The sequence below is a fragment of the Carica papaya genome, chromosome 5, assembly GCF_054855325.1.
Source record: "Carica papaya isolate Zhongbai chromosome 5, ASM5485532v1, whole genome shotgun sequence".
Lineage (NCBI taxonomy): Eukaryota > Viridiplantae > Streptophyta > Magnoliopsida > Brassicales > Caricaceae > Carica > Carica papaya.
Window position 1 is genome coordinate 40,668,035 of NC_142313.1, and position 144,179 is coordinate 40,812,213.

The 144,179-nt window shown below is 34.6% G+C and overlaps 12 protein-coding genes and 1 long non-coding RNA gene across 18 annotated transcripts; 9 read left to right on the forward strand and 4 right to left on the reverse strand.

Moving 5' to 3' along the window:
- The first annotated feature begins 6,740 nt into the window (after positions 1 to 6,740).
- Positions 6,741 to 7,875, forward strand: LOC110821140 (Integrase-type DNA-binding superfamily protein). Its single transcript, XM_022050871.2, has one exon. The coding sequence runs from the start codon at positions 6,786 to 6,788 to the stop codon at positions 7,719 to 7,721; it is 936 nt and encodes a 311-aa protein (XP_021906563.1). The 5' UTR covers positions 6,741 to 6,785; the 3' UTR covers positions 7,722 to 7,875.
- Positions 7,876 to 11,906: 4,031 nt separating this feature from the next.
- On the reverse strand, positions 11,907 to 14,973 carry LOC110821183 (RNI-like superfamily protein). 4 transcript variants are annotated; one of them, XR_002541011.2, is made up of 3 exons: positions 14,878 to 14,973; positions 12,350 to 13,925; positions 11,907 to 12,248 (listed from the first exon to the last, which is right to left on the reverse strand). XR_002541011.2 is itself a non-coding variant. In XM_022050918.2 (2 exons), the coding sequence occupies exon 2, from the start codon at positions 13,875 to 13,877 to the stop codon at positions 12,477 to 12,479; it is 1,401 nt and encodes a 466-aa protein (XP_021906610.1). In that variant the 5' UTR covers positions 13,878 to 13,925; positions 14,878 to 14,973; the 3' UTR covers positions 12,247 to 12,476. The 4 variants fall into 4 exon arrangements, 2 of the variants coding, with proteins under 2 accessions (XP_021906610.1, XP_021906611.1); XR_002541010.2 differs by having other exon boundaries at positions 12,243 to 12,272; XM_022050918.2 differs by having other exon boundaries at positions 12,247 to 13,925.
- Positions 14,974 to 16,282: 1,309 nt separating this feature from the next.
- Positions 16,283 to 34,778, reverse strand: BRIZ2 (zinc finger (C3HC4-type RING finger) family protein). The gene is made up of 13 exons (XM_022050834.2): positions 34,586 to 34,778; positions 28,597 to 28,893; positions 28,374 to 28,489; positions 23,010 to 23,118; positions 22,646 to 22,769; positions 21,445 to 21,542; positions 20,244 to 20,350; positions 19,882 to 20,128; positions 19,735 to 19,788; positions 17,622 to 17,765; positions 17,295 to 17,359; positions 16,876 to 16,930; positions 16,283 to 16,779 (listed from the first exon to the last, which is right to left on the reverse strand). The coding sequence occupies exons 2-13, from the start codon at positions 28,786 to 28,788 to the stop codon at positions 16,621 to 16,623; spliced, it is 1,470 nt and encodes a 489-aa protein (XP_021906526.2). The 5' UTR covers positions 28,789 to 28,893; positions 34,586 to 34,778; the 3' UTR covers positions 16,283 to 16,620.
- Positions 34,779 to 35,335: 557 nt separating this feature from the next.
- LOC110821081 (Pentatricopeptide repeat (PPR) superfamily protein) lies at positions 35,336 to 38,063 on the forward strand. Its single transcript, XM_022050801.2, has one exon. It carries the CDS (start codon positions 35,547 to 35,549, stop codon positions 36,933 to 36,935), a length of 1,389 nt encoding a protein of 462 aa, XP_021906493.1. The 5' UTR covers positions 35,336 to 35,546; the 3' UTR covers positions 36,936 to 38,063.
- On the forward strand, positions 35,715 to 40,211 carry LOC110821080 (transmembrane protein, putative (DUF247)). The gene is made up of 2 exons (XM_022050799.2): positions 35,715 to 35,850; positions 38,345 to 40,211. The coding sequence occupies exon 2, from the start codon at positions 38,418 to 38,420 to the stop codon at positions 40,044 to 40,046; it is 1,629 nt and encodes a 542-aa protein (XP_021906491.1). The 5' UTR covers positions 35,715 to 35,850; positions 38,345 to 38,417; the 3' UTR covers positions 40,047 to 40,211.
- Positions 40,212 to 41,291: 1,080 nt separating this feature from the next.
- On the forward strand, positions 41,292 to 45,306 carry LOC110810884 (envelope glycoprotein B). 2 transcript variants are annotated; one of them, XM_088219994.1, is made up of 9 exons: positions 41,292 to 41,593; positions 41,843 to 42,006; positions 42,186 to 42,373; positions 42,785 to 43,072; positions 43,208 to 43,266; positions 43,367 to 43,403; positions 43,557 to 43,628; positions 44,313 to 44,637; positions 44,776 to 45,306. In XM_088219994.1, exons 1-9 carry the CDS (start codon positions 41,446 to 41,448, stop codon positions 45,142 to 45,144), a joined length of 1,650 nt encoding a protein of 549 aa, XP_088076120.1. In that variant the 5' UTR covers positions 41,292 to 41,445; the 3' UTR covers positions 45,145 to 45,306. The 2 variants fall into 2 exon arrangements, with proteins under 2 accessions (XP_088076120.1, XP_088076121.1); XM_088219995.1 differs by lacking the exon at positions 44,776 to 45,306 and having other exon boundaries at positions 44,324 to 44,434.
- Positions 45,307 to 58,183: 12,877 nt separating this feature from the next.
- Positions 58,184 to 59,253, forward strand: LOC148266098 (uncharacterized). The gene is made up of 2 exons (XR_015819127.1): positions 58,184 to 58,754; positions 58,913 to 59,253. It is a non-coding gene; the product is annotated as an uncharacterized LOC148266098 (long non-coding RNA).
- Positions 59,254 to 73,852: 14,599 nt separating this feature from the next.
- Positions 73,853 to 88,682, forward strand: LOC110821048 (mediator of RNA polymerase II transcription subunit 15a-like). Its single transcript, XM_088220986.1, has 13 exons — positions 73,853 to 74,203; positions 74,827 to 74,943; positions 76,263 to 76,381; positions 76,998 to 77,109; positions 78,820 to 78,943; positions 79,533 to 80,864; positions 81,853 to 81,923; positions 82,238 to 82,312; positions 82,609 to 83,982; positions 84,080 to 84,424; positions 85,633 to 85,833; positions 85,920 to 86,008; positions 88,151 to 88,682. The coding sequence occupies exons 3-13, from the start codon at positions 76,269 to 76,271 to the stop codon at positions 88,359 to 88,361; spliced, it is 4,047 nt and encodes a 1,348-aa protein (XP_088077112.1). The 5' UTR covers positions 73,853 to 74,203; positions 74,827 to 74,943; positions 76,263 to 76,268; the 3' UTR covers positions 88,362 to 88,682.
- Positions 88,683 to 89,686: 1,004 nt separating this feature from the next.
- LOC110821180 (protein NUCLEAR FUSION DEFECTIVE 4-like) lies at positions 89,687 to 94,488 on the forward strand. The gene is made up of 3 exons (XM_022050912.2): positions 89,687 to 90,272; positions 92,550 to 93,451; positions 93,794 to 94,488. Exons 1-3 carry the CDS (start codon positions 89,943 to 89,945, stop codon positions 94,254 to 94,256), a joined length of 1,695 nt encoding a protein of 564 aa, XP_021906604.1. The 5' UTR covers positions 89,687 to 89,942; the 3' UTR covers positions 94,257 to 94,488.
- A 1,072-nt stretch (positions 94,489 to 95,560) lies between these two features.
- On the forward strand, positions 95,561 to 101,793 carry LOC110821060 (protein NUCLEAR FUSION DEFECTIVE 4-like). The gene is made up of 3 exons (XM_022050758.2): positions 95,561 to 96,270; positions 99,521 to 100,419; positions 101,107 to 101,793. The coding sequence occupies exons 1-3, from the start codon at positions 95,941 to 95,943 to the stop codon at positions 101,570 to 101,572; spliced, it is 1,695 nt and encodes a 564-aa protein (XP_021906450.2). The 5' UTR covers positions 95,561 to 95,940; the 3' UTR covers positions 101,573 to 101,793.
- LOC110821061 (Sterile alpha motif (SAM) domain-containing protein) lies at positions 98,148 to 103,889 on the reverse strand. 2 transcript variants are annotated; one of them, XR_002541006.2, is made up of 3 exons: positions 103,063 to 103,889; positions 98,974 to 99,078; positions 98,148 to 98,496 (listed from the first exon to the last, which is right to left on the reverse strand). XR_002541006.2 is itself a non-coding variant. In XM_022050759.2 (2 exons), exon 1 carries the CDS (start codon positions 103,659 to 103,661, stop codon positions 103,065 to 103,067), a length of 597 nt encoding a protein of 198 aa, XP_021906451.1. In that variant the 5' UTR covers positions 103,662 to 103,889; the 3' UTR covers positions 98,148 to 99,078; positions 103,063 to 103,064. The 2 variants fall into 2 exon arrangements, 1 of the variants encoding a protein (XP_021906451.1); XM_022050759.2 differs by having other exon boundaries at positions 98,148 to 99,078.
- An 8,788-nt stretch (positions 103,890 to 112,677) lies between these two features.
- On the reverse strand, positions 112,678 to 114,521 carry LOC110821107 (Transmembrane amino acid transporter family protein). The gene has a single exon (XM_022050838.2). The coding sequence runs from the start codon at positions 114,224 to 114,226 to the stop codon at positions 112,751 to 112,753; it is 1,476 nt and encodes a 491-aa protein (XP_021906530.1). The 5' UTR covers positions 114,227 to 114,521; the 3' UTR covers positions 112,678 to 112,750.
- A 4,756-nt stretch (positions 114,522 to 119,277) lies between these two features.
- On the forward strand, positions 119,278 to 119,852 carry LOC110821162 (Low temperature and salt responsive protein family). The gene is made up of 2 exons (XM_022050891.2): positions 119,278 to 119,418; positions 119,547 to 119,852. The coding sequence occupies exons 1-2, from the start codon at positions 119,338 to 119,340 to the stop codon at positions 119,628 to 119,630; spliced, it is 165 nt and encodes a 54-aa protein (XP_021906583.1). The 5' UTR covers positions 119,278 to 119,337; the 3' UTR covers positions 119,631 to 119,852.
- Positions 119,853 to 144,179: the final 24,327 nt, after the last annotated feature.

The following is a 144,179-nucleotide window of genomic DNA, read 5'->3' on the forward strand; positions in this document are numbered from 1 at the left end:
GTTGAGACGGTGCTTGGATTGGAGAAATTGACCTCGCTTAAAGAGATTTGTAGCTTTCTGGGAATGGCAGGTTATTACCGCATGTTTGTAGAAGGATTTTTCAAAGTACCTGCTCCTTTAATCTGACTCACAAATAAGAACGTTATGTTTGAATATAATGTAGATTGCGAAATGAGCTTTATAAAACTCAAGAAGCGGTTGACTACTGCACTCATGTTGATTTTTTCGAGTGAGACAGGTGGATATACAATGTACAGTGATGCTTCCTACCTGGGATTGAGTTGTGTTTTGATGCAGCATGACAAAGTCATAGTCTATGGATTTAGATAGTTGAAGAGTCATGAAAAAAATTACCCCACCAACGACTTAAAACTTCCCACCGTTATCCACGCCTTGAAGACTTGACGCCACTACCTGTATGGAGAGACTTTTGAAATTTTTACTGAATATAAAAATTTGAAGCATATATTCACTCAGAAGGAACTGAACATGCATCAGAGGTGTTAGATAGAGCTCCTTAAGGATTATAATTATAACATTTTATATCACCCGGACAAAGACAATGTAGTAGTTGATGCGTTGGGCAGAAAAAGTGCATGTATGTTTGCACACATAATTGCTTCTGAATGCAGAGTAATAGGGACCACACAACATATATGACTTCAGGACTTAAAGAAAGTTGCTTGCTTGGCCCACCTGACCGTCTAATCCGAATTGATCTAGAGAATAAAAGAAGCTCAATTAACCAATTTCACCATAAATGCCATCAAGAAAGATGCATAGTAAGGAATACATCCAGAATTTTGAGTCTTTGCCGATGGATTACTCAGGTTTCAGAACAGGGTGTGTGTTCTAGATGATAGTAAACTAAAAATGGACATAATGACAAAGGTTCATAGCTCCAAGCTCGTTATACATCCTAGAAATACTAAAATATATAAAAGTATGCAATTCCAATTTTGGTGGAGCGGGATGTGAAGAGAGGTAGTTGACTTTGTTTCCAAGTGTCTAATATGCTAACAGGTTAAGGCAGAACATCAATGCCCAGACGAGTTACTTCAGCCATTACCGATTTCGGAGTGAAAATAAAAAGATGTCACAATAGATTTCTTAATATGGTTGCCTAAGTCATGCTCAGGACGTGATATCATTTGGATAATTGTCGTCTAGTTCACCAAGTCTTCTCATTTTATGGCTATCAATATGACCGACCCCTTGAATAAGGTAGCAAAAATGTATATATGAGAGATGGTAAGGTTATATGGGGTTCTAGTGTCAGTAGTATGCGATAGAGACCCAGGTTCACTTCTCAATTTCGGTCTAGTTTTCAGTAAGGCATGGGAACAAAGTTGTCCATTAGTAATGCATTTCACTCTCAAACCAAGGGACAATAAGAGATGACAATTCACACATTAGAGTATATGCTTTAAATTTGTGTTTTACACTTCGAAGGCTATTGGGATGATCACATACATTTGATAGAGTCTGCCTACAATAACAGCTACCAGGCAAGTATCGGCATGGCTCCGTACGAGTCATTGTATGACTGCTTGTGCAGATTGCCGATCTATTGAGAAGAGGTGGGTGATAAAAAATTAGTTAACACTATAGCTAAGATAATTAAGATCAAGAAGAACATTCAGACCACTCAGAGCAGACAAAAAAATTATGCGCACTCCTGGAGGAGGGATTTGGAATTTGAGAAAAGTGACTGAGTGTTTCTTAAGGTCACTCCTTTAAAAGGGATTAGTAGGTTTGACAAGATGGGAAAATTAAATCCAGGTTCATTGGACCATTTATGATCTTTGACCGGATTGGTACGACTGCTTACAAGCTGACACCACTTCCAGAGCTATCTAGAGTTCATAATGTGTTCCATGTATCTATGCTGCGCAAGTACAACCCAAACTCCTCACACATCCTGTCTCGCGAGCCCCTTTTACTCCAAGAGGATTTATCCTATGAGGTGGTACCAGTAGGCATTGTAGACCAGAAGAGTAGAGTACTCCGCAACCAAGAAATTCTATTTCTCAAGGTCCGATGACAGAACCATACGCAGGAAGAGGCCACTTGGAAACTGAAATCAAACTTCAGGGCCCAATACTCCCAGCTGTTCAACTGGGTGAGAGAGTAATTAATTTGAGGGACAAAATTTTCTTAAAAGGGATAAAGTTGTAATACCCGAGCCCGAAAAAATGACACGAGATAAAGTTTTTCTCTTTAATTTTTAATTTAAAATATTTGATTAATTTTTTTTATTTAAGTAAAGTTTTCAGAAAAAATGAATTAGGGACGAAATTGAAAATAATTTTGAGAAAAATAGATAAAAATTTGGGTTCTGTGAGTATTTTTGAAAGAAAAAATAAAAACAAGAGATCAAAATGCAAATAGAGAAAGTTCGACCACGTAGGACTGCCCAATCAGCAGTCTCGACGAACCAGAGTGGCCCGCGTGGCAAGGTGGGCTGACATCGGTGCCATGCAGGAGGCCACGCTGGTGATCCATGTGCCTTGCGATGGAACGACCCAGTATCGATCCTATGCGTGTGAACTGCCTAGATCTGTTTCTCCCTTAGCCACGATTCGGCGATGGAGATTAATTGCGATGAATGATCAAAATTTGTTTCTTCTTAGGTGCGATCGGACAAATAAGATCGATCCTAATGGACGATCCAGATCAACGTAGAATGGTTATAAATACTTCGCATCACACAAAAGCCATTTTTAGTCTCCAATCCTCAGCGAAGAAGAAGAATCAGATGTTAGAAAAGGAGGCCGACCGCCTACTGCTAGCGCGACAGAGCCATCGCGGACTGTCGCTGCACTGGAGCCACCACCGATTGCCAAAAAAAGTAAAATTTCTCCTTACCCGCTCGGAATTCAATTTTGAGTACTCTTGTGGCCAAATCAGAACAAAAGGAACGATATGTTAGTAAAAAATCGTGGGTAAAGTCCGGCGGAGCTGCAGTGGCTAAAAACCCTAAAACCCCTCAGATGAGCCCATTCTCGATTTCTGTTTCACGTGATTTTTGTATTATTATTTTTACCGTCCTTTTCTGTGCAGGGTAGCTGAAGAAAGAACCTTAACCGCGATGAAATATTGGCAGGGCTGCTGCACTCAGAGGTCCCCCTTGCTTGTAGGTTTGGTTTTTCTTGTTTTTTTTGTGATTTTTCGGTCAATCGAGGCTTCTAACGTATTTTTCTATAGGAAATACGGCCAAAACCAGTCAAACAGGTCAAAACCGGCTAGGCCGGGGTAAACTGCCACTGCGGGTGCCAAAGCACGGCGGTGACGCTGTGCCAGAACCCCCAAAAATTTATAGAATGAGTTTTAGGCATCGATTATTAATTTTTAAGGTATTTTTAGGTGTGTGACGAGTATTTTGAGTTTCACATAAAAATTCAGAAAAATTGGTCCCTTCAAGAGGCGCAGTAGACAGCTCGATATCTCAAAACACCGATCCAGGTAATGATCTCTTACTCTATTCTTCGTTACGATAAATTAAAGGTTAACGATGTATAATTTTGTTTTTTTGTGAAAATTAAAAAATCATAAAAATAGTCACATGTTACTAGTGAAGCCGAAACTAGTTAGTTTATAATTGTCTTGATTCATATCTATTTTTCTACTATCATATTTACTTGATTTTCGTATAGTACATGTTCATAAATTATAGTTCAATGGTCTTATCAACTTATCTGATTATTTTATTTATATACCATCAGCATGAATATAGTTTAATTGATCTGTGAATGTGATATGAGATATGAGTATGAGTTTATTTGTTGTTTGCTATGAGAATGTTTACGTGAAAGATTTATTGGATGCCCAGAAAAAAGGTGGATGGATCCGGTATATAGGGAATCCTACCGTGAACGTTATTTTAGTCGGATGAGGCTGGAAAGTTCCTTACAAGAAAGATTTGGGAGATATGATTCACTCTCATACCGGACGAGGTATCGAAGTGATGGAATGTTTGGCGCCCATGATTGGACGAGGTATGAGGACGATTGGTTAATTGTTAAAATTGATTATTGGGTTTACGAGTAGGGGGGACACCCCTATAGACCCCCATGGGTACTAGTAAGCAGGTAAGGAAGGAAAATTATTATTTCTTGTTCTCTTATGTGTGAAAGTAAAAAATGATATGGATATGGGTCTTCATAGGTTGTTTTGAAAACTTATTACGGTAAGTTCGAAATAAATGGTTTTCTTTATATATTAAATGAATTTACTCAAATTAAGTGCTCCATTAGTTGTTTTATGATTTTTACCAATTTTCAGTTTTTCGTATCTATTATTAGCGTGATATTCTTACTAGGTTAGTATAGTTCATCATTTCATTAACTATTTCAAATTAAGAGGAGTAAGATTCAGATCTCGATCAACGAGAGAGTTGTGAGTAGTTCACTATTTAGACTCACTTCAAATGCTAGTGAAGGTTGTCCTAGAATGTTCAGTTATTCGTTTTTCGTTTTATTTTTTTAATTTTTGTTTGTATTTTAGAACGGACATTCCCGTAATCTTATTGGACATTCTAAATTATTGTATAAAAAATATAAACCCTAACTCTATTAATCGATTCTGCATTAAATTTATGAAATTATGTCCCTCTAAATTCCGAGTCTTTACATTTGTTGCTTGTTTTCTTTTATAATTTTTGATATTCTCATTGAAAGTGACTTCATCTTTAGTTCATTTTCTTTGGCAAAAAATATAAAGTTAAAAAATTAAATTTATGTAATTGTAAAGAAATACGTTAAAAATAAATTCATAGAAGTTTTAAAAACTTAGAAGAGATTTATGCTCACACAAGGTCTATCATAAATTACTATATAAGAAGAAAAATTAGACTCTAATTTTTCTTCTAATATAGAAGTTAAATGTTGATTGATTTATGTTAATTTTTATCACGAAGTGCCTCATGAATTGTGGGAAAGAAAAAAAAAATATTTATTGAACTTTCATGTGCATACGATATGTAGATTAGAGCTTAAGTTACATGAGCGTATAAAACCTAAGAATTCTGAAGATATGACTACATCAAGATATGAACACAAGAATTTTTACAAGTAACTATTAAAACTCAAATGAATTTTAAAGTAACGCTATCAAAAGCATGAAACCTTATCGTATTATCTCAAAGTTATAGATGATAGTCAGTTTCTGTTATATATACTGATCTTTCTAATTATTAAATTAATTTTTCTGTCAATTAAAGATGACTATAAGTTGAATGTGATAAATTTTATAAAATTCGAATATAATCCGGCTTTAAATGCAGAACCCTAATCTACCACGTATTTATGACATAATTAAAAATTTTATTTTATTTTTCATCTGATTCAATTTTCAAGTCGGATTTGAACAATTTTTTTTTTTAAAACCGACTCAATGTGGATTTATTTTTAATGGGTATTAAATTTATTTATCACATGATAAAATGCTTACAATTTTTTCTTTTTCTTTTTCTTTTTTAATTTTTACTTTCATTTAAGCAAATAAATAATTAAAAAAATAACCACTAGCTATATTTTAAGTGTGTTCCTGGTGAGATTCAAATCTCGTCTATATGTAAAAATATAGATATAGATATATATATATATATATGTAAATAAAAAAAAATATTAAAACGATTATGTGATTAAATTAGTAAAATACAGTGAAGTGATGATTGACATTTGACATGATCAAGGACCTTTCATGCGTCAACGTACGGTCTCCAGCAAATCACGGCATCTTCATCTTGCACGATGGATCCTCACATGTTCCACACGGTTACTACGGTGTGCCTACGCAACACCATATTGCATCCCCATTTTAAGCCAGGCCATACCCCCCCCGAAAAAAAAATAAATAAATAAATAAGCATGCAATTACTAATTAAAAACATTTACCTATCGGCTTGGAGTCAAACAATCTTTTCCTTGACGACACCCTGACGATCTCTAATCCAACGGCTATTAACTCTCCGTCAAATCCTCGAGATTTTAATGCCTATCAAATCACATTTTTGCTACATTACCCATTACTTCTTACATAATGACATTCATATCCCTGAAATAATATGTCCTGTACAGATTTTCAAGGGTAAGGGTATTTTAGACATTTTGTAAGCTCTATAGTATCACTATTGGGTTTTGGGACATGATATCATACACTCATTATATCATATCTTTGATCAGTGATTTCTACATCATGATCATCATCACCTCCATAAATCTTATAGGTTTCATAGCCCTTTCTATTCCATGCAAGTGTTAATAATTTCCTTGCATTTTTATTTTATTCTAAATGTTACCAAGTATGGTTTTAGAATAAGTTTAGAATTACTATATGATTATATATGTTCCAAATTTTGTTGCATATAATTTTATGCAATATATGGATATACGTATATATATATATATAAGGTAAATGAACTTATTATTATTTTTTTAATCTTATGTATTGTGGCTTATAATTAACCAAGAAAAAAATAGTACCTTTCATAGGGTAAATAATTATTTTTATCATAATGTCAAAAATAATTTTCTAATTTTTTTTTATAAAATTTATTCTCAGATAATAATAATAATATAAATTTGACATGTAAATTAAACAATGACATACAAGTCTTCTCATCGGTAGATGAATATTTAATTTCTAAATAAAAACTTTTTTTTTTTAATTTTTATTTTTACAACATTATTATGATATTAAATTAAATAAATAATATTTTCTTATTGGATATAAAATAATGCTGTCCCAACATCCTGCCTCATGAATGTCTGTCTGTTTTCTCCATGGAAAATGCTAGCCAGCAACGTATTCCGCAGTCCGTTCCGTTCTTCTTCAGACCTGAAACGCACCAGAATCCTGAAACGTTTCATTTACTGACTGAAATTCCAGGCTTCTACAAGCCCCCTTTTAATCCTCACTTCCCGTTCTGTTCATTACCATCACCTGCCCCTTTCTGTAGGCCTCAATCGGTGGACATCTCCAGCCTTTTCTTTAAGGATGAACCCGCCAACACCTCACCGGAATCCGAAACGAGAAGTCACCCGAAACTCGAAACTCGATCAGACTCTCCTGTCCTCGACGGTATAGCAGCTGTAGTTGGTCAACATGTTCTCTTCGGCAGCAAACCAGCCGAGAATACCGCAGCAGAAGAGTCCAACAAAGCCGAAACTTCGGCTTTCATTTCGGGGTTTCAACGTTTGGGTTCAAAACACGAAGATGACAAGCGAAACGACGTCGGGGATTCGGTGCAGAAGAGCTACAGAGGAGTGAGAAAGAGGCCGTGGGGAAGGTGGTCGGCGGAGATACGAGACCGCATCGGGAGGTGCAGACATTGGCTGGGTACATTCGACACGGCGGAGGAGGCGGCGCGTGCTTACGACGCGGCGGCGAGGCGTCTGAGAGGTTCGAAGGCGAAAACCAACTTTGAAATCCCATCTGTGTTGCCATTATCACCTTCTTCTTCTTCATCGGCTTGTTCGTCGATTTCGACATGTTCGGCGTTTGATGTGAAGAGGAGAGGTAAAGGGGTGAATAAAAGTTTAAATAACAGTTGTAGGAGGAAATGTGCGGTGGTAACATCTGTGGCTCATTTGTTTAGCTCGAGTAGTATTGTTAATGGAGGTAATGGGTCGGTGGTGGAGCTTGATTTGAAGTTGGGTGTGGGTTTTGATGGGGGTAGTGATGGTGATAAGAATGATGGGTCTTCCATGGCTGGTTAATGAGTTTGCATGCAGTTGCAGAACCAGTTTTTGTGGTTGTTGGTCGTCAGTAATATGGAAAAATATATATGTTTATATATAGTAGTGTGTTTAGAATGAATGGGTTTTGTAATCATTTTGGAGGATGATGAATGGAATTGTTTTGCTGTTTGTACTTCTGAGTGTTATAATATTTCTGCACAATCAATGTAGATGAGGAATGGAAACTGACACTATTGAACTGCGCTCTGTTAACTCTTTCTCTTTCTCGCTCTTCTGCATGTTCTTTTTTTTTTTTTTGAGGAGCTCTTACTGCATGTTCATATTATACACGTATATATGTGTGCAGAATCATAGTTTTGTTGATCTGGGTGTTTGTAATTTAATAGTAATATTTATTTTCTTTTCTCTTTATTTTCAATTCATGGAATATTCACTGGGTTTTCTCGTGGAGCAATCTCCTACTACATATGAGACCAGAGGTAATACAGAGAAAACTCACCCTAAAGAAATGATCTTTCAAACTGAAACCGATTTAGTTCCTTTCTTCTCCATAAAAAAAATGCAATTTCATCTTCAATTTTATAAAACCCTAAGATATAATTAAGTTAAAGTTGACTGTAAACCAACAAAGACATGAAACTTAAATCATATTCTGTCTGAGCAGGAGAAGCAGGGTGCAATGCCACCTCGATAAAACTTCTATAGCAAGAAGCAGCATGGCCACACATTATGCCAACATGACTTCATACGGTCCTTAGATATAAGGGTTTATTTCAAGAAAATTTGAAAATATAACTCTCTTAACAAATGGTGTAGGGGATTCTGATATATTTTAATTTGATACATTTCAAATGGAAGCACAATGAACTTATTATATTCTCCATACGCTTTCCACATGTTCCCCAAAGTTCAAATCCAAACTCCAGTTCCTTGCTAGCTCTAAATACCCATGTCAACATTTTGCTTCCTCAAGATTAAGGCTTGGAAGATAAAAAGTTTATAACATCTCTTACACCATCCAAAATGATGCATGAAATTTTTGGTTTGTCTTGAAACTAAATAACACAGAGAGAATGTCTAAACTGATCATATCAAGTTCTAAAAATATTTATTTCGATCGTATACATATTTAACTACGAGGGGCTACATTTGTATGGAATTCTTAAGTAGGCTAAAATTTTGTTTTTTTACATCGTCTCAAAATGATTTACAAGTTCCTAAAGAAAGTAAGTGTGAATGTTTTCAAAAAACATTAAGCCGATCAAGAGAGATTAGAAGATTATAATAATTTGGTTGATTAATAAATTATTATTAAGTTTAGAAGAAGAGCAGTTGAGCGTATAGTAAAAAGGCAGAGCAATTAATTATTGCGTAGGCAGCTACGTCATCTCTCAACTCAACTCAACCCTACTCCACGGACGCCAGCAAATCATTTCCTTCACGTCCTATTTATCATAATTACACTTGATACGTGGATTTGATAGTTGATTTTGATCAGGGTTTCTTTTCAACTTAATTACGACAAATTTAATTAATTAATCAAATTTTAGAAGAAACATACATATATATACACTACTACTGTATACACTAGGGTATTGGGAGATCATTGAGAAATTTTGGCCTTAGGATTTTGAGGGTGGGGGAAAAAAAAAACCTATTTCCATGTTGTTAATTTCTATTTTTATATTGTATGTATGTATTTTATATGTTGTTGTGTGTGCGTGTGTGTGTATATATATTAAGTAGGTCTGGACAAATCCAAAAATAGAGATACATAAAACATAAATGCAGTGTACATGAATGTCAGAGTCTTGGGGACTGAGATCTTTTCCACCACATCATCATCAGAGGATCTTTCTAATTTTTTATCTCTCTCTGTGATCCCGTTTCTTCATTCATAAAAAGTTAAATCAAAAGTTAATTAAAACCCTACTGCTGGGTAATGGAAGTTCTCTCTCTCTCTCTATCTCTCATCTGTGAGTGGTTCTTTTTTCTTATAAAACCCTGTCCTTCTCTCTTCCTTCCTTACAGTCATTTAGCTTTGAAAGTGCAGTGCAAAAAAACCTAGATTGAAAAAACTTTGATTGTCACAATTGATTTAAGGGGTTTAAAAGGGGACCTTGCTTAGCATGGAGGGAGCAAAAAGAACTGGAAATCATCACTACGAATGAGATCAATCAAATGCGTCTCTTCAGCTTGAATTACTACAAATGAGGAAGAAGGGAAGAAAATTTGTAGAGACAAAAATGTTAATGTCTTGAGATTTTTCTTAGTAGACATTTATGTTAAGGTGCATCGATATTTAGATAGGCACACGAATTTTAAGATGCATATAAATACATCTATGTATAGTTTAAAATATGCATATATTTTCTCTCTTACATAAAACTTTTTTCTATTTTGAAAACAATATAATAAGAAAATAATTAAAGTTTTCATCTTCACTTTCTCATCCCTAAACATATCTCTCAAATTGCATCAGAGCTCTCGTTCTTGAGGGACTTGTGAGAGTGCAATTTTGAGCGTTTGTAAGGAAAAGAAATCGAACACCTTAATAGCAACATAAGTATGTCTCCAAACAACTTCCTAGGGACCGAATCTCTATTGTTTAATGGAGAAAACTATTGAGTGTGAGTGATCAAAATGGAGGTTTACTTGAAGGTTTTGAACCTTCGAATGGAGAATTGCAGGAAGAGTTGTATGTCGAACAGCTTGTGGGGTTCCAAGTTGAGGGGAAAGGAGAATCATGATACGGCCTTAAGCAAGTTCTAAGAGCATGGTTTATTCTACATGTTAAAACTGTAAAAAATAGAAAATTTATTGTTATTTCTATCTACGTAAATGATTTACTGATTACAGAAAGCTGTGAGAAACTTGTCGTATGTTTCAAACATGAAATGCAAAGTTATATTTAAAATGTCAGATTTAAGACTCATTACATATTTCTTGGGAATGGAAATTATTCAATACTCATATGGTATTTTTGTCTTTCAAAGGAAATATGTCAAAGAATTGCTAAAGAAGTTTAAAATTGAAAATAGCAAATTGGTAACTACTCCATTAGTTCTAAATCAAAAGCTGTCAAAAGAAGATAAAAGTAAAAGTGCTGATTCAAAGTTTGGTGGCAAGTCTACTTTTTCTCATAACTATATGATTTGATTTATTTTATTATTTGAAAAAATTGTAAAAATTTACTTACAAAATTTTATTTTTATAAACAAATTCTACAATTTTTTTTTTTTTTGAAAATTCACTCATTCCAATCCGAGCATAAGTACTATCCCATAACATTATATATATATATATATATAAGTTAACTCCAAAATTTTTAGTCAATTGTGAATATATCAACTAAAAAATATTTCATTATCAAAAATTAATTTGTTCGGATACATCATGTCTTGTTAAAACAAATTATAATTTTATTGCTATAATTTTATCAATGTACTAATAAATTAAAATTAAAATTTGTATTAAATCAAATATCATAAATTGATAACTGTGTAAAGAATTCTACATCGTAAAGTTTGAACTTGCACAATAATTTTAATTATTAAATGACTCATACGGTATCCGTTATACCAATACCCAAACACTCATGTATTCGAGTATGAGAAATTCCATCTTTTTATTTTATGATTAAAAAATAAATCAAACTTTTTAACCCATTCTAAATACATTAATTATAAAAACTTTTACAATAAAATATTTATTAATTAAATTTATTCACGGTAATTTTATCATCACACTGATGAGTTAACTTTCAAAATTTATTGAATCAAGCGTTACGGTTTAGTAAGTTCTAACCTATAATTACAAAGTAACGAACTCTACGTTTTTAGTAAGTCTAAAATTTGCTCGGTATATTAGATGACTAGACTGTCTTAGGCTATCTTAACTACAGTCTATTGTACATACACCAAACACTCATGTATTCTGAGCATAAAATAACAATAAATACAAACAACTTTCTCATCTTTGTATTAATATTTGATTCCTTACTTTCATCAACACTGGAGTACCAATCACTTACTAATTTTCTTTTGAAAATATATCATAAACAAATCTTAATAAAGTAAAAAGTTCAGTAAAAGTTTGAACTATTTGGTCTTAATTATTTATGCTGTCAGTGATGCAGCAGCTAATTGGCTAGATCTCTCTTTTTTTCTTAAAGGAAATTGAATAGCAAGCACTTCTAGGATGTATTATAAGTTTATATCTGTTGATCATAATATACCTGACTTTTAAATATCCACAGCCAAAACAATGGTGTGTTTTCAATACAAGACCTACCCATTTGTAAATTAAACAATGAGAGCAAGATACAGGCAATATTCTCTTGTTTTACTTGTTATTTAATAATTTATTTAACATTTCATGGAAAGAAAACTTAAAATATATTTTCATGACTGAAAATTTTATTTCATGATTGATATAGATATGAGAAGCCTGACCTCCAGGAAAAAACTTGCTGGTCATCGCACTTCCGAGTTGCAAACTGCTGTTTATGAACTCGCCCTTAGAGCTCAAAGGATGTAGTTGATACTGGAACGGAATTGGGTGATTTCACTACAATTGTTAGTAATATTACAACAGTGTATAATACATTATCATAGCAAACGAGAAAACGCTCGGCAAAAATTTACCGACAAAGGTATGCAGGCAACAGATGCAATAACACGTCCAAATAATCATCAGAAAATGGTGAAGACTGTACAAATAAATCAGGTAATGATATCTTGACCACTGAGGCCTGCGATGCTCCCACGTGTTTCAATACATCCATGATAAATCTTGCCGAAACGACACAGATCTAGCAGCTCCTTGAACACCCCTTTCAGAAATTTGGGGACAATCTTCCACAGCTAACGAGTCTAATTTGAATGCACCCACAAGCGGCTTTAGTCCATCATCTGTGATCCCCAAGCACCTGTGTAACTTTAACACAGATAAATGGGGAAACTGGCTCACAAGCTGCAGGCCCTCATCGCTAACTTCTTGGCATCTGATAAGCTCCAAGGTTTCAAGATATTGGGCTGAGCACAAAGCTTCCATTCCAAAATCATTGAAAGAGTACACATGATCAAGAGACAGTTCCCGAATTGGGCACATCTGAATCAAAGTAACTATTCCATTTAAGGAAAAGGAAGAAAACGATGGAAACTCCCCGTCAGAAAAGGATATCCTGACTGATTCCAGCATCAAACAATTCTGAGAGATGGCTCTCAGACTTTCATCAGTCAGTCTCAATGGATTGTTCATCAAAAGAGGCAACGAGAAATCTGAAGGGACTCGGAGAGACAAAGAACGGAGGTTTCTTGATTTTTGTGCTAAGCTTACGATATCGGAGTCCCTAACACCAACACACATGTCCAAGTGAATCTTCTCTAAGTTCTTGCATTTCCCTAATACACAAGCAAGCCCTCTCCCAGGGCTGATGATGCAATTCACCAAGCTAAGTTCCAGCATATTTTGACACTGAACCAATTGCTTTTGCCATCGATCTACAGCTAACCTGTCATAAACCTTCATATATCTGTAATTAGCATCAACTTCAAATTGTAACCGCTTAAGTTTCTGCCAACTAGGCCCTATCTTAATTAAATCACCCTCCCCAATTGCTCTACAATTTTTAATGGAGAGATCCTCCAGAGTTTCAAGCTTGCCCAGATATTCTAGCCACTCAACACTCGTAACATTCAGACATCGGATAAGATGGAGAATGACGAGGTTCTTGCAGCCCACCACAAGAGAGAGTATACCACAACCAGTGATCCTTGGCGTGAAGTTCAACTTCAAGGCTGAAAGCTTGGAGCAAGAAGCCAAATAACGAAGGCCCACATCGGTGATGAATGTGCAGTAACTTAAAGTAAGTTCAGTCAGAAAAGGACAATTGGAAAGAATTAGAAGTCCTTGGTCATCCAACTGTTTCCCCAGTTTGGACATCCAGCCCGCATAAGTTATTTCTACTTTTGTCAAGTTGGGAAACCTAGTACAAAGGGAAGTTAAAGCATAATTTGCAGGATCTAAACCACAACCAACCCGAAGAGAATACCTCTGTTCATTATCCATTTCATAAAGACGCTTACATGCCAAAGAAGCAGAGTTTCTGTCAACAGTTTTCTGAATCCGAACTAAAATCTCCCAAACTAAATGATCTGGCAATTCATCCATTGCAACTAGATATTCCTCGCTTTAATGTAGGCATAAACCTGCAGCAACCTGCAGCAAACCAAATAATCAATATGAAAATTGTGGTTCTTACCAGTCAATATAACAGTACTCTTTTGATGGAGAATTTACTAACTTCAATAAAGAGAAAAAGAACAGGGCTGTTAGACAATTAATTGTTACAAAAAATGAAGAACTACTGCAGGGTTATCCATTGCCCAATTTCTTTTTCATTTTGTGAAATATCAGAAAAGGAAATGACAATTGTTTTTGAAAGCAACAATAATTGACTGATAATAGAAGGGTGCATCCATTCTTCAAAGTTACTAAAAAAAAAAGACTAATGCAATCACACCAAAGCGTAAAACCTTCCTATGAAGCCACAAAAAAGAAACAATCAAATTCCAAATTCTCAGAGTCATCAATCAAACCCTACAAACGCATAAATAATTATAAAACAAAAACATCACTGGACAGCACCGTATATTTATTTGGTATTACCAGAGTAAAAACTCTTAACACAGAATTCTCAAAGAATGAAATTCCTTCGTATCATTCAAAAAGTAGGACTTCACATTCACAAATCCACATAAAACATCCCATAACATTCAGAGAACCATGCTTATGTTCCTTAGAGATCAAACGTAAACGATATGCTGCAAGAAAGCATATTTAAATTCAGCCTAATAAACAAGATCAAAATAAAAAATCCACAAAAAAAAAACTTTTAATTTAACATTGAACTAATTGCAATATTCCCAAAATCAACGCGAACTGGTCCCAAGACACAATTTGAGTAGGCTCTTGCGAATTGAAGTCATAAAATGGAAAAATCTAATAATCTAAAAGCGAATAGACATAAACACGCAGAATATAAGAATTCACCCACCGCACAAACAGAGAACACTTTAAAACCAGATACAAAGTTTTTTCTTTTTCAAAAAGGTTGAATATAATTTATAACTCCCCCAATAATTAACAGATAGATTATTGATAAGGTTACCTCTAATGGATTCTCAAGAACCTTGTTGATGATGACGATGATGAGGGTACTTGGCTTGCAAAGCCCCTCTGCGAATCCTGTGAAATGCGTTCATGTGCCTTCTTGTTTATAATAATAATAATACTTATTTGTTCTTTTGAGGGTACGTGAATTTACATAATTGCCCATGGTCACATAAGTTATTGGATTAATTTTTTAATTAAAATTTGGAATACTTTAATAAGGTATATAATAAAATATAAATATAAGAAAATTTTAAATAAAATCAGTATAATTTAAATTAATTTCATACTTAATTTTAAAATATGTGTTTATGAATTTTTTACTAATTAAATTTACAAAATTTATTATTATAAAATTTAAAAATATAAACAAAAATAATGTAATTCTATATATTATAATTGATATTAAAAAATAAAATAAAAATTTTAAACCAAAGAATAATATAGACCATATGAAACATATATACGTTCGTGAAAATAATTATTATTTTCATCTATTAATTTTTAATACAAAATGCTGACTAATGATAAACAAAACATCAATTCTAATGTAAAAAATGAAACTTAGATTATTAATTTATTATCAAGATTACAAGTTTAAAGAAAAATAAATATTTTATTTATTACGTCAGCATAAGGATATTTAGGTCTTTTACATGTCGGAACGGAACCCATGGACGAACAAAATATCTTGCAAGTAATTAAATTTCTAAGAACTTTCAGAAAAAGGAAGAAAATGTTTAATTATTATTAAATATTTAAATAATTTTTTGAATATTTGAAAATTACACGAACTTTTTGGGATCTGTTCATAAATGGATATGTATGTATGTATATATATATATATATATATATGTAACATTTATAAGTAATGATAAAAAATATAACATGTCATATCTTTAATTAATTACTTTTGAATATAAACATAATTGAAATAATAGTCAAAACTGTTGATCTGAAAAATAACTTAGTAAAAAATATATATTTTTTAGTTTTATGAAAATATCCGGTTCAAATATATTTCGTTTTTATTCCATTTATAAAATTTACTTATAGAAAGTCGTATCATAATACATAACTAAAAACACTTTTATTTGTAATTTCAAATGCACAACAATGAATTTGTATTGGTACATATTAAAAATGGATTGTAGAAATGCTTGGTTGAACATAAAATTAACTTAAAATTATAATACCTTATTTTCTAATTTCTATAACATTTATATTACATTCTCATTTCAATTCCTTGTAACATTTACTTTTACTTGGGTTCAAATGTACTTCATGGTGGGGTTGCTCATTTAGGGTTTCTACTGTTATGCTTCTGTTTTGGAATTCAGAAATACCAACATCAGGTTCTTGCTCTCTTTCAAATTGGCAAGTTAGAGGTAGGAAAAAAAAGGTGTACAAAGAGTATCTTTTTATTTTGGTTTCTAATTTGTTTAGTTTTTGTACAGGCACTTGGTTCCCAGGAAATCCAACTTAAAAAGCTTGGATCTCGGATTCAAATCTTACAAGACCGAGTTTCCATCCTTTACAAAAGAAGAAAAATATGAACTAGTCTACTTTGGTCATACTATGCTGATAACTGCAGCCTAGATTTTCCAAAAATAATCAGCAGCTGCCAATTTTGCTGAAAATATGTAACACAACAAATTTACAAAGACTTTGTCCAAAATGGAACCATATCATGCAGCCTTTTCTGGTTAATCCCCAACCCTAAGTATCCATCTTTAATCCTTCAACCTCCTTTCTGGTTACTGACCTTCTTTTCTTCTCTCTGCATCGTTGTGGAAGAAGACCCTATTCCTTGTAAGTGAGTATCATCTTCTATTTCGTTTACAACTGGTATCTGCTCCACTGTTTCTGTGTCTTCAAGGTGCAACATCAACTCTCTAAGCTGCAAGTAAATAATGTTTGGAGATTCACCAGATAATTGAGGCATCTTATGGCTTGCAAGCAAACAAAAGCTAACGAGGAATACAAACTGTATTACCTTTTCTTCCAGGTCCTGAATCTTTTCATCCTTCACTCTCAAGGCCTTCTTCTCCCTGATGTTTCAATCTTCAAGGTTAGATGACAGGCAAGTGCAAAAGACATTCATAGCATACTGAAGACTCATAATATACATGAAAATCAGTTATCTTCTTGCCCCTCTTCAATAAAGTAAAAGAACAAGGGGTATTTACAGCAAAAGTATAATTGTTGTTTATTGTGAATGTATACTAGCTAGGTTACTAAATTATTCTAACAAGGCAACCACTGAACTGCTATTATAAAACTGTGTAAATCAGGTATTGATCATATGTCAGAGTAGAGATTTTTGAATTTGAATGATTTGGAGAACAAAACATGCCAATTAACTTGGCAGAACATAAACAAAGGAGAAATAAGCTGAGAACAAATTAGTCATACCTCTCCTCCATTTCCAAAATCTTTGCCTTCCATATGTCCTGATTTTTCAGTAGATTTTCGTTGAGCTACATCAAGAAGAAAGATGTTACTAACACAATTATGGTTTATTTATGGTACAGAATAAGCATAGGAATAAATTTACATCGTTTTCGTTTATTCAAGATTGTCAAGAGAAAAAGAATACTACTTTCTCTGATATCCATCAAGAAGCATTTGGGAAACAGATGAGAGAGAGACAGAGATTTCACATAATCATTTACTTTACTAATTTGTCATTAAAAAAAGAGTATATTCATCATTTTTCATACATGACCTGTTAAAACTCACATCGTCAAGAAATTTCTTCTCTTTGACACATCTATCAAGCTTGGCTTTCATCCTCTGCAGTTTCTGACCGACAGCCTTGTTAACAGCTTCAGAAATTTCCCTTTCAGTTTCCTCTTTGACCTCTTGTAGCAATGTCTCAAAATACTATGGGTATAACAGAGAATTTCAATCTGCATGTTAAATGTGAATCTATGTATATCGGCTTACTTTTATTTCTATTTATTCAGTTTCGATACTTTCTTTAAATTGGCCGTTGAATTTAAAATTTAAATTAAGAACTCAACTTTTCATTTTATTTTCAATAACTTACGTAAATTGTTCATGTGGCTGCCTCATAAGAAAAAATTGGTCATGTGGCTACCACAATATCAATTCTAGGTGTGAAAGTAAAACCTAGAGAGTGGAAAGCAACAAACAAATTGACAAGAAAAAATCTTCAATCTAAAAGCTTATTTCCAGTCACAACAATGGCGTTGTAGCCTCATCAGCCTTCATTATCAATATACTAGTCAAATACCTAATCTCCTCCAGTGTTCTTCGGTTCTAGTGGTTCTCTTCTTGCTCTCCAACTTTCTCCCCCAACTCCAGAGACGTAGCATGCACAGCTTGGATCATGAGAAACAACCCTTGTTGTCTGCGAGGTTCTTGACTGATCATGGTTCAGTCTCTTCCTTGCAAATTGTTTGTTTCTTTTTAATTACTGAAAGACAATGTATTGGAATCGTAATTTGGTATGCTTCAACCACAAAGTTGGTAACTACCAATCTTTTTAGAGGAATTTAGATTTAGTGCATATATATATATATGGGTCTCTCTTCAGTTATTACATCCCAGTATCGTGGGAACACCATGGGATATATAATCCTAGTACAGAAAAAATGCAAAGGCAATCCAGAAAAATATGTTTAGATTTGTTGGTCTTTTACTAAACTCCAATCCTTAGAAGTTACAGCCGTTACTTTGGGGGGTACATTCCAAATGAACATTGTACTTTTGAGTGATGGGTCAAGCTTGTGTGTATACAATTATAGATACATATACACACACACACACATGTGCCTGTATACTGAATAGTTCTACAATATATACACATATATCTGGGCAATGCTGGCCATCCCCTGGCTACAAGATGGCCAAGAAATTATCTGTGATTAAGGATAGATTGAAGGAGTGGGGCAAGGAGATCTTGGGGAATCAGAGAGGAAACATGACAAACTATTCTCTGAGTAGAAGAGACTAGATTATTTGGAGGGGTAGAGGGATTGGGAAGCGAGGAGTTGGAGAGAACTGGCCAATGTATTGATTATGGAGGATAAACTTGAATAAAATTTTTCCCAGCATAACTGTAAACAGAACAACAAAGGTGTTAGAAAGAAAGGAGGAACAGTTAATTCTGGCAGTTACTTCCACAGTCAGTCAACTGTCTTCTGATTTCCAGCCAACTGCCCTCTATTTTTCTCCCTAATTTTCTCATACTAAACACACAATACAACTCCTAAACAATACAAACTACATAAGTTTTCTAATTGATTTTTCCTTCTACTATAAACAGTTACAATACCAAATACATAACCGCTTAAAAATAATAATATATAATAGCCACATAAAAAAGCACCTGCAGACTATACAGCCACATAAAACAACACCTGCCAATTAAATCATTTCTTTTTCCTTCTTCGAAGCACCGTATCAAAAGGTGCAATTTTGCATTAACGTTCCTAACAGAGGGGGAGGGAGGTAGTTTGTTTGATTATTTCTATTTTCCATTATCATGTTTACTTCACACCTAGTATTTCTTTTGTGGCAGCCACATCATCAAGTTTTTGATGGTCTGGCAACATTACAATTTTTTTAATCTTCAACAGAATAATTAAGGTAAGGACTTTTGAAAATAAAAAGAAGAGTTGAATTCTCAATTTCAAGTTTTAAAAAAAGCCATAACCAATTTGGAAAAGTGTACCGCCATTGGACTAAAAATGGAATTAAGCTTGTGTAGACCATAAAGGACAATTACTCACACGCAATATTTGGGTCAAATCATAGTCTAACTTAGCCTTACTCGTAAGTTTAAGAAATATTTGATTTTTCAAGGAAAATGGTAGAAGGTACTTACTAGTTTTTGGTTCTCAAGTTGGGTGGCAAGAAGTTCGTTGTATTCATTAACAATCTGAAAATATTTTTAAATGAACATATGGCATTAGGTACTAAGTCAAATACGAAAATATTTTAAGAAATAAAACAGAGATTGTAAAGAAATTACCGCATCAACTTTGCTGTTTAAAAGAGCCTCACTAATCCCAGAATCGGCACAGCCACAGCTTCCACAACTGTCATTAGCATGCATGCAATGTCCATTCAACTCAACTAACTTACCATCAGTTTTGGATTGAATTAGCCGGTGAACGTAATTGTCACCAACATAATCCCAGACACGCTGTGTTTCCAATTCCAGAGAATAACAGTGCTGTGTTTCTTTCCAATGCCTTGTGGCATGTCCTTCTTTATACCTACTCCAAAATTTTCTCTAGTAAAGAATGACTTCTTGATTGCTGACCAATAAAATATTAAGGAGAGAAAAAAAATAAAATAAACACCAATATGTAAAAGGAAACAAATTATTACCTCCCACATCCAACAAAACCACAGATAACACAAATCCAGAGATTCTCAGAAGTTTGACACACAAAACATGTAGATTTTTCAGGCTGCTGCTGACAGTATCGGCAGACCTGACAAAAATGAGAACTCATCAACTGATACTTCATCAAGCACATGGTAAACTTGCAATACAATAGTTGCTTTAATATTTACCATACTTCAGTATCAATGGTTATTTCACAAGCAACTTAATATTCATACTTCTGTTCAATTGCAGAATAATGGGGTGCTTTTCAAGCATCATATCTTGTTCAGAAAAACACTGATTAGTAAAGCCTAAGCCAAGAGAAGCCTCCTAGCATTTTTATCTAGAAGTGGTGCAAAAATATGTACCGTTGGACTTCAACCGCAAAACCCTCTAGGTGCTACCTCTAGCAATCACATAATTACATCCAATTTTTTCGAGAATTTGGGATCTTCATAATCAAGTTAATATCTTTGCAAAGAGTCCTTAATTAATCAAGTCATCAACACCTCCTTCAACTGGTGAACATTTAAACCCCAGACATCATATCTTGTTGCCCCACATTTCTGTCATGTGCTGCAGGGGGTGAGACACACTTGCACTCATTTCATAAACTGTGCAACATCTTGGAGGTTTCAGATGGAGATGATGCAGCCATTTGGCATATATTGGGTGGCCCCTCCTATGGAGAAGATCCTCTTGAGTTGTCAAATTAGAGGGGTAGGTTTAGAGGCTAAACCCTTCCAGGAAGGGGCTTTGTTTGCAGGATTATGGTGCATTTGGCTCCCAAGGAACCACATGAATTTTAAGGACTGGACTATGTCCTTCCACGAGTTGTGGAAAGGTTAACTTTTTTGGCAACACTACGGGTGAAGGCACCTAGCTAATACCCATCCACAAGCATTACTGAGCTCCATTGTAACTAGGAAGCTTTTATCTTTAATAACTAGGGAATAATTGTTTGCCTGTCTTTCTTTATTCTTTAGCTTTTCCTTAGGCTTTCGGCGGAGGATGTCTCATTCTCCTTATCTATTATTCTTCCCTTCTTTCCATCTTTGATAATACTTCTTCTTTTATCCAAAAAAAAATTACGCACATGCTCATCCTTAGATATCATAAGTTCATCAATGCTATTCAAGGTTCCATATCATGCACATACACCTACAAGAGAATAATGTAGGAATAGTCACCATATCTTACCGGACAAGACGAATCCGTCCATTTTGAAATACAAGAGCAGTGGAAAGAATGATTGCAGATAGTTGTAAGAATCCCACCTATGTCTTGGTCTAATCTCTCTGCAATAGTAGGAAAATAAGATAAATTTTGCTCTGGATAAACTAGCAATTTTGTGATATGGATAACTTCAACACAATCTACATATACTAAGGGAAAACTTAGACAAAATAATACAAATACAACAATGTACGGTCACTAAACAATGAAAAATCAAGACCGAAAAAAAAAAAGAAAAATTAATGAACAGGAAATTTACATGAAATCAACTTAGACCAACAAAACATTTGTAATTCAAAACTTACCAAAATGGGTGAGGGACAAAATACAATGACCTAGGACCATAAATTTACACTATTTACTGTACAGTTAAAAACCATATTAATCCACAGTTTCGAGATCCTAAGATCCAAAGAATAAACTATTGACCCAGAAACCTATTGCGTTGCTCTTCCAAGAATTTCAACAACTAATACTGACTACTAGTAAGGTCTCATTTTTGTCCACTTAATAGCCATAAAATCTAGATATTATCTCTTCATTAGCATTATGAACCCAAAACCTGAAAAAAGAGCATGAAATCAAAATGGCTTAAGTAATAATTTAAAGTTCATAGACAGAACTAACCACGCCTAGCAAGATGTCCAATCAGCAGAACTAACTAACAATATACTTCTAGTCAATGCAAACTTGTTTCCTTTAAATGCCACTTTCAAACCTCACCTTACAGGGAAACGTACATATGACGCAATGGAATCATCAGTGAACCTCAGAAGTCAGGTAAATGACAACAAGAGTCTTAGAGTGTAAACTAATAAGAGTCTGGGAAATTATTATCATTTTAAATCACCAGCTACGTCCATAACCATTGACAATGGATGTGCATAAATTATGGGGAAAGGCCAAAGATGGAGAAATGAAGTACTAAAGGCATAAAGAATTCCTATTGGAAATCTATCTGCTCAGGTTGCTAGTGCTCTAGTTTTGTGCAAACTGTGTCTAAGGAGGCCACTGAACTTCATAAGCAGCAGTAAGTTGTTTCCAATAATTGCCATAGTGTTGTTAAATTGCCCACGATTTTGAGCACAAGTAATTGAGAAAGGAAATATTTTTTCGAAATAAATAAAAAAATGAAATATAAATGAAATTCAATATAAAACCATACCAAGGCAAACTGGACAGGAAGGCGGTTCAGTTGCACTTGCAGGGGAAGGCTGTGCATGATCCAGAGAACCACTATAACCAGTAAACTGTACATCAACAGTAAAAAGTACATGGCAGACCTCTACCTGCACAAACATAAGAATAAAAATTTAATCACAAAAACATTGCTGACTCAGGAAATAGATAATAATAATAACAACAATAAAAACAACAACAAAAATCTCGATAGCAGTAATAGTAGATTACCAGTGTCAATATTCATATTAATTCATAAACCTTCCAAAATCTTGCAAGAACTAATACCATTTCATATTTCTTTTGCCCAATCCACCCAAAATCTCAGAGATAGAGAGAATGAAGCATACCTCCAAAGAATTAAACTGTCTCCCGCTAAAATGCTGGTAGAATTTATCTGTAGAGTCCTGACTATCAAATCTTATCAAAACACTATACCGATCCTCCACACCATCATTTCTGCTCCAGTATGCAAGCAATAAAAAAAATCAGCTGAATAACATTCAACAAGTATACTGGTGCAGTATGAATAAAATATATTAAATCTTTATTTTGTCTTTTTAGGAAGGGATTTTGAAAAATATATACATTTTTTTGAGATATGGGGGATTTTGAAAAATATAGATGCCCAAGGAAAAGGTACTAACAAAAAAGGGAAATAAAAGATTGTTTATATTTGGATTTTTCATAGATATTTTCTTTGATGAAATGACTTTTTTATCATCTATTTTGGTGATTCATGAAAAAATATCTCAAATGGAAAAAAAAAAGTTAACATCAAAAACCTATATGAGCAATGACATTAAATGAATGGTTTCACAGTCTACATTTCGTGTATAAGACTAAATTACTAAAAAGGACTGCTTCCTGACTATCGATAAACTGATGAGAAAAGGAAAGATTATGGTAAACTGGCGTTGTTTATGTAAGAGGGCGGAAGAGACTTATGACAATATTCTACTTTGGTACCCTATTGCATATAGTCTATGGTCTATGGGTTATGGGGTTCTGGGATTCAAGTGGGTTATGGTTGGTCCTATAAGTGATGAGATTTGACTTCGAAGGGTATTTCTGGTCGGAAAAAACATTTGGAATTGATTCCCAATAGGGTAGAGGAGGGTATTGAAAAACTTTACGAGAGGTGGTTCCAGACTCTAGATTTTTTGGCTATGGGTCAATCTTTGTACTCAATGGAAGATTTAGCTGATTGATATACTCATTGACATGTAAACTATTTTGTACATGGGTATGCACCCCGTTGTACATCCTTTCTCAAGAATTTCGTCAGGTTCCTGGTACATGGAACCTGGGTTGCGAGTCTACTGATAGAGAGAGGAAGAATGGAAGAGGAAAGTAGAAGAGAAGAATGAAGGAGAGGAGAAATTGAGAGGAAAGCTGTAACAGTCAGTGTCTATCCCAGATCTTTGCATTCATAAAATTAGCTTGCCTCCTCGAAAATGAGATTTTTCCCTTTATCTTCCATCGGATACAGTCTAACAGAATTGCCAACATGATATAACCCAAAAAAAAAAACCAAGCAGTCCCCGGCAACCTATAGCCACGTGGCTAATAATCATGCACCTAATCGACATATGCCGACTAAATAAGGAACAAACAATTGAAAAGCATAAATCAATTAAGCAAACATAAACTAGATACATATGCCGAATCAGCTAGGGTGCCATTTGAGGTCTTGAACCTCGACCTCAAGCTTTAGGAAGTCCTTTCGTCAAATCCATGGAGATATCTATTTGGTGTCTCTGGGACTATTTGAGGTTGTAAGAGACCTAGATTGGCAGTTAGATCCAAGGATTTTGGTTATGAGTTCTTCATGGTATCCCACCACCAAGTGGCCCTTTCGCTCTAACAATCCATTAGCCCAAGAGAACGCTGATGATTTTGTTGACCTGACAGGAGTATTATGAATGAGGTTAGTAATGGTTGGATCAGTTTAGCAGCTTTACTGCTAGTAGTCTGGATAATACATCTGCTGCTAACTTCTCTTTTCCTTGTTTGTAGCAGATTTCATAATCAAGTCCCATAAGCTTTGATAACCATCTAAGTTGACTTGCAGTTATCATTGTCTAGAAGTTATTTTACACAATGGCAGTCGGTATGAATAATGACTCCCCTTCCCATGATATATTGCTGCCATTTGGTTACTGCAAAAACAATAGCAAGCAATTCATTATCATAGACAGATAAGAGTTGATTCTTGGGAAAGAGGCTTTTACTGATGAAGGCTGCCTTTTTGCATTAAAACAGCTCCAGTGTCCTTCTTGACTAGCATCAGTTTTCACTGTAAAGACTTCATTGAAGTCTGAGAGAGCCAACATTAGAGAGTGTATAAAGCCTTCTCAAGCCCAATGGAACAAGTGTACTATTTCCTCTATCCAATAAAAATTCTGGTCCAGCAAGACTTAGTCAAAGGTCCAGCAATACTAACCACAGTTTCTGATAAAACTAGTACCATGTTAAACCAAGAAAAGTGCATAACTGTTGAACTGTAGTAGGAAGTGGCCACTGTTTGACAATTTCACCTTTTTTGATCTGTCTCTGCCCCCTTCTCCACTTATTACATACCCAAGATATTCTACTTTCCTTGTATCAAAAATCCACTTGCTTTTCTTGGCTATAATGTATTTTGTTTGAGAAATTTTCTATGGAAATGTCTGAAAATATCATTCATAAGGGCTCGAAATGTTGAGGGAGCGCTTGTCAAAGGCATGACTAGAAATTCCTAGTATCCCCCACGTGGTTTGAATTCTTTTTTGAGGGTCGCTTCTGTAGCCATTCTAATCTGAGAATAACTAGATTGTAAGCCAACCTTGAAAAGAGATTTAGCTCTTCCTAACTCATCCAAAGTTCCTCAATGATCGGAAAAGGGAACTTGTATTTAGTAGTCCATTTATTGAGTTCTCGGTAGTTAATGCTCATTTTCCAAGTGTTGTCCTTCTTCTATACCAAGGTAATTGGAGATAAAAATTGACTATTAATTTGCTGAATAACCCCTAATTCTAGCAACTCCACCATTAATTTGCTGAACACTAACTCTTATGGTGGAATTGTATTATTCAGTCCCTTATTTGATGAGGTGGCAACATTTTTGGTATTTGAAAGCATCATCACATTGGCTGAAAGAAACTTCCCATTTGACAATATCAGAATGTCAGGTCATTGCCTCATCAGCTGGGTGGACTTGGGCTGAGCATAGATGTGATGGTTGGGTCTTCTGTAGCAATTTTAGGAGGCAGTTTCCTATCGTTTGCTTAATTACTGCTTCAGATTCACCAAATATTCTAATCCACTGCCTATCTTTAAAAAATGCCATAGCAAGATGCTTGAAGTTCCAAACAATCATATGTTGCTAATTGGCAACCGAACTGTCAATAAAATTGTGGCTGCTCCTAGATGTACCTGCCTATAAGCATTTTTTTTAATGTAACAGTAGAAAATGTATTAAAAAAGAGTTATCAAGAGAGTACCACTCATGTACAAAATATTTACAAGTGAGTCATTGTGTCAACTATTTACCCAAAATCCTGCAGCGTATATAAATCATGACTCAATCAACTATTCCCAAAATAATGAAACCACCTATCCCTTAACTTATGAATATCATTTTCGACACCCTCAAAAGCCCTACTTTCTCTCTTTCCATATAACCCAAAATAAAGTCAAAGAAATTATTGTAGTAAATTCTTTATTTTTACATAATCTTCCCAAGCCCATAACTCTTCCTTAACTGATCCCGCAATAGCCCAAGAAATTCCAAGTACAAATCATAAAGCACAAGCTATATGTCCCTGGACACCAAAGAAGTAAATGATTACAAGTTTCCGCTGCCTGCTTACATAACTAGTATCTGTTAACCCCAATTCTTCCTTCATCAGCTTATCAAAGGTTAAAATACATTCTCTTCTGGCTTCCCAAGCAAAGACCGCAATTCTAGGTGCACTTATTTTCCAAACAAACTTCGCTGGGAAAACCTGCCCCCCCTATCCCCTCTAGTTAAAAGAAACTTACAAAAGATCTCACCGTGAATGACCCATTCTTATTCAAGTTCCAAATCAGCTGATCACCAGTCAGATTCAAATGAAACTGGGAAAGCCTATAGCCATATAATCCCAGCACTCTCATAATATGAATGGTATTATGTTGTTTTTGATACCCATCTAGTGCATATATTTGATGAGTATCAATTCAGGGTTTGTTGACAGATTTGAAACAAATAAGATCACTTTTTTCGTTTGTACTGATGGGTATCAATTCAGCACTTTCATAACACATTGACAAAGGAAATAACTAAATTGTGCAACCTTCCAACCTATTCTTACAACTGTGGCCAATCCTTTGTCAACGTGTCCGCATATACATCTGATGCCATTCCAATGCAATTTTGTTTTTAATTCTGGAAGGATATCTACCACATCAAAGAATCTCTCCGCCCTCTACATCCAGCCAAGCTTTTAAATTATCAGCTTCAAATTTGGAAATCTAAACCTTAGGTTCGTAACCTGCAAATTCACAATCAAATTTGCATTGACATTAGGAGCAAGGTTGGAATGTGTGTCAGAGTGCTGGACACTCTTTGATTTATTTGTGCCACCACCACATTTCTTTCTCTAGTGGCCAAATCACCTTGATTTTCACCTAATAACAACTGTTTCACTTCCTTAATCCTTCCTATTGCTTGTTTCAACTGCTCCAAAGTTTTGGCCACTTACAGAACATTTCCATTTTCCATTCCAGATCACTAACTTGTTTTAAGACTTTGTCTAACCTCATGATTTCTTGTGATCTTGTTGTATCAAAGACTACCATCTTTTCCCAAGAACACAATGTAATAATCATAGAGGGAAATATAGAAAGGAAAATCTAACATAAGTAGACAGAAAAAGAGAAGAGAGAAAGAAAAATTGAAGTGATTTTGAGCACCTTAAAGTGCTATAACAGGGACAAGGCACCGGATATAATTTTGAGCGGCCTAAATTGCTTCAGTTGTAACAATCTTGACCAACTGAAGGAACTAACTAAGTAAAACATACTCTTAACTGATTACTAGGTACTTTCCCATCTCTTATATAATTAATACATCATTTTAGCAGTAGGAAGACATGGAGGTCAAATTGCTTCTGAAGCAACCGATTCCTTTCATTTGCCTTGATTTGATATTTAAGCTCTTCCCTCTTTTTAAGCCAAATTCTCCATCCAGATATGATTGAGAACAAGCATGTCTGCCCCTACTCCCACATTTGACGGACATAATATATGGTGCACCTCAAACCAAGATATGCATTACTGTTTGTGCAAGTTGCTACTTAAATCAATATCGCAAGTTCCTTGAAATTCTGTAGTTTCACTAACGATGATATTCCTCTGTAGCTACTTAACCATCACCCAATACTTAACAAGCTACGTTCAGGAGCTACACAGAGATGACGTGATGATTTATATATCATTCACAAATTTATCAAACTGTGATTTAAAAAAAAAAAGTTCAAATCTACTTTTCCGCTTCTTTTATTTTAAAGCTTGAAATTCATATCTGACAAGCTTAGCCACTGTTTCAAAGTAAAAGAGAACAAGGTATTAAGACCATAATCAACACCATATCCCTGAATACTCTTCTGGAATAGTTCCAGCGTTCACTACAATGGTGTTCAAAGCCATGTGCACTCCCGAGAACTGTTCGGATACCCCATAAATGTTACCTGACAATGCGCATCTCCAATATATGTTGAATGAAGGATGCACAAAACTGGCAAAAATCTGCATATGTCATGTGATTCGGCACCCCAAGCACGCATACAAGAGGTTTCCTTCCAACCTAAGTCAATATTAAAAGAGAGAATAATTAATTTAATGCATCAAACTTTAAACTTTTTTTTAAGCTGAGGAAAATAATGGAAGTGGTGAGAGAAAAGAAGAGCATACCGGGAGATCGGAGGACGGAACGGCATCATATGAGAATAGATGCATGACGCCGCGAGTCTCTTCGATTCTAGGGTTTCCAGATGAGAAATGAAAGGCCTGTGTCATGATGGAGACGGATGCTTCGTCGGGGGCCATTATCGCAGGTTGCCGGAACTTGTCATCTCGAGCGAGCGTGCTCGAGCTTGGCGACATATGTGTTAAGTGACAAGAGGGACGAAAATGGCGGGTGTCGGGTTTTACGCGAAGGTGCAAATCATGAGTATGAAAGCTGGTAGTTCAGACCAAGATATGATCTCCCTTGTGGAGGCCACGTCGGCAGCAAAAGAAACCAACGGTTGTGATTCAATATTACTAATGTAATTTATTATAAAATTAATAATTAATATTGAAATGATAAAACAAAAAAATCGTTAAAATTATCAAAAAATATATTTAATTATTTTTTAATAATTAAAAAATATATATTTTATCTATTTTTCACATAAATATTAATCTTAAATTAAGTATTTAAATAATTATGATAAATGTAAAATTCATGATAAATTATAATTATTTACTTTCAAATAAAAAATATTTAAATAATTTATGATAAACAAAGAATTCATAACAAATCAAGGTTATGTGATCAATAAACATACTTATTAAAAGAATTATTCACATTTAAAGTAAAAACCATACCTCATAAATATTTAGTTTCACTTTTTAAATTTACTTTATAAAAAATAAAAATAAAATATAATTTTACTTAAAATATTTTTTAAAAGCCGAGAAATGAAGACTTTTATAACGACATCGGAAATCTAAAAAAAAATATATATTATAATTTAAGTGAGGAAGTAAAATAAAATATTAAGATTTACATATTTTATACAATAACTTAAAAGTATTAAACAAACATTACAGCGAGAAATGATAAAAGTAAAAAAAAATATAAAATATTTAGTATCTACTCGCAATCTTCTTGCGGATCGGGGTCGGGAACCAGGTTCTCTTGATTTGAAATTATTAAATAAGAGGTGAGTTACACTAACCCGGTAAGGACATCATACTATATCATCGGGGCAGAAGTAAAAGTTGGTAGAAAATAAAAAACAATCAATGAAGTATTAAATTTAAACCAATACATTTATTAAAAATAAAACTATTTATCATTTTACTTAACATTGGAGAATTTATGAAACAAATTATAGAAACAATAATATCATACAGATCATAACTGCATGCACGATCAGCAACATAAAATATATCATAAATTCACATTTATTAACAATAAACTAAATCATAACCATTTCTCGTTTTACCAGCCTACTAATATCCATGAGGATCCATAAGGGTGTCCCCGCTACACGCAAATATTTTTCCTTAATAGTCTTAATTACATAATCGACCCTATATCTCGTCTGGTATGAGCGCAAAAACATTAAACCTCAATACCCTATTCGGTATGAGAGTGAAGTGGGTCATCCACATATCTCGTCCGGTATGAGCGCCAAATTACCAAGTCTCCATACTCTGTCCGGTATGAGACAACGTTCACAGTAGGATTCCCAATTAACCCGGTCCGTCTACAATCTCTCAGGATATCTAATGAGACTGTCATCTTATTTGTTTATTAGATCACACCCCTTTCTTGTTTCCCTTTAGTCTCCGTTACCAAATCAAACATAATTACATAAACAAATAAACATGCATCCGGCAATGCAATCATATCTTAAATCCCAAAATCAAACAGTGGTCAAGTAAGGCAATAATACATCCATTTAAACCATAAAATAGATAAACCAGAAACCATCATACTTTTAGACTGCAAAATCAATTAACAGAAATCAACAGAGAACAATATCTGGTTTAGATTCCATTAGCAATCTGTAATTAATTATGCACATTTATTTAATTTGTACAAAATACAATATTATCATTTATTTAAATTTTAATTTCATGATAGAAAATAGGGTGAGCGGTCCTTACTTGATTTGACGCCGAAAAACTAAATGATTTACTGCGATTACGAGCAATTCCTAGGTTCCTTGAATTTTTTTTCGGGAACTGAAACGCGCTTACGGTACATACAATTATCATAAATAAACTCAAAAATCAGTCCTAAGGCCTACTCGACCAATTTTAAAAATTCGGTACGGTGACTCCGCCGTGCTCCGGCAATGGCGCCGCCGCAAGCGGCAGCAATCCGCCTCGAGTTGGCTATTAAAACGGTCGAATTAAACCAAATTTGCATTAGTTCCGGCGAGAAAGCACACTTAGAGCCATCGGTTGGCCGAAAAAATATAGAAAATCAAAACTCACCAGCGACGGGGCTCTCCGGTGCGGCGGCTCCTCCAACTTACGTTGTTGTTGGGTGTTTTGCTCCGGTCAACCTATAGAGAAGAAAATGGTAATCATAACAGTGATAAAATTACGCGAAATGGGAATCGGGAAGGGCTTCATCGGAGGCGATTTGTGAAATTTCCTGCGATGGCGCTGCAAGGCTTCAGCGGCGTTTTCCGACCAATTGGCTAGTTCTTTCACTCCGATTTGGCCATGGGTAGGTTTAAAATTGAATTTTGTGCAAGAAGAGAAATTTTACCTTTTTTGGCGATCGAAAAAGGTTCTGGTACGGTGGCGGGTGGTGGCGATCGGCTCCCTAGTGGCTGGGCTGTCTTCTCTGGCGAGGGGTTCTGGCGGCTAGGGTTTGAGTTTGGGTGCGGATGAAGTTATTTATACCCATCCGCTTTTAATCTGGGCCGTCAATCGCTTTTGATTTGGACCATCCGATCGCAATTAAATAGAGAGTGAATCTGTACCGTTCATCACGGTTTAATCTTGGCCATCTGTGCGCGATTTCAATCTGGGCCGTCCGTGTGCGCAGAAACGAATCTCAGCCGTTCGATCGCGTGCATGCGGATCGCCCACGTGACTCCCCCTCGCGTGGCCTCCCGCGTCAGCACCTCTGCCACTTGGCGTGTCCTGGTTGGTCGAGACTGCTGACCGGACATCTGACGTGACATAATTTTTTTAAATTGCATTTTGATTTTTAATTTTCGATTTTTTTTTCAAAAATATATATAGAACCCAAATTTTCACTCTTTTTTTTTCAAAATTATTTTCAATTTAATTCTTAACAAATTTTTACCTTTTTTTATTAAGTTAAAATAAAATAAATTTAAATAAATAAATAATTATATTTAAAAAAAATAAAAATAAAAATAAAAGCATGTTGGGTGTTACAACTTTATTAGAATTTCCAAGAGAGTACAAAGGTGAAAAAGAAGGCTTCATCTTTTTCTCTTGAGGTTTTCTTTAGTCAACAGTGTTCATCCTCACATGGCTTTCCGGAGCTCACTAGTTCTTAGTCTTTCTTGTTCCAATAAGATTTATTTTAGGAAGAAGAAAAGTTTTTCTTACTATTTTTTAAGAAAGACCACAAACCCATTTCAATTTTCTCAATGTTAACCCAAATGATTTTCGCTCTACCTCGCGAAGAAATTATGGACTAAACAATTAAGATCATTCTCATTTACATATTCACAATGTCTACAATTATTTTGTATTCGATAGTTGAAATCCATGTTCAACGAGAGAAGTCATGAATAATCTAATTTATTATAGTGACTTGTCTTTTTTCCTTAGCTATCACGGTGGAGATCCAAATTTTTTTTTTTCCCTTAAGCCTCCAAATATGGTAATTATTTAATCATATATTACGTTTTTTAATTTTATATTTTATGAAGTTTTTTCATACATGAATTTTGTTTTTGCTTTGGTAATTTAACAAGTAGGAGAGACAATATACATTTTCAAGGCTAAACAATTTAAATAATAGAGTTTCAAGTGTATTTTCAATCCGATAAAAAATGAATGATAATTCTATTTTCATTTATCGATTACATAATAAACAAATAACTTAAAGACAAGTTTTAACTATGAGTTTCTAACAACATTTAAGTATCTTCTTTTATCTTTAACCTTTAACAAGTGTCATAAATCAACTATTTAAAGCTAATATCAACTATTTTTAAAAGTTCTCAACTTGTAATAACACAAATTTGTTCTCCTAAAGATGCACTACAATTACAATGAAAATTTAAGTTTTTTTCCTTAAAAAAATTAAATAAAAAACGTTAACATAATGTATACATATCCACAAAATCATTCAATATAAATGTCTATTTAAGTTATTAGTATCTCCACTTTAATTTCTATAAGTTCCTCTCATCTCTTTTATATACATACAGAAACTCTTATCTAGCAACTGAAAGACATTAAAGCAATATATTGTCAACTGAATCACCCAACACATTTACTTATTTCACCCATTCCTAACTCCATGGTTTGTTTTCATGATTATCCCTCATCTCTCTCTTATTTTCACTAAATTTCTATCAGATTTCACACTCTGCTCCACCGGCCCATTTCTCTACCTGTACTATTCACACCAGCAAATAACGCACACACACCGACCACTAGGGCCATGCACGCACACACACACATCTTGCATTCTGCATGCCAGACACGACCCTTCTGACCTTTTCTTTCTCAGCCACAACTCTGGCCTCATATACAGAACATATCCGGGAGATTCACTCCCCTTCGGACCCTTTGTTATCTGGTCCACTCTGCTGACTGATTGTCAGTTAGCTGGTTCCCATCACTCCAGCAAGCACAGGCCACACACACACCACACTATAAGAAACAACATACAGAAAAATATGAATTAGCCTCTGTTTAGTATTGATTAATATTTACTCTTTATTTTCTGTCACCAGCGCCGTCATTATCCCACATTACCATCCCTGCCATTTACAACTCCATATTCAACTCTTTTCATGCCAATTCATTACTATTACTATTATGCCCTCACCCTCATTCTCTGGGCTTTGGTCACTGGAATGTATGGTTCACCTAAAAGTACTTCAACTCACCTCAAAACCGTCCCAACTAACCTATAATCCAGTAAGTTTCTCATCTGTATCAATTATCAAATTTTGTTCATGCTTATGCCTCCCAGAATCCCTTTTTGTCCTTCTCTGTGATACTCATCTCTCATTTGGTGCTCTCTCTGTCTATTTCCAACTTTTTCCTTCCTTGACTATTACACACTTCAAAAATTCACTCCCATATTTTAGTTAACTCCGCCCAGTTTTACACTCAGAACCTCAGTCTATTAGCCTCACCCGAGCTCTCTCCCTCAATCTATCATTCGCCCATAACTATAGTGAAATTCGGACAATATAATACATAACAGTATACATATAAGCATTTCACATATACTGCTAAGTTTCCTTATAACCTGCTTCCATTCATCTCCGGAGACTCCATTTCAAATCCTCCTAATGCAATTAATGAATTTACATACACTCTAATTCAAATTTAGGTCGAAAAGGGGCTGAAGTGAACTTACCTCTCAAATGTTATGAAAATTTAGTTGTTGACTTAGTCTTTCAGCTTTCTGTTTTTAATAATCCCTGAAAATCAGGGCACTGATAATGATCTTTGATCCATGTTTATAAAAAAAAACCCAGAGTTTTTACTCTATTTGTATACTGTATTAAACTAGATTCAATATTTGGTATCAGAGCCACGTTGAACCTGTGCTAAAATTTTTTACTCTTGTAGTTGCAGCTAAAGATGACAACTGAGGGCAGTTTTGTTCAACCAGCAATGCCTCGGTGCTTTCTCTGTCTGTTTCCAACTTTTTCCTTCCCTGGCTACTACACACTTCAGGAATTCATTCCCAGATTTTGGTTAACTCCGCCCAGTTTTACACTCAGAACCTCAATCTATTAGCCTCACCCGAGCTCTCCCCCTCAGCCTATCATTCGCCTATAACCACAATGAAATCCGGACAATATAATACATAAAAGTATACATATAAGCATTTTACATTTACTGTTAAGTTTCCTTACAGCCTGCTTCCATCCGTCTCCATTTCAAATCCTCCTAATGCGATTAATGAATTCAAATTCAGGTCGAAAAGGGGCTGAAGTAAACTAACCTCTCGGATTCGCGAGACGGAAATAAATCGAGTGGACTCTCTTCCTCTTTTTAGTCCCTCTCAGCCGCCGATGCTTCTCTGCTTGGTTGCTCTCCTCTCTTCCCGAATTTCTCTCTATTTTGCTCCCTCTCCATCCATCGGCAGCTTCTCTCTCTCCCTCTGAGAGTTTCTTCCTCTTCCCCCTTCTATTATTATTATTATTTTTTTGATGTAAAAACAGTGCCGTTTATATAGTGGGTGAAATTAAATCATAGCCATTCATTACGGGATGAGATCTGGACCCTCGATTTCTTATTTTGTTTTTTTTTTTTTTCTAGGGATGTTACATATTGACCAACTTGTCTTGTACATGTTAGATGCTATTTGAGCTTCCAAAACTCACGAAATGTAAAATAATAGGCATAATGATAATGGTATATTAATTTGATATATACATTTAAGAAACAAAAGATTAAAAGAGTAACGTAAAAAAATGATAAATAAATTTAAAAAAGAATTTTATTTATCGATATTTCGTTTAATTTTAATATTATTAATATGATAATTTAAAAAAAAAATTATTTGCGTGCCCATATTATCATAATTTTATAGGCAATTTAATAGAATTAATATTTTTTTTTTCGTTAGAAGCTTATTTGGACAAATTTTAAATGTATATACATATTTAAATGCAAATTTAGTTTATCGAGTAATCTATAAAAAAAATAAATATTAGGAAAGGAAATTTGAGTATTTAAGATAAAACCCCCGTTCAAATTGTTCTGTTACAAACACATCCCTGAAGAAAAAAAGAAAAAAAGAAAGGAGGAAAAGCACTGCACAAGCGAATTCCGCCGAGGGCAAAGGTTTATGAAACAGAGGAGGAACCCACCTCCGTTGCATCGCTTGAACGAGCTTGCAGCATAATCAGCGGCAGCTTCCTTTGAACTCTGTTGTTAAGAACCAAAAAATACGGAGCAAAATGCCTTCTCCAATCTCCTCTCTGCGCTTTAACCCAAATCCTTCATTTTGTCTCCCGCAGATCCTCCATTCTTGTCTCATCTACCGGTTCTTCTCCAAGCCCACAATCCCCTTCTCAAAATTTGACAATATGACACCAAAACCTTCATCACCTTCACCAACCATTGACGACGAAACGGTGCGTGAAACGCTCGTCTCCTACAGTAACGACTGGAGACGCGCGCTCGAGTTTTTCAAGTGGGTCGATGCGGATTCCCGGTATACCCACACCACTGAAACATTCAATGGAATGATAGATATTTTGGGTAAGTTCTTCGAGTTTGACCTCGCATGGGATTTGATACACCGCATGCAAACAAATCCATTTTCAATGCCCAATCATGCTACTTTTCGTATCATGTTTAAACGTTATGTATCGGCACGTCTGGTTAAAGAAGCAATTTGTGCGTATGATAGACTAGAAGAGTTCAATTTGAAAGATGAGACTTCTTACTGTAATCTTATTGATTCGCTTTGCGAGTATAAGCATGTTATTGAGGCCCAAGATTTGTGCTTTGGGAAAAACAAGAATATGGTTTTCGGTAATTTCAATGTGAGTGAGACAAAGATTCATAATATGATTCTTCGCGGATGGTTTAAGATTGGGTGGTGGGGTAAGTGTAGGGACTTTTGGGAGGAGATGGATAAGAAGGGTGTTGTCAAGGATTTACATTCTTATTCTATTTATATGGATATAATGTGCAAGAGTGGTAAGCCACATAAGGCTGTAATGTTGTATAAAGAGATGAAGAGGAAGGGAATAAAGTTGGATGTGGTTGCCTACAATACTGTTATTCAAGGAATTGGGATTTCCAAGGGTGTAGATTTTGGGATTCGGGTGTTTCGTGAGATGAGAGAGTTGGGTTGTCAGCCAAATGTTGTGACTTATAACACAGTCATAAAGCTTTTGTGTGAAAATAGGAGGATGAGAGAAGCATATGCAATGGTCAATGAAATGCAGAAGAAGCATTGTCTGCCAAATGCAATTACATATCATTGCTTTTTTGGGCATCTTGAGAAACCAAGGGAGATTCTTTGGCTTTTTGATAGGATGATTGAGAGTGGGGTTCGTCCAAGGATGGACACATATGTGATGCTGATGAGAAAGTTTGGTAGATGGGGATTTCTTCGACCCGTTTTTGTACTGTGGAAGAAGATGGAACAGCTGGGATGTAGTCCAGATAAGGGTGCATATGATGCACTGATTGATGTTCTAATTCAAAAGGGAATGTTAGATATGGCTAGAATGTATGATGAAGAAATGTTAGCAAAAGGGCTTTCACCTAAGCTAAGGGAAGAGCTAGGAACAAAGTTGGTTCAAGGAGACTCATATGGTGTGGATAGTTTGTAACCATAGTATAGGTATTCAGACGGTAAAGCCAGTTTTGCACTGAACATAAACCAAACTACATGAAACAGATCTCCAGAAGTCCAATCAGTACTAATTGCCTTAAGGGAGATGGAAAAATATTCTGTTAAAGATCCTCAGTCATGATAAAAAATTATTCTTTCTTGCCAAAGGTGAGAAACAAAAATAAGTCAAGGCACTCCTAAGTAATTTTGTCATGACTTGCAGAATCAGGTGACATGGTGCCACCAAACCAAGTACGATAAATCCTAGCAGACCCTTGGCTAAACCTTGGAAATCTAAATGCCATTATGTGCTTTCAAATCCTCCTGGCCATCATCCGGAAGTAAGATGATGATGAGTAGTAAAATTGTGATGATGCTCAGGGCAGTAGGCTGGAATGGATATAGCATGATGTACGAGAAGGTTTTGCTAGCTGAAAATTGTTGTTTATGCCAACAGAGAAGTACTTCTGAATGAATCCCTATGAAAAGAGCACCATTCTGGAGCATGAGCATATGGGCTACAAAAGGATTTTGCCTATTTGACGAGCTTCTAGTGGTTAATGATATCGAATGATGTGCAAATTCTCACATCAGGATCCTGCATTCATCAGGAAACTCAAATAGTGCTCTTGTTCTGGCAATTATTTTTTAGGGTTTAGGATGTTCTTTTGGACAGCTGATGAAAAATTAGCTTTGGTTTGGTAATCTTCCAATTGCACTGGCATGTGAAGTATCCTTGTTTTTCTCCTACTTCAATCTTATGCAGGAAGAAATAGCTTATTGGCTGATGTTTAAAGTTGGTTTCTTTGTTGCTATTGAATATTTTTTAGTTTCATTTCAGCAAGTGGTGAAACAATAGCATATCAAGCCTGATTTCTTTGTAAATAGTGGGACGAGGTAGTTACTGTGTTTTACACCAAAAAATAGAGAGCTGCTGATATGAAAGCAAGATGGATTTTTTAATTTTCTATGGATAATGTTATCTTCTGTTTGTGAAGCATTTGGCTTTGCTGGTATTCTTTTAGCTATTGACGCTCCGTCTGGATAATAACCCAGTACAGAAGGCATATTGACAATTCCTTTTTGTTATGGGAAAGGAACACAAATCACCCATATTTTTTTTGTATATATCAAGTTTTCGCAAGGCAATAATTTTCTACTGGTAGCATAATTTTCTATTGGTACCGTACTTCTCATTTAAAATGTAGATTGAAGTTTATTGTTTAGGTTGAAGAATTTCCTAAGAGAAAGCTCTTTAGCATGAGAAACGCATTTCTCATTGCTTAACTCAAAGCAGCTAAAATAATATTGCATTAATGACAGTGATAAATATGTTTGTGTATTTATTGTTTGTACTTGTAGTAACTCCCTTAGCCTACCATTAACCAAAACTGCCTTCTCCCACAGGTCTAACCTGAAAAGCAATCAAGAACAAAAAAACACATAAAAATCTGCTCAATTCCCGAAGGTACAACAGAAAATGCCCTTTAATTCGAACCCTAGCTTGGATCATACTCAATGGGTCATCAACATTCGCAGAGCCCTCGAGGAAGATTTGGAAGAGGATGTGGAAGCTCCTGTATGCATTTTCAATGTTCCTAAAATGTTGTTGTCTGGTGATCCAGATTTGTACACTCCACAGGAAATTGCTTTAGGCCCTTACCATTGTTGGCGACCTGAACTTTATGAGATGGAAAGATACAAGCTAGCTGCAGCAAAAAGAACTCAGACGCAACTGCAAAGCCTTTGTTTTCAACTTCTTGTTGAGCAGTTGACACATGTGGAGCCTAGAATTCGAGCTTGTTATCACAAATACTTGGATTTTAACGGTGAAACTTTAGCATGGATGATGGCAATCGACGCCTCATTCTTGCTCGAGTTCCTTCAAATCTATGCCACCATTGAAGGTAAAACTTTATCAAGAATTCCTTCAAGAATGTCACATTTTGTTGATTATTCAGGAAGGAAACCTGGGCACAATGCAATTCTTAGAGATATTGTCATGTTGGAGAATCAAATACCACTTTTTGTACTGAGAAATATTTTGGAATCACAACTCTCATCAGCACAATCTGCTGACGACATGTTGCTTTCAATGTTGTTGGGATTATGTAGAGAGATCTCTCCTTTTAAAATGGAGGAGTTGCCAATGATAAAAATTGCAGAATGCACTCACATTCTAGACTTTTTGTACCGCATGATTGTGCCTCTGGTGGAAGAAACGTCTGCAGAAGAAGTTGAAAGCCATGATCATGAGACTGAGCAAGAAAAAGGGTCGAAATGGAATCATTTAAGGAGGCTATTTTCAAAAATAAGACAAGTTCCAGTGCAGAGAATAATAAGGAAAATGGTGTCATCAAAGCCTGTTGTAGTCGTGCTAAGATTACCTTGGAAAATCTTCTCCAGTCTTCCTGTATTCGCAATGTTCAAACTCCCTCTTGAACGCTTGTTCGCATGGCAAAATGAAGAAACAAGAACAAACAACATGATTTCAAACGATGACAACAACAATAACAACAAGTCACCGTTAGTAGAGGAGATCACCATCCCGTCTGTGACAGAGCTTTCAGAGGCCGGCATACGTTTCTTAGCCAGTAATTCCAACATCTTAGTCACGGATTTCAACATTGAAACAGCAACAATTCAGCTTCCTATCATTAGCTTAGACATCAACACGCAAGTTTTACTGCGAAACTTGGTGGCATATGAGGCATGGAATGGATCCGGGCCACTAGTTTTCACTCGTTACACAGAGTTAATGGATGGAATAATTGACACCGAAGAGGACATAAAACTTCTTAGAGAGAAAGGTATTATCTTGAACCACTTAAAGAGCGATGAAGAAGCTGCAAAGCTGTGGAATGGGATGAGCAAGTCCCTGAGATTGAGCAAAGTGGATTTCTTAGACAAGGTGATAGAAGACATAAACAAGTATTACAATAACCATTGGAGAGTTAGAGTTAGAAAACTCATAAATCAATATGTTTATAGTTCTTGGCAGTTCCTAACATTAATGGCTGCTGTCTTGCTGTTGCTCCTGGTATCACTGCAGGCCTTTTGCTCTGTTTACAAGTATGCTCGCGTCTTTCGCCTCAACAATGATCGCTGATTGGCTGTTCATCATGTTGTAAATCATAATTGAGTGAAAATTTTTTCTTTCTACTTGAAGTTCTGTTGAATGATGAAAAGATTGTGTTAAAGTTTCAAATGGAATACTTCGGGTATGTATGATTAATCTACTTTAATTTACATAAATAAATTAAAATTAACATCAGGTATGTATGATTAAAATTAACAGCTTTTGGTTTAAAACAAATAAATCAAATTTTAATTCATAGACAAATAAAAATAAAATAAAAAATTAACTCCAATTATTACTGCATTTAACATATAAAATGTTAATCCACAACATTTATTATCCAATATCATATTAAATATAAAATAACACTATAAATATATAATATATAATTTATGTTATTAAAGTTTATTTATAATGATTAAACATTTATTAAAATTTAATAAATTTGAGTAAAAATAAAGATAAAATTTTAAATTTATACGAAAAACTCAGAAAATAGTTATATCTTTTAATTTACATCTGGCTGTATTTATTTCGGGTTTATAATTTCTTACATCTACAATTTCGGTTAACTATCGAAAAAAAATCTACAATTTTTTATTCACACTCAGTTTTATCATAATTAATCGTAGATTTTTTCCAATAGTTAGCAGCAACTAACCCCTCAATATGTGTGTCTCTAAACATAATTAAAATAATAATTATAAGAATGAACTGAGGAATGAAATTTTGGTCAGAAGAGAACTAATTCCCAAATTTTCCTGTTCCTAATAATACTTTGAGATTTTAATAACATTAATGTAAATAGAATTCAAACTATTCACCTTTTTAACTTACTATATATACTACTAACTTCTCCAAATAACATATGCAATTTAATTACTAGTCTGCCTGGCAAAAGGCTAAAAGCCAAAGCAAAAGGTGTTTCTATATATATATATATAGCAAAAAAAAATGATATATATGGTGCACCCAAATTAGGAAACAACTTAAATTTATGCTATATTTGAAATTTGGTTCTAATAGTCTTGATTTTGTTTCCAAATCCTTTCTCCAATAATATATGTGGGTATATCTTTGTATATATGTATATTCATGGGTATGATATACTTTTAGAAGAAGATCACAAGAAAGCGCGTATATATGTGTGTATATATATATATATATATATATATGGTTAAAAATTTACAGGTAATCACTTATTCTACACCTCAAAGGTAGGAAAATGGATTGATAACAAATAGTAACTATTTCAAGTTAATTTTGGGGTGTAAAAAGAAACAGAAGAGAAAATGTACTGGTTTTGGGGGAAAAGATATTCCGTACAGATAACCATCCTCCACGAACAAATATGCATGCAATATTACATATAATTATAAACCCTTCTTCTCTCAATTAATTCTCAGAGGATTAAACCCATTACCAAATCATGCTTCATTTGAAATCAAACCCTAATTTCCATTTTCCTCTTTTGACTCTCTTTTACTTTCTCATCATTTCATCAACCTTGTTTTCATTCTCCTATGGAGATTCTCATTACCCTATCAATCATCATCATCCTCACCACCCCCTTCAAGGTTTTTATTCCTTATTTCTTTGCTCTTATTCAATTTTTAATTTATTTTCTGTTTTTGGATATTTTGAACTTTTTTTTTAAAACGGTGAAGGATAAAAATGTTTTCTTTCATTTGTTCGTCTCTTCGTTCTTTCCTATTTGGATGAGAAATATCACGGATAACATTTATAATCTTTTATTTTTATTATTATGCAAATAGTTTCTTTTTTCTTTTGGAAATTGTTACTGAAAGAATCTTTGCGTGTTATAGGATCGAAGAGGTTCATCTTCGAAGAATCGAGGGAGGAAAACCCGAACGAAGAAAACAGACCGGTGATGATATTAGCTGCAAACAAGACACACAGAAGAGATCCTACTAATAATTTCAACTACTACACTGGTGGATGGGATATTACTAATTCACATTATATCTTTGTAAGTTTCTAACAATGAATTAACCTTTCTCTTTCAATATTTACCCATTTCTTCCTCTAATATTTATTTTTCTGGAACAATACCCATCAATTTTCTAACATTTCAGTTGGATTAATTAGCTAAAATTTTATATAAAATTCAAATTCTCACTATTACATTATTAATTCTTGTTTTTACAGTCAGTTGCATATACAGCTGTTCCTTTGGTCATCACTGCCATAATCTGGTTTGTGGTGGGAGGGTTCTTCCTACTCTGTGCTTGTCTCTGTTGCTGCTGCTGTTGTTGTCGAAAAAAACACGCTAATTATTCTCGAACCTTTTATGCGATATGTCTCATCTTTCTCGTACTTTTCACCATTTCAGCAATGTAAATTTTCTCTTCTCCAACTTCTTTCTTGGATCTCTTTTTTCTTATAAGGGTTATATAAATATACTTTTATATTCAATCTGTATTAGAATTTTATCTTTAGACTCTCCGATAATTTTATTGATATATAGATTTGTTATTTATAATGTTAGAAGACATTATGATGTAGAGACAAAGTATTAGGTTGTAAAACCCTAATGATACAAAAAATATGAATGTAACAACGGTAATTTATACAACTTATAATGTAAATTGAACATTAGAGTATATTTATCTCTATATCTTTCTGGATTCACTTGACAGATGCATTGAGTCTGGTACTCGAAACATCTTTTTTTTTTTTTTTTTTCTGCGTATTACGTAACTTCAACCTTAATTTGTTCATTAATTTTTCCGGGTGGTTAATTTCAGTGTGGGAACTGGCATTCTGTATGCCGGGCAATGGAGGTTCTACAAAAGCGTGGAGGGCACGTTTGGATACCTTGTGCAGCAAGGAAAGAACATATTCGACAACTTTCAGAGCTTGTGGAGCATTTTGGCGTCGGCTAAGGACATCAAATTAGGAGGGATGAACTTATTGCCAATCAATATTCAAGACAGCATTCTCAACATCAATTCGGTCATCCAACAAGTTTCCAAACTTCCGATGCTTAGTTCGCAACACAGCTCGCAACTTTTGTACCACGCCATGAGCCCACCGTAAGTGAAACGTTATAATATGTTAAAGTATTCGAGCACGAAGAAATTTTCTAATCTCGTAACTTAAAATTTTTGAAATAATCAACTATAAAATTTAACAAAATTGTTTGTGTAATCGGTTGTTGGTTCTTACAGGAGACGTGCTCTGAATGTCCTCGCTGCTTTGATGCTGTTCTTGACATTGGTTGGCTTATGTAAGTACCTATATATATATCCTCCTGATTAGTAAGGAATAAGAGTTAATCTCCATTTGATTAAATCTAATGTGTTACTGATTTGGAATTTTGATTGCAGTGCTTTCAGTTCTGGGCATGCGGCTCCTCGTATACATGTGAGCTAATTTACTTCTAAATTACTTATACATATATGTGTGTGTATATATATATATATATAGGTGTTCTACTTCATCTTTTCAGTACTCTGTTTTGTTTTTTCTTTCTTCATCTTTTAATTTCTGATTAAATGTTTGATTGAATTATTTCAGATTAACGTTGATTGGGTGGATTCTTGTCACCATTACATTTCTTTTATGTGCTGTATTTCTCCTTTTCCACAAGTAAGAATCTCTCTTATAGATGTTTTTCCTCCACTATAATTTCTCTTTTTTTTTTAATTAATTTATTTTTTAAGGATAATTAATTAAATTAATTAATATGGTATTAAAATCAGAGATTAATTGCACAAATTTTGGTAAATTCAGACATGATTGACGCTTTTAAATTAATAAAATTATACGAGAGAAAATATATTAAAATATAAATAATTAATTTCTTTTTTTTTTTATCGGCATAATATTTTAAAATATAATTTAATTAATTATTTAAGAGGTAAAACCATAATAAAATTTTCAATAAATATTTCGAAACTTATAAATCAAACATGTTATAAACTATATATAAAAAAAAATTTGTCATTGACCAAATTAGAGTTTAATATATAATTAATATTATGGTTTAATTATTACGATTATGACACTTTATTTAGGTGAAAATTTTGGATTTTATTAAAAATATAATACAAGGTATAGTACTAAATTTATTATAAATAGAATTTAATTATTAATTTATTAGTAAGATTACGATGATGATTAAGTTAAATTTTATTTTAATAAATTATTATAATTCTTGTAAAAGAAAAGTTGCTTATCATATTTGACTTAACAAAAATTAAATTAATATATTGATAGGATTAATGGGTATGATTATTTTTGGTTGAATATGTATATAAATTATATATTCAGTGTGGTGGCAGATACATGCGTGGCAATGCATGAATGGGTAGAAAACCCAACGGCAAATTCAGCTTTGAGTCAACTTCTTCCCTGCATGGATACCGACTCTGCAAAAGAAATTCTAAACGTGACCAAAGTGGTGTCGTTTTTAGTAGTTGAAGTTACGAACTCCTACACCACCAATATCACCAACCAAAACTTTCCACCTGAAGCTGCGCCGCTCTACTACAACCAATCTGGGCCGTTGGTCCCGCTTCTCTGTAATCCGATTGACCAGGATTTCAATCGCAGAGAATGTGCTCCCGGTGAAGTTGACTTGAGCAATGCCACACAAGTAAGTCAATTTTCATTTTATCATTATATATCTCACTGTAATTTGGTAATCGTGTGCGTACGTTCAAAATTCTAAAGAGAGTCAGAGCCTTACAATTCATATCTATGATATTAAAATTTGAACTGAACTCAATGTCAGGTATGGAAGAATTACATATGCCAAGTATCGGAAACGGGCATTTGCACCAGCGAAGGGCGGTTGACCCCGGACATATATACCCAATTGACGGCTGCCGTGAACATGAGCCATGTACTAGACAATTACAGCCCATTTCTGATTAGTCTAGTGGATTGCAGCTTTGTCCGAGACAAATTCAAGGGCATCAGCAGAGATCACTGTCCAGGATTGGCACACACGAGTAGATTGATCTTTGTAGGTTTGCTCACTTTGTCGAGTGCCGTCATGTTGTCTTTGATATTCTGGTTGTTCTATGTCAAAGAGAGCCGACAACGTGTGTATGCCAAGGAAGCCATGAATGCATCCTTTATAGAAACTTCAAGAATATAAGAGTTTAATTAAAAGGGTTTGCAATTTGTAAACATAAGGAGGTGGTTATTAGGAAAATAAGATGAGACATTCATGGAAAATTTAGGAGGAAATTGTGATCTAGTTCCCCAAAAAAATTGTACAAATTTTTGTTTCATAATTTAGTAGTTTAAGTAGGTGAAAACTAGAAACAGTATTATTATTATTATTATTTATTATTAAATAGTTATTATAATATTTTAGTCTTATAATATTTTTAAAAAAAATATGAAAATTGCCGAGAACATCGACAAACTGGTAAGATGGGAATTAGTACTCCATATTATAATATTTAGAACTTATCTGGGTATTTGCTTATATGTTTATTATGGCAAATCTAATTTACTTGATCAGAAGCAACGACCTAAATTTGAAATTATTTTTTGTATTATTATAATCTTAAGTTTTATATAATTATTTATTTTGTTAATACAGATACATAATTAATTTTATATTTTAAGGGGGGTTTTGGAAATAAAAACTTATCCCTGTAAGTTTGTTCTTTTGATCTCCTCTTATGAGAGGCTAGGAGATAGTGTAACACTCCAAGTGTTATTATTTTTTTTATTTTGTAATTATTTTAATTTGATTTAATTGAATCTAATTTCATAAAAATAAAAATAATAATAATGATAAAATTGGGTAAAAATATTTTTTGGATTTAATTGAAATTGATTTTGAGAAAAATATGTGAAACTTTGGATTCTGGAGGTGTTTTTGAAAAGAAAATCGGAAACCGGGGGTCAAAACGTAATTTAAAAAAATTGCGCTACGTCAGCACCCATCTCAGCAGCCACGTCAGCGGCCCGGTCAGCAGCCCCGGCCAACCGGGACCCGCCGCGTGGCAAGGCAACGCTGACCAGGAAACGGGCCACGTGGGCGATCCGCGTGTGCGCGATCGGACGGTCCAGATCCGTTCCCGCGCGCACGGACGGTTCAAATCAAACGTGCGCACGGACGACCCAGATTGCATCGCGATGGACGGCCCAGATTTAATCCCAATTAAATCGCGATCGAACGGTGCAGATCTAATCTTGATGGACGGTTTAGAAAATATTTGCACAATTTTTGTGTGTGTGTGTGTGTGTGGCTGAACTCTTGTGCTTTCTCTCATGTCCATGGTTTCTTGTGTAACGGCCCCGGAAATTTTAAAATTTCCGGGGCCGTTACAGTTGGTATCAGAGCCGCATTTCCTCGGACTCATCCCTTACACAATAGTGCCTTAGAGAAATACTCACCGATATATCGTTACTCAACCATTCCTTGTGAATGCAGGTACACGGAAATGAGGAGAGGAAGGCCCCCACTAAACCGAGCGGCCCAAGATAATTCGCTTCGGGAGGATTTAGACAGACTATTTGAGATGGTGGAAGCTCTCGTAGCTGCCCAGCAAAGGCGAGAGGAGAGAAGGGAGTTACCCAGACCTCCTCCGCTATCGCAGGTTGAGCCCCCGCTACAGCAGGCTGATCCCGAGCCACCCCGGCAGGAGCCTGTTCCTCCACAGTACCACCCGGCACCACAACCGCGGTACGACCCGGTACCACAGCCACGGTACCACCAGGCGCCGCCACAGCACATTCCAGTACCCCCACCACATCAGCAGGTGCCACCACAGGGTCCCCCAGTTCACCCTCAGCCGACCCTAATCCCTCTACCTCGGGACCCCGCTCTTTCCTTGATCGACCCCGACTTCATAGAGAGGTACAGAAGACTGAACCCTTCTACTTTTGCAGGGGGATCCTCTTTTAAAGAGACCCAATACTGGCTGGCAAAGAGTGGGAGAGCTTTCGAGACCTTGGGAGTAGTCCCTGAGCAGACGGCTGCCATTGCCTCCTACATGCTGGTAGGGGAAGCAGTACGCTGGTGGGAGCTCAAGCGGACCACCCTGCCTACACCAGCTACTTGGGAGCAGTTCTTAACGGCCTTCCACGCGGAGTATCTCCCTAAACACATCCAACACCTAAAGGAAATGGAGTTTGCTCAATTGGTTCAGGGAAACATGACAATGTCGGAGTATGCCCGTAAGTTCCTGGAGCTGGGCCGACATGCCCCAGAGACATTGATGGATGAGGGCCGAAAGGCCAGGAAATTCCAGTGGGGTCTCCGCCCGGAGATCAGACAGCACTTACTGGTGATGGAGCTCGAGACATATTCAGCAGTCCTGGCAAAGGCGCAGATCATAGAAAGGAGCTTCGACACCCACCCTCAGCTAGCGGGAAGTTCCTGACCCTCAGCCCCGCTCCGCAGGCCAGCACCTACCATGCCTGTCCAACCCAGTAAGAGGCCCAGACCCGCTATCCAGGCCCCTCCTCAGGCTACGGGGGCAGCACGTGGGAAGATCTGCCAGTACTGCGGCAGGGATCACGGGGACCGACCCTGCTACCGCCTCAACAACACCTGTCGCATATGCGGCAGTGCCCAGTACTATGCAAGGGAATGCCCTAGGAACCAGAATCAAGGAAGGCCTCCAATCCAGGGCAGAGTTTACAACCTTACCCAGAAGGATGCCGACGCAGACCCGGACGTGGTACATGGTATGTATACTATATCTGGCCACATTGCTCATGTTTTGTTTGATACTGGTGCATCACATTCTTTTATTTCACATGTTCTTGCTTCCAAAATTTGTGTATCACCTGATAGACTTGATTCATTATTGCTTGTATCTACCGCTGGGGGGGAGACATTGCTAGGAGAGGTTGTCTACAGGGCATGTGCCGTAGAGATAGCAGATAGGAAATTGAGGGTAGACCTGATAGGGTTAGACACGGGAGATTTTGATGTAATCCTAGGAATGGATTGGCTAGCGGCGTATCACGCCACCATAGACTGCTTTAACAAAAAGATTGTATTTAATCCTCCCAACGATGAGCCATTTACAACTTAATAAAATTATTCAGTACTGATTTTCCCTAATGGCAAGTTTTCTTAATTCCCAATGCCTTAATCTTGTATTTTCTCTAACTAGGAAAACCCAAGAAAGAAGTTTGTATCCAAGAGATTCCAGTAGTCCGAGACTTTACAGAATATTTCCGGATGAACTGTCCGGTCTACCAGCGGACATAGAGGTCGAGTTCACCATAGACTTACAGCTAGGTACCCAGCCCATCTCGGTTGCTCCTTACCGAATGAGCCGCATCGATATGGAGGAACTAAGGAAACAGATCACTGAGCTACAAGACAGTGGTTTCATTAGACACAGCGTTTCCCCATGGGGTGCCGGGATTACTTTTGCAAGGAAGGGAGATGGAACGTTGAGACTGTGCATTGATTACCGAAGGATAAACAATGTAACAATTAAGAACAAATATCCTCTTCTCCGGATTGATGACCTTTTCGATCAGTTGCAGGGTGCACGGGTCTTTTCTAAAATAGATCTACGATCAGGTTACCATCAGGTAAAGGTAAGAGCAGAAGACATCCCCAAGACAGCATTCCGAACCAGGTACGGACACTATGAGTTCCTGGTCATGCCGTTTGGGCTGACCAACGCCCAGACCATCTTTATGGATCTAATGAATAGGATCTTCAGAGAGTTCTTGGATCAATTTGTCATCGTGTTCATCGATGATATCTTAGTCTACTCAAAAAGTAGAGAAGAACATGTTCATCATCTTGCCCAAGTCCTACAGGTACTCAGGGAAAAGAAGTTGTATGCAAAGTTGAGCAAGTGTGGATTTTGCCTCGAGCAAACCGCCTTCCTAGGACATGTTATATCGAAGGAAGGGGTGTCAGTGAACCCCGAAAAGGTTGAAGCGGTACTTGGTTGGGAAAGGCTGACAACAGTTAAGGAAATTCGCAGTTTCCTTGGGATGGCAGGTTATTACCGCCGGTTTGTCGAAGGGTTCTCTAGTCTAGCAGCTCCTCTAACCCGACTCACAAAGAAGAATACAAAGTTTGAATGGAATGAGAACTACGAAAGGAGTTTTTCAGAATTGAAGAAGCGACTGACTACTGCACCCGTGCTGGCTCAATCGAGTGGATCAGGAGGGTATACAATTTATAGTGATGTCTCCTATCTGGGTCTGGGTTGTGTCCTGATGCAGCATGGAAAGGTTATAGCATATGGGTCTAGACAGCTAAAGAATCATGAGAAGAACTATCATACCCATGACTTGGAGCTTGCAGCAATCATACACGCCTTGAAAACCTGGCGCTATTATTTGTATGGAGAGACCTTTTATATCTACACCGATCATAAGATTTTGAAACACATCTTCACTCAGAAGGATCTCAACATGCGTCAGAGAATATGGATGGAACTCATCAAGGACTATGATTGTGACATCCTATACCATCCAGGTAAGGGCAACGTAGTAGCCGATGCCTTCAGCAGGAAAAGTGCAGGCACCCTAGCCTATTTGATGGTTTCAGAATGCAGGTCCATTGGGGCCACACAACAGGTTCGACTGCGAGATCTGAAGAGGGCTACATATTTAGGCCACCTAGCAGTCCAACCTGAGTTAATCTAAAGAATAAAGGAAGCTCAGTCAGTCGACCCCGCCCTAGTAACCCCCAAGAAGGATGCAGAACAGGGAGTGAGCTCAGAATTTCAGATCTCTGCCGACGGATTGATTCGTTTCAAGGACAAAATGTGTGTCTTAGACGACAGTGAGTTAAAAAGAGACATCATGACGGAGTCCCATAGTTCAAGGTTTGTCATGCATCCAGGAAGTACAAAAATGTACCAAACTATGCGACCTCGGTTCTGGTGGAATGGGATGAAGAGAGATATAGCCGACTTTGTATCTAAGTACTTGGTATGTCAGCAGGTCAAAGCAGAACATCAACGCCCAGGTGGGTTACTTTAGCCTTTACCGATTCTAGAGTGGAAGTGGGAACATATCACCATAGACTTCGTGTCGGGACTACCCAAGGCACGATCGGGACATGATGCTATATGGGTAATTGTTGACCGACTCACTAAGTCTTCCCACTTCCTGGCCATCAGAATGACTGATTCTTTGGACAAGTTGGCAAGAATGTATATCCGGGAGATAGTCAGACTGCATGGAGTCCTAGTGACAGTGGTATCCGACAGGGACCCCAGATTCACTTCTCGGTTTTAGAATAGTTTCCAGCAAGCTATGGGAACAAAGCTGTCTCTTAGTACTGCCTTCCACCCCCAAACTGATGGACAATCAGAGAGGACAATTCGTACGCTTGAGGATATGCTCCGGGCTTGTGTCCTTGACTCCGGGGGCCATTGGGACGACCATCTACCCCTGATAGAGTTTGCCTACAACAACAGCTACCAAGCAAGCATCGGCATGGCCCCATATGAGGCGCTATACGGGCGCCCGTGCAGGTCACCGATTTGTTGGGAGGAAGTGGGCGATAGAAGATTGTTCGGCCCGGAATTGGTAGAGGAGACCACGTCCAAGATAGTTAGAATCAAGAAGAACATTCAGACAGCTCAGAGTAGGCAGAAGAGTTATGCAGATACCCGGAGGAGAGACCTAGCTTTTGAGAAAGGCGACCGGGTGTTTCTTAAGGTTACTCCTTTCAAGAGAATTAGTAGGTTTGGCAGGAGGAAAAAATTAAACCCCAGATATATTGGACCCTTTGAAATCTTAGACAAGATTGGCACCGTTGCCTACAGACTTGCACTGCCTCCTGAGCTCTCTCGGGTTCATAACGTGTTTCACGTATCCATGCTACGTAAGTACAACCCGGACCCTTCTCATGTCTTGGCTCATGAACCGCTTCCACTCCAAGAGGACTTGTCTTATGAAGAAGTACCGGTCGGTATCACGGACCGAGAGAGCAGAATACTCCGCAACCGGGAAATATCATTTGTAAAGGTCGTGTGGCAGAACCACACGCCCAGGGAGGCTACTTGGGAACTGGAATCAGAATTTAGAGCTCAGTATCCCCATCTGTTCGATCAAGAGTAAGAGGCAAATTTGGGGAACCAAATTTCTTTAAGGGGGGGAGAGTTGTAACGCCCAAACATGGGTATTTTTGTAATTTTCTCATTAATTATTTTTATTAAGTTTATTTAAAAAAAAAAGAGAGCGCCACGTCAGCAGGCCTAGTCAGCAGTCCTGGCCAACCAGGACCTGCCACGTGGCAAGACCACGTCGATCGGGGACGGGCCACGTTGGTGATCTGCGTACGCGCGATCGGACGGTCCAGATCAAGCGTGCGCACGAACGGCCCAGATGCAATCGTACGGACGGCCCAGATTCAATCAAAAACGGACGACCCAAATTAAATCAAAATGGACGGCTGAGATCAAAAGGCAAAAGGGTATAAATAGAACCCCCACACCTGGCCACAAAAACCCTAGCTGCCTGCCCTTGCCGGAGAAGACGAACCAGATGCCGGAGAAGCCGGCCGCCGCCACCCGCCGCCGCACCGGGGAGATTTCTGACCGCCGATCGAGGTAAATTTCATACCCCCGACTCGTTTTTCCACGCTGATTTCCCCTGTGGCCAAATCGGAGCCAAAATCCCGGCCAAACGGTCGGAAAACACGGCCGAAACCCAGCGGCTCCGCCGCGTCCCTCCTCGAGTTTTGCCTCCGATGAGGCCCTTCCCGGCCTCTGTTTGATGCAATTTTTATATCACCGTGATCACCATTTTTTTCTCTACAGGTTGATCGGAGCCGAATCACCAAAACACGAACCTCACCGGAGAGCCGCCGCACCCGAGAGCACCGCCACCGGTAAGCTTCGGTTTTTCGTAATTTTTTGGCCCCCCGAGGGCCCTAGGGTTGTTTTATCACAGGGACCGATGCAAGTGTGGCCGAATTCGGCCAGAAACGGCCGAAAACGGCCAACCCGAGGCTAATCGCCGCCACAAGCGGCGGCGCCGTCGTCGGAGCACGGCGGAGCCGCCATGCCGGAATTGCAATATTGGCCAAAAAGGGGCTCTGGGCCTAATTTGGAATTTTTTGGAACACGTACAGGTACCGGTAGTGCGTTTCAGTTCCCCAGGAGAAATTCAGAAAAAATTAGGGACAGCCTGTAGGCGTACTGTGAAGTCGTGTTCGGACCCCGAAACGAGTAAGGACCCCTCATCCTATTTCCTATCACGGTATTAAAGTTCAATAATGATAAAACGGTATTTCTTGAATCAACGAATATGTGAAATTGCTTGAGGTCGCTAATGGAGCCCGAGTCTAGTGTGTTTATCGGTTGACTGTTATTTGGCCTATTTTACAGTTTTAAATGTAGTATGAGGTTTGATGTTTTCATTTCATAGTTTCGTGTGCATATTTTACTGTTTTATTGATTATGGGTTGAATGACTGAGTAACCGATGTTGTATGTTGTCTTGTTTGGCATAAATTACTGTTTTGCTTGTTTGTGTGTGAATTGATGATGCTGACTGAGGTAAAGGAGAATGAAAGGTTATGTAAATTGATAATTGTATAATGTGATCAGCCTGACTAGATATCCTGAGAGATGGTGGACGGACCGGGTCCGTAGGGAACCCTACCGGGATTGTGGTCTCTCATACCGGACGGGGTATGGAGACCTTATGTATTTTGACGCCCATGCCGGATGGGGTATGGGGACGGCTCGTTTCACTCTCATACCGGACGGGGTATTGAGGTTTATAGTTTTGGCGCCCATATCGGACGGGGTATGGGAACGGCCCTGGAATCGAGTTGTAAATGTTAAAGGTTCATGGGTAGCGAGACCCCTATGGATCCCCATGGATACTAGTAGGCTGGTAAATGAGGAAAAATATGTTGTGTAATGATTGAATTACAAAAAGCGTGATAAGTATTATGTTATACAGTTTATATGATTTCATGATGGTGATAATGTTATTGCTTTCGTATATTATTTTATGAATTTCACCGAGGTAAGTAGATGGTAAAGGTTTTATTATTAATAAAAGGATTTGTTGTAAATCATGCTCCATTGGTCTTCTTGTGTTTTCTACCCACATTTACCTCCGTGACGGTGAGATATCGTGATGTCTTTACTAGGCTAGTGTAGCTCATTCCTTATTTAATCATTTCAGATCAGGAAGACATTGTTCCCGAGCCCGTTCCGCAGGAAGACGACGAAGGGGACGCCTAAAGACTCCATAGTCATATTCATAGCTTTTACTTTCGAATTTCTCTTTTAGTTAGTTTGATCTTTTATATTTTGAGCACGTTTTTGGTTTTAGTGTAAGAGATGTTAATCGAAATTTTGACTTCGCTTCCGCATTTGACATTTTTAATACACATATTTCATTTTAAAATTTCTGGGGCCGTTACATCTTGTATATCTTCTTGAATTTTTCCCAAAGAAAGAAGATATACTGTACAATTTTTACCTTTATTATCATTTGTTAGAATTTCATTTGCTAACAAATATGTGCAAATATTTTCTAAAAATAAATTAATTATATTGTGTAAAATGATAAAGTATAAAATTGTAGGTACTTATATGAAAAAAAAAAGACTCTCAAAATATTAAATTGTATCTTTTGTAAAAATAAATAAAAATAAAAGCTCTCAAAATTTACTATTTTTTAAAAAATAAATTAATAGCATACATATTTATTTAAATCTTCTCTGTTCCAAAAGAAAACCAGGGAATGACTGATATTTTTTAATATTCAATTAAAAAAAATTGATAAAGTAGATAATATATTCATATGTTTGACGAAAATGAACAAGACGTAAAAAAAAAACTATCTTTTACTATATTTTTTAGTTGATTATCTTATTATTTATGCTACTTTTTATATTATATTTTTTTAAGCAGATATTATTGATAAATAGATAGAGACCTTAATCACTGATTGTTTATTGATCGTTAAACTTGCTAACCATATATATCAAAATAATTCGGGAACCTCTTGTCATAATGACTCTTATAGAAGTTAGAACTATCTTTAATTAGCTCGTCCTCAGAGTTAGTAATTAAATTTTTGTTGCAATTTATTATACATATTTGAATACGTAAATTTTATTTTAAGCTTTTATTATTTATGTAAAAATGAATGTAAAATTTGTGGTCATATATTTTTCAAAATTTTGCTTATTTGTTGGATATAATTTAAATAAATTTCAAGGCTCGAACCCTAAACTTTCACACTACCATTGATCTTTATTTTACCTTTCGAATATGCAAGAACTCAAGACCATCTTTCTAGATTTTGGAGAAAATCGTTTGTACTTGTTTCTATTGTAGTAGATTGCAGACAAAGATTGAAATATAATAATATGAAATTGATTCTTTCATATAAAATTTTATTCTGTTATTTGGTATTGATAGTTTTTCCTTTTTGTTGTTTGCTGGCATCAACATTAGGTTAATTTTTTATAAAGTTTTTTGTTAGATTTTGCCTATTTTTCAAGTATTTATTGCATTAATAATCTTGTATATTTTTTAATATGTTATTATGTTAGCTTTGAGTATATTTTGTTGGCTTGTTCGAGTATCACCTAAAGTTTGATAATGATATCTTTATTATAATATTATATTTTTAATTTTTTGAATATGATGTGTTCTCAATCTTTTTTTCACATATTGTTTATGGATGCTCTTTGACGATTTAGTAATTGTGCTGATATCGATCTTTTGTTATATCCTGATGAATTTTTACCTATAATTATCATAAGTTAGTAGTTATGACAAAAAATAATTAGTATAACTATTAATTTTTTAGTGTTACTAGTAAACTCCCTCGGAAAAAATATACTTAGATAGAGAGACATTAGATATGTCTCTACGTGTTGTATCATTATTGTATTTATGTAGTCACTGACAATAAATTTTATGATATCTCTTGTACTGTATTTAAATCGTAATATGTTGGATTATAAATTATCAAAATATTTTATTATATTGTTAAATTAATAAAACTATTGAAAATAACTAATATCACAAATTTTGAAAAACTTCAAATCACAAAACATAGGAATTTTTTTATTTTACACAATTATTTAATTACCTAAGTGATAATAATATTACTTAAAACTAACAAGATATAATAATATAGATTGTAACACCCTAATTCTATTATTATTATTATTACTGGAATTATTTTTATTTTATTTTATTTTAATTTTTATATTTGATTTATTATGTAATAATTATATGGTTTTAAATTTAGTTTAATTTAATTAAATGGAAATAAAAATAATAATAATGATAAAAATGGGTAAAATTATTTTTGGGATTTAATTGAAAATAATTTTAGAAAAAAAGAGTGAAAATTCGGATTCTGTGGGTGTTTTTGAAAAGAAAATCGAAAATCGGAAGTCAAAATGTAATTTAAAAAAATTGTGCCACGTCAGCAGCCCCGGCCAACCAGGACACGCCGTGTGGTAGAGACGCTGACGCGGGAGGCCACGCGGAACGGAGCCACATGGGCGATCCGCGTACGCGCGATCGGACAGCTGAGATCCGTTCCCGCGCGCACGGACGACCCATATAAAAAGCGCGTATGAACGGCCCAGATTCATTCTCAATTTAATCGCGATCGGACGGTCCAGATTAAATCATGATGGACGGCTCAGATTAAAAAGAAAATGTTATAAATAATCTCATCCACCCCCAACCCCAAACCCTAGGCGTCAGAGCCCTCGCCGGAGAAGACAACCCAGCCGCCGGGGGAACCAATCGCCACCACCCGCTGCCGCACCCGAGCACTTTCCGACTGTCAAACGAGATAAAATTTCTTTTATTGGCTCGGATTTCAATGCTGAACCCACCTGTGGCCAAATTGGAGCTAAACCACCGGTCAATTGGCCGAAAAATGCCGCCGAAGTCCAGCGGCGCCGTCATGAGTTTTTTCAATTTTTGCCTCCGATGAGGCCATTCCCGATTGCCGTTCAATGTAATTTTTACACCACGGTGACCACCGTCCTTTCCTCTACAGGTTGACCGAATTAAAACGCCAAATCGCGACTCGCACCGGAGGAGCCGCCGCACCCGAGAGCTCCGCCGCCGGTAAGTCTCAGTTTTTTGTACTTTTTTGGCCCATCGAGGGCCCTGCATGTGTTTCCTTGCAGGAACTGGTGCTAGTTTGGCTAAATTTGGCCAGAAACAGCCAACCCGAGGTGGATCGCCACCGAAGGCGGCGGTGCCGTCTCCAGAGCACAGTAGAGCCGCCGTGCCAGAATTCCGAAATTGGCCGAGGAGACCCTAGGTCTGATTTGGAGTTTTTTGGGTACATGTACAGGTACCGGAAGTATGTTTCAGTTCCCGAAAAAAAATTCAGGGAATTTAGGGACCGCTCGTAGGTACAGTGAAAAATCGATTTTAGAATTCGAATCAAGTAAGGATCTCTCACTATATTTCCTATCACAGAATTAAAGCTTAATAAATGATAAAATGGTATTTTATGAATTAATAGATATGTATAATTAATTAAGGTTGCTAATGGGGTCCAAATCTGATATATTTTCGGTCAGTTGTTGTTTTAGTTATTTTACAGTTTTAAAGGCATTATGGTATCTGAATTATTTATTTTATGGTTTTGAATGCATGAATCACTGTTTACTTCACTACTGTATGATTTTGTGAATCCAATGATATGTCTGCATTGTTGGATGCTCGTTACTAGTTTAAATATTCATGATTATGTGAGAAACAGAAAACTAAGAAAAGAATAGAAAATGTATGTGAATTGATAAGTGGATAAGTCGACAACCTCACTAGATATTCTGGGAGATAGTGGACGGACCGGGTCCATAGGGAACCCTACCGGGAACGTTGTCTTTCATACCGGACCGGGTATAGAGACTTTAAATATTTTGGCGCTCATACCGGACGGGGTATGGGGACAGTCCGCTTCACCCTCATACCGGACGGAGCATTGAGGTTTATGGTTTTGGCACCCATACCGGACAGGGTATGAGGACGGCCCTGGAGTTAAGTTATTAAGGTGAATGGTTCACGTGTAGTGGGGACCCCTATAGATCCCCATGGATACTGGTAGGCTAGTAAAAGAGGAAATTTATTGCCTCATGATTGAAATATTAAAAGTATGACATGTGTTATGTTACAGGGTGCGTATGATTTCATGATATTATAATGTTATTGTTTTCATAAGCTGTTTTCATGAATCTTACCGAGGTAAGTGGACAGTAAAGGGTTTTATTATTGATAAATGAAATTGTTATAAATTATGCTCCATTGGTCGTTTTTGTTTTCTACCAACCTTTACTTATGTGACAGTGAGATAGTGTGACATCTTTACTGGGTTAGTGTAACTCATTCTTTACTTAACCATTTCAGATCAGGAGGACTTGGTTCCCGATCCCGTTTCGCAGGAAGACGGCGAGTAGATGCCTAAAGATTTTATAGTTTTCTTTATAGTATTCGTTTCTAGTATTTACTTTAGTTAGCTTATTCTTTCATACGTTTAATACGTTTTGGTTATTGTGTAAGGGATGTTAATCATAATATTTTATTTCGCTTCCGCACTTAGAATTTTTATATATACGTTTCCTTTTAATTTCCGGGACCGTTACATAGATTATATATATTTTAATAATTAATATATGCTTCTATTAATTCTCTACCCAAAAAAATTATTATTGTTTGTTTGCTTTAAATGAAAAATTTACCTAAAAAAATTGAACACCTATACATTTTAATGAACAAATTATATTTATATCTGATTTGTTATAATTAGGTATTTAAAACTTTTTACGTTAAAATTTGATTTTTAATTTTATAAAATTATTTTAATTTATAATTATAAAAGTTATGGACAAAAATAATAATAACCTTTTCTATTTGGTTCATATTTTATTTTTAATAGAATTTAAAAATTATAAATATCAAATAGAGAACTTAAAAAAAAAAACATATTTTATTTTACTTCAATAATATATGAGAATTACGCACACAATAAGAAAAAAGGAGATACATCCAATAATTTTTTTTCTAAATTTTTAATCTTAAATAAAAATAAATATTTTCAAGTAATAAAAAAATTTGTTCTTTTTCATAAAACGGTGCCGTTTAGTTTACCCCCTTTTTTTCGGATATTTGAGAAAGATGTATCTTCTACTTGTTAAATGGACCCATAATTAATTTTTGTATTTTAAGGGGGGTTTCCTAATTACCATCTGCCCTCTCTCTATATATACCTAGAAATCCCATAAACTTCAAAACTCGTCCCTGTAAATTTTTCTTCTGATCTCCTCCCATGAGAGGCTAGGGGATAGCGGGGGTGGAAGAGGTGGTCTTGCTAGAGTTTGGTCTCTTCTTTTGTAGGACTCCCTCTTCCTCCTCCCCTATCTCCGTAGCCACTCGTGCAAAATATTTATTACCATCTACCCTCTCTCTATATATACCTATAAACCCATTAACTTGAAACTTATCCCTGTATTTTTTTTTTTTTTTCCCTTTTGATCTCCTCCCATGAGCGGCTAGGAGATAAGTGGGCAGAGAAGGGGGAGTCTCGCTAAAGTTCCATCGTTTGGTCTCTTCTTTTGCAGGACTCCCTTTCTCTTCCCCCTTATCCCCATAGCCACTCATGCAAAATATAGATTCACATAATCGCTCTCATGCTTCTCCAGAAAAGAATGACGTGATAAGACCTAGAATGTGTAAAACTGGTGTTTGGTTGCTGTCAAAGCAGAAGAACAAAGAACAGAGACATTTGCGGTTGAGTAGGAAAAAGGGTAAGAAATCTTTGTGGAATCTTGCTTCAATCTTTCTTTGCCTTGCTTGTCTTTGATCTATGTTTCTCGTCAAGAAAGCCTTCTAACACGATTACGCATACACAAACGTAGCAGTTCTTTGTTTTTTTTTTTTGTCTGATGTAACAATCAAAATAAAGATCTCAGCAAAGAATCAGATGGTAGAATTTCTCGCACCAAAGAAATCTACGCCAGCACGGAGAGGTACGAAGAAGCACAGAAAAATGAGAAAGGAAACGAGGGAGAAGAGAGTGAAGGTAGTAGTTGGGTTGTGTTTCAGGACTAAGAGACGTGTGAAGTGATGATTCTTTCGCAAAACTGGAAATCTGCAACTCGGAAAATGTGCAAAAAAAGTGAACCATATGAAGAAAATGGACCAGAAACTAAAAGATTATCACAAATTTTTAAAAAACAAAACAAAAAAAAATGAAGAAGAAATTGTACCAGAAATTTGCTAATAAAAAGCTAAAACATTAATGAATTTAGCTGCTTCAAAATTTAAAACAAATAATTAAACTGCTAATTTATGCATATATGCTAATTACATATACACACATACGTATCCCATGTAATGCCATCAAGAAATTAAAATTTTTGATATACGACATACGATCATGTGATAATTTCTGTTATATATACACACATACACATGGTCTACGAATGTAATTTATGTTATTTTCTATAAATTATTTAATCTATACTGTAGAAAACTAATAGTATTTTTGATTAAATATATATATTATATAAAGATAGATTTCAAATTATTCTTATCTATTTAAATTTAAAATTTTTAATGATGTATAAATTTTGAATTAAAAATATACTATATAAAAATAATTTTTTTAGATAATATGAAAAGAAGAGTAAATTACGGTATTAGATACTTATTGCAATTTTAATATTTTTTCGTGAGGTTTTTTATTTGTTTTAAAATATAATTTAATTATTAAAAAAATTATTAGTAAATGAAAAAAAGAAAAACTGAGTATTTGAAGTAAATAAAATAGATCAAATTGAAACAAACAATGGCTTTTAAATTATAAGAAGTGCCAAGTTTTCGAGATTAATTTAATAATTCACTTTTCGTCTAATCTATAAATTTATAATATAAATAAAATTATAAATTGTTATGTATTAATTACGAAAAAAAAGTCGAATAGGAAACTACAAATTAAAAAAAAAAAAACAGAAATTGCTATGTAAAAAAATAAGCAAAGTAATCGAAATAACATAAGTAGTTGAAGATAGTGTAAGTGCATCGAGGACGAAATTCGGGTTTACCCGAATTTCTCTCTCTCTCTCTCTGCGGCTCTCTCTCTCTCTACATCGATTTTAAGATTAAATAAGTACATGTATATGCATTTTCTCTCACCTACCATAAGGTGATGATCTTTATGGATTATCCTTAAAAATAATGTACATTGAATGGCAGCACACAGGAAGATCTGTATGAGTTTGAGAAAACCTAAACTTGCAAAGCAATGTGCTCGTCTCACAAACCGCCCCCGGGAACATGAATTCAGTACCCGCATGCAAAATAAAAAGGCTTATATATACATATATATATATATATATATATATCAGCACCTGGTTTTTGCCACCATCAAACTATTAAACCTAGAAAGGAGGAGAGACAAGTCAAAAATAACAAAAAGAAAGATTCGATCAGATGCATACTCAAAGTAAAGCCCAAGGTAATTAATGGTAGAATACATATTAGTTTAAATAAAAGTCAACCATTCATCCAATTACACACGCAGACATATATATATGTAGCATCTTACCGTATCTAAAAATCTTTCATCTTTTCCTACTTTATCTTACATATATTTTTCCACTTAGTCAACCTGCATTAATATTTAAATCTGTAATACTTAATTTTCTAAAGGAAACAGGTTATTGCTATTTGTAACAACCGGGTCCAAAAATTGATTTCAGATAATTTTTACGGATTATGAATATATATGTATATATAATAATTAAAAATTTTTATTTTATTTTCATTTGATTGAATTTTTAAAAAAAAAAATGAATTAAGGACGAAATTAAAAATAATTTTGACAAAAATAGAAGAAAATTTGAGTTCGGATGTGTTTTTAAAAGAAAAATTGAAAGCATGGGGTCAAAGTACAATTAGAAAATGTTCGGCCACGTATGTAACGGCCCCGGAAATTCAAAATAAAATGTGTATTAAAAATATCAAATGCGGAAACGAAGTCAAAAAATTCGATTAACATCCCTTACACTAAAACCAAAAACGTGCTCACAAAATATAAAAGATCAAACTACCTAAAGAAGAAACTTGGAAGTAAAAGCTACGAATATGACTATGGAGTCTTTAGGCGTCCCCTTCGTCGTCCTCCTGCGGAACGGGCTCGGGAACAATGTCTTCCTGATATGAAATGATTAAATAAGGAATGAGCTACACTACCCCAGTAAGGACATCACGATATCTCACCGTCACGGAGGTAAAGGTGGGTAGAAAACACAAAAAGACCAATGGAGCATAATTTACAACAAATTCTTTTATCAATAATAAATCCTTTACCATCCACTTACCTCGGTGAAATTCATAAAACAGTATACGAAAGCAATAACATTATCATCATCATGAAATCATATATAAACTGTATAACATAATACTTATTACGCCTTTTGTAATTCAATCATTACACAACATATTTTCCTCATTTACCAGCCCACTAGTATCCATGGGGATCCATAGGGGTCCCGTTACCCGTTAACCCTTAACACTTGAAATCAGATTCCAGGGCCGTCCCCATACCCCGTCCGGTATGGGCGCCAAAACTATAAACCCCATTACCCCGTCCGGTATGAGGGTGAAACGGGTCGTCCCCATACCCCGTCCGGTATGGGCGCCAAAACACATAAGGTCTTTATACCCCGTCCGGTATGAGAGACCACAATCCCGGTAAGGTTCCCTATGGACCCGGTCCGTCCACTATCTCCCAGGATATCTAGTCAGGCTGACCACATTATACAATTACCAATTTACATAATCTTTCATTCTCATTTTCCTCAGTCAACATCATCAATTCACATACAAACAAGCAAAACAGTAATTTATGTCAAACAGGCAACATACAGCATCAGTATCTCAGTCATTCAATCCATAATCAATAAAACAGTAAAATATGCACACGAAATTATAAAATGAAAATATAAAACCTCATACTGCATTTGAAACTGTAAAATAGGCCAAATAACAGTTAACCGACAAACACACTAGACTCGGGCTCCATTAGCGACCTTAAGTAATTTCACACATTCGTTGATTCAAGAAATACCGTTTTATCATTATTGAACTTTAATACCGTGATAGGAAATAGGGTGAGGGGTCCTTACTCGTTTCGGGGTCCGAACACGGCTTCACAGTGCGCCTACAGGCTGTCCCTAATTTTTTCTGAATTTTTTCCGGGGAACTGAAACGCACTACTGGTACCTGCACGTGTTCCAAAAAATTTCAAATTAGGCCCAGGGTCCCTTTTTGGCCAATATCGCAATTCCGGCACGGCGGCTTCGCCGTGCTCCGGTCAAGCGGCGGCGATTCGCCTCGCTTTGGCCTTTTTCGGCCGTTTCTGGCCGAATTCGGCCACACTTGCATCGGTCCCTACGATAAAACAACCCTCGGGCCCTCGGGGGGCCAAAAAATTACGAAAAATCGAAGCTTACCAGCGGCGGTGCTCTCGGGTGCGGCGGCTCTCCGGTGAGGTTCGTGTTTTGGTGATTCGGCTCCGATCAACCTGTAGAGGAAAGAATGGTGATCACGGTGATATAAAAATTGCATCAAACGGAGGCCGGGAAGGGCCTCATCAGAGGCAAAAATCGAGGAGGGGCGCGGCGGCGCCGCTGGATTTCGGCCGTGTTTTCCGGCCGTTTGGCCGGGATTTTGGCTCCGATTTGGCCACAGGGGAAATCAGCGTGGAAAAACAAGTCGGGGGTATGAAATTTACCTCGATTGGCGGTCGAAAATCTCCCCGGTGCGGCGGCGGGTGGTGGCGGCCGGCGTCTCCGGCGTCTGGTTCGTCTTCTCCGGCGAGGGCAGGCGGCTAGGGTTTTTGTGGTCAGGTGTGGGGGTTCTATTTATACCCTTTTGCCTTTTGATCTCAACCGTCCATTTTGATTTAATCTGGGCCGTCCGTTTTTGATTGAATCTGGGCCGTCCGTGCGATTGCATCTGGGTCGTCCGTACACACGCTTGATCTGGGCCGTCCGATCGCGCGTACGCGGATCGCCAACGTGGCCCTTCCCCGGTCGGCGTGGTTTGGCCACATGGCAGGTCCTGGTTGGCCAGGACTGCTGACTGGGTCTACTGACGTGGCGTTTTTTTTTTAAACCTAATTAAAATAATTAATAATAAAATAATAAATTTTTTTTTCAAATTTCCGGGCGTTACAACGTAAGACCGCCAAGTCAGCAGTCTCGACGAACCGGAGCACGCTGCGTGGCCAGGCACGCTTACGTTGGCGCCACGCGGAAGGCCACTGTGGCGATCCGCGTGCCCCGCAATCGGACGGTTCATGATTGATCTTGCACGCGTGGACGATCCGGATATTTTTTCTCCTTAGACGCGATCAAACGATCAAGATCAAACGTGATGAACGGTCCAGATTCGTTTTTTCTTTATGCGCGATCGAACAGTTTGAGATCAAACGCGATAAATGGTCCAAATTCGTTTCTTCTTTATACGCGATCAAACGATCGAGATCAAATGCGATAAACGGTACAAATTCATTTTTTCTTAGGCACAATTGGACGGATGAGATCGATCGTGATAGACAGATCAGATTAATGCGGGATGGATATAAATATTTTGCATCACACAGAACCCAAACCCTAGCCGCTAGTCCTTCCATTGGAGAAGAAAAACCAGATGTCAGAGAAGGAAGCCGACCACCGCTGCACCGGAGCCACCTCCGACCGTCAAGAAAGGTAAAAATTCTACTACCCACTCGGAATTCAATTCCAAGCACCTCTGTGGTCATATCAAAGCAAAACAAACGGCAAGTGAGCTGAAAATCGTGGGCAAAGCCCAGCGGAGCTGTCGCGACCCAAAACCCGCAACCTCCTCTGATGAGGCGATTCCCGGTTTTTGTTTCGTGTGATTTTTCTACCATTGTGTTCACCGTTCTGTTTTCTGCATGTTGACTGAAGGAGGAATCCCAACTACGAAGGAGAGCCTGTGGAGTCGCCGCACCCGAAAACTCCACCACCGGTAGGTTTCAGTTTCCTAATTTTTTTGGCCAACCGAGGCTCCCTAACGTGTTTTTTTTGCAGGGATATGTGTATAGTTGGCCAAAACTGGCTGAAAATGGCCAGGCTGAAGCAAACCACTGTCGTACTAGAATCACAAAATTGGCTGAAATGGATTTTTAATACCGATTTTAGATTTTTAGAGTATTTTTTAGGTACGTGGAGCGTGTTTAATCTCCGCAGAAAAATTTGTAAAATCTAAAGACTGCTAAGAGACGCGGTAGAAAGTACGAGGTTTAAGACACCGATTCGGATAAGAATCTATCACTCTATTCTTTATTATGGAATTGAAGCTTAAAAATCAATAATATGGTACTCTGTAAAATTTAAAAAATTTTAAGAATAATTACAAGTCACTAATGGAGCCGGAACCGGTTAGTTATTTATTTGTCCTATTTAACTGATTACTTGCTCGTACAGTTTTAAATATATGATAATATATTAAAATAGTTAAATGATTCAATTGTGTTTTCTTGATACATATATCGCTTGTTGCATAATTTACGATTGTTTGTGAAACGTAAAATTAATATACAAATGAGAAATTGCTTGATGATGTAAATTGATAAATGATTCTCTTACTAGATGGCATGAGAGATGGTGGACGAATCGAGTACATAGAGAACCCTACCATGAACGTCACTTCATACCGGATGAGGTATCAATAGATGATATATTTGACGCATACCGGATAGGGTATGGAGATAGCTGGATTCACCTTCATACCAGACGAAGTATCGAGGGGTGATATTTTGGCACTCATATCGGACGGGATATGGGGACGACCGGATAATTGACAAGTTTAGATATTGAGTTCACACATAGAAGGACATCCCTATGGACCCCTAGAAGTACCAGTAAGCAAATAAAAAAAAAGTTGTTATTCTTGTTTACTTGTATAAGAAATCATAATGTTATTTGACTTATTATTTTTATAGGTTGATTTTGGAAATCTCATAATAGTAAGTATAAAATAAATTATTTTCCTTGTGATAAATGAACTTATTTAAATTAAGAAATCTACTAGTCGTTTTATATTTTTTTACCAACCTTTAGTTTACATATCAGTACTATGTGATATTCTTATTGGGGTAGTGTAGCTCACTCCTATTAACCATTTTAGATCAAGAAGATCAAAACTCAAATCCTGATTAGCAGGACAGCTATGAGTAGGTGTCCCCTAGATCCCATCAAAAGTTAGTAGATGTTAATTTCCCTACAATATTTATTTATTATTTTCATATATTTATTTCGTTTTTTTATGAATCACTATGAAATGAAATGAACATTTCGTATCCCTATTGGTAATTCAAATTTATGTGTAAAGAATGTAAACTCTAACGTTATTATACGCTTCTACATTAAATTTATAAATTTATTTCTCTTTTAGTTTCGGGTCGCTTCACTATTACTATAAATTTAGTTAAAAGTTGATGATAAGTATAAACTTTTGAAGTATTTAATTTTTTTGAAAAATTAAAATCTTATCTTCTAATCTCTTCTTGATACTCTCTCTCTCTCTATATGTATATATATATAATTGATTATTTATGATATTAAATATATCGTTAGATATAAATAATATATTTTTTGTTCATTAATTTAATTTTTAATAATAATTAAATCAAGAGTTAGATTTATAGAATTTCAATCTTAGATATCTTCAGATTTTATTTTATTAAATATTAAACTTCAGCACAACATATGAACTTTTGTACGAGATATAATTATATATATAGTTTTTTCAACAGCAAAACCCGCCAACTTTTATCCCTTGTTTAATAATTTCAAATAGAAAATTAATTAAAAGACAAAAACAAAAGAAAAAAGATAAGTAAACCAGAGAACCCACAGAAGTATTAACTTGAATCCTTCATGGCCACGAAGATCTCTTCTCCTTCTCCTTCTTCTTCAAAATCACGTCCATGTCTCTGTTCTCCGACCACCCACCAGGGCTCCTTCCGGTGCAGCCTGCACAGAAGCTCACGTAAATCTCCGGCGAAATCAACAGCCGACGTTAACCCAGTTGATCGCAGATTAACGGAGTCGCGGCCGACTTCAGAAACATCAAACGCCGAGTTAAACACCATGAAGGCATTTGTGATGCAGATCATCAAGCCGTCGAGCCAGAACCTCCATCGAAAGAGGGATTTCAAGCCTACACCCTCCAGGTTTTGTCTCCTCAACAGGGATAATGCTAAGCATGGTTTTACAATTCCTTAACCATTGTTCAGTTTTCTTTATTACTTTCTTTTTTAATTAATTAGTTACTCCTCTCTTTTTTTAGTAGTTTAATTAATTTAAGTATGAGAAATTTGTTTATGAAATTGGGAAATTTTTTCTGTTTATAGTTTTTTTTTTTTTAAATTTACTTTGTGTTCTGTCAATGCTCAGTCAAATTTCATATAATTCTTGTTGAGTTTGATGGGAACTACTATATACTTACACAAGAATAAAATGTGTTAATGCTCAGTTTCTATATTTTATGAAAGTTAAATTCAAGCTGTTATTTTTAGAATGCTTAAAGATGCAAGATTCGCAAGTATTGTATAGACAATTTTTTATGAATAAAAAATTTTTGTCGGTCTTACTAATTAAAAAATTATAATTGTTGTAGAATTTTTTTCACTTATAAATATAATAGTCTCATAAGAAAATGTTTCATTTTGCAAATATCTTACGAATCCTTAAAGGAGTTTATTATATGTAAGCTTATATGGTAAAATACAATCTCACATCGTTCCACGTGTTGAAGTACAGGATGCAAAGAACATTGAACTGTTCAGAGATCACTATCATCAACGATCTTAAGTAGCCAAGTGTGCAAACTTGTCCAGATCAGCAAATAATCCCAGTCAGCAATCCAACTCAACACATTGCTTCTAGACAAAGGATGCATGGCTGACAACTGGAACCATGATTGTCCCTTCCTGCCAAAGACCCTGATGTCCTTCTTTATCCTTTGCATTTTCAGTTTTGATCCTCTACAGAATGTTTGCTTGTTTATTTCTTCCCTTGTGCTTGTCAACTCCTTATAAAGAGCAGCCAATGCTCTATAAATTCTATAACCTCTTGATAACAATTAATCAATTAATATACAAAGTTGTGAAGTGTCTAGCTTAATCAACTCAAAAATTAAGCTAGTTGATTTTTTTAACTTGGAATCAGAGCCAAGAGAAATGGCAAAAGAAAACAACAACTCCTCTACCTTCAAACCAACACCTCAAAGAATTCAAAAATTGCCCAGCAGTGCAATGAGCTCTGTGTGTACACTTAAGCTCAATCATGACAACTTTCTTCTTTAGAAAAACATAGTTCTCCCAATCATTCGAGGGAATAAGCTTGACGGCTTCATCACAAGAGCCAAACCAAACCCGCCTGAATGCATAGAAAATATGGTAGGTGGGAGCACTGAAGTAGAAATAATTGTGAATCCTGACTTTGAAGATTAGTTCGCCCAAGGTCAAATGTTGTTTGGATGGCTCTACAGCTCACTCGAAACAAATATAGCCTCAGAACTAATGGGGTATTCAATATCAAAGCTCCTTTGGGATGCCATCCGAGACCTATTTGCAATCAAAACAAGAGCAAATATGATCTACTACAAAAGAGAATTCGTTAAAATGCAAAAAGAAAATTTGAAGATTGAAGAAGACCTAAAGGCCACAAGAATATTTCGGACAACCTTGCTCTAGCAGGTCATCCCTTAATAATGAAAGATCTCATTTCTCAAGTATTTACTGGCTTGGATGCTCCCGAATACAACCCATTGATATGTCAAATGATAGAGAAAGAAAGCATCAGTTGGGTAGAGCTCCAGTCTAGGCTGTTGAACTATGAAATGAGACTCAAACAACTCAACTCTACAACGGCTATTCTTAGCCTCGGTCGACCTTCAATAAACTTCTCTAATACCAGAAGCAACAAAAATTATCAAAACCTTCTTTCTAACCAACCAACAAAGAAGGAGGACGAAACAACAACCTCAATAGACGAGGCCGCTATAACTCGAGAAGTGGAGGAAGAAATGGCAGAAACTCTAGACCAATTTGTCAAGTATGCGGTAAAATTAGGCATACTACTGCTCGTTGTTACTACCATTACGATAATAGCTACATGGGAGCCATAATTCATCAAAGCTCAGCCTTTTTTATCTCAACCGAAGCCTACCTTGAAGACCCAGTGTGGTATGCTGACAGTAGTGCTAACAATCATGTTACAGGTGACCCAAACATTCTATAATCTAAATAATCATATGGAGGAAATGAAAGTCTGATGATTGGAAATGGTGAGAAATTGCCTATCAAATACATCGATAAGGCAAACATCAACACATCTAAAAATAAAAAATTAACACTAAACAAAGGGTTGCATGTACTCAAATCAACAAAAACTTTCTGAATGTATCTCAACTCACCTATTCTAACAATATTGAAGTAATCTTTAGCTCATCTTGTTGTTTTATAAAAGACAAAGCCACTGGGAAAGTGCTTCTGCTAGGGAAGCTTAAAGATGGTATATATTGCTTAGGCTCCTCGAAACTGACTGTTTCTCATCATCTTCCTTCTCAAGCCTTGATCACCTGTAAAAAAAAATGACAGTGTTCGAAGCCCTGAGTAAAAAAAAACTACAAATATGGCACAGGACACTAGTACACCCATCATTAAAAAGTCTAGCTACTATCTTGAAATCATGTAATGAATCCTTTAAATTGAATGAAAACTTTTTTTGTGATGCATGTCAGCTGAGCAAGTCTCACTCTCTTCCTTACTCTCTATCTTTGTCATATGCCAAAGCTCCTTTCGAAATAGTCCATATCGATGTCTGGGGACGTTCCCCTCTCACTGCACCTTCGGACCATAGGTATTATGTGACCTTTATAGATGACTATAGCCACTTTACCTGGCTCTATCCACTCAAACAAAATTTGGATGTTCATCAAGCTTTTACCCTCTTCAAACAACAAACAGAAATCCAATTTGGAAGAAAAATAAAATGTCTCCAATCAGATATGGGAGGAGAGTTCACTGCCTTAACTCAAACCCTTCAAAATAATAGAATAAAATTCAGATACTCCTGCCCTTTCTCTTCAGCTCAAAATGGACGAGATGAAAGGAAACACTGACACATGAGTAAAATAAGCCTCACACTCCTTGTTAAATTGGGAGTACCCCTAAAATATTGGCTTGAAGCCTTTGAAACAGTTGTGTACCTCATAAACAGAATGCCTATACCCACCTTGAATCATATCTCACTCCTAGAAAAATTGTATCACAAAAACTCAAACTGCAAATAGTTAAAAACCTTCAGTTGTGCCTGCTTTCCTTGCTTGAGACCATATCAAAATCACAAGTTCTCTTTCCACTCAACAAAGTATGTCTTTCTTGGCTATAGCTCACTGCACAAAGGATACAAATGCCTTAGTTCCACCAGTAAAATCTATATGTCAAGAAATGTTGTCTTCAATGAATTAAAATTTCCTTTTCACCATAGCTTCACAAACACACATCACCCTGAAGTATCCTCTAGAATCATATTACCATTATGGTTTAATATGTCCTCTTACCTCCCATCAATCTCACCTTCTTATGGGAGCTTAAACAACAGAGACACCTCTGAAGCAGTAGCAGTAGCACTAGCATCTTCTCCTATGGCCGAGACCTCACCTCATTACTATTTGAACAATTCCCTTGCAAACAACATGGATGACAACATCTCTCAACATGAACCAGAATCTCCACTTGATCAAAGCATGGTGCCACACGAATAAATAAAAAAAGAAGAACTACTAACAGATAACACTTTAACTGAAGCTCCTAGGCACCAGATGATGACCAAAGCTCAAGCCAGAATTTTGAGACCAAAAAACTTGTCACATGACTTTTAGTTATTTAGAGCAATAAAAGAAAGTAACCTCAACATACCCACTTCAGTCACAGAAGCAATCAATAATTATCATTGAAAATCAGCAATTAAAGAAGAAATGATTACCCTCAGCAACAATCAAACCAGGAAATTGGTTCTTTATCATCCTGAAATGAATCTTGTTGGCAACAAATGGGTCTACAAAATCAAAACAAATGCAGATGACAGCTTTTAACGGTGCAAAGTTAGGTTAGTTGCCAAAGGGTTTCATTAAACACCCATAATTGATTTTCACCAGACTTTCAACCCAGTGATTAAGGCGTCAACTCTCCGAGTTATACTAAGCTTGGCAGTCTCAAATAGATGGCACATCAAACCATTAAATGTGAACAATGCCTTCCTAAATGAGGAACTGAAAGAAACGGTATTTATAAAGCAACTAGAAGGATTTGAAGACTCTACATATCCTAATCATGTCTAACAACTCAACAAAGCACTCAATGGACTCAGGCAAGTTCCAAGAGCTTAGTTTGACAAACTCAAATCCACTTTACTCAAATGGGGCTTCAAAAATTCTCAAACAGATACATCTTTCTTTTTTTTTGTTACTGAAGCCACTAAAATCTTCATATTAATCTATGTTGACGATATAATTATGATAGAAAATGAGCCCATAAAAATGTAGAGATTTATTTGTCAACTTCACACCTTATTCACACTAAAGGACCTCAGTGAAATTCATCTCTTCCTCGGTATTGAAGCAACGCGTGATGAAACTGAACTTTTTCTCACTCAAATAAAGTACACTGAAGAACTCCTCAGACGAAACAATATGCACTCTTCAAAACCGTGTTCAACCCCAACAGTCGTTGGAAGTAATTTATTTGCAGAAGAAGGAGATGAACTGTCTGATCTGACCCCTTATAGGAAAATAATCGATTTCCTTCAGTACTTAACTCACACAAGACCGGATATATCATTCATCATCAATAAGCTCAGTCAATTTATGCAAAAATCGACCAATCTTCACATGAAAGCTATGAAGAAAGTGCTCAGGTACTTGAAAGGAACAGCTAAAATCGAACTTCACATTAAACCAAGTGATAGATTAAGCATCATCGGATACTCTGATGCAGACTGGGTTTGCTTAAAAGGTGATCGTCGCTCAACCTTTGGCTACTGTGTTTATCTCGGAGAAAATTTAGTGTCTTGCAGCTCAAAAAAACATAACATTGTCTCAAGATCAAGTGCAGAATCCGAATATAGAGCTCTGACTCACCCATCTTGTGAAATTGCCCGGTTAGAGTCCTTGCTCAAAGAAATAAATATCCTCATTCCACAAGCTTCCACAGCTTAGTGTGACAACATGAGCGCTACAGCCCTTATAAGCAATTGAGTTTTTCATTCACGAACCAAGCATATCGAAATGGATGTCCACTTCATTCGTGACAAAGTGGTAAGAGGAGTTCTCGACATCAGATATGTGTCTTCGTGCGATCAGACTGCATACTGCTTCACTGAAGCACTACCACAAACACAAGTTAAATATTTTAGAGAGATACTTGGTCTCACTCGGTGACCGCTTCCCTTGACAATTTTGAGGGAGAATGTGAAGAACATTGAACTGTTCAGAGATCACCATCATCAGCGATCTCAAGTAGCCAAGTGTGAAACTTGTCCAGATCAGCAAATAATCTCAATCAGCAATCCAACTTAGCACATTGCTACCAAATAAAGAATCCATGGTCGACAATTGGAACTATGATCGTCCCTTCCTACCAGAGACCCTGATGTCCTTCTTTATCCTTAGCATTTTCAGTTTTGATCATCTGTAGAATGTTTACTTGTTTGTTTCTTCGCTTGTGCTTGTCAACTCCTTGTAAAGAGCAGCCAATGCTCTATAAATTATGTAACCTCTTGATAACAATTAATCAGTCAATATACAAAATTGTGAAGTGTCCAGCTTGATCAACTCAAAATTAAGCTAGTTGATTTTCTTAACTCAGGAAGGATCACCAACAAAGGCCCACATACTTAATAAAATTCAGTTTACATGTTAGAAAACTTTAAGATTAAATTAGATTGCAATTTGATCAAAGATGCAATCCTTCAATCTCTCTTCTATTTATTTATCAACTTATTATTAACTTTTATCTTAATAGTATAAGAAATGTTTGACTAATATAATGAATAGTTTAAGAACAAAGTATAATGAAGACTAGAAATTTCGATATATTAATGATTTTTTAATCTTTCAAACCTAAGATAATGTCCAAAAAAAGAATAAAAAGACAAAAAGTTTGATGTATTGATGATCTCTTAACCTTCCAAGCCCAAGATAGTGCTAAAAAAAAAAAGGGAAGAAAAAATGCAAGGAAAGAGAAAGAGCGATAAAAGCTTTGAAATTAATGCATTTCGACCAATATCTTCCCCTTCCTATCCAAGTTAAAAGATAGCTTTGACAATTCGTAATATTTAACAATAATTTTTTCTATGAATGATATTTTACACCTGAATTTGATTAACTTGATCCATGCGAACTTGATTCGATATAATTGTGTTTATTATAATATGAGCTGGGATCAAAGCATGTTCAAGTTGAGAGAAAATAAGACAAGTCGAGACAAGTTTAGATTTAACATTCCAAAATCGGATAGAATCCAACCTATTATGTATATATATATATATATATATATATATATATATTAGTTATTATTATAATAAATATATTTATGTTGATAAATATAATATATTAATAAAGATAGTTATATTTATATTGAGAAAAATAATTAGCATATATTATGTATATTAATAAATATATTCTTAATTTTTAACTAATATAAATATAATTAGATTTATATTAATATGATAAAAAGATATGGTCAAGTTAAAGTTAGTTAATCAGCTGTTAAAGTAAAAACATAATATAAAATTTAAATATGTATCTAGTTCAAACATGTTCGAGTTTGCTCCTAATAAAGGCAGGTCGGATTTGAGTTCTTTAAAATCCGTCATGCATTCTCCATGTTACCATCGTACTTTTTCTAAATCTGGATTTATCTGTTTTATAAAAAGAAGCATAAAGTATTTAAGAAATTTAAAGCATTTAAAATTAAAATATGAAAATAACTTGGTAAAAATATAAAAAAGTATTCAATCATTTTTTAGAGGTAAATACTAAAACTAAAAGTTATCTTTTTTAAACTTTAAAACAATTAATGACATGCATCTTCATCTTTCCTTTTATTTTTTTTTAAAATTTTTATGTGAAATTCATTTTTTAGTCTATGTTTTTAATTTCATTCAATTGAGAAAAATTAATAAAAATATTTATTAAATATTACTAAAACTTAAATCCTATTACTCTTATTTTATTTACTATTACAAAAAAATTTAAATTAAGTTATATTTTTAAGAAAAAGATTTTTACAAACCAAATTTCTATATTTATTTTGAAGAAAATTTAAGTTACATATTTCAAAGAAAAAAGTTATATATCTTTATTTTTATTTATTTAATTTAAACTTTAAGTTTTTAAATTTTCATGTTTATCTCTTACAATACAAATACATTCTTCATCTAATTTACTAAAGCTTATATTTTATAATTGATTAGATTATTTTATTTATTATTATAAACGAAATTAAAATTAAGTATTATTTTAAAGAAAAAGATTTTTTAAGAACCAATTGTTAATCAAATTTATATATATATTTCAAAGAGAATTTAAGTTATATTTTTTTAAAAAAAAAAGTTATAGATTTCTATTATTCATTTATTTAATTTTTTAATAAATTTAAGATACATATTTTCCACATGTATTTCATATAATATAAAAAAATATAGTTGCAAATAATATAAAGTAACAAATACAATATAATATAACAAATGACATCATTAATCATTACAACATATAAAACTATAACTACAATATAATCACTTGTCTCCTATCGAACGAACTAAACCAAACAGACCTTAGAATTCCCGAACAAAATCTGAATTCATTATTGTCAAATCCTTTTGTTCCGACATAAATACCGTGACCCTTCCATTCATTCCGAATTCATTCACCTCTCTCGCTTCTCCCTTCCCCCTCGACGGGTCGGTGGTCTTTCGTCTCCCTCACGCATAGACCAATTTCTGGTGAACTCTGCGTGTTTTCTCGTATTACCACCGTCTGCGGCTATATCGCGCACCGGACAACTCGCTTTTACAGCCGCAAGGCGGCAACAACGGCTGAGAACCCTTCGTCAGATAACGCGTTTGCTGCTCGATTGATATCCGACGATCAGGTGAGTTTCATGTCATTTCTAACCACTCGTCGAGGCTTTGGATTCACTTATATGATTGCGTAGTGATTCAGTTTGCAAGTTCGATTACGTTCTGAAGCTTCTATTTGATTTGCGTTGTGTCAGATTTTAGGACTTGAATGCGTGTGTTTGCCATTCGTTTTCTAAGTGATTTTGAGTATCTTAGCCATAGTCGTCCTCTCCACAATTCAGTATTGAATTTGAAAATTAGATTTTCTTTCTGAAAATTTGGATTGTTATCTGTGAAAGAGAAGTTCTGGATAAAATATCTATCTTACGTAAATAACGTCTACTAGAGAATTAGAAATGTAGATGAAGTGATAATCTGCTATCGAGCAGTATGCTGTATTGATTCAAAGCATGATTGCTAGGAACCTTCTCTTAGCGCTCTCAGAGAAACTATAAAATCAACATCTGCAGGTTCTTTCTAGATTTCTTCAACCTAAATGATTTTATAGGTTATGCATATGGATTTGCTATATATCTTCTTCATCTTCTTTTTGCTGTTTATTGTTGGATCACTTTAAAACCAGAATCGTGGATTTATGTGCATACACACTGTATTAATATAGTTTGGTTTCTGTTTGTTTTTTGAATCTTTGTAGAGTTGAGTTCTGCCTCAGAGGACGAGAATTTAAGCTGCGGAACTTTGGTCCTTTGCATTGGAATTTGAAATCCTCTGATTGATATTGGGTTGACTTTGATAATTGGCACACTTTGAGGTAAACTGAACAGGTTATACTTTTTTTTTTCTTGATCTGAACTTGGTGTTAACAAGATTAATTTTCTAGGGAAATTTTATTATCTTCTCTTGCGACGCTTCAAGTAATTTAATTTCTTTTACAGGAGATTTCTTTGCCGAAACAAACAGTATTAAAGCATTAATTCCCTTCTATTTTAAAATATCCTTTTAACGTGTTTGGTAAAGTGAAAAATATAACCTAAGAATCCTAATATAGAACTAAAAATGAGTTTAAAACATAAATAGAATCCTAATGCTACAAAAGTCTTAGTCTTATCCATACTATAAAATGAAATGTATCTTAGCAAGAAATATAATTCCCACTCTATTTAGAGAATCTAATTCAAAACCGTCCTACATCACATACTTCTTTCTATATTTGTTAGCTTTAACACAAGCTCACGCTCAAATCTCATCTGCCATCATCAAGCCGATGGGTATCAAAGATAAATTAAGGAGATTGAGAGACAAATCCCACAACTGCCTCTACTCTATACAACAGAAAAAGGAGATAGTTCAGGATTCACATCCCTTAAACACAGTGCATCACTATTAAGATGGACTTTTTCCTACTCTCAACTTGTCCGGACTATGTTGCTTAGACTCAGATGCAAGTGTTGAGTATGGGATCTAAAGTGCCTGACTCAACTTTATAGTTGACAATACAAGGATTTGGTCAAATAAGAATTCGAGAAGTAGGTATGGACACTTAGATTCGTTAGGTAATGAAAATAATAAATATATAAGCTTATAGGAAACCAAAAATAATAGAAGGCTATACAAAGCTAAAACGATGTCACATATATTAAAAGAAGGGCACAGAAGAAAGATACAGGTCCATATTTGTAATGAAAGGAAAAAAAAAATGCAAACGAGGTTTTGGAAATCTAGGAAAAAGCTGAGCTCAGACGACATTGCTTAGATTTATTAGGTAATGAAAATAATATATATATATATATATATGCACTTACAGGGAACTAAAACTAATATAAGGCCATATCAAGCTGAGATGATGTAACAAATATAACAAAAACAGGACAGAAAAGAAAGATATGTAGATTCATGTTCCTAAACTAGATGGTTTTGTAGTTTCTTAACAAGATGATTGACTATCAAGTGATAAATTTTCAAATCTCTCAAACTATAATTAAATGTCCATTTCAAGTATTGGCTTTTGCAGTTTCAAATCTCAAACTATAAATTTGTTCTAAAATTAAACGATTTCTTTTTTTTCTTTTGCATTTTTTTGCAAATATGAAAATATGTTCTAATCTTGTTGGTATATGTGTTTGTGGATAGGTGCTTATGGAAACCAATAATTGGAGGCCTGCACAGCCTGGTGGAGAACCTGCCATGGACGCAGGTGATTGGAGAGCCCAGTTGCATTCTGAATCACGACAAAGAATTGTCAACAAGATGTGAGTAGTACTGTTGTTGCTGTATTTTGCTGAAACTTACTTCTTGGATAGGCATCGTCATAGCTTCATTTGATGGATTATGTCTCTTTCTAGCTGTATTTAATTGACTCACATCAAGCTTACTTTTGTGGATAAGAATTTACAACTCCAGCTAATATGCAAAATGGTAGCTTATCTTTAATGACTTATTTATAGCAATTCATTCACTTTTTTGCTTATTAATTAATTATAGGAAAAACAATTATCAAGGAAGCAAAAAAAGGGAATGAAATGAATAAAAAAATTTGTTATCAGAGTAACATAACAATGACCTTATTGATGCTGAACGTCTCTAAATCTCCTGTATGCATTTCATGCAAATAATGTCCATGTTTTAATTGGGGACTGTTTTTCCTTCGTATGATGGAATAAGAAGAAAATTGGAAATTATTCTTAACATATTATTTCTTTTTTCGCCAGCCTCTTTAAATAAAAAAATCAATCCAGTAGGTCTATCTGGAATCAATTTAATGTTGGTTGTTGCAGCTTGTTAACATAAAATTTGAACTGAATTAGGCTGTTACTGAATTTCAATGACTGCATCAACTAAAATGATTTTAATTTAATTTCTTTGTAGAATGGAGACGCTGCAGAGGCACCTACACTATAATTCTGTAGATGGAATGAATGAAGTAAGGAAAATTGCTGTTAGATTTGAGGAGAAGATTTATAATGCCGCCACAAGCCAGGTATTACAGATGCTTTTTTTTTTTCCAGAGGTAAAAGGATAACTATGCATTAAAAGGGCACCAAGGAGGTTCCCCCATGTAAAAATTGTAAAAGGCAGGGAGTCAGGTTTTTTTAGAAGAAAAAGAATAATATAAGAATATAAAGGGCGTGCAACTATTAAAATATCATTGTGTTTATGAAGAATAGGGGTATCATTGTCTTCTAAATGCTAATACAATTCTATTCTATCCCTTTCTTATGGTAGCCCAAACAATGAAAATTATTTTATGCTCATTCTTATTACTATATTATCCAAACAATGGAAAATATTTTAAAATCAATTTCTTTCCATCCCCATCTATTTTGTTCTATTCCATTCTATTCTTTGCCCATCCTTCCTTCTCCCCAAACAGAGCCTAAGGAGTGCTGGAGTCAAATACACAACCTTCTTGTCTCAAAGCACTAATGAAGAAGATTGTTTGGGGATTCCAAGTTTCTAACACATAAAAAACAGTCGTTCGTCAAAGTTCTACACCCTTCACGTCAAGTTGTTCAAAATAAGGACCCTTCACCAATTAGCCTCCTGGGAAAAAGAAAGCAATATTTTTTTTTAATATAAAGTAATTTGAGGAGATGCCTTTGTTTTCCAAACCCTTTTGCAAGTAGAAGGTTCAACATGGTTCACTTGGAAACATGGAGATATTATTTCAATTACCATTTTATAAAAATATAAAGAGCTTTTGAAGGGGTAAACAAAGATAATAATTTTGAATTAGTTAGGAATAGATGGTTTCAGACCCTTGATTTTTTGTTAATGGGTCATGCACTGTATTTTGTGGCAGATCTAGGGACTCATTGACTTACTGGTAAATATGCACATATTTTGTATACAAGTTTGCAATCCCTCAGTGCCATTGTTAATAAATTTTTATATATGTTTATTTCAAAAAAGGAATGGTTTGCTTGGCAACAGAGGGAGAAAGATTTAGTAGAGAAAATGACCATTCTTTGTGAGTTTAGAAACCAGGTTGTCATCTTTGGAGGGTGAATATGAGTAGGTCCTAGTAAAGTAAGCAAGGGAATTCACTTGTCAATTTTTGAATCATTAAGGTTCCAAAGGAGATGGACAATCCACATGATTCCAACATTGTACATTTCAAAACGACTGTTGAACTTCACCTCCTTAAACTTGTTAACAGAAAAAAAAAACAAGGCGTTCCTTTAGAAGCTCTTCTGTACACCAGTGATCGCGCCAAAATTGTACCCTCCTTCCATTTGTGATCTAAAATTTTGCAAAGTATGTAAAATAATCTGACTTTATTGATCCAGATTCATAGGCACTCCTGGATTCTTAGCATAAATTGCAAAAAAAAAAAAAAACCAATCCTTCACCATCTTGAACCTAGCAACTGAAAAAATGAAAGGGAAAACATCTTTCAAATGCCCATCCTTAGATCATTGGTGAAGGAGAGTGCAGAGGGAGGGGAAGAGGCAAGAAAAATGAAGTGGCAACCAGGAAATGACAGGAGGGAGGGTGCGAGAAGGGAAGTAGGAGGATTTATATTGCTGCAACAATATAGATAACTTAAATTTTCTGTTATTTATTATCTATGTAGTAATACTACAGCTGGAAGTTTGTGTTTTTTTGTGTCCCCGTGCATATTTCATTTATACGCTTTTCAAGGTTGCAATGCCTTAATCTGATTTTTTTCATCGGTATCGTATTTCAGTCTGACTATCTACGGAGAATATCCATGAAAATGATTTCAATGGAGAGTAAATCTCAGAATGCTGTTTCCAATTCTTTGCAATCTGTTGCTGGTAACACTAACAATGGAGCTGTCCCAAACCCAGGTAATTGTCGGAAGAGCTTATTGTCCCATGGTTTAACCCACATCAGTGTTTGTTTTGGCATGTAGAGTATGTTATAGTTATACCTGTGTGCATGTTCACATGTTCAAACTCAAAACTCATTTTTTCTGATGATGGGTATTGATTTTTAGTCCAACTACCAATTCCAACATGTCATTTTGGCTATAAGTAGGTGCGTGTTGTGGGGACAGTATGTATTTAGATAAAAGGAACATTGTTCTTGAGGAATCTGAGAGGAGGCAACAGTCTCTTTCCTTCTTCCTTCTATTCAAGGAAGAAATGCTGCTATATGTTTTTCTGGTGTTAAAAACAACTGTTTGTAAATTGATAGCCACTTGTACACTTTGGGTACCAAATGCTGCACCTATGCTTAGGATTAATTTTATAAACTATTCTTTTTCTGCAGTGTTGAAAACTATTTGTGAATTGGTAGCTGCTTATATACTTTGATTTTCCTACTTTTCTTTGCTGTTTTATTTTTATTTTTTTTCATTTTTTTTTTATTTTATAAATTGACTACTCTAACTTGGGTTCTATTTTGTTCTTTCGTTATGCTTCTTTCCTTCAATAGCATCGCACAGTATGCAGTCCCAAGTTCCCAGTCAAGGGCAATCTCTTCCTATATCACTACCAGCTAACCAGTCTCAACCATGCCGGCTGTTGGCCCAAAACATTCAGGGTAACGTGGTATCTGGAGCTCAGAGTTCTGTGGGGTTGCCATCTCCAATGCCTCCTGTATCTGGTTTGTCCCAGACAAATATCCAAAGCACTATTGGCCAGAACTCAAGCATGCAGAATATTTCTGGAATTTCCCAGAACATGGTGGGGGCTTCAATGGGGCAAGTGACAGCCTCAAATATGTTCGCCAATTCTCAGAGGCAAATGCAAGGAAGGCAGTCGATACTTCCTCAACAGCAAAAGCAGTCCCAGAACCCGCAGTATCTTTATCATCAGCAACAATTTCAGCAACAGCTTCTGAAGCAAAAGTTCCAACAGGGACATCTCTCCCATTCGCTCATGCCTTCTCACGTGTCACAACAGCAGCAGCAAAACTTGTTACAACCAACTCAGTTGCATTCATCACAACAGTCTAGTATGCAAACATCATCTGTTATGCAGCCGTCTGTAATGCATTCAGCTTCTCTGTCTTCTCTTCAACAAAATCAACAGTCTTCTGTACAACATTCAGGACAATCCATACTTCAACAGAGCCAGTCAGTGCTTAGGCAGCAGCAACAACAGGTTGCTGGTGTTCATCCACAGCAAACACCAATGTCGCAGCAGTCAATTTTAGCCCCACAGCAGCAGCAGCAACAGCAAATGATTGGCCAACAGATTAGTACAGCAAGCATGCAGCAGAATCAGTTAATTGGGCAACAAAACAGTGTCGCAGACATGCAGCAACAACAACCACAAAGGTTATTTGCCCAGCAGAATAATCTCCCAGGCCTGCAGCAACAGCAACAACAGCAGCAGCAGCAGCAGCAACAATTAATGGCTCAGCAAAATAATCTATCAAATATACATCAGCAACACTTGGGTCCTCAAAGTAATATTTCTGGGTTGCAGCAGCCACAACAGCTGCTTGGAACTCAGTCCAGTAACTCAGGCATGCAAACTAATCAACATTCTCTGCATATGGTACCACAATCCAAGGTTTCACTCCAGCAACAAACACAACAGTCTTCACCTAACTTGTTAGCTGCTCAAGGGCAGCAATCACAGCAACAGCCTCAACAATTGCAGCACCAGATGAGTTTGCAACAGCTGGCTAGTCCATTGCAACGAGATATGCAACAAAGGCTTCAAGCATCAGGTTCCTTGCTTCAAACTCAGAATGTTATGGATCAACAAAAGCAGCAGTTATATCAATCACAAAGAGCTCCTCCAGAAACATCATCAAGTATGTTATTGTCTATGAAATTAGCTAACACTTTGCTATTATGCTCTTTTGTTTTCATGATCTCATCTTCCATGCAAGCACTTATATTCATTGTACCCTTACTTATAAGATCTTCAAGTAGGTTTCTGCTTTTGATGAAAGGTTTTATGAAACTTAATTGTATTTTGTGGGAAAAAACCTTTTTGCCTTCTTTTTGATACAGAAGAAAAGAACAATAGAGATAGATCTCAAAAATAGAGGAAGAAATGAGAGGAAAAGGGATCGAAGTAGAAGAAATAGCAAGGGAAGGGGAAGAAACACAAGAACTGGGGAAGAATAGTGACTAAAAGTTCATAGATCAAGAATAAAGCCGAATCCAACATACCATTAGATAGATTGTTGGGGTGACTTAAACATGGTTTTATTTTCTCAGAAAGGTCAAGCAGTTTGTCCTCTGATTCTTGCTTCTTGGGAGACTGAATCTCGTGGACTTTCCTTTAAAGGAGGGAGATGGACTTGGTTTGGTCCTAGGGAGCCTCTCTCTTTCTCTACGATTGCTAGAATGTTACTCTCCCCTTTCCTGGAGGATTTAGCTCCAGGAATTACTTAATTCTTATTGACTCAAGTCATTTCAGATCACACCTCAATTTGGTGGACCTAAATAATCCAATATGCGGTCTTTGGTTTTTCAATAGCATAATTTGTTATTAGTCTCAATTTGCCTTGTTGTGTTTGCTTCAATTTTTTTCACATTGCTGCATGAATTTTTTTTTTTGGAATAAAAAACAATAATTGTCAGACAATATGACAGTTGATGAGTTCCCCTCCATCTTGTTTGGAAAGTCATTTTGCTGCATGATACATGGTGTAATATCTGTTTTTTGGTTTGGTTTTTGTCATGATATATGAGATTGTATAAAGACATGTATTTTGTGCTACAGCAACGTTTTCCTATTGTTTTTCCTAATTTGCATTTGATTTAAATGTGTGCTATTGGTAACTTTTGTAGCATCACTAGATTCAACAACTCAAACAGGAAATGCAAATAGCAGTGATTGGCAAGAGGAGATCTTTCAGAAGGTAAACTGCATCAATATTGTCTTACAGATGCGGTTTATTTTTTATGCCTTACAATGTATAACTATGGCTTCTGGCTTTTGTCACTCAAGTTGAGGTGTGTGATATAGTAATAGTTCATTTTAAATTTTTGCACTTTTGGGAACAACAGTGAGAATATCAATGGCAAGTCCCTATGAGAATATCTGGAACATGCTAGTGAGACTTTATTGATTATAGCCATCAATTAATTAGTATATGAAGTGCAAAATTGATGTCATCTGATAAATGATGTTACATTCAGACTGAAACATTTGATTGTGGTGTCTTTCTTGCAGATAAAAACCATGAGGGATGCATATTTTCCTGACCTTAATGACATGTACCAAAAGGTTTCTGCGAAACTCCAGCAGGTAAGTTACTGCTTTATGTTTATGCTTTTGAAATTCATTGCCTAAACTCTGAGGAGAGTATATTTATACTATGTGGATTTACGAAAAACATACATAAAAAATTGTAAACATGTATATGCCCATATACTGACAAATTCAACATAAACAATTCAATATTAGTTGGATCAGGATCATGAATCCTTCTTATCTTGTCCACTTACCATAAGATTTCTACTTGTTTAAGATAGAAGTATGGCTTGTTAGTTTCACTGGCTTATGTAATTTTCTTTTTTGTTAAATTTTTATCCGTTGACCAGCTTGATTCTCTTCCACAACAGTCAAAGACAGACCACTTTGAGAGGCTGAAAATGGTTAGAAATACATTGGACCGCATGATGGCCTTCTTAAATGTTCAGAAAAGCAGTATCTTACCTGGTTTCAAAGAAACAATGGGTATTTATGAAAAGCAGATCATAAATTTTATAAGTTCACATAGGCCCAGGAAGCCTCTGCATCAAGGACAACTTCCCCCCCCTCACATGCAATCCATGCAGCAATCACAATCTCAAATTGCTCAGGGACAGTCTCATGATAACCAAATGAATCCGCAGTTGCAGTCAATGAACTTGCAAGGTTCTGTACCAACAATGCAGCAACAAAATGGCATGACAAGTCTACAACACGGTTCTTTATCTTCTTTATCAGGGGTTTCAACAACAAAGCAAAACATGCTAAATTCACTGCAGCCAGGTTCCAATTTAGATTCGGGACAAGGAAGTGTATTGAGCTCATTACAACAAGTTCCCCTAGGATCTCTTCAACAAAATCCTGGAAGTTCTTCCCAACCAGCAATCATGAATTCGATATCTCCACAAAGTGGGGCAAATCCATTGCAGCCAAATATTAATCCCCTTCAGGCAAGCTCCAGTGTGCTACAACACCAACATCTGAAACCACAAGAACTGCAAATATTACAGACACAACAGTTTAAGCAGCCGTTTCAACAGCGGCATATTCAGCAGCAGTTGATCCAAAAGCACCAATTCCCGCAACAGCATCAGCAGCAACAATTACAACAACAAAAGCAGCAGCTGCCTGCACAGTTGCAGGCACACCAAATCCCACAGCTTCATCAGATAAATGAGATGAATGATCTGAAAATGAGACAGGGGATTGGTGTTAAGTCAGGTGTGTTTCAGCAACATCTGTCAGCAGGCCAGCGGTCATCTTACCCCATTCAACAGTTAAAACCAGGAACCCAGTTTCCTATTTCTTCACCTCAACTCGTACAGGCTACATCTCCTCAAATACCACAGAACTCTTCTCCCCAGCTTGACCAGCAAAATCTTCTGTCATCTGTCACCAAAACTGGAACACCTTTGCAATCTGTAAGCTCACCATTTGTGGTTCCATCTCCTTCGACTCCCGTGGTACCATCCTCTATGCCAGGGGATTCTGAGAAGCCCATAACTTGTACATCCTCTATATCTAATTCAGAAAATATTGGACATCCACAAACGACTGTTAGTCAAGGAGCAACTCAATCCCTTGCTATTGGCACTCCAGGGATATCAGCCTCACCTTTGCTTGCAGAGTTCACTGGTCCAGATGGTGCTCATGGTAGTGCTCCAACGACTCTTTCTGGGAAGTCAACCGTCACGGAGCAGCCTATTGAACGCCTGATCAAAGCAGTTAGTAAATCAATTTCTTCCCATGTTAATATCTAGTGATCCTTTCTGACAGTATTTGTTGATGAACAGTACGGTTACATTGTCCATGTAATTTCAGGTGAAATCTATCTCATCTAAAGCATTGAGTGCATCTGTCAGTGATATTGGCTCAGTTGTCAGCATGACAGATAGAATAGCAGGATCTGCTCCAGGTAATGGGTCTAGAGCTGCCGGTGGAGAGGATTTGGTTGCAATGACAAAGTGCCGCCTCCAAGCAAGAAATTTGCTTACACAAGATGGAAGTGTGGGGAATAAGAGAATGACGCGCCACACAAGTGCTATGTCTTTAAATGTTGGCTCATCAGCAGGAAGTATAAATGATAGCATCAAGCACTTGACTGGTTCAGAGATATCTGACCTTGAATCTACTGCAACATCCCCAGTCAAGAAGCCAAGAATTAAGGTATTCTTCTAAATTGGTAGCATTTTTCATACTAATGTTAGCTTTGATGCTAAATGTGAGAGGGTTATCTTGTTAGTTGACATGTTGATGCAAGAGGAGAAAAATAAAGGTAGATCAGACAAATAAGGAAAGGAATCAGAAGAAAAAGGGATCAAAATAGAAGAAATGTCAAGGGATGGAGAAGGAACAGAAGAACTGGGGGAGAATAGTGACTAGAAATTCATAGATTGTTCAATCCAACATAACATTGTACAGGATTCCATCTAATAATGAAATCCAAAACACCCATAAAATGAATGGGAAACGAGTTTCTTGATTAAAATAGAAACTCAGATAGTTCTAATCCTAGATAAACTTCAATACTAATAATAAGAATTTTGCCGTGCTAAAAATATTCCAAATCTAACTTTAATTTCGTTCTGCTTCACATGTATTTCCTTGGTTGCATCATTAGTATTCATTAGTTTGTTTCTTTATTTGAGTAACTTTAGGTATGAGGAATTTTGCATAATCTGATCAGTTTGTTTCCTGAAAAATGCTTAATTTGCATAGATTAGCTTCAACTGAGCACATTATCAATTTCCTGCTGCCTTTTTGAATATTTGGTGTTTGCAGTATCCCATGCTATCCTACACATGTCTGAGTACGCAATAGTGCAAACACCAATCACAGCAGTCTTCATCATCATCTTTTGGCATTGCATTTATCATTTCAGTTTCTTTCTTTTTTATTCTCTTCCAAAGAGGAAAATAATGATGAAGAGCATTTTTAGAAGGCTTCTTTATATGAAAAGAAGAGCAATGGAGAGAATAGACCCATGTTCGGTGAGAAGATGGAAAAATGCTGATAAACATTGGAGTGCTAAATATTTTACTTTTCAATAGGTATAGAGTTAGTGCAATCAGACAATACTCTTTAAGATGCTCTACAAGGTCCTTCATATAGGAATTTTTGCCCTTTGAACCTTGTCTTAAATGTGATCTTCTGGTTCCATTGCATTTCTGATTAAAACTTTCTCAATTATTATAGTAAACCTCAAGTTTCACATGACCTAATTTTACCATTTAATCCCATACTAAATTTCTCTTCTTTTTCATATCCTATAATTTGATATTACTAGTATTGCTTTGACACAAGAATAGGAAATTCTCTTCTCTGCCATAATGTGCATCCATCTTCAATCCAAAGAGATCTTAACCCTTTTGCAGGCTAATCATGCCCTTTTGGAGGAAATAAAGGAAATAAATCAGCGATTGATAGACACAGTGGTTGACATCTGCGATGATGTTGATCCAAGTGCAGTGGCGGCGGCTTTTCCTGAAGGAAGTGAAGGAACTTTTGTCAAGTGCTCTTTCAGTGCTGTGGCTCTCTGTCCAAACTTGAAATCACATTATTCTTCAGAACAAATGGTATGCTTTTTATTCATCCCAGAGAAAGTGGCATGGTAACCATGAGCATCCATCTCTTATGTGTATTTTCCTATTTTCCTTTGCAGCCACCAATTCAGCCTTTACGTTTGTTAGTCCCAACAAATTATCCGAGTTGCTCTCCGATACTTCTAGACAAGTTTCCTGTTGAAGATGGGTAAGGGAAAATTTTATCTTAAAGGACTATTTATCTTGCAAATTTTTTGTTTAGATGAAAATTTTCTTGGAGAAAATCAATTCATCAATGAGTTTATATGATAAAATTTACTAAAAATTAGGAAGAGTCACCAATTTAATTATTGAATTGCCACATAGTACAATTAAAAGTACCTTTACTATTTAGTTCCTAGACTTATTAACTTGTGTTAAAATGCAGTTTTTTTTTAACTAAATACCAAAAGAAAAACATTCTTATACATAATACTGGTTTGGCTAATTCTCTCATATGTACTGCTATTGTACACAGGACTTCAGTATTTGTAACTAAACCTCATGTTTAAAAAAAATCTAAAAACAGAATAGCTAACCACACCTGCCCCTCCTCCCCAAATCCTCAACTCACCTCTTGGGACAAAAACCAATTGAGCAACACAGTGATTGAATTGGGTCGCTTGATGAAGATCTCAAATTGAAGATAGATTCTTGGAAGATCAAATTCACAGCTCATGTTTCCAGTTCTTGGAAGATTGAAGAGCTTCTTCTTTATCATAGTTTCAACTTTTTCACAAATGTTCAGCACCCTTGATGAAAGCTTCTGGAATTGTCAGGATCAAACAATCAAAGCTATAACCAATGAGCTGTGTGTCTGATAGGTCTATAGCTCCCATTTACCATGTTGAACCATTTATTTCTTCTAGTGAACCGGAGAACTGGCCATATTGTCAATCTACACAATGCTTAACTTTGATTGATTCTCAGCCCAAAAGAAGTGTTGGAGTTCTCTGTTTTTGTAGCTTAGTCTCGTTCCCCAAGAACCATTTATGAAAGATGCTGTTGGGTCAAAGAAAATGGCCATAGATTCTCATTAGTGATGCAAACAAGCCATGTTTGACAGTTAGAGCATGCCATATCAAAACATCCCAACCCATGCTTGGATTTGTTGCTCTGGAATGGGGAATTGATTTGACCAGCTACTGTTGTTGATGAAATCCTGAGTAAGTGGCAATTCTGAGTTATGGCTCAATTAGTGGGTTTGTGACTCATTGTGAGGGGAACTTGATGCTTGAGTCAATTTGCGTGGATGTGTCAATGGTGGCTCAAGTGCTGTATCTGGTTCAAAGGTAAAGTACTATTGGTGTAGTAATTGATGGTTGAGCTGGAGGATGCATTTGTGAATTGTCTGAGGTGGGAGAGGCAACTTGGATCTTTGATGGAACGGAAGGGAGATGATTTTGATAGGGAGCGAACAAAGTCCAAGAAAGTAGGAATTAAGGAAGTAAACTGCGAGTGTGGATGAGTATGCGATAATGCAAATGCTTTTGGAAAGAGTGACAGCTGCTTGGAAGATCGAGGGTGTTAAATCTTTGGAAAGAATTTACCTTAGAATTTTGCGGTTTTTTTAGATTTTATGTTTTTGGACACAAGGCTTAGTTACAGATATGTGGTCAGGTGTGGTACACTGAGAGCGCTAGCTGAACAAGTTTCATTTATAATAACTTTTTTCATAGTATCTAGAGCTATTAAAAAAAATTATATTTTACAATAAGTTTTTAAAGTCAGGTACTGAATTGTCATGAAAAATATTTTGGGACCAAATTATATTGTGAATTATAGTTTAAGGATAAGTTCTTAATTTGTTCAAAAATTATATAAATTCTGCTTATTTTGAAAAATGGTTCTGAATATTCTTCTCTGGTAGATTCTTTTCCCTTCTAGCATCATCTATTTAAATTCTTTCTCTTAAGAAATTGTGAATTGATGTCTTCTGATGTACTTTTGGAGATTTTGATTTTAAATTGAGAATTTTGGAGCCTTAGCCTGTGGTTTGACTAATGCTTTATAATCTTATAGTTCTTATATAAAAAAAGAAAAGAGGTGACTACTATCTATTTCGTCTCGGTCTTCTTCCATGTTGCTGAAGACTAGTACTTTAGAAAGTTCAGGTTTGTCATACAATTCATGAGTGCGTGCATAACCACATATGTTAGTTAGATGAAAATCTTGTAGTAGCTAAATGGTGATGCAATGAAGCATTATTAGCGATAGATATTGCGTTCACTTTTATGTTCTGGTTTGAATATGAATATTTATTTATCTTTTGTTTCTATGCTAAGATTAAGTTTGATGGTCTGTGTGACAGAAACGAAAATGAAGATATCTCAGTGAAAGCAAAGTCAAAGTTTAGCATATCTCTGCGTAGCCTTTCACACCCGATGTCACTTGGAGATATAGCAAGGACCTGGGGCACTTGTGCGCGTGCCGTGATTTCAGAGTATGCACAGCAGAGGGGAGGAGGCACCTTCAGCTCTAAATATGGCTCTTGGGAGAACTGTGTGAGCTTAGCACAATAATCTGTACTTACCCAAAAAGAAACTATATATATATTATATATAGTTTTGGAGCAATTAGTTGGAAACAGATATTCAAATAGGTCCTTGCAGGACTGAAATTGAAGATTTTGGGAAAAATCTTGAGCATACCTTGTAATATGCTAAATTTTGCCGATCTGCCTTCCTGATGTGGTTTTGTGGTTTCAGGGGGGTAAACATTTTATGCTGTCAATTTGTATAGGACAGCCCCAGTAATTAAGTTCAGGTTTGAAACTTTAGGCAATTTTTAGAAGAAAATTTCACCCTTCTTAAATAAAATAAATATTGAAACAGTCTTTTTCATTGATAAAATTGTGGTATTATTATGATATATTTATTTTGTGCCCATCTGGCTTATGACTGTTACCATTTTCGTTTTAGGTTGCATCATCTTTCAAATGATGATAATTTTCGTTCAAATTGTTAACGGGATTTCAAAATTTTGTCAAATCTTTTGCTTCTTTCGGATAAGATGTAATTGAGTTATTATTTTTTCGTATTTTATTTACTTCAAAAATAATTATATATATTTGAGTTAATGTTGGTACTATTTTTTTTAATGATTAAATTTTAATAAAATATATAAATATTTTATATATCAAAATTACTTAATTATGAAAACTTAAAAAAAAATTAAAAGTAATTAAGTTTGCGGGTAATATAATACTTGTTGGTGCATCCACCATTGATTGGAGATGCATCGACGAGGAATAATTGATTAAATAGTGAATCATACTGAAGATACACGAGTATACAGAGGTTATCATCAACGGAAAGAGCTTTGCCTTTGATGGCAAACTAAAAACAGATACGAGGAGAAGCTTTGGACATAGACCAAAACCAATAACCAAAGAAAGTTCTTGGTATTTTATGGTGCTTCATTAGCTAAGTTGTTTATTATTGCTTCTTTTCGGCTCACTAATTCTTTTAGATTTTATCTTTTTTTTATTTTTTTTAAATTTTTTAATTTTTTAAACGTAATTTGAATCTAAATCGTGTTTGACTAAATTATTATCTTTTAAAATTATTGTCACCCAATTTTTTATTTTTTCTAAATTGCTGTAAGGTGACAACAAGAATCTTCTCAATTTTTTTCTTTTTCAAACTAAATCTGATTATAATTAGACATATAATTTATTAAATTCTGTCTAATTAATCATTATTTAATAATATTTAGAAAAGTAATAGACTCCTTCGGTCACGTGACTAATTGCACGTGATCCTAAATTACCAACATGCCCTTCCATTGGCTTTCATTTTTTATTTCGTTCTTCTTTTTTGTTTTCTTTTTCGTTTTGGATCTTCTTTTTCTCTCTCTGTCACATTTCAATATTTAACAACTCCTGGGAAAAGGAGCCTCGGGTTTTCTACACCAACTGCAAGCAGCCTGTTACGCGATATTATTATGTTAATATATATGTCTTTGTATCTATCAGGCTCGCATTTATATTCATTGTATTTCCCTACCCAACCCTTCTCAGAACCCGCACTTCTCTTCTTCAGTTTCAGATTTCAACACTCTGTTCTTGATCGACGACAAACGAAGAAAACACACAGGTTCATATGCCGAAGCTTGTTCTTAAAGGAGGGAGCCGTCCGCCATGGGTGGGGTTGGCAGCAGCTGTTTGGGTTCAGATATCTGCTGGCAATGCTATCAACTTTCCACTCTACTCTCCTGCCTTGAAATCCGTGCTTGGATTCAATCAGCAGCATCTCACCATCCTCGGTGTCGCTAATGATATTGGGGAGAATGTGGGTTTGCTCCCTGGTGTTGCATGCAACAAGTTTCCTCCATGGGCTGTGCTTCTCGTCGGCTCTGTCGCTTGCTTCTTCGGCTATGGTGTCCTCTGGCTCGCCGTTAGCCAGACTGTTCAGGGTTTGCCTTATTGGGTGGTCAGTGGTTATCGCTCTGCTTGTTTTCTTCTCTGTATCTATATCTTTTGCGATCTGTTTAATTAGAAGCCGATGAGAGCTAATTCGGATTATTACATGCAAACTTGTAGGTTCTATTAGCATTTTTGGTAATGATTTTGCTTGGTGATTTATTGTTTTTAAATTTCAATGGGGGTTTTTGATTTCTCTTTTGTTGTATATTCCTTGTTTTTACGGGATGTGCTTACTGGCTGTTTGATTGCTTTATCTGATTTTAGATTTTCAATTAATGTTCAGATGCTGGTTCTATTCGATTACTTCTTTTTTTACGAATCATCTGAACTGGGTTTAAATTTTACTTTAATGAAAGAAGTACTTCTTATATCTTCTCATGCATTGAATTCTATTGTAAAACAACTAAAGACACGCTCTTAAGTTAACATGTATCTGAAACTGGATCATTGTGCTTCAAATTTGATTTATTCTGGTAATAGAATTTCTGTCATTTTCTAGTTGAAAATACCCTGAAGCTTCTACTTGTTTAGATCTTGTTGATTAGATTTTACTTTGGAACTTTTAAGCAACTTAGTCATGTTTGAGGAATGTTAGCTGTGTTGATATATGATCTCAATAGTTCATTTCGAGTAATAGCACTGTCCCTGCACTGTTTGTTGGGTAGATAATTTTCACGTATGATTTCTAGAGCTTGACATCGAACATTTGCAAATATATTTTTTCTTTCTAGAAACATACATGTTTATATAAAAATAGAAACTTGTGTTAATTGAAAATGGTAGTGAAAATGTGATATGGGTTTGAAAATAGTGGAAAGTTATTTTTAGTGTTTTCTTAGAAACTTATGTGATTTCCACGCGTATACATACCACTAGACACGTTTTTATGTATAAAATAATTTAGATTTACAAAAATTAAAAAATGTTCCATTTGCTAACCAAAATCTTAGTCTCTTGAGTGTCTTTCCTTATTGCCGAAGGGTCAGTGTACAGTTGAAAGTAACTGTACCATGTATCATAGAGGGAGTTTTCTCTGATTTGGATTGAGTAGGTTAGGTGTATAATAGTATACATCCATAGCGCAAAACACAAAAGTTAAAATAATCTTCTCCATATTCTCTCTCCCATTGTAAGTAAATAACTTTGGGGTACTGAACCACACTCCTCATGATCAAAATTACATATGTAGCTATTTTATTTTTGAAAAGTTTCATTGGTTTTTGTTGTTTAGCTACTTTTTACTTCATATTTTTAAGGCAGAATCAATGGAAGCATGTCTCTTGCCTATTTACCTGTGGTAGTAATATTAGCTGGAGCCTGATAAGAGTGAAATTAGAGGATTGAAAATTGATTAAAAAAATGCTGGAGTACATAGATTTCTGAGTTTTAATTCAATAACCTTATACCTGGAAACTGCGAGATTTGTGTTAAACCTTTTTGGTCAAGGTGACACTTAGTTGTCCAGCCATGAAATCTTTCATCATAGGACCACTCCAGTGACATCTTAGAGTGTATCCCAACCGATTTTTAAAAGTCATTTTCTGGCCCTATCTAACACATTCACATTGATGCAGTGATGGTTAGATAATGAATAAAACTTACTTCCATAGAACTGAAGTTTTCTTTTAATTCTTCTAACATTTTCTTAAATAAATCATAAAGAATATTAATTTGAGAGTTTGATATTACCATTTTGGCATGTGTAGAGATGTCAGCAAATAAAGAAACATAAAAGTAATCAGATGTCCCAAATGAAAAAGATGTTTCCTTCTCATCTAGAGGGTTTCTTTTGCTATTTATAGTGTTGGTAGGAATAATGAGCCTAAGTCTCTATTGCGTTGCACTCTCTTTGCTGCTTTGTGGGTGTTATAGTTGAAGAAAAATGTCAGGATTCTTATGGACATGTTTTCTTATTCTTCCTTTAGTTAGGTGGTCCCTTTTTTGGTGTCTTATTGGACTAAGTCGCATAGGCATTTTAAAGATTATTATTTGTCTACTTTGAACAGAGATTGGCTAGCTATCCTTGATTAGGTGATGATGGTTTTTCCTCCTTTCACCTTTTTTTTTCTCTTTATATAATAATACTTCTTTTCCAGTTGAAAGGAAAAAAAAAATGAAAAACACAAGTGCTTATTAAGAAATCTTTATGCATTTCACATGCAAATTTTGCTTGTCCCAGCTTTCTGCAATCTCTCAAGGAATGTTAACAGTTTGATGTCTTGATTTCCTTCTATATGTTTCTGCTTTACCATTCTCACATTTTTATTGTTCAATATTATGGCAGTTATGGCTTGCACTTGTTCTTGCTGCCAATAGCAATGCATGGTTTAGCACTGCAGTTTTAGTAACTAACATGAGGAACTTCCCCCTCAGTAGGGGAACTGTTGCGGGTATCCTCAAAGGCTATGTTGGAATCAGTGCTGCAGTATATACAGTGGTATATAATTTGATACTAGACCAATCTACTCCTGATCTTCTTTTGTTCCTTGCTCTTGGACTTCCAATAATATGTTCATCTATGATGTTCTTCATTCGGCCTTGTACCCCAGCTTCCGGTGAAGACTCTTCTGTGCATGTCCATTTTGTTTTTGCCCAAGCTGCAAGTATTTTGCTTGCCTGCTATCTTCTTGTAACCACGGTAATAAGTCGGAGGGTTTCACTGAATGATGAGACTTCCTACATACTAATTGCTGGGATGATTATAATCTTGATGGCTCCACTGGCAATTCCAATCAAAATGACACTTTTCCCTGCCAGTACCAAGAAACTTAGCCCACAAGCAGGTTCTTCAGAGAATGTGGCTCATGTCGAAAGTGATTCAACCCAAACAGATCCATTATTGGCTCCGTCATCATCAGCTTCACATCTCGGAAGTTTCTCTGAGAATGAGTATGCCTCAGATGTGGAAACACTTCTTGCTGAGGGGGAGGGAGCAGTAAAGAAGAAAAAGAGACCGAGGAGGGGAGAAGATTTCAAGTTTACTGAGGCTTTTATCAAGGCCGACTTTTGGCTTCTGTGGCTGATATATTTTCTTGGGGCTGGTTCTGGAGTGACTGTTCTCAACAACTTGGCTCAAATTGGGGCTGCATTTGGTGTTGAAGATACAACAATATTGTTGTGTCTATTCAGCTTTTTCAATTTCCTTGGTCGTCTTGGCTCGGGTGCTATTTCTGAACACTTTATCAGGTCATTATTTGTTCACTTCAGTTTATATATGCTTTACTGATTACTATTTCAGTTTAAAACTATATACACTTGCTGTTAAACTTTCCAGTTGGTTCTTCTGTGCTAATCAACATGCTTCTCATATGTTTGGATTTCCAGTGAGGAGAGGATTTTTCTATTTTCTTTTCTACATAGTTCTCCGAGTTGCTGGCCTCCCTTGTTTTCTTTTAGTTAATTTTACATTGTAGGATCAAAACCATCTGTTTTTACAACTTATATTGAGAAGAAAAACCTACTGTTTTTATTTTTTTGCACCATTAACTAGGGCTTTTTGATAACATTATTGTAAATTGTTCCTGGCAGGTCAAGGACAATTCCTCGAACATTCTGGATAATATTGAGTCAACTTATTATGGTCGTAACTTTCCTTTTGTATGCTTTAGCTCTCAGTGGTACTCTTTACGCTGCAACTGCACTGCTTGGAGTTGGCACTGGGTTTCTCTACTTGGCAATTCCTACAGTCTCTGAGCTCTTTGGCTTGAAACATTTTGGAATCATTTATAATTTCATACTTCTGGGAAATCCTGCTGGTGCTATGCTTTTCTCGGGACTGCTTGCTGCTCATGTATATGATGCAGAAGCTTCAAGGCAGGGAAGGTCCATCTGCTTGGGTCCTGATTGCTTCAGGTTAACATTCTTGATTCTAGCGGGTGTTAACATGCTAGTTGCAGTCTTGAGCATAATTTTGACAGTTAGAATACGCCCAGTTTATAAGTCACTCTATGCTTCGGGTTCTTTTCTTCTGCCTCAATCTTCAAATCATTGATTTTGGAAGTGACAAAAACCTAGGCATGCCCATTTTATAGTGGTTTGCTCTGGCAATGTATTGTTCCAGGTTTTGCTACATGTTATATGTGGTGCTGATTTAGGCCAGTTCTGATGTCTCCTACTTCGAATGTAGTGGTTAATATTTTAGCTGCTGCTGTTATAGGCCATTGCTTAAATACAAAATGAGTTTGAGATGACTTATTTGATGAAATGAAGAGGATTTACTGTTATATTGGTTTTCAGTTTTTGTTATTTCTATTTTTTGTTGGTTTTTCGGTGTATCTGATTTGTTTTAAGCGCTCTGGGTGTGTTTCTTCTGCTTTCAAGAATTTAATCTGTTATGACTTGTGGCAGCGGGTTTCGGTTGCTGCATATCGATACCTACTTCTCTTTGCTGTAGTTTGTTCTATGATGTAATCTATTTTAGCCTCAAACTTATTTAAAATGGACCGACTTATCAATGCTATGAAATGAAACGATAATTAGATAGCATGACATATTACCATTTTAGTTCTTAATTAGATTCCAAACGTTCTTTTATTTTTATCATAATTTGGTGCTTAAATTTAGAAATTCTGTGCTTTACTTATATTTGTTTTCTATGAGATTTAAAAGTTATAATCATATAAGGTTAACAATAATGAATTTAACAAGAATAAATTAATTTATTTATTCAAAAAATGTAGATGATGGTAGCGGATATTAGAGAAAAATCATAATAAATAATTTATTTTCAATTCTTATCTTAAATAGAATTATTATAATCTCAAATTGTTTCTTCATATCACTAAGTTAAGAGAAATAAATTTTACTGTGAAAACATGTTATATAAATTTTATTATCATAAATGAAATTGGTAATTTTTCATAGGTTTAGTTAATAATTAAATGAGTTGAATTAAGTAACAACAATTTATTTAGTAAACTTATTCAATTCTCATCCAAGTTTGAAATGCAAATGTACTTATTTGATATTTTTTTTATAAAAAAAAAATAGTTATAATTTATATAATTAATAAATTCTGTTAATATTATTACTTTTATAATAATAAATCTGTATTTTTGTATTAAAAATAATAACAACATTTAACCCTGAAAACCCTTGGATGGTTATTCATAATTGATATTACAAAGGTTATTAGTATTGATTAGATTATGTTTAAACATTATTTTAAATTATTATTAACATTTATCATTTTTTATGGAGTTCTAAAATTTATTTAAATATTTTATGATTTTTCTTTCTCGTATTTTATTGAAAGCGGAGCTGTTCATGAATTGCAGTATTTCCATTTCCATGCCCGTGAGGTTAAACTGTGTGTGATCTGCCGCTTCGTATATTTGTCTGAAGATTAAAACCATGCAGGTATAAGTATGAACCGTTATGGGAGAAAAGGATAAACAAGAAGATTCTACCGTGTGAATTTATCCATAACGTTGACTCTTTGTTCTACCGTTAGCATGTGATATTTTTATATGATTAGACCATCGTCCTTAAAACCTTGAGCCTGTTCAGGACCATCATCCCTCTGTCTCTATCTCTGTCTTTTATCTACAAATAACTTGAATGGTTGGTGGGTCATCAGCAATCTAGGTTTAATACATGTTAAGAATCCCAATCCCAAGATACCCACAACGCCAAAAGGATTAAAAAATAAAAAAAAAAGGGGCTTTCTTGTTCAAATGCGGAAGCAAGTGTTGAAAGCAGGGAGTAGGCCGCCATGGGTGGGATTAGGAGCAGCAGTTTGGGTTCAGGTTGCAGCAGGGAACGCTTACAACTTCCCGCTTTACTCCTCTGCACTGAAATCCGTGCTGGGTTTCAATCAGCAGCAGTTGACTATGCTTGGTGTGGCTAATGATATTGGGGAGAATATGGGTTTGCTCCCTGGTATTGCCTGCAACAAGTTCCCTCCCTGGGCTGTGCTGCTTGTTGGTGCTGTTGCTTGCTTCTTAGGCTATGGTGTTCTTTGGCTTTCTGTTAGCCAGACTGTTCAGGGCTTGCCTTATTGGGTGGTAGGTATTATCTTTAAGTTTTGTGCTTCGTGGGTATGGTTGCTTTTCAATTTGATTAGTTGGTTCTTTTGTCTGAATTCAATTACTGACTAAGTGACTAGTTAGTTTGATTTCTTTCAATTTTGTTTCACTTGGAAGATATTTCATACATAGCCGGTTTGATTGCAGTGCAATCTCTATGAATTTCTTGTTACTGGGTTTCTTTTCCATTATGGTCCCTATTTATTTGAAGCATTGCAGTAGGCTTTTGGCTGTGTCTCAACTAGATTTTCAAGGGAAACTTATTGACATAGCACAGCTCATGCTTCTTATATATATATATGTATATGTATATTTTATGGCTCTGCATATTTGAGCTTCCTTGGTTTCAATAGTAAAAAAATTAGAATTAGTTGAAAGAAGAGATAAAATGATTGTGATATAGGAGATTGCCTGCAGTTACAGTTGTGAGGTTCTTCCCAACCCCAAATATTTCTTGAAGTCTACTGCAAGAGACTTTTCTCAGCCTTGGCCAATACATCGCAGTACTACTTCCCTTCCCAAAATCTTAGATGATACTTGGGAGTGAACCAAATCAAATAAAACTGGATTAAATTGTTTCATCCAATTTGATCCCAGTACCATGTCATTGTACTCAATTCAAATATCCTGAAGTTAATAAGTAAAATAGTGATTCTGCACACACCACTTCGTTCCCACATATTCAAGTTTGGTGATCACTTTGTGTCCATTAGCTACCACTGCAGTTATGGGTTCAGCGGTGACCAACCTTCCCTTGATCTGTTTTGCAACCTTTCGGCAGTGAATGTGTGAGAACATCAATTATCCACTAAAATAATTACAGCTCTGTGGCCAATAAATCCCCTAAACCGTGATAGGATCACTATGCCCTTCTATTGCTTGGAAGGAAATAGAAATAGCGTTCTCTTCTTCATCCTTCCCTTCCATTTCCTCACATATTATTTCTTTAACTTCTTGATTATCCTCTAACACAATTAACGGTTTCATCTTGCACTTGCGCACAGGATAATATTTGTCACCAGTAACAAAGATTAGAAGAACATATAAGGTCAGAAGTATTCAAGTGGTGTCACACATGGGCTTTAGGTGGAGGAATCTATTGTGTAGGTTTGGCAGGGTCAGAGTGGTTTGTTCATGTTTTCTTGAGAAGTATGTTGAGAGATTTGAGGAGTTTTGTTAGCCGAGAACTAGAAGTATGCTGCTGCGGTGGAGGTTTGGCTTGGGGAATGAGGGGATTCTAGGGGTGAATCTTATGGGGTATAATTTTGGCGTCAAAAGCCCGCTCTTGCAATATAGCTTGTTTAAAGACCTCTGATTAAGGGATTGGTGTTTTAAAATCTTAATCATAGGATGCATTTTCGTTCAGCCTACAGATGAAATTAGAAATGAAGTGCTACTCGGTCAGGGCAGAATGGATTTGACTTAGATTTCATGAGTAGATTAGAAATTATATTTCTTTTAAATATAGAATTATATAATATTTATGAGTCTATTATTATAATTTTAGTAGCATTAATATAAAATATCATCTCTTATTTGACAAGGTTTTTTAGGAAGTGCTGTAAATACAAGTGTAATCTCACTTTTGAGGAAAGTCTAGTATACCTCAATAAATAGTTCTTAAGAATTTTGTGATCAAATCAAACCCGTGTATTTGATGCTTGAACTTTTAGACGTGATATCTAAAAAATTTAACTATCATATGTAGGTTTTACACTAAATTCTTAAATAGGCCAATTATTATTCTACATCAATAAGTTAAATGAATTTCCCTATAAATATGACCCAACATGCAATGCTGAAAGAAAATGAAATATCTCTCCTAATTCCTTGATAAAGAGTATCAAAGAAAAATGGAAAAAAGGAAACCTTCTAATAAATCATGTTAATGAAGAAAAATATGACTGATATCTGCTACTTACTAGATGGGATCTACTACAGCCTTCCTCATAATTTCCATGGCAGACGAGATTCAATAAATGAACATATGTAGATCAATAAAAATTCAAGACTGTAAACTAAACTTCTCATACATACAACACAAGAAAGGTGTGCTTTTTCTATGCTGCAGACTTCATGTTTATTTCATACTTAACAAGTGCTTTACCTCAACCTGCTTTCTTTCTCCTTTAGGAATATATGTCCCCATCACTGCATATTATTCTTTGTTTTCAAACTTCTAACAAGCAGTGGGAAGAGGTTATCCTGTCATCGGAAGAAACGCTAAGACTAGCAGATATCATAACTTATTCATTCTATAAAGTCAATACCCAGAATAAATTTTGAATATTTTTACCATCTTGAACATAGTAATTTCATATTCAATCGAACCACCTAGCCTGATTACTTTGGGAACATATTATTTCAAAATGTCTCCAAATTTCAGGTGCTGTTTTAAAATACTGTAAATTGAGATCAATTTCCTTTTCCATAGAGTTTAAAATCCATGTTATAACTCCAGCATTATGAGATTTTCATTTGATTTTCTCTTTTTCCTTCTCAGGTTCTTGTTATGAACCATCAAGAATCTTAAATAGCTCTTTTCTCTCAACAAAAGTTCCAAAATAAAATGCCCAAAGAGTATAATTTTCCCATCAAAGTTAACAGCAATTATTTCTAAATTTATATTGTTGACAAAAAAAAAAAAAGAATTAAACTACAGTAAATATGTTTAGATTGCACCTGGTTGTGGAGAAAACAAAGTTGATCTGTCAAATCAAATTTTAATACGGCTGAATGATACTCCTGCCCCCTTGGTTAAAGAAAGCCGGAGCCAAGACAGTCATGCTGCCAATAAACGAAAGAAACAATGATTCAGAACCGTAGCTCTGCTACAATGAAAATTATATTTTGAATTGTATAAACTGAGAATTGTGTGTATTACTGATTCTTTACACCAATATTTATAGTACAAACCTAATAGAATATCAACTGTACATCAAATAATATAGCAAATTACAGTAGAAATTGTAGCTATGATATAGTTGACCCAAATTAAATATCACAATTATATCTAAAATCATATCTTCCATTTACACACATAAGTTCTACCGTTCAAAATAAACTCATAGAAAAGCTTTAAGTTTATACGTATTTGCCTTATCTTTGCATATAAATTATTTGCACTATTTTTTTCAGATCTTACTACAGTTTGCAACCAGTTGCTCTTTCATATCCTTAATTGTAGTATATATACTTACACAGTCTCTGTTATTAAATATCATTGCAGTTATGGCTTGCACTTGCTATTGCAACTAATAGCAGTGCATGGTTTGGCACAGCAGTATTGGTTACTAACATGAGGAATTTTCCTCTCAGTAGGGGTACTGTTGCTGGCATTCTCAAAGGTTATGTTGGGATCAGCGCTGCAGTATACACAGTACTATATAGTATGTTGCTAAGACATTCTGCTTCAAAACTATTACTATTCCTCGCTATTGGTCTTCCAATAATAGGTTTGGCAATGATGTACTTTATCCAGCCTTGCACTCCTGCTTCGGGAGAAGACTCTTCAGTGCACATTCATTTTGTTTACACTCAAGCTGCTAGTATTTTGCTTGCCATCTATCTTGTGGTAATCACAGTAGTAAATGACACGGTTTCTCTGGTTGATTTTGTCTCCTACACACTAATTGCTGTGATGTTTGTCTTTCTGATGTCTCCTCTTGCAATTCCAATCAAAATGACACTTTTTCCTGCAACAAACAAGAAATTCGGACCAGTATCCGGTTCTTCTGACCATTTGGATCAGGGAGAAGGTGATCAAACCCAAACTCCTTTGTTGCCACCATCTTCATCAGCCTCACTCCTTGGGAGCTTTCATGAGAACGATGATGATTCAGATGTCGAAACACTTCTTGCTGAAGGGGAAGGGGCAGTGAAGAAGAAAAGAAGACCAAGGAGGGGTGAGGATTTCAAGTTTGGTGAAGCTTTTGTTAAGGCTGATTTTTGGCTTCTTTGGTTGGTATATTTTCTTGGGGTTGGTTCTGGAGTAACTGTACTTAACAACTTGGCACAAATTGGGGTTGCATTGGGTGTTGATGACACAACTATATTATTGTCTCTCTTCAGCTTTTGGAATTTTATTGGTCGTCTGGGTTCGGGTGTAGTTTCAGAATACTTCGTAAGGTTATTTTTCATTTTTGTTATCTATTTAATGAAAACCTACATTATATATGATTTGAGTTTATTCTATGCCTAGTTAATTATTGGATCTTAATTTACATATTTGATAAATAATTAAACCAACTCTATTTATACTTTTAATTCTAGAATGATAGATTTGCTTCTTTGCCCAATTGTCAAGAAATAATCATAAAAATAGGTCATTCGAATTCAACATGGAATTAACTTGAAATAGGATGCCTTCTTATTTCATTCATATGGTATTCTTATTCTTATTTGTAGAATTAAATTTTGTGTTAAACTCAGTCATAGGTTATGATTTAATTAAACCCTTGCATGCATTTCTTGTTCTCTTTCTTCCAGTAGTTCCTTGAATATACATATCTTTTGGGCTTAGCATAACACTGCTTTGCCTTAGTACGATGCTTAACATAAAATTCTTCACAATTCTTCAGTGCTAATCTTTCTTTTTCCTTTCCTCAAGGCATGGGGGATTGGATTTGCTTTCATCTTTTATTCCTGGATTCTTCTATAACAACTTCCATCTGAGATTTTAGATGTTTTTGAGTTATGATCCTGGACTTTTTTGTATAACATTGTTTGTCAGAACAAAAAATTTCAGATGATGTGTTAATTGGCATTATGCTTTCTTCTTTTTTATTTTCATTGTTTGATATTGTTTCTTTGTAGATCAAAAGCAACTCCTAGAACCTTATGGATGACATGCACCCAAATAATCATGGTGGTAGCTTTCGTTTTGTATGCTCTGGCTCTCAATGGTACCCTTTACGTCGCAACTGCACTACTTGGAGTCTGCTACGGGTTTCAGTATTCATTGATGGTTCCGACTGCATCGGAGCTCTTTGGATTGAAACATTTTGGCATCATTTACAATTTTATGCTGCTTGGAAATCCTATTGGAGCACTACTTTTCTCTGGTCTGCTTGCTGGTAATGTATATGACGCGGAAGCCACTAAACAAGGAAACTCAACTTGTTTGGGTCCTGATTGCTTCAGACTCACATTCCTGATTCTAGCTGGCATTTGTGGTGTCGGCTCAATCTTGAGCATCATTTTGACTCTTAGGATCCGGCCAGTTTATCAGTCTCTCTATTCTTCGGGTTCTTTCCGTCTCCAGCAAGCTTCAGACCACTGATAATCTTCATGCAATAGATACGGGCCAGTTCCTATAGCTAGTAATTATATACCATAGCAATAGCTGCTGGAGTCACAGGTTGCATAGATATGGTTTATGGGAAGATTTGTTTATAATTTGGATTGGAAGTAAGTTATGATGAGTTAAATTACTTCCCCTATTGGCAAAAAATATCAATATTAATAAAATGCAGCATAGGGATGGTAGAATTTTACCATGAATCTATTGATTCTGCATGACATATTCCCTTTCTAACTTTTTTACTAGTTTTTAAAATTTTATGCTGACATGAAGTTAAGAGTGATCTTGTTTTTTAGACTTTATAAAAGGGCATGCTGAATTATATGTCTCATCTATCTTAATATACAGATAGATAGACTTATAAATTGACTAGATTGACATCCGATATTCTTCTATATATAGTGATTGTATCAAATCATATGAATCTATTCTATTTTGTTTTGTGAAATGAGAATTAAAGTAGAAATTATCTCTCAGAAAGATGGTCGAATGGTTGATGGCTCTAGTCTTGAAGAGATGTTGAAGGCAGGGCTAGCAACTTGAGTAAAGTCGTAACAAGATAGTCATACTGGAAGGTGCGGCTGAAACACCACTTTTTGCAGAGAGAACTAATGCTTGTTGAGTATTTTGGTTTGACTGCGCTCATGAACTTATTATCCTAGGTAGGAACAAGTTGATAGGATCCCTTTTTAACGTCCCCATGTTACTATTTAGACTCCGTAAAAATATATCTTAATCATTATTTCATTAAATTAGTGGAACTAGTAATGTTTGATTTAGAAATCTGATAGTAGAAACAGATACAAGTATCATAAGTTAAAATCACAGTTTTAAACTATGGTATGATGCATACTCATAGCCGTACTTGTGTCTCGTGATGTTGTATTCATGGACAAGAACAGTTTCTCTCTTTCAAAGGATATTCATGAGTATAGTTAAAGTCTTACATATATATATAAATATATGCATATAATTCCATTATTAATTTGAAAAAAGAAGAGGATTTGTGTCCTCGGAACATGGGTAATCAATACATATAATATACTAACAGCCTGCGTAACTCCTAGTTTAAAACAGAGCAGATTTCTCCCTCAGTACATAGTCAAAAACAATGATATATTGTCCAGTAAAAAGAAAACACTATTTGTGCTTTCTTTCTTTCTGCAAAAGATTAAAGGTTACTGCGTGCAAAAAACAAAGGGAGACAATCTCATGACTGAATCAGATCACTCCCACTAAAAAATGTTTAAATGACCCACCACGACTACCTAATAAAGAAAAAAGATTAAGCAACATCTTCTTGATCACACATCCTCCAGAAAGAAAAAAGAAAAGTCTCTGGTGGAAGACCTCAAAAAACCCATCTCTCACCATTAATCAAAATGCACATAAATATAAAAAATTTCCATCTTTTAGAAATAGAAACTGGTCAAACTAGAGAAATTAAGTGAAGATCACGAGAGAAGAACCTTCATGTAGGTTTCAAATCCTGGAACATTGTATCCCACTTGATCTCCTCAATGCTGGGAGTTGACCAGTAGCAGCCATGATCATCATTATCAATCTTTTCCTGATCTTTTTGATCATAAATCAGAGGACTTGAAAAGCTGTTAACTCTAGACCCTAAACCCACCAAAGGAGTATTCCCATTTGTCAGCAACAATCTCCCTTGCTTGTTCACCATCAGTGTCTTGTTCCTCTTCAACATAGCTCCTTTCCATCTGCTGCCATAACTACCAGTTCTCGCAACACCCTTTGGAACAACTATAAGAGCTGATTCTTCGCGACGAACCCAAGCTCTGATATAGCTGGTTAGACACCTCTTTGAACTCTTAATGGCCAGAAGAAGCCTGGAAATAGGTTTTGGTGTGGATGGTTTCTCCTTCCTGGCAAGCTTGAGAATCTCAAGCCTGTGTTTGGCTATGGATATGCCCATGCTTTGAAGAAACTCATGGTTGAAGTAAGGTATGTCATCTTGTTCGAGCTCGTTGTTGGCAAAAGCAAGGCCATACTCATAGACGAGGGAAGGCTCAAGGCCTGCTTTGGACAACCAAGAGAACCAATCCATTACTATGGCTTTTGAAGAATGAGAGAGATATGCATATGTATATATCTATACATACATACATATATATATATATATAAAGTGGTGGGTACGGGAGGAAAGAAATGGTGAAGTTGAATGGAGGGAATTGTGTGTGTTTTGGGGCGGTTGCTTTTGTAAAAATCACCTAGTCGTCGAATGAGAAAGAATAAAGAAAGAAATGGGAGGGCATGCTTGGGTTTGTGAAGGACTTGTAGGGTCTTAAAAGGGCATATAACCAACAAAAGGTGAGGCTTTTCTTTAGTAGGGATTGACCCTTTAATGTTTAGGTGATATATTCGTAATATATTAAATTATTAAATAATTACGTAATTAAATACCATCATCCATCAATCACGGTATGGGAAAAGAGAAGCGTGTGGGGCTCCCAAAGTTGGTACCTTTATTTTTTTTAGTATGTATGTGTATGGTTGGGTCCAGATTTCATACCTCCAAGTTCTTTTTTTTTTTTTTTTTTTTTAAAGATTAGATTAGATTAGATTGTTAATTTAATTTTTGTTAAAAAAAAAGAAAAAGATTATTACTCGAACTATTATTAAAATTCTTTAATTTATAATATATTTATAAAGTAAATTTTTAATAAAATTTAAATTTTTAATTTTTAAATAAAATATAAAAATATTAATCGTAAGCAATTGGGTATTCTCAAAATTCATTCCAATTACTTTTTGTTGGTATTTTTGTATATAATTAGTTTGTGGGTGTGTGGATTTATTTATTTATTTATTGAAAATTCATCAATTTGGCTTATTTTCAAGAAAATGTGTAAATTTATAACCATTTAATTGGAATTGGTTTTCTACAAATTATATAGTGTTGCTCTCACCAAAGAAGTTGATGAACCAGAAGAAACCATTTCAAAGCTAACTTATACATTTGGTAAACCTATAATTCTTTATTGCTCATCGTTTTCTCGAAGGTGGTGGTTTTTTTAGGTGAAATTCTACTTAGAGTTCAAACCCGAATAAGTAAATTCAATAAAAAAAGAATGTCGTGTTATTTGAGTTACCTCTTTTTTTTTAATTAAATTATAAAATATTAAATTTAGATAAATATATATGTGTGTGTGTATTTAGATGTGAGAAAATAAATACTTGTTAGATTCTCTTCTTTTTTTTTTTCGAAAGTGATTTTTTATTATAAAATTCGTAATCACTTATTTATTTTTTCTTAATAAATCTTATCTATCAAGTCATCTATCAGCTTTAAAGTATACGAACAAATGAATGGAATCTAATTTACTTTTGTTAGGTTCGGAAATTTTTTTCTTTTTTCTTAAATGATAATGGAAAGGGATTAAATATATGTATATAATTATAATTATAATATAAGATGGGTTTGACTTAACATTTAGCTACTTTCAAATATAATTAACAAAAGTAAAATTGAGTCTGTTTTTAAGTTCCAAAAATAATTTGATTAAAAGCAAAAGGAATGTATACATATATATATATATATGTGTGTGTGTGTGTGTATTAGTTATATGCTCATGTCCCTAGAACTAGAAGTTGATTCATTTGTCTCTTATTGTAAGGTAGGTGAACATAAAATTTCTGGGGTCTACACTTAATTATATTATATATATATATATACACATGTGTTGTCTACCATCACTATTTAACTAGTAGCTAATCATACTACATTATCTATGTTATATCAAATCCTATGTCTCATGAAGAAAATAAATGTATTATATACGTGACCAAATATTGGTTGACATAAAATTTCTAAAATATACATATGATTTTAGGATAAGATTAAATGTAATTAATTATTTTGTCAATATTACATGTTGACTTACGATAACGATGACCGACATGTATCATCCATATATTTATTAATAATTTTTGGGTGGTTTTCAATAAAAGTGATTGATATATATATATATATATATATATATATTTATAAACATTGAATTTGAAAGGTATTAATTATTTGCTAATTACGTTTAAATTTTTATATTCATCGAACATACACAAAGCTCCAAAAACAAATTATAGTGATTCAATCATAATTTGGTTGTCTTCCAAATTCCCCTTCATTCATTGGTTCATTAGTAAATATCTCACTCACGGTGTTGAGAATACTGTTTTCACGTGATATATATATATATATATATATATATATATACATATATACACACACACACACACACATATATATATATACGAGAAAGAATTATATGTATAGATTTTCAAAGGGGATATAAATATGAATAAAACTTTGCATGGAGCACTATCATCTTACTATTACTCTCAAACAAAACAAACAACTTTTCGGTTTGTCAATTATTCCCATGTGAAATTTTGATCGCTCAAGCTTTAATTCTTGTTAAAACATTATATTATTATTAATTATATAAAAAAAATTATCATGGTTTTGCAAAATAATTTTGATAAATTTGTATTTTATTAAAATTATATTTATCAATAATATATATATTTATATATGTAACGCCCGGAAAATATGAAAAAAAAAATTGATTATTTTATTTTAAATATTTTAATTAGGTTTTAAAAAAAAAACGTCACGTCAGCAGTCACGTCAGCAGACCCAATCAGCAGTCCTGGCCAACCAGGACCTGCCACATGGCAAAACCACGTCGACCGGGGACGGGCCACGTTGGCGATCCGCGTACGCGCGATCGGACGGCCCAGATCAAGCGTGCGCACGGACGGCCCAGATGCAATCCACGGACGGCCCAGATTCAATCAAAAACGGACGGCCCATATTAAATCAAAATGGACGGCTGAGATCAAAAGGCAAAAGGGTATAAATAGAACCCCCATACCTGACCACAAAAACCCTAGCCGCCTGCCCTCGCCGGAGAAGACGAACCAGACACCGGAGACGCCGGCCGCCGCCACACCGGGGAGATTTTCGACCGCCGATCAAGGTAAATTTCATACCTCCGACTCGTTTTTCCACGCTGATTTCCCTTGTGACCAAATCGGAGCCAAACTCCCGGCCAAACGGCCGGAAAATATGGCCGAAATCCAGCGGCGCCGCCGCGCCCCTCCTCGGTTTTTGCCTCCGATGAGGCCCTTCCCGGCCTCCGTTTGATACAATTTTTATATCACCGTGATCACCATTCTTTTCTCTACAGGTTGATCGGAGCCGAATCACCAAAACACGAACCTCACCGGAGAGCCGCCGCACCCGAGAGCACCGCCGCCGGTAAGCTTCGGTTTTCCGTAATTTTTTGGCCCCCCGAGGGCCCTAGGGTTGTTTTATCACAATGACCGATGCAAGTGTGGCCGAATTCGGCCGGAAACGGCCAAAAACGGCCAAACCGAGGCGAATCGCCGCCCCAAGCGGCGGCGCCGTCGCCGAAGCACGGCAGAGCCGCCGTGCCGGAATTGCGATATTGGCCAAAAAGGGGCCCTGGGTCTAATTTGGGATTTTTTGGAACACGTGCAGGTACCAGTAGTACGTTTCAGTTCCCCGAAAAAAATTCAGGAAAAATTTGGGACAGCCTGTAGGCGCACTGTGAAGCCGTGTTCGGACCCCGAAAAGAGTAAGGACCCATCACCCTATTTCCTATCACGGTATTAAAGTTCAATAATGATAAAACGGTATTTCTTAAATCAACGAATGTGTGAAATTGCTTAAGGTCGCTAATGGAGCCCGAGTCTAGTGTGTTTGTCGGTTAACTGTTATTTGGCCTATTTTACAGTTTTAAATGCAGTATGAGGTTTGATGTTTTCATTTTATAGTTTCGTGTGCATATTTTACTGTTTTATTGATTATGGATTGAATGACTAGGATATTGATGCTGTATGTTGTCTGTTTGGCATAAATTACTGTTTTGCTTGTTTGTATGTGAATTGATGATGCTGACTGAGGAAAAGGGGAATGAAAGATTATGTAAATTGGTAATTGTATAATGTGGTCAGCCTGACTAGATATCCTGGGAGATGGTGGACGGACCGGGTCCGTAGGGAACCCTACCGGGATTGTGGTCTCTCATACCGGACGGGGTATGAAGACCTTATGTGCTTTGGCGCCCATACCGGACGGGGTATGGGGACGGTCCGTTTGGCGCACATACCGGACGGGGTAATGGGGTTTATAGTTTTGGCGCACATACCGGACGGGGTATGGGGACGGCCCTGGAATCTGATTTCAAGTGTTAAGGGTTAACGGGTAGCGGGACCCCTATGGATCCCCATGGATACTAGTGAGCTGGCAAATGAGGAAAATATGTTGTGTAATGATTGAATTACAAAAGGCGTTATAAGTATTATGTTATACAGTTTATATATGATTTCATGATGATGATAATGTTATTGCTTTCGTATACTATTTTATGAATTTCAACAAGGTAGGTGGATGGTGAAGGATTTATTATTGATAAAAGAATTTGTTGTAAATTATGCTCCATTGGTCTTTTTGTGTTTTATACCCACATTTACCTCTGTGACGGTGAGATATCGTGATGTCTTTACTGGGCTAGTGTAGCTCATTCCTTATTTAATCATTTCATATCAGGAAGACATTGTTCCCGAGCCCGTTCCACAGGAGGACGACGAAGGGGACGCCTAAAGACTCCATAGTCATATTCGTAGCTTTTACTTTCGAGTTTCTCCTTTAGGTAGTTTGATCTTTTATATTTTGTGAGCACGTTTTTTGTTTTAGTGTAAGGGATGTTAATCGAATTTTTAACTTCGTTTCCGCATTTGATATTTTTAATACACATTTCATTTTAAATTTTCGGAGCCGTTACAATATATGTTGAATGGATTATAGGTTTTGACTTTTTTTAGAAAAAAAAAAATTACCTATAGGAAAATTAATAAGCTGTAAATTAATTAGGAAGATCAGTGAGAATTAATAGGAAATTAATTAATTAGGTGAAAATTAATTAGTGAGACATAATGGTCTATTTATAATACTAATTTAGTATAATCAAATATTTATTAGTATATTTGTAAATTTATGATAACTAAGTAATTTCAATATTATTTGAGTTTATTAAGAATATTCTATAACAATTACATTATTTTGATTAGAGCAGCTATAACTTGTGTTTTAACATTATAATTATAAATTATAATTATTAATTACATAGATAAAATAATATAATCATGATTACCGTCACATTCAATATTAATTACATTTTCTTTTGCAACCTAATAACTTAATCAAGTATTAATTACCTTACAAGTATGATTTCAGCTAATTAAACAAATCCTAATTTCTTAAATCAATCATTTAATAGAAAGCAGCATGTCGTACATTACACGATACAAAGGGTGCCATGTAGATTTCATATTGTCTCAAAAATATTGAAATAATTGAGGAAATTATATATATATATATATATATTTCATCTTTGCTGTAATTAAACACAATTAGGTACTTACTACTACTCAGTGCTAATTAATTATTAATTAGGGTCTTAATTAAAGTCACCCATCGTTAGCGGTGGACCTAATTTCGATGTTTTAACTTAAGCAATAGATCTCAGAAGGTGGTTTAACAAGCAATTATTCTGTCCACACTTATACATAACATAGTCATATATATACATACATACATATTATATTTGCATATTCCTCTGTAAATTTTTTATGATAATAATTTAAATTAAATTTTTAATTTTTTGTTATTTTATATAAATATTATTAGTTTTTTATCTAATCACCACCTTGCTTCTGATTTAAGATTTAGAATCTTCTCCGACTTATATCTATAGTTGGAATATCTCCTTCTATTTTTATTCTCTATTCTCATTAGTTAAATGTCAATTATATCAGTTATATGTAATTAATTCTTAGATTTAGTGTATTAATTGTTTCCACAATTAAATATATATAAGTTTATGATAACGTTAATAAATTTTAAATAAAGTAATCATTTGATGATACAAAAAATATATAAAGATATGTAATTAATACGTGATAATAAATTAGAAATCACGAGAATTACCCGTTAACATATTTCTATAAATGAGTATGAATAATTAGATTTAAATATGTTCTAGTTTAAAGAGAGTTCGGTAAAAATTTCTAATTTATAGGACTGATACGTAGGGATTATAAGTGGGTTTTGGAGCAAGTTTCTCCACAATCGAACTCAACTTGCCCCTATAAAACATAAACTCGAACCTGCCTCGAGTCGATGCTAGTTTGATAATTTGGAAATTAATCAATGAATGTTGATTAATTTTTTTATAAATAATCTAGTAAAATTTAGTAAGTTATGTAATGCAGCAGATAATTTGTTATCAGTAACAATCAAAACGAGAGAATTTTGTGAGGAAATCCATTTGGATCACTTCGAAATTGCATGTATGGTTGGTGCGGACAACCTCAATAGAGGTAAGGTACTTGGTTGCTACAATCCATAATGGATAAAGAACTCTTGACCATGCTAGAGGAAAGGAGAAAGAGATCATACACTCTATACCATCCAATGGGTATTTGAAATCAGTCCTTTCGATTGCGTGTGCGTGTGCGTGGAGACACACCCAGGCACCAGAACTTCCCTGTGTAGCTAGTCACAACTTCATCAAGAGGGTAGAGAATGAACTCTGCTATCTTAATTCCATGAGGACCCTTATCTTGCTAATAGCTCAGCAAGACCGTGCAAATATATCCGCTCCAAACACCTGTTGGTAATCCAACTTCGAGTATGATAGGTTCCAGTCAGAAGTCAATTAATTTTTCAGTAAACATTTTTTTCTTTGGGTGAGAATAAACTGCATTTGAACAACAATTTTTCGACCTCCCATTCATTAAACTTGCAGCCTTTAAATACAAAAACTATTCCCTGTTACTTCCTACTTCTAAGGTAATTAAAACAAAATGGGATAGTGATAGATAATGGGAATAATGGGAAATCAAACTGATGACGAAAAACAAGAGATATAGGATATACTGTTGACTAATTCCACAACTATTCTAAACACACTTTTCCTTAAACTAAACACATGTTTTCCATAAATTGTTTGGCATTGAGACTTTCGAAGCTTAACATTACTCCTCCTTTTTTCAAGAACCTTGTCCTCAAGGTTCAGACAACCGACTTGTGCCATCTTCTTCGGCCATCTTCCTTGGCGCTTTGAATTTTTTTTAGTTCGTCCAGAATTTCATCCAAGGCTGTGTCTAATTTTCGGACCGTGCTGCAACATTTAATTGCCCCTCTACATCTGTAGTTCACAAAAAAAAATTAAAAAAAAATGCCACATCATCACCATTTTAGAATGCTTGTCAAAGGCCATCCAAGAGTGTTCTCTGATTCCTGGCAGCCTTCTGTAGTTTTCCTTTTTTTTTTTTTTTTGGCAGCACAACTCTTTTGTCTCAACTCTCTGTGCAACGCAGCTCTCAATCTTCCAACGCGATCTGCCTCCCTTCCTTCCCAGACTTTTTTTTTTTAATTTTAGTCGGTGCTTTCCCTCAATTTCCTTCCCTCCCTTCCCGAGCTTTTCTGTTCTTGTTTGCGGAGAAGGTCGAGCCTTTTGCTAAAGCTCTCCCCTAAAGAATTCTCAATTGTCAAGACAGCACGCTCCATAAGCCACCGCTATAGCTTCAAAAGCGGTGTCAAATTGCTTGCAAAGAACAGCTTCACAATTGGGATACGCCTTCTGTGTAGCTGATTCACCGTACGTGTAAGCAACACGAAGATGAAACCCATCGGATATTGCTTTGGATGTTATGTAAGTCACACTTTGCGTGAACGGTTTTGGCTCATTGCGATATGGTCGCGTCTGGCCAGGCCGGCCCGGTGTGTTGCTGCTGGAACCTTTGCAGTTTAACAGCAAGGTGTTTGTCAGCCGCTTGAGGGTGTCTTCAATCCGGTGGAACTTGTCGGCAAATCTCACCTCCATCCGGCTTAGGCTGTCCTGCAATCTGCCCATGCTGACTTCTAGATTTTCAGTTCTTTTTTTTGCTAATAAACATGATTCTGATACCAATTGATAGGATTCAGTCATAAGCCAATTAATTTTTCAGTAAATATTTTCTCATTAGGTGAGAATAAACCACACTTGAACAACAATTTTTCGACCCCTCATTCATTAAACTTGCAGCCTTTAAATACAAAATCTACTACCTACTACTTTCTACATAAATGGCAACTAAAACAAAATGGGATAGTGGTAGATAATAGGAATAATGGAAAATAAAATTGATGGAGGAAAATAACTGATATAGAATACACTGTTGACTAATTCCACAACTATTCTAAACACACTTTTCCTTAAACTAAACACACTTTTCCTTAAACTAAACACATGTTTTCCTTAAGTTGGTTGGCATTGAGATTTTCGAAGCTTAACAGAGTAATGAAGATTAAGCATCACATTATCCTTCTTTTTCTTTTCAAAAAAAGATTTTAGCAATTTGTCTACTGTACCCGAATAAATTGGTTATCATATGACCTCTTAGAAACTGTAATCTGCCAATTCTAAAGACAATCTGTTAGTGCACTTAACAGAGCAACCAGCTTATTAAGATGAAATCGGATTCAAGGCTGTCTGAACGTGAATGAAGAAACTGCAGCTAGAGTTTCTGATTAAATTAACAACTTGAATCCTCATAGAGAGAAATTTCTGATATGAATTGATGCCAATAGTTGGAAAGCAACAAATGCAGAAGAGTTGTTTGTTCTCAACTGAACAATTTCGGGGAATACAGAGTTTTATATCATTTATCAGGCAGTGTTATGAAAGTAACTTCTCAGTCTCACGTCAGATTGCAATCGTTAGAGTTCAATATTTTTTAAAACAAGAGAGTAAAGATTGCTTGTCCGATTGCAGCAGCATTATGGAGTACAACTGTTTTGCAGGGAAACAATAAACATGGAATTGAAGAAATCAATTATGGCAAATAATTGAAAGAAATGAATGTTGAGTGAACCTACTTCTGATGGCACTTTCAAACAATCATTCTACTCAAACAATCTTTCGAATACTCTCATGCAACAACTATATCTCTGAAGAGGATAGAAAAAACAGTGAAACCAAAGAAGAGCAACATAAATAAGAGATGAGTGTCATCATTATTTTGTAAATTTTGTAAAATTTGATACAAGTCTACATTACTAAAAAATCATTCAGATTTGCTTCTAATACTATAAACATTTCCAATTGTTCCAACAATACTAACTACTATGGCCAACATCAACATTGACCAAGATAAGAACTTTTCTCGCAAGCTCAAATTCACTCGATGTCCTAACCTTAAAGCAATAAGAGATGGAAATATGAATCCTAACGACACTGCTGTTGTAGCCCCAGTAAACTTGAAAGCTGTCCATATATTGGGAATCATAGTAGATCCAAGATAAGTAAGCAGTAGCAATACAACCGTTAATGCGAAAGACCTCTTCCTACTCTCCGGAAGAGGAGGTGATCCCTCAAATACCAAAGCATCCACAGTTTGTCGTAGGGAGAAATGAATAACTGGGAAAACAAGAACCAAATGAAGAATATAGCCAACCCGAACAATATAATTCAAGGCAGAGCTAAAACGAATACCAAGATCCTTATCAAAGTTGGTCAGCACATCCGATTCAATATCCTTCCCAAAAAGCAGATATCCTGATATTGCTGTCGAAGCATAGACTAGAACGCAAAGAATGGTTGTGATCCTACCCACCCGATTCATCTTGTGAGGAGATCGGCCTTCTAGTTCATTATATATAGGTTGCACATTAAAATGACAAACATAAGCATTTGACATGATTGGGATCACCACAAGTAAATCCAAAATCGCTCTTTTAGATCCAAAGTCAGGACTCATCCTTGGAGGATCTATTTTCCCTTCAAGAAGCTTAATAAATGCAACAACGAAACAAACTACAACAAAAACAACTGCGAGAACAACCGAAGCAGCCGATGTCAAGCTCAACGAATCAATCTTATTCAACGCACAAAGTGGTGCTAAAAAAATCACCACCACAACTAAAATCAACAACTTCCTATGATCCCACATTCCATTCCCTAACCACTGATCGAAAACCCCAACATGATGCTTCGATCCGGACATGACATCCCCAATAATTATCAAATACACAATCAGGACACCAGCATTGTTCACGACTATGCAAATCTCAGACAAAACCCTAGCAGTTCTCCCTAGTGCACACTGCACAACTTCACCATAGGATTTAGCCTTAGAAGCCACCGCAAACCTAACCAGAAACTCAACGCTAATTTCAGACAATATTCCCATCAATATTATCATAATAAACCCCACAACTAATCCCAAAACTTTCATGGTAGCAGGCAAGGCCATGATGCCAGCCCCAATAATCGATGTGGTGAGATTAAACACGGCACCGGATATACCAGACCCTTTACCGGGTTTATTAAGAATATGCGACTGATCATCAAAATCCAGATCCAGATCATCATCGTCGCAAGAAACAAGACCTCCACGGTCAACATTGTTGTCGAAGCTTTCTTCATCAAAAGGGTGCAGCTTGTCATGAGATTTTTCAGGGGGTATCGAATTTCTACTACCATTATGTAATTGTAGTTCCAAATATGAATCCTTGCTAAGAGCCGAATAGTTACTCTCCATTACATGTAGATTAAGTTTTACAGTGGATAAAAGAGGCAAAACTGTATAGATCTGAAATTCGATTAAACGAATGTATGCAAGTCAAAAGAATAAACTTACAGAGGATTTGGGAGTGAGAACAGACAAGATGAGAGCTTTCTGTAAGGAGGTAGAATGGAGTGGAGAGGAACTATATCTCAGAGTCAACTGTCTCTTCCTCTCTCTGCGATTGCTTGCTGGACAGAAATTTGTGCAGAGGGGAGGAGAGATGAGAGAAGAGATTTCGGGGGAAAAAAGGTTTGGCTATTGGTTGCAATTTTAGACTTGTATTTATATTTATATTTACATTTTTTTTTTTTTTTTTTTTTTTGTTTTTGCAGATGTGGTTTTCTAGTTATTTTGAAAGTTCAAAGGTTAAGGGAGACAGTCAACTACCAACGCACGTCAGCTCTGGGACCCACATGTGATGAGGTGGCAAGCTTTGGTGTGCTGACATGGCAGTCAAAGTCAAATGTTCGTGGAGTGCAAAATTGAAATTTTGTACTTACCGGATCTCAACCAATTAATTGTGATCATCATAATTTTGGATATGATTTGTTTATCAATTTAGGGCAATAATTTTACATTTTTTTAGTGGCTTTTCTTCTAAATTTTATAAAATTAATTTGGAATTCCTATTTAATTTAACTAAGAAAAAATTATATAAGAAACTCTATTTAAAATTATCTAATAAGTCATTATTTTGTATTATTTTCTAGTTAAGGATAAAGTTTTAAATATACTTATAAATGAAGTTTATTTATTCAAAACATAGTTTCAAACTCTTTTCTAAAAAATTACATTGAGCTAAGTCCAATAATGAAATCCTATTATGGTTTTTTTTTTAATCGAATATGTTTAGAATTTATGTTCTCCTTTTAAACTACAGGTTGAATAAAATGGTATGATAGTAAAATATCTAATAATTTAATGTATTTAAGAAAATATATATATATATTATATAAAATTATATTCGTATAACAAGTTGGAAAATAAAATGACTCAATGGATTTATTGTATTTTCTTTTCGAGTAATTAAATAATTATACTATATTACTACCAACAAATTTTCACCTAATAGTTATTTAAATTTTAATTTATAATAAATATCTTACTTTTTGCTCTTATTTAACATCTAATTAATACATATTAAGTTGTACTCTAAAAAATAGTTATATTATATTTTAAATTTTTGATACAATGTTCTTATTGGTTATTTTATATATTTAATTGAATTGGAGAAAATATTATGAATTATGTAGGAGTCCTACAATATTAGTCAAAAATATTAATTGCTAATAAAAATGAGTCAATATATTAAGTTTACAAGATAAGCCTAAAGTTAGAAATATAATTAATATTCCATTTAATTTGTTTACCTAAAAGTTTAAGACTACATTTGGTACAATAAATAGGGCATGGTAAGAATAGGAACGACTTCTTGTCTTCTCTTACCCAACTTTTTTTTTTGGATAAATTTTTTTTAAAAAAAAATAAAACATTCAATATTTAAAGGTGAATAAATAATACCCAAGTGGATAGTATATTAAAAAAATAAAATAATTATTACTTTTTTTTCTTTTATATTTATCACTCGATAAGAATAATATAATTCTCATCCAATTATAGTTGTAACCACCATCATTGTTGTTATTATTATCATCATTATCACCATGGTCATTCTCGTCTATGTTATCTGTAAAAATCCATAACTTAAAAGATAATAAAGTCATAAATTAAATATGAAAGCGAAATAATGGAGTTTAGGGTTTGTATTCCTTACACAATAATTTAGAATACCCAATAGAAATACGAGAACGTCCCTTCTAAAGAATAAACGAAAATTAAAGAAATAAATACAAGACAAATAATGAAGCATTCTATGACGACTTTCACTAATTTTTAAAGGGAGTTCGGGTGGTGAATTATTCACAACTCTCTTATTGATCGAGATCTGGATCTTGGTACTCTTGATTTAAAATAGTTAATGAAATGGTGAGCTACACTAGCTAGTAAGAATATTACACTACTCACCGATACAGAAACTGAATGTTGGTAAAAATCATAAAAATAATCAATGAAACTTTTGATTTAAGTAAATTCATTTATCATAAAGAAAACTATTTATTACATATATTTATCGTTGCAAAATTTTTAAAATCGACCTTTAGAAACAATAACTCAAATAATATTTCAATTTCATTTTCAAGTGAGCAATAACAACCACTTTTCCTTTTTATTTGCCTACTGGTATCCCTAAGGACCCATAAGGATATCTCAATACGTGTGAACCAATATCCAACATTGTCAACTAACCAACTGCTCTCATACCATGTCTAGTATCAGCGCTAAAAATATCATCTCTCAATACCCCGTCCGATATGAAGGTGAATCGGGTCGTCCCCATACCCTGTTCGGTATGAGCACCAAAAATATCATTCCTCGATACCCTGTCCGGTATGAGACAACATTCACGGTAGGGTTTTTTATGTACCCAGTTTGTCCACCATCTCTCAGAATAAGTAAGACTTCTATTCATTAATTCACATGACCAAACAAATTTCTGTTTGCATATTAATTTCTAATTTTACAATCAACCGTAAATCACGCAAGACAACCAATATATATACCAAGGAAGCAAAATTGAATCATTTAACCATTCCAGTATATCATCATGTATTTGAAGCTGTAAATTCAATAATCAGTTAAACAGAACAATAAATAAATAACTAACTAGTTTTCAGCTTTATTGGTAACCTGTAATTATTCTAAAAGTTTTTTAAATTACACAAAATATCATATTACTGATTATTAAGTTTCAATTTCATAACAGATAATAAAGTGAGGGATTCTCACCCGAATTGGTGTTCAAAATACTGAACTTTCTACTGCGTCTACTGGCGGTCCCCAAGTTTCCTTAATTTTTTACTGAGATTAAAACACACTTTACATACCTAAAAATACTCTCAAAATCTAAAATCGATGGAAAAAAAACATTTTTCGACCAATTTCAAGATTCCGACACGATGGCACTGCCGTGCTCCAGTGACGGCACCGCCGCCTGAGGTGGCAATTTGCCTTGGCCTGGCGGTTTTCGGCCAATTTTAGTCAGTTTCGACTAGTTTTATATCCATCCCTCCGAGAAAACACGTTATGGACCTCGGTTAGTCGAAAAAAGTCAAAAAATAGAAACCTACCGGTGACAAAATTTTTCGGTGCGGCAGCTCCGCCAGCTCACCCTCACAACTGAGCGTTTTTCTTTGGTCAACCTGTAGAAAACAGAATTGTAAACATAATGATGAAAAAATCGCACGAAACAGAAAACGGGAAGGGGCTCATCGAAGGCGATTGTGGGTTTTACCTGTGGCGGTGCTGTCGGGTTTTGTCTGTAGTTTTCGGCTCACCCGCCATTTCTTTTACTCTGATTTAGCCACAGGGGTGCTCAAAATCAAATTCTGATTGGATATGAGAATTTTTACCTTTTTTGACAGTCGGATGTGGCTCTAGTGCGGTGGCGGGCGGTGGTTGGCTTCATTCTCCGGCGATTGGTTCTTCTTCTCCAGCGGGAGGCTGGCGGGTATGGTTTGAGTTCAGTGTAATGCGAAATATTTATACATGTCTTGCGTTAATCTGGACCGTTCATCACGTTTGATCTCGACCGTCCGATCTTGTTTAAAGAGAAAATAAATCTGAACTGTTCATCGCAATTTGATCTCGATCGTCCGATCGCGTTTAAAGATGAAACGAACCTGTGTCGTTTATGCGCGCGGGGACGCTTTCGGGCCTTTACATTATCATCACTGACCACCACCATTGATATTATTACAATCACTACCATCACTACTGCCACCATCGCCACTCCAATTGTTGCTGATATAATTATAATAATTTTTCTCGTGACTATTTTTCTTTAACATTATCGTCACTGACTTGTAAAAAAAAATTGACAAATAGCTAATAAAATATAGTTAGCAATGTATTTGTACATGCATTGCACGAAATCATTGCCAACCATGAATTATATAATGACAATGTGTTGAAACTGATTTTTATTTTAGAGACAGTTGTACATCATCCATTTGAACACTTATAAAGCTTTGATTCACTGTAAAACTTTATAAATTAAAAGTCTCTCATCTCAATACATCATATTTAAATTTGTCCGGCATATTCCTCTCATTTTCTTTCTTGACCACCATTATTATTATTGTCTCTATTCATCACACTACCACTCTCTCTTTTTGTAAATTAAAGTTGTTATTACTGTCACAACTATTACTACGATCAACATCGCCACTGCCATTACTTTACTTCAAATATTATTGTTGTCACTATCAATTTGTCATTATTTCCACTATTATTCTCGCTATTAATATTATTGTATTTACTATTACTAGCAATATTACTACTGTCACCATTACTATTATCATTGCTACTACTGCCAGAACAACTGTTATATATATAATCACAAATTATTACTCATTGGACTTACTATTCATATGTAGTTTTTTCTACGCTTTTAATACTATTTTCCCATACCCAACTCACTACTCTATGCGAAATGAATTGCTTCATCCAAAAGGAAAGTGGTAAATATATTTACTTTCCTTTTTTCGATTTTTATAGTACAAAAAGTTTATGATGCATCATGTCCATCATGAATGTTTCCCCAATGTGGGTCCATTGCAAACTTCATTTTAAAAATAAAATAAATTATTAACACCACTTGGAATTAAAAAGAAAAAATGCTCAATATTTTAATTGGAAAGTAAATTAAATATTATATAATATTAGACATATTAAAATATTTTAAAAACTCAAATTAATAAAACTATAAAATTGAAGGAAACGGGGTCAAAATTAAAACACCAAATAATCTGGTAAAGAAAACACGTGTCAAATATGAGGACACGTGGCATTCAAGAGCGTGAAACAGTTGTCCACCTCACCCCCTTGGGTTTTGCCAAGTATTCTTCGTCTCCTCTTGTCGTTTCCTATTATGTTATCGAAATAAAAGGCGGTGAGTTTGGTGCTTGACACACCTTATTAGTCTCCTATTTCTCAGTTTTAGTTTCCTATTCCGATCCTCTCTCATGGGTTCAGAGACTTTCCTTGAAGTCGTTCTTGCCATTCTGATACCTCCCGTTGGAGTCTTTCTTCGTTATGGCTGTGGGGTAATTTCCTTCTTCATACCCATTTTATAATTTTAATTATAATCTGTATGTGTGTATGTATATATATATATATATTGTTTTATATTATATTGATTGTGTTTAACTATTTGAAATAATGGAAAATGCAGGTGGAATTCTGGATAGATTTGTTGCTCACAATATTGGGTTACATCCCGGGGATTATATATGCCATTTATGTTCTTGTTGGATGACAGGTTTCTTTTATTTTTTATATACATAATATGTTTTTTGTTTTATTAATAATTTTGGAGTCTTAATTTCTTGATGATTATAAGGGTTTTTAATGTTGGTGGTCATCATATAGTTGTGTTATTAGTGTAATTATCAACAACTCTAATTAATAGATTAATGAATTCTATGTAAGACCCATTTGAATCCCACGAAATTAATTAATTCAAAAATTATTATAATTTCTCTTATTCTTATTTTATTATTAGATTAATTATGAATACATTTTAAAATAATTTAATTTAATTTATTCCTATTATTTCATTTATAAAAAAAAAAAAAAAGACTTGATCCAGTGTGTCGCGGCTACATCGAGTTCTTCATCCGCCTGACTTGACGCCCTCCATCATCAACAAGAGAGATCACATTTTTTTTATTATTTTAATTAAAACCCCACATGTTTTATTATTTAAAAATAATAAATTTTATTTGTCAACGAAACTCTCGTGGATGTCGAAAACAACGCGTGATTTTTCAATATCGCGATATGGGAATTGTGTAAGGTTGAGAATATCGGGGGGAGAAAATGACGTAAATATGGACGTGGGGAATGGGAAAGTTGGTGGTAGGCATCGGATACATCACCGTCCGTGGACCCTCACCTGGATGTCTCATTTAATATTTTTCTACTTTCATTGTTTTTTTTTAAATTATTTGGGCAGTCAATTTTCTCGGCATATTTATTTAATTTTTTTTTATTCAACAAACGAAATTATTTTGTTTAAAATTAAAAGTTCTGTTTTAAGTAATTTTTAAAAGACAAAAGTAGTTAGTGTTTGCTTGATTTAAAATTAATTTATATTTTTTATAAGATGAAAAAAATTATATATTTATTAATTAAGTGGTACATAATTCTTTAATTATTATATATTAAAGAACACAACTTTTAATAATAAAAATATATATATATATATAATGATAAGAAGTTAGTTTTATATTTTTTTTAATAAAGATAATTAAATCAATCAAAAATATAATTTTATGTTCCATTTCATAACTTTAAACCATACATATATATGGTATATGTATATGTATATATATGATCAGTGGGCCTGATATAAATTGGGGCCCAAATATCCACATTGTTTAAAGGCTTTAGAAACTCAGATGATATATAAGAATTTTAAATGTTCTTATTAATATGAAGAAAGCTCTTTTAACAAAAAGGATAAATTATTAAAATAATTTTAAAAATATAATACTTATTATAATTTAATTTTTAATATTTTTTTATTATAATTCGGTCTATTTATTTTAAACATTTAATTTTTTTTATTTTATAACAAAAAATTAAAATTAAAACTAGTTAGACATTTTAAAAACTAACTAAAAATTAATTAAATTAATAAATTTATAATTTTCCTTCATTTTATTTTCTATAACATTATAATGTTTACTACGAACTAGTACACAAAATATCATTACTTACCGTGTGATCAAAATAACTTATATGTCAATCGTAGAAATTGAATAACTAGTGTATATTTATGATATAATCTATCAAATAAACTAAATGACTTAGAGTAAAACAAGAAATTTAAATTATTAAAACGAAATATTTAAACTGGGTTAATTAATTTACTAATCTCATTTAAAGATTTTTTTTTTTTTAAATGAATATAATAAACAAAGTTCAAAAATTCATTAGAAATTTATTTAAACAAAGGTCAAATCTACTAATATTACCTTTCAAATTTCAACTTCTTGAAAATTGAAAATAAAAAACAATTGCATGCACTTTATCACAAATTAAAATTGCCCAATTGATATACCATATCTTAGCTAGATTATGACTTCAAAAGTGTTATATTTTCAAAGCTTATATAGTATTCATTAGAAACTATGGAAAGATGTTGACTTTGAAGAGGTATCATTTGAAGGGATTCATGGTTGATAATTTTTTAATTTTGTTCAATTATTATTTCTATCATTGACATACATACATATATATATATATATATATATATCAAGAAACACTGTATGATTAAAATAGTTTTACTATTTTTAGTCATTTCCTCTAGTCTCAATTAAATGCACATATAGAATTAATTATACTATTATTGAGAATTTATAATTTAAATGACATTGACATTTTTTTTAATGCCAACAAAGATTAAATTTTTAATTTTTAATTTGAATTCTTGTAGTTTGATATTTTTTAATTTATTATTTAACATTTTTTAAAAATATTAATGCATCATTAATTGAGTTAACTAAAAATAAGATAATAAATTATTTAATACATTAAAAAAAAAAAAAAAAAAAAGTATAAAAACTTTCGTAAAAGAGGCTTTTCTTTTCCCATGTTCCCCACTTTAGAAGGCAAAAGCTAATATGCATGTTAATATAAAACATGTATGATTATCACCCAATTATGCTCGTACTTTACTCACCTCATTCTATATAATCACTTTATCTTATAATTAATTATTTTGGTTGATATAATATACATATATATATATATATATATATGTGGGCTACCCTTTATCTGCTTATTTATTAATTTTACATTTTGAGAAAAATTAGATGTTAAAATGACTTGTCTGAGCTTAAATTATAATTCATTTGGTTACACTACTTCATATTGAAATTAATTAAGATGTAATTAAAAAAAGTAATTAAGAGAAATACAGCTATACAGAGATTCAAATACTATATTATAATACCCAATTGAATCATTAATTATAATGAGTTACATCAAAAAGTTTATGGTATTAAAAACAATATATTCATGTCTTATAACTTAATTTTATTAATCTTAATACAAAAAAATATATTAAAAATATAACCCACATCGATTAAGTATGATAGCTCATAATTATGTACCAGGGAAATTCACAATTTTTTTGAAACTAATTTTCTTAATTTTAGTGTTGCATTAAATAATAAAATATAAAATATATTATTAAAAAAATATAGCAATCAGATAATTATGACTTTAGATTCAACTTTGAAGATCACTATCCGATAAAAAAATAAGAAAAATATTGCTTGTGTATGTATAGATATGTATGGATAGACAGCAATGGACCCACTTAGTTTATTGTTGTTTGCAACTTTCAAAAAGTTAATTAATTTTTATTCCTTTCTTTATCTAATGTATATTATATAGTTTTTGACTTGTCGATTAAATTTATAATAATATCTAATTTATAAAAATTAAAATAAAGAATGAAACAAGTTGATAAAACTTTGATATCGTCGGTCCAATATAGTTCGATGGTATTGGCATAAACCTGTGGAAGTAGATAGATACACACACACACACCCACACATATGTGCGTGTGTATATATATATATATGTACGTACGTATAAAAGGTGTAGATTCTCTTGGCTGATAAATCTTTTAAATTTATCCATTGAAGTTGGATCCGGCCATCATTGTTTTAATGTTAACTAGAGTAATAAAAGATTATATCTATAAAGAGATAATTCATAATATGTATAGATACGCAATGTATATATGTCTTTTTTTTTTGCACCCTAGTGTTTAGATAAGTAATTAATTAAATCTAAATAATCATTTTGAACATTTTAATTAATCAAATTGGACTTTTGCATGACTAAATTTTGATTAGACTTTGTAATCAAATTTACATTAGATAAAATGAAAGTAATGATCCTCTTGTTTGAATTATTGCCCGCCACATGAAATTTGGTGGAGACACTACGACAATAATTTCATTCTAAAGGAAATTTAAGATCAAATATTACGCATAAATGTAAAATATTGTATCATATGTTATTATTTAAGTGACTCGAATATTTATTTTTGATTAAAAAATGAACTTAACATTACATATATATCTATATCAAATTATACAATGTTAATATGATTATAACGTGGTAGATTCGCTATTATAACAATCTCATTCTAAAGATATTTAAAACCAAACATTGTGTGTACGAGTAAAATGTTTCATTATATGCTGCATAAATTTAATTTAAGATTTATATATATTATAAATTGTAAAGGTCCAAATTCAATTGAATAATAATACTGAAATTTATAAGATATTAGCGAAAATAATTAAGAATTTAGAATTTACATTCTTTACACAGTTTAATCAGAATGTTCAATAGAGTAACGAAAATGTCCTTTGAAAGAAATTAAAATAACTGAAGAAAAGTATAAGTATAACCTATGGAGTCGACCTCAGCTGCGCCACTAGTAGAAAACGGGAGGCAACCTTCAATTACTGACTTTCCTACCGCTCAGGATTCGGATCAAGATCGTCCTGATATGAAATGGTTAATAAAGGGAGATGAACTACATTAGTCTAATAAGAATATCAACACTTTACTACCAATACAAAAAACTAAATATTAGTAAAACAAATCACAAAACAACCAATGAAGCTTTTTTTTTTTGTAAATTCATTTGATTTTAAAAACAATAATTTCGTACTCACATTTCAAGTCCTCAAATGCTACTTATAAATGAAGAATCAAGATAGTAATATATTAAACACTTTAAGAAACAAGCAATAGTCAAGTTTTTACTTTTTTACGTATTTATTGATGCTGTTGGGAGTTCATAGGGGTCCCCACTATACGTGGACTCAATATCCAATCTATTAATCAACCTATCGTCCTCATACCTCGTCCGGTAATGGACATCAAATGTACCATCACCTCAATATCTCGTCCGGTATGAGCGTGAATAAACACTTCCCAATCTCTTCCTATATGAGACTTTTCAACCCTGTTCGACTGAGGGTAACATCCACAATAGGGTTTACTTTATGTACCAGATTCGTACACCGTTTTTCATGACACCCGGTAAGCCTTTTAGTTTAATATGTCAATTTAACACATACATGTCCACATCATCAACTAGCCACTAGTTACATACAATAATCTCATTTCATAATTACAAGAAAATAGGATGATAAATTAGCAGACAATATAATTTAATATTTAATAATTAACTAGAGCGTAATCAGAACATTTATTTCAAACCAATCAACTGATAGAGATAAAACGGTTAAGTAAAATAATAAACAAGAAAGCAATTAAACCGATGAATTAAAGTGTAGGTGGTAAGCAAATAATAACAATCTGACAATAAATGAACAGTACAAATAAAATAAGCAATTACATATCGACCTGTATTTAATTAATTAGGGGTTGCCAATATTCAGAAATTTCACCGTTTATTATTTATTAAACTTTAATTAACTGTAATGGAAGAAAGGATGAGAGATTCTTACCTCTAGTTGGTGTTCGAAATACCGTCTTTTTTTACTGCACTTCCTAGTAATTCTCGAATTTCTTGAGTTTTTCTATAAAAACCAAAGATACGCGTTACATATATCAAAAATACCCAAAAAATGAACAAAAAAAGGGTTTTAAAATTTTTCATGCCAGTTTAAGGTTTCAGCACGACGCCGTCGCAGTGTTTCGGCACCAATTTTGCCACTTATGGCAGTGCCTCCTCTCAGTTTGGCCGGTTTCGACAGGTCCTATGCGAAAATTTACAAAACTCGAGATTAGATTGCCTCTGTTGGCGAAAAAAAAAAGAGAAAAACTGAGACTTACCAATGGATGGATTTTCCGATGCAGAGAATCCGCTGTTCCTCCCTCGTGGTCAGGATTTTTCTTCGACCGTCATGCACAAAAAAATTAGGAATCCAACGGTCAAAAATTGAAAGGTAACGGGAAGGGGATTCGGGCTCACCGGAGGGGTTTTGGGTCGCAGGTGCAGTGGCTCGACCGAGGTTTAACCTCTGTTTCTAGCTTTTCCTTTGTTTTTTCGGCACCGTTATGGGTTTGAGGTGGCTTAAAATCAAAATACGAATAAAAAAGGGAGAAAAAATCGCCTTCCGGCGTAGTGACGGGCTTCGGTGCAGCAGTGACGACACTTGATCTTCTTCGTCAGCAATTGGTTCGCTTCTTGCCGCCCCTTTTCTTCTTCTCTGATTCCCTCTTGGCGGCTAGGGTTTTTGGTCTGTGGGTGGAGAGGCTTAAATACTTCTCCACTTTCGATCTGGACCGTTCGTTCGAGGAGACGTAGCCTAACCTCAACCATTGATCTATCTTATTTGGAAAATGAATAAGGACCGCACTATTGGATGCAATCATGATCGTTCGATCACATCTGAAAGAAAAATGAATATGAACCATCCATGCACATAAGAGCAAATCTGGGTCGTTGGATCCGTTGGTACGCATATCGCCTACATAGCTTCCCGCGTGGATGCGTGTCTGCGTGTCTACCATGCAGCACACGACGACTGGTCACGCTGCTGACGTGGTGGTCCTATGTGGCCACTTTTCTGTTTTTTCACTTTTACCTTAGTTTTTCAAGTTTCTTTTTAAATAAATCCTTTTTTATTTTCAGTTTAGCCTTGACTTTTAAAATTTATTTTTAAGTACACCCAAAATGTATATTTCTTCAAAAATTTTAATAAAAATTAAAATTTAAAATTTCTAAAATTATTTATTAATATAATTTCATTATCTCGAGCCTAATCTCGGACCTCGGTATTACATAAATGGTCAATTTATTATACAATGTTAATATCATTGTGATAAGATCACAATCTCAAGACATTATTAAATTTTAACATGGCTAAAATATCCTTAGTGATATAATAAATATAGTATAGACATTATTGAACCTGGATAGAGTAATACATACCATATCAATCATATGAGAGAGATTGATTTCAGTATAAGCTAGTACTGTTAATAATATGATAAATATATAAGTTTTTATTACACGAATAAATTCACTAGATTTTCTCGAATATTATGTCCTTATATAGAGTTTCTAATGGATCTAATCATAGTAGTTGTGTTAGTATTCTTTGGAGATTAATCATGTATAAAGGTTACTATATATTCGAATAAAAACTTGTCATTTAGCATAACATAGGTTTTGTAAATATCATTTAACATCATCACTCTTACTAAGAGGACAATAATATTATATGTGTACATCTTTAAGTGACCCTACTATTTTAAGAAATGAGTGTTTCTATCTATATGACACATGTATATAGAGTTTAACTAGTAAGATTAGACACATTCTATATCTCAAGTAGATAAAAATATATTTCCATACAATAATCGTTTATGGAAAAGTATTTAAGTTTACAGATAAACATGATTATCATTTAGGAGTTATAATGTACTGTTGGAGGTTACTCAAGTTGTTAATAGAATTAATGCTATTTTATTAAAACCACTGTGTTGATTTACAAAACTATTGCTAGCTTGAGAATAAATCTAACAACTGATATGGATGTTTATGGAAGAATTTAATAATCTTGATCTAATCTTGAATCTTGATGAAATCACGACCCACTTGAGTTGATCCTGGTGATTCTTAATTTGATCTTTATGATTTTTTATTTAATCTTGATAAATATTGAATTTTATATCAAATCTTGATTGGATTATGATTTGAACTAAATTCATGATGAATTTTAAAATTGTTTCTGAATTGATTCTTGAAATTAGTTAATTAGAATTAGCTATTGTCAACAAAAATATTCAATTAAGCTAACCAAATTGATTTAATTAAATATGGAGCATATGAAAAAGCAATTATTAATAAAGGGTTTTATTAAGTTAATTGGGTTTCAAGCTTAATGGATCATGATTAATTAAGTGGTAATTAATTGTGGATTAAGACCCTAATACAAATAATCTAATAGGTTTAGATTATAAGACCAAGCCTTAATTTTACAAAAGATCTCAATGGAAATGGATCATGAATAAACCTTAGGCCCATGAAAACTTAGATTAACCAATCAAAGAAGCTATATAATGAAGGGCAAGAAGGTGAAGATACCATATTGAACATTTGGGATGATAAGGGTAGAGAGCATTGGGTTGGTTTTGGATAGAACCCTAATCCTAAATCTTAGTTCTAGTATAAGAGCCGGTTATATAATACTTTACCTTATCATCACAATCATGGATAAATTTTACTAATGTAATGTGATTAAATAAATGTTATCCTAGTTTAAATCTAAATATAATATTTATATAAAGTTAAACAATTAAGATATACACTTTATAAGGCCATATATTGCAAATGACATGGAGTTATCATGTTTGTCGAAATTAATTTTTAAGTTTTCAAGTAGAATTAACTCATATAACTTATAATAAGTACAATTTATTATTATTATTATTATTTAAAAGTATACTAATAACGACTTTAGATTCTTAATAACTAAATGTTTGAAATTTGTAAGTCGATCACATAAATACTCTTAAAAAAATAAGCTCGAAAATAATTTTTATAGAGGAAAAATTCTTAAAAGAAGTAGATTTTTCTTTGTCGATTGCATATAAGTTGATATGAAAAATTCACATTTTTATCCTAAAAAAATATATATAATTACTTTTATTTCACGGCATGTTCGCTAAATTTAATTTATAAATTATACTAAATTATATAATTTAATTAAATTATAAAATATTATTTCAATTTAAGAAAGTACCAACAACACTTATTTTATTTTTCATAGAGTTTGAGAATTATAATAATTAAATATTAACCTTATTGACCTTAACAAACAACATTAATTTGCTTTATTAAGAAAAAGATATCTAAAGTAGACATTTTTAGAGATTTCCAACCCCCCCTCTTGCCTGGTTTTGGAAAAAAAAAAAAAGAAAATAAAAATAAAAATAAAATAAATAATTTTTTTTAAAAAAAACATTTCAGTAATTTTCCAGTAAGTCTTAGATTTTAGAGACAAGTCGCCATCTAAATAAATAAATAAATAAATATAAATTATTTAAATCGTCATTATTTCTATTTTTTATTATTAATTTAAAAAAAAAAAAAGAGTCGTTGATAGCTCACCTCCACTTTCCCACTATAAAGAGACCCACTGTCTGACAACTGACAACGAGAAGTTAACCGATCAATTTATCGAGACGATACATGAAAATAAATGAAACATTTCGTGATAAATTGTTTTTTTTTATCATCTCGGGATCTGCTCTGCTAACCGAACTGGCTTGCTTTGGAGTTTGGACTCTTCAGATCTTCAAAAATTAAAATCCCACACGAAAAATTAACATTTCCACGAATCATTTATATGTTATCTTCTCATTTAATGCAATAAAAAGCAAGTGACGTTTCAGAAGACAGCTTTATGTCTTGTTTCGCTCACTCGCCAATTTGGCGCGTCCATACTTATGGTCATGAGAGATTTAATGTTTTTTTAAAAAAATTAATTTTAATTTAAAAATTTATTATCTCACAATTTAAATATTAGTCAAATTCACTACTTTATATTTAATTTAAAATATTTATCAAATCTATTTTTGAATTTAACTTAAAAGATTTTATGTCAGCATTAAGTATTTTTAAAAATTAGAAATATTCGTTTTTCCTTCTATCTTTTCTACTCTTTTTGTAATTTAACCTTATATTCATATATAAACATTTAGATACTAATAAGTAATTAAAATTAAAGCCTCAAATAATTTAATATTTATAAATAAAAAGTCAGACCATATAAAATCAAAACTTATAATTTCCCATCTAAGACCGAGATAGGCAAACTTATGCTATATACTTTTTATTCTATATATATATATATGTATTTTTTGTCAATATAGAAAAATATTACATAACCCAAAGTCAAGTGTGAATCATATAAATAATTAACTACCAAATAACAACAATAAATTTATTGTCACTTTAAAAATTTAAAATCATATTTTTTAAAGAATCATATAAAATAATATATATATGTGTGTGTACTATTGTATTAGAGAAGAATTAAGCCTTTAGCTTTTATTTTCAAAGATATTAAAAAGTATTACATAAGCAATAATTAATTACCAAATAAGAAAGATAGATTTATTGTTACTCTAAAAATTTTTAAAAGGGCATTGATTTTTTGGTAAGTTTTAAATGACCAACATACCATACATTAGTAATTATAATCATTAACTCTAATTTATAGATATATATATATATATATTCATTTATTTTTTTGATTATTTAAGAGCTCATAATTAATTAGGCTATAAGGCATTAAAGATATGACTGGGTAGGATGACGTGGAAAGGAGAAGAGGATATGATTTGTGTGGCATCACTCTTTCATGCCTTTTCAATTAATACACAATCTTCCAAACCTTTCTACCTATACCTCCCACACACACACACAAACATACATACTTAAATATACACATATATACATATATACTTATACCCATTTATTATTTATTATTGTTATTAATTTTTTTTATTAAAAAAAAATATGTCATGATAAATCCCTATCCATAGCAAGAAGAAAGACCAGCAAAAAATCAGAAATATCATGAAAAAATAAATTATTATTATTATTATATATAATAGAAAAGTATTTTAAATTATTTAAAATAAATAAATAAATAAATTTTTCATTTAAAAATAAGTAGTGTTGTAATTCAATGAAGTATGGAAGCTTGTTTTTGTCTGTCATTGTATGCACGTATACTTATATATATATATGTATATGTATATTATATTGGGTCTTAATTTTGAAGGGTAGAAGAGAATGACAAGAATATAAATGGGGGGGGGGGGGGGGGGGGAGCAAAAGACAATAATACTGATTTATGAGATAATACGTGTGTGTGTGTGTGTGTGTGTGTGTGTGTATATGTGTGTGTGTGTGTGTATATATATATATGTGTGTGTGTGTGTGTGTGTATAGGTGATGAGTTGTTATTATTTTGGGATCCAACCAATAAAAGATCTCATTGTCATGGTTTGATTGATTACCAAGAGTGAAGCTATCAAAAATCAACAACTCTCTTGCCCCATAAAGGATGAAATGGTCGCTTTCCCTTTGAGTTTCTCTGAAAGCTCCTCCTCTCTATAAATGGTTGATAATTTTATCACACCTTTCTTTTTCTTCTTTTTTAATTTTAAAATTCAATGTTGATTCCAATCATCTACGTACATATACATATACACAGTAACTAATACGAATGAATACATATTTATGTACACCCACTTTCCCATTACGGGACCAAATTTGTGACTTTTCCTTTTAAAAAAAGAATTATTCAACTTAAATGTCATACCGCTGATGATTTTTGTTCATCTTGCTTAGCTGTTCACAATCGTGTTAATGTACATGGTTTTGTAATATCCGAACACAGAATTTTACCTGAGATCAATTTTAACATTTAAAAATTAATTTCATTTCATTTAATTTTTGTTGAATTTATTGAAAAAAAAAAATATATATATATATATATATATAGGTTAAGGATCTAATCGAAAATAATTTTAAAAAAAAATGAGTAAAAATTTGTGTTCGTATGGTGTTTTTAAAAGAAAAATTAGAAACATGAAGTAAAAGTACAAATAGAAAAAATTGTACCACGTAGGACCGTCCAGTCAGCAGTCCCGACGAACCGGAGCACGCCGCGTGGAAAGGCATGCTGACGTCGGTACCACACAGGATGCCACACCGGCGATCCGCGAACCTCGCGATCAGACGACACAGGATCGATCATGCGCGCGTGGATGACCCGAATTTATTTTTTCCTTAAATGTGATCGGACGACCGAGATTAAATCGCAATGGACGGTCCAGATTCATTTTCTCCTTATGCGCGATCGGACAGACGAGATCGATCGTGATAGACGATCCAGATCAACGCGGTATGGATATAAATATCTCGCATCACACGGGAACCCAAACCCTAGTTACCAGTCTCTGCTAGAGAAGGAGGCCGATCGTTGATTGCCGCCGCACCGGAGCCACTGTAAAAAAAGGTAAAAATTCTCTCTACCCGCTCAGAATTCGATTCCGAGCACCCTTGTGGCCAAATTGGAGCAAAATGGACGGGGGGTGATCCAGAAACTACGGACAAAGCCCGACGGAGCTGTTGCAACCAATTTTATGTTGATTTAATTCTTTTATTTTCAAAAAATATTGGATTTAGTTCTTTTTAGTTTGTGGTAATTAATAGGATTAATATTTGTGTTATATATATAATGCCCAAATTAGTTTTGATTGTAATTAAAATTGATGAATAAATATAAATTTTAATTTTTTTAATTCTTATTTAATGTAAAAATGAAGGAAATTAAATGGATGATGAAATTGAAAACAATTTTGAAAAAAATGGGTGAAAATTTTAGTTCTTGAAGTATTTTTGAAAGAAAATTTGAAAACTGGGGGTCAAAATGCAATTTAAAAAAATTGTACTATGTAGGATACCCAGTCAGCAGCCCCGACGAACTGGAGTGTGCCGCATGGCAAGGGACATTGACGTGGTGCCACGCGAGCGATCTGCGTGTCTGTAATCGAACGGTCCAGATCCGTTCTCGCACACACAGACTGTCTGGATCCGTCGCCCCCCAGACGCGATTGGACGACCATGATTTAACGCAATGAACGGTTGATATCCACTTCCTATTTAAACGCGATAAGATGGTGCAGATTCACTTCATATTTAATCGCGATCGGACGATTCAGATCAAATGCAATGGACGACCCAAATTAAAAGAAGATGGATATAAATAACCATCTTCATACTAAACTCTAACCCTAGCCGCCAAACACCCCCACCGGAGAAGAAGAGCCAGGCGTCAGGAAGGAAGCCACCCACCACCCGCCACTGCGACCGTCAAAAGAGGTAAAAATTGTCTTATTTACTCGAAATTCGATTTTAAACACCCCCATGGCCAAATCAGAGCAAAATGACTGGAGGATTGGCCGAAAACTGCAGGCAAAACCTGGTGGCGCCGCCACGGGAAAATACAAAAAACACCTCCGATGAGGCCCTTCTCGATTATCGTTTTGCGTAATTCTTCCACCATTGTAATCACGTTTCCTTCTCTACATGTTGATCAAAGCAAAACACTCAACCGCAAAAGTGAGTTGGTAAAGCCGCCACACCAAAGAACCCCGTCGCCGGTAAGTTTTAGTTTTTTAATTTTTTTAAGCCAACTGAGGCTCCTTAACATATTTTTTCGCAGGGATTGACACAAAATCGACCGAAAATAGTCGACCCAAGGAAAACCGCTGCCGTGGGCGACAGTGCCATCGCCGAAGCACGGCAGAGCTACCGTGTCGAAATTCTGAAATTGGCCAAAACGGGTTCCTAACATTGATTTTTGATTTTTTAGGATATTTCTAGATACTCGAAGCACGTTTTAATCTCCGAAGAAAAATTCAGGGAACCCGGAGATTGCCAGTAAATGCAGTTAACAAGTTTAGGATTTCGGGTATTAATTTGAGTAAAAATCCCTCACCTTATTCTCGGTTATGGAATTGAAGTCTAATTAATAATAATACAGTATTTTTTGTAATTTAAAAAATATCCATAATTAATTACGGGTTACTAATGGAGACAGAACTGGAAGTTATTCATTGTTGATTGTGTTGATTTATTTTATAGTTTAAATGCATGATAATATCTGATTGATCGATTTTATAGTTTTGAATGCATATATTACTTGCCTTATGTGATTACAGTTAAATTGGAAAACTGAGATGCGATTGTATTTCTTGATGCATGTTTTGTTTGTCTTATGTGATTACGGTTAAATTCGGAAACTAGAGATTAAAGATAAACGAAAAATTATGTGATTAAGTGAATGGATGAAATAACAGTCTTACTTGATATCCTGGGAGATGGTGAATGGACCAGGTACATAAAAAATCCTACCGTGAATATTGCCTCATATCGGAGGAGATATTGAGACTTGGTAATTTAACGCTTATACTAGACGAGGTATGAAGACGGCCCATTTCACCCTCATACCGGACGGGGTATTGAGGTTTGGTAATTTGGCACTCATATCGGACGGAATATGGGGACAGCTCGTTAATTGAAAATGTTAAAGAAAATGGTTCACGCGTAGTGGGAACATCCCTATGGACCCTCATAGATACCAGCAGACTGATAAAATAGAAGATTATTATTTCAACCGATTGTATATGAAATCATAATTTTGTTATGTTATTGTCTCTATAGGTTATTTTTGTAAATTTCGCTACGGTAAGTAGACTACAAATGATTTTATTTATGATAAATGAGTTTGCTTAATTAAGAGCACAATTAGTTAATTTTATGATTTCTACCAACCTTCATTTCTGTGTCGGTGAGTAGCGTGATACTCTTACTGGGCTAGTGTAACTCATTCTTTTATTAATCATTTCAGATCAAGAGGATCAGGATCCAAAGCCCGATTCACAAGAGGGTTGCGAGTAGGATGCTAGTTTTACTTATTTTTCATTTATTTATTTAATTTTTCGTTATTTCTATTAAAAATGGTCATTCTCATAGCCCTATTTGGTATTTTAGTTATTGTGTAAGGAATGTAAACCCTAACTATTTATTTCGCTTCTGCACTTAATTTATAATTTATTTCTTTGGAAATTCTAGGGTCGTTACAATGTATCATATCATTGACACGTAATGATTCTTTATTGGGTCTTTTTTCTATGTCTGCGACCACACATAGTCTGATATAAAAGCTTATATGATAGTTATTTTGATTTAAATTGGTCTTAATGGTCCAAATTAAAAAAAAAACTAAAATCCCTAATTTTACGAAACCTCTAAATATATTCCCTAGACCTTATTGTCAGTGCATTCCTAATTTTCCCAGCTATTTGATCGTGTTTGCAGGCCAAGAGTCCATGGGATTAACTTGTCTTCTCAATAGTCAATAATTGCTTACTCATACTACATCTAATATCAATTAAGACTTTTAGCAATATCAATGTTAATGAATTCATCTCTCAACAATACATACCTTAGTAGGAGGAAAATAATCTCGCTTTTAGGTCCTTATGGACCAATCAAGCCAGTAACCAGAGCCACAAGTGACACTAAAGTTCTTGGTGTGCTAGCTGAAGCATCAATTTAGTTTGGTACCCATTTTCCAACCAGCCAAATAAGAATGTTTTGATTGTTTCCAACTCTTCAATAGAGAGGCCTTTTTCTAAAAATTTTCTTCCTGTAATGATGTTTAGCTAAACATAAGTTAGCTTATATCCCACAATGGTTGGTCTAAAATCCTCACTTTTAAAATATCTTGACTACATAATTTTATAAAATAGAGAAGGAGGATTTGATGTTAACCTCTAGGCTTGTTTTGCTAGCAATGTTTTATTATATTTTAAAGTCGACTTTGTGACGCACTTCGAGTTTTCCTCCCCTCATCACTCTTATATTGATGTGCTATAAATATTCCATTTTCAACCACATCCACGTATGGCCTTCTTACCTATTTGAGCATCACATTTGTGTTTATATTCTATTTCCATTCCCACACTTAATTGACTCCATAAACTGGTACTTAAACATTGTCAGCATATCGTGATTTTGTTGAGCCCTAAGCTCCATCATCATCCCTCTCTAAATAAAACCACATTATTTTCCATGCAGCCCATACATAACAAAAGTTGTAAAAGCCAAGAACCTTAAAGGAAATGAATTTATAATTTAAATGCGGAAGTGAATAATAGAGTTAGAGTTTACATTCCTTACACAATAATTTAGAATACCCAATAGGATTACGGGAATGTCCTTTGTAAAGGTCAAACAGTAATTAAAAAAATGAATAAATAAGCATGATATGACAACCTTCACTAGCACTTGAAAGGAGTTCAGGTGGTGAACTACTCACAACATTCTTACTTATCGAGATTTGGATCCTGATCTTCTTGATCTAAAATGATTAATAAAATGGTGAGTTACACTGCCCAAATAAGAATATCACACTAATCACAAATATGAAAAATTAAAAATTAGTAAAAATTAGAAAAATAACTAATGAAACTCTTACTTTAATTAAATACATTTAACATAAAGACGTTTGTTTGATACATACCATTCTGAGTTTTTCAAAAACAACATATAAATACTCTTATCCATGCTACTTTTTATTTTCACACATAAGAGAATAAGTAACGACAATTTTTCTTTCTTGCTTAATTACTGATACCCTTAGGGGTCCATAAGGGATGTTCCCCTACTCATGAACGCAATATCTAATTTTAATAATTAACTGGTCATCCCCATACCCCGTCCGATAATGAGCGCCAAATATTCTATCACCTTGATATCTCGTCCGGTACGAGGGTGAACTATATCTTTCAAATCTTTTCGGTATAAGACTTTTCAGCCCTATCCAACTAAGATGATGTTCACAGTAGAGTTTTCTATGTATCAGGTTCGTCTGTCCTTTTCCTGGGTACCCGGTAAGTTTTTCACATAAAGATTCTCATCAAGCAAAATAACTAAAAAATGCATACTAATATCTCATATTATATTTATAGATCAATTAGACGATATTTATACAGGCGATGTAACTTATCATAATAAGGGATAGAGTAATCAGATAACCAACTAAACAAGATAAATCGATAAGACCATTAAAATCATAAATCAAGAACATGCACAATATGATAACAAGCAAGTAGGACCGTACAGAAAAATAAACAAAAAATTAGGACAATTGTGAACTAAACCGATTTCGACTAACTAGTGACATGTAATTATTTTTAGGAATTTTTAATTTTTCACAAAAACACAAAATTATACAATGTTTAGCGTCAATTTATCATAACGGAGAATAAAGTGATGGATCTTTACCCAGATCGGTGTTTCGAGATGTTGCGTTGTCTACTATGTCTTCTAATGGGTACCAGATTTTCTGAATTTTTTCTGCAAAATTCAAAATACTCATCACGCATCTAAAAATACTGCAAAAATTCAAAATCGGTGCCCAAAACTTTTTTCGACCAATTTTGGGATTTCGGCATGGTGGTTCGCCTCGACCTGGCAGGTTTTGGTCAGTTTTATACGTATCTCTACAGAAAAAAACGTTATAGAGACTTGGCTGGCCGAAAAATCACAAAAATTGAATCTATCAACGGGGGAAGGGGCCTCCAGGTGCAGCGACTCTGCCGGTCCTCCTTCGCGGCTGGGATTCCTTATTTGTCTAACCTGCACAGAAAAGGACGGTAAGCATAATGATCAGAAAATCATGTAAAATAGGAAGCATGAATGGGCTCATTGGAGGAATTTTTAGGTTTTGGCCGTGGCGGCTCCATCGGGATTTACCTGCAGTTTTCGGCTCATCTGTCGTCCTTATTGCTCTAATTTGGCCACATGGAAGATAAATCGAGTTCCGAGCGGGTAGGGAAAAATTTTACCTTTTTTGGCGGTCGGCGATGACTCTAGTACGGCAGCGGTCGGCAGTCGGTGTCCTTCTCCGATGCCTGGTTCTTCTTCTTCAGCGGGGGCTACCGGCTAGGGTTTGGATTTTTCTGCATCACAAGGTATTTATATCCATTCCGCGTCGATCTGGGTCATTCATTACGATTGATCTCGTCCGTCTGATCGTGCCTAAGAAGGAAACGAATTTGGACCATTCATCGCGATTGATCTCGTTCGTTCGATCGCGCATAAGAAAGAAACGAATCTGGTACGTTCATCGCGATTGATCTCATCCGTTCGATCATGCCTAAAGAATGAACGAATCTGAGCCGTTCACGCACGTGGGATATAATGTGGGCCGTCAGATCACTGGGCACGTAGATCGCCTGTATGGCACTGATGTCAACGTGTTTGACACGTAGCGTGCTCCGGTTTGCTGGGGCTGCTGACTGGGTCGTCTCACGTTTTCGAATTTTCTCTTTTTTTACTTTGACCCACTATTTCTAATTTTTCTTTCAAAAATATCAATTGAACTCAAAATTTTATCAATTTTTTCTAAAATTATTTTGAATCTCGTTCTTAATTTATTTTTGCTTACAATTTTAATTAAATAAAAATAAAATAATTTAAATAATTATTTTAATAAAATAATTTAATAAGAAAAAATTATCTTGGACTGTTTTTACTGGTCCGGATATTATAAAAGATCGAAGGAGTTCATACTTGTCTATTGACCCTCTAAGTCAATCATTATTTCTCTTGGTATTGAGTAGCGAACGTTTAGGGGATCTCTCTGAAAAAAAAGTAGCCTTGCCTCCAAGAGATTTTCATCGATTGTGAAAGGATCACTCATCTTCTTTGCACAATTCCATGCCACCACCTTTGTCATAAATTTTGGAGGTAGATACAGCTTCAAATATCAAATATTCGTCTTATAACACTTAATTTTGTTGACGTAAGTTTCAAAGATGGTATTGATTTTCATATTGCAACTTTATATTCTATTATGCACTGTGTAAATCTTGTTTATTCTCAAACTAGAATGTAAAATAGATTCTTAACCAAATTTTTTGCCTCCATCTTTCTATGCATTTTCAACATACTTCTCATTATATCAATGTTGGAGGTCTTTTTTATATGCATAAGTCCTCACTAGGTAATACACATTTAAAAATTTATCAAATTCTAAAACTGTTCAATGACGCTACGGATCGAACAGAGCCCTTTATTCAAAATATGCATAAAAACTATACATGTTGACAAAGTATACAAATTATAAATTACTAGATTAAAACCTGTAGGTATACAAATGATTAAATTAATAATTAATTCTATTGTTTGTAGAATTAATTATGGTCTTGTCACAAATACATTGTATCTCTTTAATTATTAATTGTCTCAGCACTATTGATTATATCTTTTTATAAGTACTTGGTAAAAATAAATAAATAAAGGTGATAGTTTAATTAAACTCGTTATGTTTGAATTATGAAGATTGGACGGATTAGCCTTAATTAATGGAATGTTTTCTTTCTTCGTTTCTTTCTTTTTAGATGTGGGAGACGTCTATTTTTGACTAACAATAGCACCAACATGTGTAACAGCTACATGGTCAACAACGTATTTGTAGTCATTTTCTTCCATAGATTGGGTCAAGTTATATATATATATATATATATATTATATTATATTATGTGTATATATCTTATCATAATTTTTTTAAAAGAAAATTAGTGACTATCATCTAAATTAACAAATAAAATATTAATGAAAGGAAACAAAGGCGTAAATGTATACATAAGTGAATGTGGGACCGGATTGCAAATGTCGGCATCTAAAAAAAGGAAGAAAGATTTATATATATATATATATATATATGACTGTTGTGTGTGTTGTCGAATCCACCTACCGCTACACAATAGAATAAATATTTTTGTCATTTTTGTATTTTATGCTTTATTTATAAGACTAAATAGACAAAGATTTTGAATTTAGAGGAACTTAACACCTTTGTAGAGAGAGACAAATTACTAATCATTTAATTAAAAGATTAACTTGTCTTAATTATTATTTTTTCAACAAATTACAGTCACATAAATATTTTTTTACTAATAATTTGTACTTAGTTATAAAATATTTTATAAAACCTTAAGAAATAAAATGATAAACTAAAATTTGAAGAACTAAAAAGAGTTTTTTTTTTTTTTTTTTTTTGGGTTTTTGAAGAAGGTTCAATATATATATATATATATATATATAATATATATATATTGATTTTAAAGAGTTGTGGAAGATTGGGAACCCATTTGCAAAAGAGACAGAAAACTAAATACAATATAGTGAGTGGGTAATCTAATTTTCGTCAACTTTGGTAGATATTTAAGTTACAAAAGTAGCCGAGTAAAAAATGCTTTTCTAAGTAAGAGAGTCTCGAGGCTTAAGGGTGGTTTTATTTAAATAATGGAGTATTACCCAAATATTTTGCTAAGATGCATGTAGTCCACAGTGTTTGCTTCTTAATTAGAAGGGTCTAGGCCAATTTGGCTAAAAGTGCAAGATTGAGATAGTCTGTGTAATATTTTGGATCCGAAAATTAGTTTGGGATAATTTTTTTTACTTTTTTTAAAATATTTTAATAAGTATTTTTAAATTATTTTAATTTAATTTTGTTAAATTATTTGAGAAAAATAGATTATGAACGTAATTGAAAGTAATTTTGAAAAAAATAAGTAAAAATTTGAGTTCGTGTGGTATTTTTAAAAGAAAAATTAGAAATAAAATATCAAATGTAAAAATAAAAAATTCGGTCACGTAGGACGGCACAGTCAGCAGCCCAGACTAACCAGAACATATCGCGTGGTAAAGCGTCGCGCCACTCGGGAGGCCATGCGGACGATTCACGTGCCCAGAGATCTAACGGCCCAGATTCAATCCTGCGTGCGTGAATGGCTCAGATGTGTTCTTCCTTAGGCACGATCGGACGGACGAAATCAATCGTGATGAATGGTACAGATTCGCTCACGCAATCGCCCTAAATAGGCAACGATTGGACAACTCTCCTCGCTCCATGTCGATGCGGATGGACGGTCTAGATCGACACGAAGTGAGTATATAAACATCACGTTGCAAAGGAATCCCAACCCTAGCCGCCCTGCCCTCACCGGAGAAGAAGGATCAGCCGTCGAAGAAGGAGACTAACCCCCAACCGTCACCGCACTAGAGTCATCACCGACTGCCAAAAAAGGTAAATTCTCTCTTACCCGCCTGAAATTCGATTTTGAGTCTCCCTATGGTCATATCAGAGTAAAAGGGATGGTGAGTGAACGAAAACCACCGCCGCAATTGAAACCCTAAACCCCCTTTGATGAGCTCTTTTCTGTTTTCTATTTCACGCAATTTTCTGATCATTGTGCTCAGCGTATTTTTCTGTGTAGCTTAGTCGAAGAAGAAACCCTAGTTGCAAAGGAGAATTGACGGAGCCGCAGCACCTGGAGACCTCCCCCCTCTCCCCCTCCCCTCCCTCCCCCCGCCGCCAGTAAATTTAGTTTTTTTTTGTGATTTTCGGCGAACCAAGATCCCCTAACGTATTTTTCCATAGGGGTACATGTAAAACCAGATAAAACTGACTAAAACAGGCCAGGTCGAGGCGAACTACCATCATTGGCGGCGGAGCTAGCGCTGGAGCATGGCACCGTGTCAGAACCTTAAAATTGGCCAGAAAGGATTTTCGACATCGATTTAGGATTTTTAGGGTATTTTTAGTTGTGTGATGAGTATTTTGGATTTCTGCAAGAAAATTTGAGAAATCCAGGACCCGTTAGGAGGTATAATTGACAACGTAACGTCTTGAAATACCAATTCGGGTAATGATTCCTCACCATATTTTATGTTACAGCAAATGAAGGCTTAATAATTGATAATTGTGTATTTTGTAAAACTAGAAAATTCTAACAATAATTACATACCACTAGCGGAGTCGAAAAATTGGTCAGTATACGATTACCCTAAACTCGTCTATGTGGCTATTTATTTTTATGTACTGCCTAAATTACTTATTGTTTTGTCATATGATTTAAATTAACATTGTTAATTACTTTTTCGTTATTGATCGTCTTATTGTAATTCTTATATGATTGATTGAGTTAAAAATAAAGGTCATGAGTACGCTTCTTGGTTATTAAGGTATAAAGTTGTATTATTTGCATAAATGTCGTTTAATTAATCTGTGAATATGATATGAAAGGTTGGTATACGCTTGGTGTTTATTTTGTTAATGGGAATCTTTATATGAAAAGCTTATTGGGTATTCTGGGAAAGGGCAGTCGGTTCTGGTACATAGGGAACCTTACCGTGAACATTACCTCAGTCAGACGGGGATGGAAAGTCCCATACCAAAAGAATTTGAGAGATATGGTTCACCTTTATATCGGACAGGATATCGAAGCAATGGAATGTTTGGCGCTCATTACCAGGTGAGGTATGCGAACGATCGGTTAATTGATAAATTTGGATATTTAGTGCACACGTAGGGGGATATCCTTATGGACCTCTAGAGGTACGAATAAACAGGTAAAAAAAGAAAAATTATCGTTTCTTGTTCACTTGTGCGTGAAATTGAAAAGTTGTATAGATATTGGTCTTCGTATGTTGATTTTTGAAAAACTTGTAATGGTAAAAATAGAATAAATTGTTTTTTTCATGATAAATGAATTTGCTTAAATTAAGGGCTCCATTAGTTGTTTTGTAATTTTTACCAATCTTTATTTTTTGTATAAGTTATTAGCGTAGTATTCTTACTGGGTCAGTGTAGCTCACCCTTTTATTAATCATTTCAGATCAAGAGAACTAGGATTTATATCCTGCCGGATCCCTTCAAGAGCTAGTGGAGGTTAATCCCTATGACATTTATCTATTTGTTTTAAATCATTTATTTGCTTATTTTTACGAGCTACTTTAGTATAGACATTTTCGTAACCTTATTAGGCATTATAATTTACTGTGTAAGAAATGTAAAACTTAACATTATTATTCGTTTCTACATTTAAATTAAGAAATGTAAAGCTTAACATTATTATTCGCTTCTACATTTAAATTATAAATCCACTTCCTTTAAGTTCTGGACTTTTACACGATCAAAAGGTATGGAGAAAAATTTAGACCACGGAGTCTTACTCCTGAAGGACGATACAATGGCTTATTTTTACTGTCTTGAATACTTGAAGCACTGGTAATATAGGCTCTATATTCGTCTTTTAGATGAGTTATTTGCATGTTGATGTGTTGTGATTGATATAAAATGGTAGGTTATTATAGATGGAATGACACTAATAATAGCCTTGTATATTGCATAGATTATGGGATTTTTTGTCCATGTATACTTTGGTTGTGCCATAGATATAACTAACACATATTGGAATATATGTTGAAACTTTCGAGCATATTTGTTGTATTTTTGTTATTATAAAGATAAGAGGTAAAAAATCCATTCTTGGATGGAAAGATGAGATATTTGCTTCAGATTGTCTCTATTTCACGAGTATTTTGGTTAATGGGCATTTGAACAAAAGATAACTCGTTGTGTCCACTAGTGAAGTACCACGAAACATGCATCAAGAAATAGGAAAAATCCCCTTTAGAGTGAAATATCTCCAGTATTCCTTGATGCATAATATACTACCATTGAAATTTATGGCGTGGTATGCTCTGTACTTTCTATAAAGAATCCCATTTGTAAAAAAAAGTATAATCATGACTCTTTTTAGTGATATATGTTAGAGAATAATGTAGAGAGTATGTTGATTTAACATTATATTCTTCTGTTGAACTACCTTATCATTTTCAGATGTCTCGAGATAACAGATATAAGAATAAAAAGAGATTGAAGATTGTAAGGACTATTAAAAATAGGACAATAATGTAAAGTGTTATAAATGAAACATAACGTATGAAAGAATAAGACAAGAATCAAGTTAATTTTTTTTTTTTCACGTGGCCTCATTTAACCGTATGGAATAATTTAATATTGATATAATATTTAAGAAAACATAAACTAGTAAGAAATTTCCAACATATTTAGATATCAATTAGAATACAAGTGCTTTTTTTGACTGTTTCCAATCTTACCCCCCCCCCCCCCCCCCTCTCTCTCTCTATATATGTATATATACACGCACATATATATATATACATGAATAGTTATAAAGTATTGCCTGATCCTAAATTAATTAGCATATTTTATAATTTAAAATCTGTATTAGAAATATGAAAATAAAATAAGCAAATAGTATTTCAAAAGTATATAAAATGATAATTATACAATATATATATATATATATTTTTTTTTAGGGGATTCCGCCTTTTCACGTTGTGGGACCAAAATACGGAATGGGAAAATTCCACCCTGAACTTTCTATGCCTTTAATTAATTAATTAATTAATTCAAAATAAGTAAAAAATAAAAATAAAATTAGTCGTTGCCATCACATATTTGGCCAGCTCTTAATTTATAATTTATAAAATTTAATTATGTTGATTTAAATAATGTTCAAGTTATTTACGAAATTAATTTAGGTTTTAAACCCCTTTTTCGATTTTATTAAACAATAAAAGTTTATATTTTTAATTAAAAATAAAAGGGAAATTAAACTTAATGCAGCAGAGAAAAAAAAATATTTGATTTAAGAAATTATTTGAAAATTGTAACGCCGTACCAACTACCAATGACAGCGAGTGTGGGAGGAATATTAATATGTTAATTAAAAGGCATTTTTACAGTAGATAAAATCTATTTATATACTAATTAAAGGATTAATCTTTAATTAAAAATAATTAATCTTTTTTAATTAAGGATAAAAAATAATTCGAACTGTTGTTATCGCTGCGGGGTCCACCAAGAGGTGTCGTTGTTTTTTGTTTTTTTTTAAATAATAAATGGAAAATTTTGGTGAGAGTAGTTAAAAAGTCAAGAGAGTGAGTGCACGCGCTGGAAGAGGAGATTCGAACATGGGGAAGGGAGACAGCGAGACACATTTGCTGCTTAGGTAGATGATATCAGATGTGGGTCCCGCTGCATGCACCAGAGGCTTTGTTGTACGAAGTTAGTGGGACCCACGTTGGCAGGAGTCGCACGACCACTTTATTTAGATGTAAGTTGCGCGTGCTTGTCACGCGCACTGGAAAATTAAAAAAATAATAAAAATGAAAAAAAATAAGAAAGGCCGTGTGTTACGTCTTTACGACGTCGTCTTTTAGATTGCTTTTTCCCTCATCTTTTATCTTCTTCACACACCTGCCATGCGTCCTTTTTTCTGGTCTTCTCTGAATGCTCTTCTTCTGTATATATATATATATATATAT

Bases quoted from the DNA above. Each gene is read 5' to 3' on its own strand.
- LOC110821140 (XM_022050871.2), top strand. From the start codon at position 6,786: ATGGAAAATGCTAGCCAGCAACGTATTCCGCAGTCCGTTCCGTTCTTC.
- LOC110821183 (XM_022050918.2), bottom strand. From the start codon at position 13,877: ATGGATGAATTGCCAGATCATTTAGTTTGGGAGATTTTAGTTCGGATT.
- BRIZ2 (XM_022050834.2), bottom strand. From the start codon at position 28,788: ATGTCGCCAAGCTCGAGCACGCTCGCTCGAGATGACAAGTTCCGGCAA. The intron at 19,789-19,881 runs GTAATTTCTTTA...AAATATTTTCAG, and splicing joins TAAACAGCAAAGTTGATGCG to ATTGTTAATGAATACAACGA. The intron at 17,360-17,621 runs GTGAGTTTTAAC...TTCTTGATGTAG, and splicing joins AGAAGAAATTTCTTGACGAT to CTCAACGAAAATCTACTGAA.
- LOC110821081 (XM_022050801.2), top strand. From the start codon at position 35,547: ATGCCTTCTCCAATCTCCTCTCTGCGCTTTAACCCAAATCCTTCATTT.
- LOC110821080 (XM_022050799.2), top strand. From the start codon at position 38,418: ATGCCCTTTAATTCGAACCCTAGCTTGGATCATACTCAATGGGTCATC.
- LOC110810884 (XM_088219994.1), top strand. From the start codon at position 41,446: ATGCTTCATTTGAAATCAAACCCTAATTTCCATTTTCCTCTTTTGACT. The intron at 42,007-42,185 runs GTAAGTTTCTAA...TTGTTTTTACAG, and splicing joins CTAATTCACATTATATCTTT to TCAGTTGCATATACAGCTGT. The intron at 43,073-43,207 runs GTAAGTGAAACG...TGGTTCTTACAG, and splicing joins TACCACGCCATGAGCCCACC to GAGACGTGCTCTGAATGTCC.
- LOC110821048 (XM_088220986.1), top strand. From the start codon at position 76,269: ATGGAAACCAATAATTGGAGGCCTGCACAGCCTGGTGGAGAACCTGCC. The intron at 76,382-76,997 runs GTGAGTAGTACT...ATTTCTTTGTAG, and splicing joins CAAAGAATTGTCAACAAGAT to AATGGAGACGCTGCAGAGGC. The intron at 81,924-82,237 runs GTAAACTGCATC...TCTTTCTTGCAG, and splicing joins AAGAGGAGATCTTTCAGAAG to ATAAAAACCATGAGGGATGC.
- LOC110821180 (XM_022050912.2), top strand. From the start codon at position 89,943: ATGCCGAAGCTTGTTCTTAAAGGAGGGAGCCGTCCGCCATGGGTGGGG. The intron at 90,273-92,549 runs GTCAGTGGTTAT...ATATTATGGCAG, and splicing joins AGGGTTTGCCTTATTGGGTG to TTATGGCTTGCACTTGTTCT. The intron at 93,452-93,793 runs GTCATTATTTGT...TGTTCCTGGCAG, and splicing joins ATTTCTGAACACTTTATCAG to GTCAAGGACAATTCCTCGAA.
- LOC110821060 (XM_022050758.2), top strand. From the start codon at position 95,941: ATGCGGAAGCAAGTGTTGAAAGCAGGGAGTAGGCCGCCATGGGTGGGA. The intron at 96,271-99,520 runs GTAGGTATTATC...ATATCATTGCAG, and splicing joins AGGGCTTGCCTTATTGGGTG to TTATGGCTTGCACTTGCTAT. The intron at 100,420-101,106 runs GTTATTTTTCAT...GTTTCTTTGTAG, and splicing joins GTTTCAGAATACTTCGTAAG to ATCAAAAGCAACTCCTAGAA.
- LOC110821061 (XM_022050759.2), bottom strand. From the start codon at position 103,661: ATGGATTGGTTCTCTTGGTTGTCCAAAGCAGGCCTTGAGCCTTCCCTC.
- LOC110821107 (XM_022050838.2), bottom strand. From the start codon at position 114,226: ATGGAGAGTAACTATTCGGCTCTTAGCAAGGATTCATATTTGGAACTA.
- LOC110821162 (XM_022050891.2), top strand. From the start codon at position 119,338: ATGGGTTCAGAGACTTTCCTTGAAGTCGTTCTTGCCATTCTGATACCT. The intron at 119,419-119,546 runs GTAATTTCCTTC...TGGAAAATGCAG, and splicing joins TTCTTCGTTATGGCTGTGGG to GTGGAATTCTGGATAGATTT.